Below are 144179 nucleotides of genomic sequence, written 5' to 3' on the forward strand. Positions count from 1 at the left end.
TTTGAAGAGAAGTTATTAAAAGTAGCATTTTGTTTTAAAACTTGCTATACACAATGTTTAATATTTTTGTATAGCATCTCTATTTAAAAAGTGTTTATATGCAGTCATAACACAAGATGTGGAAGATTTAGTTCCTCATGAATGAGTATAATCATAATGGTACCACAAAAATTTACATCAACAATCTAAAAAAAATGCATAAATATATACCTATGTACCTTGAATATATATCTTGAATGCCTTGGTATTTCCATAATGTACTTAGGAAAAAAACATTAATTCTATCAGGTTTTTTTAGAACTATGTAAGGGATATAGAACATCTGATTTTAGCAGAGTAACTTGGTAAGGAGATCAACAGTCCTGAGGGAATTAATTAAGGCATGACGACATGTGAAGAGTTTATTCTCTCACTTATTGCTTCTGCCACACAATAATCGCTGAGATCCAAATAGAAAAATAATTTTGCAAAAGATTTTCTCGTGTATGTGACCTAATTTATAAATACAAACTGTTCAATAAAGGACAAGATATGATTTATTGCCCCCCCAAGCAAAATGTTCTGTAAAATTTTTATAAATGTAAGATTTCCACAAATGTAAGTCTGTGTCCTAGAGCATAATCATCATTGTAAATATTGCCACAAATCAAATTTAATAAATCATGCTTTATTTTTCTACCAAGTTCAAAGAGATTGGAGACATGAATAACTCAATTTTCTTTTCGGTGAACTTTGAAAGTAAAGTGGAGAGAAAAAGAATTGTTTTTTTGCTCTTTTTCTGCAATTGAAATGTTTCCTATGTGCAGCTTATACACCATCCCTCCATATGAATTTTATTTACCATCTAAACTCTTCTCTTGAAAAGTACTTTACAACAGCTATTTTGTCTTTAACTCTAAGACATTAAAATAGGTATGGGGTGTTTTAAGATTTGTGGTGGTCTATGTGAACGACTTCCATGTAAAACATCCAGATAGTCAATATTGCCAGATACAGGGATACTTAAGACCTAAGGACTTGAGTTAACCTAGTATGAGCCATAAGAAAATTAATTTTAGAAAGCCCTCATGTTTATTTGTTGTAACATTTTTAACTAAATTGGTGCAAATATGATGCTTTCAATATTGAAAATACAAAGATGTTGAAAGGAGGTGTACAGAACATTTAGTTATGCCACCTTAATTTAACCACTTTAATGTTTTGAGTTGTTAATTTTTAGCAATTAATAAGACATAATTTTGCTTTAAAACAGAGTCATTTTATTTACTTAGATTTCTCACTGTATTTTAAACATGTTGAAGAGAAATTTTCCATATTCCTCTATTTGTATACAAAGGAATGTGAAATCACAAAAATTTGTCTTATTAAGATTTAATTCACATACCTTCATGAAAGAACAATCTCACCATTTCCTTTTCTTTTGATGGGGTTCAAGACATGCTACCCCCCAAAATGGCACCTTGACATTTGAGCAAACAGCAGAAGCAAGAAAAGCAGAAGCAGGAAGGTCACTCTCTGACCTTCCTCTACCCTTCTCCTCCTAAGCAGGTCATAAAATAATTCTCTGCCCTTCCTCCACAGTAGATCATAAAACTTTTATTCCAGAGGTGAAAGAGGTCTACACCCGGAGGAAATGAACATCTTGATCCTTGAAGACACAGAGACACCAAGAAGAATCTGAACAAATAGGCCTCACTAAGTTCCCCTTAGTTTATTACCACTAGATCATACCCATTCGTCCTGCAAATACATTTCTGCATGACTGTCCATAAAATTTGAAAGAGAGATTAAATAATAGTTAACTACATAATTTTGATAATTTTACTGTATTTATATAAGAGAATGTCCCTGTTTTTAGGAGAAAAAATATAGAGATAATATGTAAACTCACATCTGGAGACATATAGATACAGCTGCAGATGTAGATGTAGAAAGGGGATAAAGGGAAATAACGCAAATATGGTAAAATGTTAACTGCATTAACATGTGGGAATCTGGGTGAAGAATATATTCCAGAATTCTTTGTACCATTGTACTATTTGGAACATTTCTGTAAGTGTAAAATTATCCCAAATAGAAAGTTTTAAATAAAAGAAATACTGTTTTCCCTATTTCTTTGGGTATTCATTTCTGAAGGCTTTCATGTCATATGACACTTTTATTAAATAAATTTGTATGCTTTTCTTTGTTAATCTGTGTTTCATTATTAGAACCTTAGTCATGAACCTAGTCATGAATGAGAAATATTTTCTCTCCTGTACTTTACATGATAATTTGAATGTCTAGTTTTCTAATAAATAGTTTTCTAGCTAAATGATTGTCCAAAGGAATCTTTGGGAACACATTGCAAATTGCGTATATTGATATCTCCTATGGTAATCTATCACAAATTCTACACTACAACTTACTCATCCTTAAAAATGTTTTTGTTTTGGTTAACTTTTCTTTAGTTTACTGTGTATCCAAGAAATACTTTTATGAAAGCTACATATGTGGTGTATCTACAAAGTTCTTCATATCTGAGAATGGTTTTCTGTTGCTCCAACTCACGAAAGAAAAAAAAAAAAAGTCCTAATTATATATTCTTGGGCCACATATGTGGATACATCAAAAAAGTTCATGAAGAGATTGTTTTATCTTTTAATACGATTCTACAAACTTTTTGAGGTAACCTCATACTTTTTCTTCAGCTCTGCATATGTTACTCCAATTACTTTCTGGCACTTGGTAAAACAGAGGAAAAAATTCTACATCATAGTAGTTTTATTTTTCCTTTTAAGTAAGTACTTTTAAATTAGTATACCAGGATACTTAAAGAATTGTATTTTTATTTTTAATTGTTATATAATTCATGAACATGGCGAAAAATCTTCAAAAGAGAAACTACAATGTTCTGTCTTATTTTTCTATTCCAAGATTTCCCGTCGGCCAACATTTTTTTAACATTTCTTCCTTTTGTGTTTCTTTGGTTACATCCCTAATTCTATATAACATGATTACAATATTATGTGTTGATTTATAGATTTAAGACATTATTTGTTTACTATTCTTTAGGGACATAGTTTAGATTACTACCTATGCCTTCCTGCCAGCACTTTAAAATTCTTAACAAGTGATTTAATAGTGTGAATGATTTTTGTATCATTAAATAACATGTTCTTAAAAACTGTGAAGAGTCTGAGATTTTAGCTTCCTTGCAAAGTAATAAGTTTTCCTGCAACAATTTCATAGATAACTTTGCCAGAGACCAAAAAAAAAAAAAAAAACAAACAAAAAAACCCACCAAAAAACGATTAGTAGTTGTAATAGCAGTAGCCAGAGACTCCAGAGACTCATTATTTGTGTTCATTTCCTGAGCCTGAATTCCTACAGCACACCTTGATAAGGGTCAGATGATGCCCTCACATGCAGTTAGGTGCTATACAGGAGAAGAGCTCTAAGATGAGGCAGCCCCATTTTATGTAAGGAGCTACTAACAAACCTGCCCATTCTTTGTCCTGGTGAGAGTCACTGTCTTTACTATCCTAAAGAGTAAAATCTATGCAGACACACTATCTCTCCCTTCCAAAACTGCTTGTTACACAAATATTTTTGAAAAGATAGTCCAGAGCAAGAAAACTGTTAGTGCCTTTGTTCAGAGGATATGCAAAAAGAAAAAGAATAAAACAAAAAACAAGAGAAAGAGAGAGAGAGAGAGAGCAAAGAAGATTTTTTCCCTGTATATACTTTAAAGTCTATTACTTGTTCACACAACTTTAAACATGTCCTGACTAGCATTGTTGGATCAAGCAATTAGCACCCTTATACTTTTCTCCATCATATTCTACTTTCCTGACACTCTTATTTTTCCTACTATATTATAAACATTTATATTACTTAACATTTGTTCCTCAATTAAATTTAAGAGTGCTATATTTTGGTTAAAAATATGAGAAAATCTAGAGATAATCAGCTAAGCATTTAGCATTTCTTTAATTTCCTTGCAAGACCTCATTAAAATGATAGAACTAAATCCTTAGTTAAGAAAGTTCAACACATTTCTAGGAGAGAAAAATTAAATGAAAGCCTGTTGATGGTTAAAATCGAAGAAAGTCATCACCAAACCAAAAATATATGGGGTCTGCATCTGAGGAAAAAAGCAAAGCAATATGACAGAACACTACCTAAGTATTAAGCTAAAAAATGGAATGGGAAATAGTGGGATTAAAAGAAAGTCCATACATACAGCAATTGTACCCCTTATTGTCACAAATGCTGTCTCTCACCCACCTTTTCCATTGTTACTCAAACTGAATTAAGAAACACAACCCCTACCATCATAAATAAAAAGAAAAAATAAAATGAGGCTATTTTCTAAAGAAAATAAAATAAATAGCTATAGAGAACTTAGGATTTTAGGGTACAATGTATTGTATCAACTGATTGTCCTCCCTTTCCTGGCATTCCTGAGAAATGGGTTTATTTTTATTGGTCTTTTCTGAAAGGTTATAATCCCCTCCAAAACACATATTTATGTGTTTTATTGCATTTCCAAGCTCAGAAATTTGTTTTCCCATTTTCTCTTTTTTAATCCTGTTTACTTTTTCATATATATATATATATATATTAAGCAAAGTTGTCATTTTCTAACATGTCACATGGGATGTTAACATAAAAGAAACTGAGACTGAACATAAAAGCATCAGATTTATTGAGCCAGTGAGACTATTGCAACCGGGGAGACACATAGGTCCGGTTGCCCTGAGAAATGCATTTCGAAGAGGGCCAGCAGAGCTTAGCATTTTATAATCACAAGAAAGGGGGAAAATCAAAGAGAGGGCAAAGGATAGACTTTCAAATCACTTCATCAGATTTTCTATGGATTGCACATGACGCATAGATTTGGGGATGTTAATAGATTACATCCTCCATGCAGGGATCTAGATTAAAGGTTACAAGAAGCAATCTTGCTTATTCTATGGCTTTCTGGTGCCATTACATCTGCTTCTAAGTAGAAATGGTCTTATGATAACATTTTCCAGGACAGGGAGATGTTCCCCCTGATCTAGCTCAGGTTTCCCAAGGCACCATAATTTAACTGACCTGGTCATAGCAGATTTGTTGATGGTTATTAGGTCTAAATATTTTATCTCTAATTCCTCATTTTTGCAAATTTAGGTTTGCTTTTCAGATTTGCCTTCCACATTACTATGTTGTTTGCATTGTAAATTCTCTTCTTTATTGTCTATAATATTAATTTTGCATTTTTTTGTTTCTTTATGCAATTCATTATCATCTTATTCATTTCTATTTTTATCTTGTTTTGTTTTCTTTTCATTTCAACCTGTCCTGTCTTCATTAATTTTTACTCATGTTTCATGGAAGTCTTCCTTACAAATTTTTTTGCCCTAGTTTTAACAAAGCACATTTACAGTGCTCAAATCTTTTGAAACTTTATTTCTATTTATATAAAATATTTAAATTTTTGTATTTCTCCTTTCCTCTTTATACCTCTATTACTCCTTCCCTTGCTTGTTTTCTTCCCTCTTTCCTTTATTTTTTTTTTACTTTAATTTATGTTAACATAAAAAATGCTCTGTCTGGATCAAGATGCTAAGGGACAAGAGAGTGCAGATAATTTGTGGTCCTTGGAAACAGGTCAATCTCAACACCTACAGCTGGAGGTCAGGGTGATTGAGCCACATTTTGTCCAGTTTTGGTGTGTGGCACTATCTTCATCTACTGAGCCTAAAGTGACTTGAGATGCAACCCTATTTAGTCTTCAAGTGAATGTTTAAACCCATTGGTTTAGCACATTATCTTCCCAAACTAATATACATTGGAATCTAAACTAAAAAAAATCAGAACATTGCTCAGTGCCGAGAACTGCAGAACACTATGCACATGACTTCAATCGAATCCTTACACTAACAGACTTGAAAAAATTCTAGAATGGCTTTTAACTGCTGAAGGTCATGTCGCTAGGATGACCTCAATCTCCCTTAAAATGCTTGGCTAACACAGCTCTCTGCCACCAATTTATTTATTGTAAAGAATTTATTGTTCATTCCAGCCAAAATTTGGTGATAGGCAGATAGGTCCCTGAATTCCTCCTTAGAGCAGTTACTTCAGAAAGTTTGCAATTATAAATCCTTTACCCTGTGAGATGTAAATCTGCTACGCAGAATGGTTTCCTCAAGGACCTGTGAAGAACTGCACTTTGAAATGCCAACATTCAGAGAGAAAATATCCCTCTCTGGTTCCAGGGAAAGGATAAGGGCCTAACTTCAGTGGGTTTCCTGCTCACTCTTACAACAGTGCCTCCTGGGATAAAAAGAGAAAAGACTGTTTTTCCTCTGAATAAGCACCACTTAGCAAACCCAGATGGACAGATCACTTGGCTAGCAAACCCCCCTTTCACTCCTCGTGTCTTTTTCCTAGCACATCCCAAACTTTAAAAATTCTCCTGCCTTTAGTTTCAGTGAAGCTGAATTCAGTTGACATGGACTCTTTTCCCTATGAGCATGAGAATCACTGAATAAAATCTGTTTCGAATGCTTTAACTAATCTTTGATTCATCTTTGACAGGGAACACTCATTTAATTATAGGAAAGGAAATAATCTTGTTAAAGTGACTCCCTTATAGGAATATATCTATCAGTATATGTTATGTTATGAAAAAAGGGTCAAGAAATTCGAGGACTATGTTTTTAACCTGCCTCTCCTTTACTTAAGAACTACACTAACGATTTTTTTTTTACACACTTTTTCCTTAAATATGTTAATGAGATTGCTTGTCTCAGTTTTAGATATGCAAATAAAGCTTAATTTTTATTTTGGGGACACAAACTGAAATATCCTCTTCACCCAACAGCTATGAATTTATCATTTACTTCTGAATTGGAAAGTTAGGGATATATTGGCTCACTTTGTTTTAATTTATTTAATTCCATTCTCAGAGTTCTCGGGTGCCCTGATATGTTCTTTTTGAATCTCTGCTAGTGATTGGAAACACTTAAGTGATAGAAGTTGAAATTTTAGCTATAACTTGTCTTGCTTCTACTTTATCCTTAATGTAGCTGCACAAAGGATAGTATTATGTAACCTTGTATATTAAACAAGACCATCAATGCAAACACATAGAGTAAATATGATGAAATGTAGAATACTGGCATTGAAAGACAATGCAGTAGCCTCTGTCTCAAAATCAAATGATCAAACACTCACGTACACAAACACATACACATGACTTTCCTTTTTCTCCTCTATTTTCTTATTATATGTCAAGTTTATTCACATTTCATTGTTTCCCATTCATTTTCCTAGTTATTTTAGCTGTTCATCTTCAAATATAATGATTCTATTAAAATATCTCATGTAAAGCAAGATCTCAGTGTAGGAAAAACACTTGTAAAATAGAAGGGAAATCAGAAATTAGAAAAGAATGCAACAACACTAGGCAAGTGTAATTTATCATTTTTCTTGGGGTGTTGTATGATGATAGAGTATGGGCAGAAACTGTATCTATGTCCTTGTGTAAAGCTTAACTATTTTGAAAATAATTGTTAAGTTCTTACACCAAAAAACATCATGTACCTTAAAATGTATTAAGCAATGAAATAGACACTATAGTGATTCTATATTTAAATTATAATAAAGAAGTTTACATTGTAAGGTTTACATAGAACATAGCATAAAATATTATGAGATGATTTTATACAAATCTGCTTGGAAAATATTTAACTGTCCAGTCGTTATGGTAGTTGAAAATTCTGGTTTATGGAGTTTTATTTAGCTGTTAGTCACTAAATAAAGAAACCAAATATTCTACTTTGGTAATAATTCAAATAAACTATAGCACCATTTAGATTTTTGTTTCTAGTAATATTTTAATTGTTTTATAAGCATAAATTAGGAACATTTCCAGATGATAATTTTGCTTTTTTGCCTTATAATTAATAGTAAATAATAGAGAAACTTGTAATCTTTTATACTTTCTTGTTTTGGCCAACTTTATCAGTGTATTTGATATTTTTATCATTCTTATGATTCTGTATAAAAATTTATCAATGAATTGTCTTAACTGTTTACAGCATATTAGTAACAGTAACAAAGACAATAGTTACTAAAACAAAATAACACACATTTATATTTTTAAAACGTACTACATTTATGCTAAAATAACTAAATTCTTTGCTTCTTTTCCCCCCTAACAAACACCACTACAGAGAAACTGAGTACATAATGCTATGTGTATTTATCAGATTCTTCTTCAAAGTGGCTTTCGATACTTCCTTTTTTCTCACCATGGTTTTCACCTGGCTCAAGTAGCTATTCAACAGATATAGATTACTGGGAGAAAGATGCAGTGTATAGCGGTCATGACTGTGGTCTCATTATTTTGCGGAAAGTAAGACAGTGGAAGAAAGACATATCCAAGGGCTAAAGCTACGAACAAGGACCATACATATTAATTATATCTACACAGGTGAGTTTCTATTCCAGCTCTGTCTGTGGAATAGCAATATGAGAAGTTAAAACAGAGCTCTAGAAATATTAGATGGTGTACGTCATAAAAATTATTTTAGCATAGCTTATGTAGTTAGGTCTCAGTGTAAATTAATTTCAATGCAGGGGGAAAAAAAAGAATAGCTGCATTTGTTTCAGCCTCATCTAAGTAATTCCAAGGAATTTAACCTTCAAAATGATTGATTGTGACCTAGTTTGAAAGAACAGTGGGCGGCTGGAGAGTCTTTATGTAAAATTAGCTAGTCCAAAGCTCCTCAGTGTAGCTGCAGTAGAGGAAGTTAGGTCAACCTCGAAAGAGAATGCAGGAAAATGTTGCTGCATTTGCACTTTAAGAATAGACCCCAAAAAGCTGCCATTTGCAGGGTCAGGCAGGTAAGTGCCATGACTCAGTTTCATGGTGAGCACCTGAAGGAGATTTTAAACATCTAAAGGTACCTTTGTCTACCGGAGGAATCAGAACTGGAGGCCATAAATACCACTGAATGAAACCAACCTGCCCATACCCTCTGTTGATGGCTCCTGTGTTATTTTTTTAGGGTAAAAGTCCCTTGGCATTCTTTTGGCCTATTTCAGACAGTGAGGATATATGAGATTTAGAATTGAATTTAACAGACTTTATACCATTCCCTAATATGGCATTTTCTCTCTCTTAGAGAACTCACTCAGACCCTTAAATAAGGTGCGCATAATAACAAGAAAATATATATTTTTTTCTAACTTTATTCTTTCTGCCTAAGGAAACAGCAAAACATTTTCGCTGCCTTAAACAAAACAGAAAATCATTGAGGGTGTTGCAAAGGATATAGGAGGTGTTTTGCACGGGAAATAAGGGTAAGGAAATGGAAGATGTGGCTAGATTAGTCTGAAACAGAAAAAGATGAAGTCATCCCTTCTGCCTGACTCTCGGCTTTAAATCCAAGATACAAGAGAAAGAATTTTGTCCAGGAAACAAGTGCTGCCAAGAAAGCCGAAGACTTGCTGCTGTTTGTCCTGCTGCTACGTCTGTGGGGCAGACTCCAGCTGCAGCTTACATTAATTAGATCAGGGCATCTCCCCTTCCATCATCGAAGCACCTGGCTCAGAGCAGATACCTTGTCTTTGCTTCACAAAGAGAGACCACAGTGTTTCTTCCAATATTTCCATTGCCCCCTGATAGCAAACATTGTCTGTAACCTTTTTAAGCCTTTGATATTCCTCTCAGAGCTATACATTTGTTTTCTCTGTGCCGTAAATCTATTTTCAGATGTCACAAAGCAACAATATAAAAAGACAATATCTCTCTAAAGCAAAAAAAAAAAAAAAAAAAAAAAATAGGACAGAACTGAAAAAAGTAAAACAAAACAAACAAATCAAAAGACCCTCACAAAATCCACCAGTCCTTGAAGACGCTCCAAGGGCAACATGAGGGTGATCATATATAGAAGTCATTTTCCTGCTTAATTGGATTGGGTGTCCCCATCATCAGTCCAAACGGATTGTCAGAAAATCCTGGACTACTGAGGGGTGTAATGCGGGAGCACGATTCTGCCCCCATCTCTCTTGTTCTGTGCCTTCTTCACATTTCATCACACTTTCTTCTGCCTTTTCCATTGTCCTTCTGTTAAATAAACTTGAAGTAAGTTTCAACATTTGTAGGTATTTAAAATTCATTTTGATTTTCCTTTCTGATAAATTAAGATTAAAATATATTTTTTAAATAGAAATCAATTGTAACAGCAATAGCAACATTTTCAATAAAAGTCACACATAACCGTACAGATAAAAATGTTGAAAATATCAACTGGTTATAAGTGTACATAAGTCATTAGTACTGAAAAAGTAACAAACGTCTATGTCATGAGATTTCATGTTACAAAATAGGTACCTCATACGTTTATCATGCTTAAAAATTGATCATACAATGAGCTAATATCGAGTAATTATGATAATAGATATTTCTAAGAAATCACGATCTTTCTACAATGAGAATTTGCTGTATTTGGTTTAAAAAAAATCGCTCGGATGGTGCATTAGTACATTTTTGTTGCTTATAACAGAAATATCTGAAACTGGGTAATCTGCAAAGAAACAATGTTTATTGCTTGTGCTTTGAGAGACTGGGAAGTCCAAAGTCCAGAGAGCACATTTGGTGAGCGCTTTGTCCTGGTGGTTACTACAGCAACTCAGGGTATCACATGGCAAATATGGTGGAGCACAGAGAGAGCTAATTACTCTCTCCTCCTTTCAAAGCCCTCAAAACCATGCCCATTACCTCCATTAAACTGTCAACTTATTACTACATATACTAGCTCGTGGTCCTTACAATCTAATCACCTCTTCAGGGACCTACCTTTCATTTATCATTATAGAATTTCCTATCCTCTTTATACCACCACAGTGGGGACCAAGCCTCCAACACATTAAACTTGGGGAGTACACAGCTGAATCCATAATAGATAGCCTTTATGAAGAATAAAATTCTCAGAGGACAGTGAGCTTTTAAGAAAAACAAGGAAATCAAGGGAATTTTCGGAGTTGCGGTTGAGCATGTTTTTAGATATTAGAAAATAATTTGTAGGAGACACTGTAAAATGATTTGTGTACAAAGGTAAAGGGGGTGGTAATTTGCCCAATGAGGGGGATGCAGAGAATGGCACAGTGATGACAGGCCAGGATGAATGCCTGAGGTCTCGAATTTTTCAGATGACTCAGATAAGCAGAGATGTCAAGCATGATGTGACATACCCTGCTGGTTCAAGTTGAGGGTAGCATCAGACCTATTCTCATTAAATTGAATGCTGCATTCCACATAATCAAGGCTTCCTACCTAAGTTTGGTAATATTTAATAGTGCCCTGCCTCAGTATACCAAAAAACATTGTTAGGATAATATGAAATCAACTATTAATTGGTTCCTATAATGTCTGATGTTTTCTCCCATAACTAAATGTTAGTTTTTAAGTGAAAAAACATAAAAAATTCCCCTAAAAGCATACTCTGACAGTGTTTTATTGTCAGACTTTACAAATCCTAAATCTGAGTGCCATGATCACAGCGTGCAGATAATAACAGTAACTGAAAAAGCTGCTGAATCAGATGTCAACTGTCATAGACTAATTTGATGACAATGAGGGGGAAAAATGCTCAGATGGAATGTAAATAAGCGTAATCAGTATTATGCTTTTTGATACACTCTTTTCAAATTAAGTGTCTTTGAAAAGTACCTCTGTGTGCTTCTCAGTGCACCTAGATATTCAAACTCCTTTGATGTACTTGTCATATGTACATCTCTGAATATCTTTGATGTACATAAGACAAGATTTATGGATAGCATAGTAGAAGGGGAAAAAAGCACAGAGCTAGATGTTAATTCTTAATTAGACAATAATAATCAATTTAAAAGTTAATCTTGGATTATCATGCCAAGAGTAGAAATCTTGAGAATTACTATTTCTAGATTTAGATGACATTTTTGCATAAAAATGAAGAATTTATATTAATATTATTATATATTATTGGTATTCTAAATTATGTTATTAATTTAATGGAATGAGAACTCTATCTTGCAACAAACAAATTGGGTTTTATTTTTTGGCTGTAATTTGCATTTTTCTATCTACTAGTGAAGTTGAGCATATGTTTGTATAGTGTTTATCTATTCAGATTTATCTTTCCAACAATTACCTATATGTATTCTTTTCTGATCTTTTATTGGATTCACATTTATTTTTTATTGATTTTAAGTTCTTATTAGGTATTGGGTATTGTTACATAAAATAATTATTCATAACATTTGTTAAACATGGTAAGGCAGATTTTATTCAAGGGGACTATGATGGTAGGTACAGAGACCACTGCAATGTGTTCTTGCAGTGGGAGTGAGAGATTAGAATCAACTCATACTCCAACAAGGACAAGTGGATATTTATAAAAAAGGAGCAGGGTGGGGGTCAATGGACGGAAAGTTACTAAGTTAAAACACCAAGGACAAGGGGTTCCTGCCTAAACTGATTTGATAGCATTATTGCTGAAGGCTTGTCAGCGTAATTAGATATGGAGCGTGGTCAGATAAGACGGCTGGGAGATATTGCTAAACTGAATTAGTAGGATTCTTGCTCAAACTATTCTGCAAGAACAGAGAAGGAAGCGTAAGTCCAGTCCTGCTCAAGCAGAGAACTCAGAGAAGACAGACTAATGTTTTGGTCAAAGGAGAGATATTTGTCAGAATCAATCTCTTGCCAATGTCAGACATTGCAAAAAGCTTCTCTCAGTCTGTGACCAGTGTGTTTCCTTTGTCTATAAATATCTATGTAATTTGAAACAATTAATCCTTCACTGATTTATGATGCCATTTGAATGACAGAACAATATTAAAATGATAATAAATATAAGATTAAAATTTACAAATGTTTTATTGGCAAAATTTGAAAATAAGATACAACCAAATGTTGGTGAGGATAAGTAAAAACAGGGACAGTTTTGCTCTTGGTGTGGGACTGTAAACTTGCTCAGCCATTCTGGGAAGCTTTATGGTAGCTTTTATTGAAGTTAGATATGCAAATATTCTAAAACCTGGAAATGGACTCAAGCACTTATTTCTGAACATATTACACGAGGGTTCATAATGGAATAGGCACATGGATATTCACAGCAACATATTAGTTGTAGAATTCTAGGAATTTATCAATAAGAAAATGAATGAATATGGTGTGCACATATGATGGACTACAATGAAGCACTCAGAATTAACACACTATATTTAAATACAAGAAAAAAGATACACTAAACACATAGAATCCAATAAAAACAAAGACAAGACCTACAACATAATACTATTTATTTTTATTAAACAATGCATCAATTATTTTATATATTTATTCTAGGATGCACCCATATCTAAGAATGAGTATTAAATATATAAAAATATCAGTTATGGGATAATTGGAAAATGAATGAGGGTTAGGTGGAAATAATAAAGTAAAATAAAACAAGAGAGGAAACTTGATATTTAAGAAGATGCTAATGTGTTAAGAAACTCTGCACCAAAATATCCCTGAACCTACATCCCTTCTTCACCCTACCTTCCTCCCAAAATAATAATAATAGTATGAAAAACATAGATATAGAGATCTAGTACAGCAAAAATATAAATACAAATACCAAATAGCACAATGAATAATAAAGTAACAATACATTTACTATTAGTACTAAGATATAGATTTGTGATTAATCTAGAGGAGATATGATAGGAGAGAAAATACAGATATTTTCAGTAAAAACAAAAAGTCTAGAAAATATTATGTATGGTGGTATTAAATATTTATAACAAAATTTTATACAAAGTTATTTTACTCAAACATAGTAACTTAATTCAAAGACCCACAAAGCTACGATAGTTAGCTAAACAAGTGCAATAGTCATCTTATTGCTTTTTTAAAAAATATGTTACCTAAGGTAATACTACTTCCTTACAGCCGAAAATAATAAAATAAATAAAATAAATAAAAGCAATTCAGTTCCAAGCAATTCAGTTCCTTTGGTAATATTGTTTTTCTCCCTGCCTTTCAATGCTTTTGAATAATTGGAAATTGTACTCTTAAGTAGGCTCAAAAAAATAAAGTTCATTCAGAATACATTTTTTCCCCTCTGCTGATACTATTGCCAAAATAAAATCTCTTAAAAGTAGTAATGTTATTGCCCTTGATGACTCAACATTAAATTTTTGAATAAAATGTAATTTACATATACAGTGTATTAGGTTTCTCCAAAGAAACAGAACCAATATGATATATATATAGACAGATGAGAAGATTTATTACGGGAATTGGTTCTTGTAATTATGGATTTATCATCAGCAAATTAAAGAACCAGGAAGGCTGGAGGTATAATTCTGTTTTAGCTGGATGGTCTGCAGACCAAGGGAGCTGATGATGGCCTGAGAAATATGGGGGTTGCTGTTGTAAGTCCCAGAGTCCAAAGGCTTGGAACCTGATATTCGGAGGTTTGAGGGCACAAGAAGATGAATGTCTCAGATTCAGAAGAGAGAGCAAATTTGCCCTTCCCTTTTCTTTTATCTTGGCCCTCCACTGATTGGATGATGTCCACCCACATTTGTGAGGGCCATTTGCTTTTGCTCAGTGTTCCAATTCTAATGTGAATCTCTTCCAGAACATACTTATAGACACATCTGGAAATAATGTTTTACAACTCTTTGGGCATCCCTTAACCCACTTAAGTTGGCACATAAGATTAGCCATTAAATATACTAAAATCATTCAGTTAACAGAGACTTTTCATTTTAAAAGTAATATAGTTTCTTTGTTCCAATGATAATTCTGAAATAATCCAGGATTTGAATACCTGCCATAATATATTTCTAATGATAATATAATCACTTTAATTTTGCTCCATGCTAAGGGTAGAAATTGTCTTAATCAGCCAGGTCTGCTATAGAAAAATACCATAGACTGGGTGGCTTATAAACAACAGCAATTTGTGTCTTATGGTTCTGGAGTCTGGGAAGTCCAAGTTCAAGGCACCCCTGATTTGGTATCTAGTGAGGGCCTGCTTCCTGGTTGATAGACATCCATCTTCTATCCATGTCCACAGACATTTCTCTCTCATGGCCACACTGAGGTGGCAGTGAGGCTCTTTGAGGTCTCTTTTATAAGGGTAGTTATTCATTCATGAGGGCTCCACCCTCAGAACCTAATAACCTCTCAAAGGCTGAATGAACCTCCAAGGAGCAACCCACTGGAGATTAAGTTTTAATGTATGAATTTGTGGAGGACATAAACAGTCTGTGGCAGAGATTAAACTTTTTCTGAAGATAAACCTCCATCAACCACCATTATAAAACAATGTTTTGCTTTGAAAATTAGCTTTAGCTGCGGACTTGGTTATGCTTCTTTATTAAATCAAGAACAAAACAGTGCTTGTAGAAGAGCCATAAATATGCTATAATGTCTTTTGGCAATAACTAACATTGTCTGGATCACAAGTAATGTCAAGCTGCTTTATACATTGTGTGCTCTGTCAAAAGTTAAAACGAGAAGCAAAATCTACATTTGTACACAATTTTTCAGTGTATATATTTCTGAGTTTGAACTCCATTCCAGCAGCATTTTTGAGACCTCAATGAAACTTCAAAGAGAATTCCTATATTTCAATATACACTCAATTATAAAATTGAGGTGCTTCCATTAGAAACTTCAATTGAAAGTGATTAATCTGCAATGTAATGACATGATAGAAGGCAAATATCAGGAGAATAATCTAATAGGATTTTATAAATATGCTCTATTAAAAACATATGCTTGTGAATTGATACCAGTATTTGGCAGTACCTATTTCTGTGAGAAGAGATTTTCATAAAAGAAAGTAAAATCTCAACAAAGATTAACATTAACAGATAAATATTTGCAACAGATTTTGTTATGTAACACAAATTTTGAACCCCACAGATGAAAGAAAGAAAAGAAAGAAAGAAAGAAAGAAAGAAAGAAAGAAAGAAAGAAAGAAAGAAAGAAAGAAAGAAAGAAAGAAAGAAAGAAAGAAAGAAGGAAAGAAAGAGGGAGGGAAGGAAGGAAGGAAAGAAAAAAGAAATCCCATTATTCTCGATAGTAGATATGTATTACAAAAAACTTGTGTTTAATTGGTTATGGGAGCTTGTTTGATCTCTTGTATAAGGATGTACGTTATATTATCAATTCTGTCCCTTGGTCCTTAAAACCTGAAAGATCTACTATCTGGTCTTTTGTAGAAAAAAAAAAATTCTGATTCCACACTTAGAATAACAACTTTTAAAGATTTTAAGTATTGTATTTTGCTATTATAACAATCCTTTTTTTCCCCTAGATACTAGTAAAGATTTAATTGTTTTGCAGTTGCAAATAAATCTCAGTGACATTAACAACTCTATCATTTATCAAATTCTAATACATGCCCAAGTCTATTTCTGATCTCCCTAATCTGTCTCCATTGATATGCTTTTATTTACTTATATATACATGCAATATTATATACATATATATGTCATTTCTTAGGCATAAAGCATTAGTTATGTGTATATATGCATAGATATGCATATGCATATTCATATATACAAATGGCAAGTAAACATATACATATATATATGAGAGAGAGAGTGATTATTTGTAATTCTGGTTTGAATTTGGCTAATTTTTATTTTTATGGTAGATTTTGACATCTGTTTTAAGTTTAAATGTGATATTGACATACAATTATATTTCCTTCTGTCTATATTTAATGTTCATACATGTCAAATTATATTTATAATACATTCTTGTGAGAATTCTGTTTTTCTCAATTTTCTGGGAGAAATTGTTTGATATACACATTAGCTATTTCTTAAATATTGTGGAGAAATTCCATGTAAAATCCTTTAAGCTTGATGTTATTGTTGTGGTTAAACATATTTTAAAAAAGAGTTTCATTAAAGATTAACGTTCACATCAGATATTCTACTGTTTTTTAAAAATATTTCTACTTCTTTTTTTTTTTTTTTTGTCCTTTTCGTGACCGGTACTCAGCCAGTGAGTGCACTGGCCATGCCTATATAGGATCCGAACCCACCGCGGGAGCGTCGGTGCGCTTCCAGCGCTGCACTCTCCCGAGTGCGCCACGGGCTCGGCCCAAAAAATATTTCTACTTCTTAACAAATACAAATTGTACAAAACATAAATACACAACTCAATGAATTTGTGCAAATTAAACACTCAAAATCCCCAGTCATGAAATAGTACACCAGATAGCTCTTTGTACTTTCTCCTCATCTTTGCATTTCTTTTTTCCAGAGGTTAGTACCTGTCTCAGTCTGTTTGAACTTCTATAACAAAATACCCGAGACTGAATAATTTACAAAGAAAAGAAATTCTCAGTCAGCAACCAGACAAAAAAATTATTATAAAGAATAGAAATATATTTCCCACAGTTCTTGAGGCTGGGAAGTCTCAGATGGTTAGAGGCTGGTCTCTCTGCTTCCAACATGGTACCTGGTAGCTGCGTTCTTCAGAGGAGACAAAGGCTGTGTCTTCACATGGCCAAATGGACAGCAGGGCAAGAGAGCTCTTCCTCCAACCTTTGTACGGGTGCGAATCCCATCTATGAGGGCAGAGCCCTCACGACTTAATCATCTCTCAAAAGTCACTCCTCTTAATTCTGTTGCATAGAGGGTTAAGTTTCACAAAGAATTTTGAAGGAGACACCGTCATTCAAACCATAGTAGCAGTATACTCACTAGAAACATAGAGTTAAGTTTTACCTTTGTTCAAGCGAATACATAAAGGGCATAAATTTGTACATATTATATTGTGTTTTGTTTCTTTTACTTACTATTATGCTTGTGACATTCATCTAGGTTGTCGATAGAGTTGTATTTCATTCATTTTCTTCACTTTCTGGTAGTCTAGTGGGTAGCCTTTTTTGCCTGTGCATTTTGATTACTTGTGTTTTCAAACTGGTTATAAAATTTGAAAGTGGGTAAGAGCTCTAATTCATGGGAATCTAACTCAATATTCCTCTGTGTTATCTCAATAGGTGTTTGTTTCCAATTTTAAGTTTCCTTTAAGTTGGGTACTTTAGAAAGAGTCTCTGAGCTGAAAATTTGCATGTAGATGTTTATTAAGGGAATAACACTTGCAAAGGCTTGAGGATGTATGACTGAGCAGAGAGAGAATTTCTTCTGTCATGAAACTGCAACAAGGAACTCAAGAGATCCCGTAAGGAGCTATGAAGCTGCAGATGGACTCTCAGAATCATTCAGATTGAGGCAAGAGAGCTGGGAGATTGTACGATCACGTTGACTGGTCATAGGTGGAGGCATTTTCCCAGGATGGGCTTGAGCTTGATGAGTCATCTCCTACTGGAGACAACATTCAGAGAGAAAATGACAGTTCAGACCCTAGCTGCTTCAGCTATAGCCTCTGCTTCATTGTGATCATATGGAAAACCCTGGGCTAGAACTTCCCATATGCACCCCACTGATGAATCAACTGAATCATGCAATTTTTGTTATAAACACTTAAATGCAACAGTTTTTAGAACATAACTGCCAAAATTTAGAGCAGGATACCAAAAATAAATTTTAAAAATATCAGAATTAATTTTCTTTCATCTCTACCTCTGAAAAAAATTCATTGTATTTTCTTAAGTCTTTCCAAGACAGAGCCTAGAGCATAATTTTTTATTCTCAATCACTAGAATAGTTATAATCATGTAGGGGTATATGTCTATATTTCTGAAAGTATGATCCCACTTATCCTTGTATCTTGAAGAAATCCAACATTAAAAATGTGTAATGTATGAAACTTACAATATCACTTTCTATTTATGACAAAATTACTTTTCAAGTAAGGGAATATTTGAACACATTGACAGTGCAATTGTGAGAACTGACCCATGGTAACTTTTATTAAGTATTTTTTTTAACTAGCATAACCAGCCACCAACCAATGTACAGATTCTTATATTCAAAAGTCAGTTATTCAAGTCATACACCTCTTTATGCAATATTTTAAGAAACCTATGAACCGAGAATTTCATATGGACAATAGGAGATTATATGATACTAACAAATCCATTCTATGAAATAAGCCATATGCACTTTAGTAATTGATATTTTAAATAGAAGTACTTAAATTCAACTATTACAGCAATGCTAGCCTAAATAAAAATGTATTCTGTATTTGACTTCTAATCTTTGTTAATAGGCCATTGGTGAGGACCTTAGCCATGAATTGTCTTCTTACTTTTTGGACACAATGGTTTTGTGTTTCACAAATAAAATTTTATTTGTAATTCTAAATTGCTCTCTTGGCCATATGGTAGTTTATTTATGGCCATACTAGATTAATATTCAAATTCAATTTTGGATGTGTTCTCCCTCATATTCTTGGAATCTGTACAATGAATACACATATGTGTTTTCCCTGCTTCTCCTTTTCATCAAGCAAATAAATTATTCAATGATTTTGTTTTAGTAGATTGCTAAGGTCTTTGGGGAAGCTTTCTTGCTGTAGATTGGATGCCTCACCCCCAAATCACATTGAAGCTTAAATCTTCACTGTAACTGTTGCGGGTGAGAAATCTATTATGGTAATTGAAAAGAAGGACCTTGTAGAGGTGATTAGGTTGTAGGACCATGCCATAGAGAATGGATTAAAAATGGTGGTTATGGGTGTGGTTTTGAAGGCTTTAAAAGGAGAGCAGTGAGACTCTCTCTCTCCTCTGCCATTTTTTGCCATGTGAGACCCCTGGGTCATTTTCGCCTCCACCAAGACCCTCACCATATGTGTCCCTGGACTTTGGACTTCCCAGACTCCAAAACCGTAAGCAATAAATTTCATTTTCTTACAAATTACCCAGTTCCATGTGTTTTGTTATAAGCAAAAGAAACAGACTAATAACACTCTTCTTCCTTGAACAATAACATTGCCTTTCTGAGTAACACTAATGGAGCTTGGTGATTCCAAAGGGATATGCAGAAGGAGGCCAGCCAGCAGTTTAAGGAGGAAGGAGCCCTCTGATGGGCATGTGCTGCACCTGTCCCTGAACCCAATCTGCTAATGCAGCTCAATCCTAACACTGCTTGTATATCTCTTTTCCTATTTACTTAGGTACACACTTGCACAGTGTCAGGCACTGCGTATAATGTGTATGCCTGCACAACAAGCACCTCCTTACTTTTACTGTGTTTATGCTTCTCTTCTTTTATAGTACTAATAAAATAACCAAGTTTACACATTTTCTATTTTTTTTTTTCTCTTTTCTGAAAACTAAGCTATTAGTTCAATAGTAAGGGGGAGGAAAAAAAAAAAAACAATAGGTCTGTTTTCTTCTTCCTGTATCTCCTGAATATGATTTTTTGTTTGTTTTACATAGAAAATATCTTTAGAGTTACTTAAATCTCTCCAAGAGATTCACTGAAACTTGATTCTTATTCTTAAATACTAACTTCCTGTTGTCACTGGCATTGAACTTGGGAATTGTCAAATTGCAAAAAATGCTGTCAAACTGGGCATTAACACTGTAAAAAATTGTACTCAGCTCTACAAAATGAAGGACTCTGGATCCTTGATTATGAACAATCACCTCAATGAGGCACAAGGTTTAGGTCCATAGGCAATTTTGGGTTTATCTGTTACACAGAGTAGAAATGATGACCAAAGTCTACTTGCAGGGTGTTACAGCATGCAAAATGACACAGAAAAGAAAATGCTCTGTTCCTTGCTGGGGCAGAGTTCTTGAGTACTCTGGGTTATGAAAAATGAAAACTTTAAATGTCTTATGGAAGAGAAATGCATAGTGTAACATATCCAACTGGGGACAAGGAGGAGGAGAATTCAGAGATAAGACTGAAGTCATATATTGCCTCTGGGGGAAAAAAGTCAGTTAAGCTCCATTTGTGTAGGGTAAGTGAAAATTACTGGGTGTGGAGTACTTTTCAGGGACCTTGCCAATGGTTTGATGATTATTTATTAAAGAGCAGATTTGAAACTGAAAATATGTTAATGTAAATATGCTTTAAATTCTCTTACTGTGCTTACATTTGATGAAATCTAACAATGTGGTCTCTCAATCCGCAATATTATGTTTGATTGTTACATGTTAATTTTATAAAAGCAATCATGTAGTTTTCTCCACAGAATACTTTTTTAGTGTTTGTCATGACAGGTAACATAATCTGTTTCACAAGTAATACGTATTCTCAATTCATTTACATTTCAGATAATGAATAATTTCACAGAGTGTAAAGTATATGTTATAACAGATATTTTTTTATCATTTTGCTATGGAGTTATATCTATTAAAAGCAGTTAAATGCAGACCATACAATACAATATAAAATAAATATTTGCTAGTCATTCAATTGTTATGGTGACCATGTAGAACAGTGTGATTGAATCAAGGTGCAAGTATGGTGCTTGGCCTCTATTGTTTTACTTTTATGTTGACGTGAGGTCACACTTGACTAGGGCAGGCCCTAAATCTAATGACCAGTATCCTTATAAGAAGGTAACATGAAAACACAGAGAGAGGATAGACTCCCAAGTGAACATGGAGGTAGAAATCTAAGTGATATACCTACAAGCCAAGGAAGCCAAAAAGCTAGGAGAGATGCATCAAAAAGATTACTTCCTAGAGAATTTAGATGGAGCATAACTCTGCCAACACTTTAATATTGAACTTCTAGCCTTCAGAACTGTTAGAGAATAAATTTCTATTGTTTTAGGCTACCAAGTTTGTGATAATTTTAATGCTGCCCTAAATAATACATAGGAAGTATGCTAATTGTCACTGGAAATTCAATCAAAGGCAGTATCTGCATTCTAAAGTCCATCAGGAGAGAAAGAGACAGTAAGCAGAGGACTATAATACAGTGTGGTATGTGTTACAGTGGGTTGTTTTGGGGTACCAAATGACATATTTAACTCAGAGTATCAGAAGTCAAATAGGGCTTCCTAAAGCAAAGCATGTCTGAATAGAGACCTTAAAATAAATAGGTGTTAGGGAGAATGGGAAATGAAGAATTCCTGCACAGGAAAATGTGCAGAGGCATAGAGGTGGCTGTGGCAAGCACGGTTTGGGCAAATTTGGAGTGCAAATAAGATAGTAAGGAAAGCTAAGTAGTTTCACAAGAGAAGGTATGGAGATAAAGCAGGAGAGATAAACAAGGTTTTATCAGCCATTAAAAACATTTGCATGAATACTGAAGGCAAGATGACTGCTTAGTTCTGCAATAACTGAGAAATGTACTGAGGAATATTAACAGCTTTATTGCTAATAAAATTCATTGAAATAACCAATTTGGATATGAACCTAAAGTTGTTTTTTTACTCCTTGCTTACCCGACTTAAGACAGAAGAGCTTACTAATTTCAAGCTACGACCTGCAGAGACAGACTGCACCAATAGGTTTTCTTGGCAAGTACTGATAACATGCATTTCGTCTTCTTTCTGGCCATTGGAATGTGAGGAGAAATAAAGCCAAATTTATAGGCCTAGCCAATTAAAACTTTCCAGATGCATTCCTCCGTACTTGAGATTCCCTTCCTTGGTGATCTTAGATTCAATGTATTGAAGATAGCAGAGCCATATGATAGAATGAGTCTGCTTCCTTGATGCATGGACAATCACCCCAATGAGACACACAGGGTTAAGTCTATATGGCATTTTAAAATTCATCTGTTACGGCCATAGAATTACTCTAAATAATAACATGTGTAGAAATGGGAAAAAAAATGCAAACAATAATAGGGAAAGCATTTGAGAGTGGGAGGAGCAGGAAAGGAAGAAGAGGAGAAAGAACAGAAAGAGAAGGAGGTGGCCTACCTGTGACTTAGGACCATTTTCTGTAGAGACTTGTAAAGAGAAAAAGACCATTTTCAAACCTCAGAAGAGATTTGGAATAAAGAAGAGATAATGGGAATAAAGGGACATTTATAGTTTTCTTCCAAATTGATTTCTGCTGATAATTGGAGAGTATGTCTCTTCCTCTTTATGGAAATGTGAAATGTAAAATGTAGGATAATCAATGCTGTCCCACTTTCTCACCTATATGCCATACTACTGCATACTATTAAGATTTGCAATAAAAAAGTCACTTACATTGGAAAATTACTTGAAATGTTATGATAATTGATGTTAGAGAAACATTTGAAAGATGATAGTAGTAATCCAAGTGAGGTCAATGGTGTTATAGTACAGATGGAGAGAACAGGTGATAATTCAAAATACAGTTAGAAGGTGGGATTCAAAGGAATTGTTAATAATATTTTTAGTAAATATAGGACTGATGGAATCATTGACTCACACACTAAATGTATAAACAAAGGTACAAGGGGGATGAAGTTTGGACTCTTGTAAATGGTATCATCCATCTGTAGGATGTTGTGGTTTAGATGTCTATGGGACTTCAAAAAGAAAACACTTTCTAGTGTGTGTGTGTGTGTGTGTGTGTGTGTGTGTGTGTGTGTGTGTGTGTGTGTGTGTCTCTAAGTGTGTGTATACAATAGAAGGTGAGTATATACAGTGAGAAGAGAAAAAAAATTAAAAAAAATAAATCCTAGGTAATTGTGAGTTGAAAGATAATATCCACTTAAGGAGAATAGAAGACTTCAGTGCTTTTGTGTGGGCTAATCTATCTGACTGCAAAGAAAAGTACCATGTTTCCTAATCCTTTTTCCTATTGTTTCAACATTACTCTTACACATATTTCAGAAATCAGCTTAAAAGTTACTTCACAAAACGTATGTTTCCACCTAACCTATATCTGCCTACTCCAGCCTGTGATATTATATTGTACATGTAACTGAAGGAGAAAGTCATTTTAGAGAAACAAGGACAAATATTCAATAGTTTTCTTCATTTGAGTTGTAGCTAGCTTGGTCGAAATTGTTTTATTTAAAGAAACCGAAACATTTCAGTGCTATATTTAATATGGTGTAAATATGTCTTTTGTTTCTAATTAGATTACTAAACAGTCTCTAACCTTCTTCACATAGGTCAGTGGTATTCAATACAATCCATCAGGTAATACAGCCAATGCCAGAAATAAGATTACATTGCATACTTGATAAAATAATAAAGCCAGTCCAAATGAAAAACAGTGCACCTATCACTACAATATGGCCTCAAAGTCTACAATTCTAAGAATAATTCACTTTGGAACAGGAATTTAATCTGTAATACAGAAATGTATCAAGTTAGGAAGAAAATATTTATGTAAACATTGTGTGTAAATGCGTCTTACTGTTAGAACCAGTTTTAACCTTTCCATCCATTTTTAAATTGTTTTATATTAATTTTTAAAAAAGGCCAGAGCCCTAGTTTGATGGTGAGAGTTTGTTTCTTATTGTATGTCACCTTTTATACCAACAGCCTTTCCTGGCTACAGAAGTGACATCTACTAAAAGAAGGGATGAGGGTGATTTATACAAAATGCCACATACAATGTAGCTTAGAATAATATGTCTTCTGTAGAATATTGGCAAGACATAAGAATATGTTTAAGGGAAAAATTAATAGAATAGGCTTTTATATGTGGCTTTCTTTTGTCTTTCAGCTTTAGTGAATATGCTGCATTGTACTTTTATGCTTTTAACCTTTTTATATTGTCCTGCGCGTCATCATAGGAAAGACCATAAACAAGGCAATGTTTCTGAAATATTATAAATGTGATGAAGTGAACTGAAATGGGCATTTCAAATTACACTGTCTAGAGATAAGTGAAAGGCCCCTTCCACAGAGCTCTAATGGTTATTGGATCACTAACCCTTGGGAAAATGCAAGTTCTAAATCTCCCTCTGATATTATTTTCTGTTCTTCATATGGTTTGAGTCTAAATCACAATTCACACATCTGTGTGTTTAAGGGTCTGCTGAGAGGTCATTAAACCTTTCTGTACCATGCAGTAGTCCTCAGCTTTGTTTTCATTGTGCGTATTTTTAGAGTTTGTGTGAGTGCTGAACAACCTAAAAAACTCAAGTCTGAAGTAAACATATTTTCGGATAGCCAACTAGTTATGGAGCAATTCCTTGACCTTTCCTTGTTTTCATTGAAGCAAATCAAAGTGTATTTGAAATGGTGCTGCCTCAAGTCATTTTCAGGGTAAAGTAACAGCATAAAAGTAGTTCACCCCTGAATGTCTTAAGCTATTGATTCTACTCTTAACTTGGAAGAGTAAATAAAAACAAAAAGAAGAAGAAGAAGAAAGAAAGAAATGCTGTGGACGGCAGTATTCTTTAATAATGTCCAAACTACTTGCTGATATAGATTGTTCCATTTCATGTGCATAGAATGGCAGCTCACAAAGCAGGAGATTGAGACAGCAAGATAGCGCCAGATGATAACATACTCTAAGATTTCAAAAACTTAATGCTATGTCTGGACATGGCTAATTGGTAATTGCTTAAGTACAGGAGGTGTTAGATATGAAGGAGAATTACCTATTAAATAAGCGAGAGGTGGCATTATTCCCCAGGCCATTTGGTTTTATCTACAGCCCCACTGGGAAAACCTTGATATGAACTCAGTTTAGTACAGATTTCAATTGAAAAAAAGGACCAAAGTTATTGGTTGCCCTAATCACATTGATAATAAAAACCACATCCAAGCAGGCTGAAAATGAGTTAAGCTCCTACGATACTGGAAGGTACTGACATAAAGTATGTAGATAACACCTATGTTACTCGCTTCAGGAAAGCCTCAATATTAGTCATGTAAATACAATTTTGAGTTCTATTAAAACACTATAGTGAGATGAACAATTTTTTTCTTTGTTTGCAATTAAAATACAGTATTAATTTCAAATGAGAGCAGAAATACTATATTTAAATTATACTGTAATGATTATTTTGTTTTTATCTTTCATTACTAATTTCCTATATTTACTTAAATACATTATACGTTTCTGAAAATTATTATGAAATATAAGCTTTAAAACTGAAATTCAACCACACTATGCTCAATTCCTGAAAGCTAAGAATTATCAATTTAAGTCACTATCAAAATTTTAATAAATTAGATAATCTGCTCTATTTCAGGATGTATAGTTAATTCCATGTGAGATGTGTTTTTCTTTATATAAAAATAGTAATGTCAATATATTTACAATACAGATTACCAGATCTTATGGTTGATCTCACTAGTGGCCCTGATTGCTCATCCCTCCCTGGGATTATGCCCATTGACATGTGACTTTGCAGCTCCTTCCACTAAAAGGCAGGATGTATATATATTTCCCAAACCTTAGATGTGGGTTTTTTCCATATGACTTGTTTGAATAAGATGGAAGTGTTCACCTGCTACTTCTGAGCCAAGCCATGGGTTTGTACACTTTTTCTCTCTGCTCTCCTGCACCTGTGCCAACACCAAGAAAAGAACATCTTCATACTAGCTCACTTAATCAATAGAAAAATTTTAGAGACAAGTGAAGTTGAGCAGAGACCAGAACAGCTGAATCACAGAGGCCAGCCTGGGTCAACACAACACTTGCCAGCTCATAGGTGATGAGCATGCCCACCCTACAAGAAACAGTCCTGACTGAATTGAGACCAAATGGAAGAATGACCCAAAGAAATATTAATTGTTATATGGCAGTAAAATTTTAGCATTACTTGATATGTAGAACTACTGTTACAATAGCCATATAAAACACATAGTCTAAATTTCAGAAATTTGGGAAACACACAGGATAGAATCAATGAATACAGTCTTGAAAATAAGATTTAATGTAATTAATCAAGAATAATTAAGGGTTTTTTTGGTAGGTCATAAATGCTATTGAATATTATGATATTATGGAAACATCTCCTACCTCCAAAGAACATAAACAACTTCATCACAAATTTGACATACACATTTCCCATGAAGGCTTGTTTAACCACTGCCTTGGAGTCATTGAAAATGCTACAGTTGTAAAAAACTATAAAGTATTAGGGTATTTTTCTCATATATATAGATAGATAGATAGATATATAAATATATCTATCTATCTATATATATATATATACACTCTAAGAACTTCATTTATCTGTGCTTTAATTTCTTCCAACAGCACTCATCTAAATGGGATTTTATCGAGTACAAGAATAAGCTCTAAAAATAAAGTAAATCTTATAGGTCACCCTTTACAGATGGTGCTTGCAAGTTTACATACCTTCTTAAAGAAACTGTGAAAGAAAATACAAGAATATCACATTATAAACTTAGAAGCAGTGCAAAATCTATGGCAAAATCAGGGATTATGCCTACCTCTAAAGAAAAATCAGATCCGATTAGCTGAAATAATAGTGGAAAAGTAGAGGGTGAAAATACTATACAGAAGAAAATGAATAATTATCAAAAATTGATGATTTAGAAAATAAGCATCACTCATCTTACATGCACTATCAAATTCCTCAGAAGGAAGAGATTTAAAGAAAAAAATAAAGCTTATTCTGAGTTAAAGCTGTAATATTCATCAATAGTCTCTTCTCTACTTCCTAGTAGCAAGACTTCAAACAATTGCTGAGCTAGATATGTTAAGATATTAGATTCCTCCTTTTAAGTGCTGACATTCTGGAGACAGATAAATATCTGAGAATAAAGAGGGGAATAAATATTATAAAATTCTATTTAATTGATTTTTAGGGGGATGTTCCAAACAGAACTTTTCAAGTAACATATCTATAACTCATGTCTTAGTTCATTCGGGCTGCTGTAACAAAATACCTTAGACTGAGTGACTCATAAAGTCAGAAATTTATTTCTCATGGTTTTGGTTACTCAAAAGTTCAAGATCAAGCAAGTCTGGTGTCTGGTGAGTTCCCACCTCACCTGGCAGAAGGGGCAAACAAGCTTCTTTGTCTTTTTCATGAGAGCGGAGCCCTCATGTCCTTATAACTTCCCAAAGGCCCTAACTCCTAATATCATCATACCGGTGATTAGTTTTTCAGCACATGAATTTTGGGGGGAAAATAAATATTCAGACGATAGTGCTTACCAATAATTCATTTGTGTGTCTAAAATTGATGCTAATATTTTGGTATTTATATACAATATGAAAAGTGAATTTCAGCCAAACGAATTTATCAAAATTTTATTTAAACAAACCATGCACATTTATCTGTAGAACATTTTAAAAGTTGTTTCATGTTACATATTCTCGATGTTATATATATATATATTTTGGATCCCACCATTTTTGTTAAATTCTCTGGAAACATCGTAGTTATACTGTGTCTTCACTTTTCCATTACAAGCTTCTTTAGAATATCTCACGTGCTTTTTGCATTTTTGTATCTTTAATGTCTGCCACATATATTGCTATTCTTAATCCATATTTATAAAAGAGGATAATTATAGCAGCAGCAAGGACTCAATAATATTTTGGCTTTAAAATGCCAATTATAAAAGCAAGTAATATTCTACAGTAGGAAAAGTATATAGACAGAATTATTTGGGTTTCCTTTTAGCTGTTTCAAAATTATCTACCTTATTCCGGATATCATCTTCCAGAAAACCAATGCTTCTCACTATGTGCTTCAACCCTACCCACTCCCCTCCCCCGCCATTGTATTCACGGTTTCCAGATGGCATCAAATAACTCTTTCTCTCCAAATATAGCCCTCAATGAACCATTCTTTGTGGTTTTATTCCATTATGTGGTTCACTCTCCATTTGATATGAGCCAGACTCTTGTAACGACAAGAATATGGAAAAAAACTGCTATCAAAGTTAATTGTAACTGTTGTGAAGTAATAAAAATTTACAACAATGTCACCTGCACTAATGTGAAAAAAGAGAAAATAAAAAATGAATTGGTGAATTTTGATGCATTTTTTTTCCAGGCAGAATGGTAAAAGTGTCAACTGCATATAATATGTAATGTAGGATATATAATGTATAATGCAAAATAAAAATTAATATGAAGTATAAAATACTTCATATTTAATAGATAATATAGTTATATATACATATATATGCATCCATATATGCATCCATACATATATACATACAAGAAATATGTACATTCATACCAAGGAAATTCTGAACTTTTAATTACATGAGAAAAATAAGTGTACATTTAAATAAACTTCTGTTAGTTTTTCTGTTACCTGCAACTAAACTTATTTCTACACAATAAAATTGCAAAAAGATGTAACCCAAATGCCTTGGTGTGGTAAGTGAGAGCTTTCATACATTCACTACATATATCACCAGCCTTGGGTTTTAAAATTTTCCATATGATTCCCTTTGCTCTACCCAAAGTGGATTCCAAAATATACAACAATCGAAAATGAGGATGCTTTTTAAAACATTATTTTGTTTAAATAAGTTTGGAAAATTCTGATATATTTACTTTTTTTTTTTTTTTGAAATCCAGAATAGATAATAGTATGTAAGTTCTGGGAAGTCCTTCAATAAAGAAATCTGTTTGAATGCTTTGAGCATAATGTTTTCCAAATACATTTGATTTCATAATTCTTATTCAAGAAACTCCTCTTAGACTGAATATTTTAAAATAGTCTGAGCATTATGAGAAATAAATTGTGAAATGCTATATCTAGCATGAAATTTCTCAGAGTGTCCTAAGCATGCCTTTTCTCTTCACTTCAAGCTTTCTTCAAAACTTTGTTCAATCTAAATGTCCAGTTTCACTTGTGTTTTTAACCAGGAGCACTGCTCCTCATTGCATACAAGCTCCAGACTTGTATGGCAAAGATACAGGACTGTTTCTGTCCTCAAGAGCCAAGCCTAATCAAATATATAATCTTGGAATTTTCTCAGAATTGGATCCCTTTGTAGGACGTTAAACAAAGTATATAAATTCTGGTTGCTGTTCGAAATCCCTTAAACCACACAAGACTTAGCAAGAAACTGAATTTTTAACCAAATAGTATCATTACATTTACATTATAAATCTACCATGAGAACAAGGCATATATATATATATATATATATATATATAAAGAGTTAAGTTTTGATTAAAGCTTTTTTCCATCAATCCATTCATGCCAAATCAAGTAGATTTATATATATATATATACTTTTTTTTTTTTTTTTTTTTTTTTGACTAGTAAGGGGATCGCAACCCTCAGCAGGGTGTGGTCCGTGCCACGCTCAGCCAGTGAGCGCACCAGCCATCCCTATATAGGATCCGAACCCGCAGCCTCGGCACTACAGCGCGGCACTCTCCCGAGTGAGCCACTGGGACGGCCCTAGATTTATATTCTCTAATCTAGTAATTGTCTGGAACCCTCATTAGTGGGCTAATTAGAGCACGTAAATTCCACCTTAGGTTAAATGCCTACCTCAGATGAGTATTCAGTGTTTCTTGGTGGTAAAGCGGTCTCTTTTGGATTTATTTCATAGAAAAAGTGTGTTACTCGCAGGGATTTGATTTTCAACTTGAGGTAAGCTAATACAATTAAACACACTACAGGTTCTTTAAGCAGAAAAGTTCTTACTGAAATGCAGTGACCAAAACAGAAAATATTTTATGGTCTTCACACTACATTACACTACTTCTAAGTATGAGGAATAAAAAATAAATATAAAAAGTCTCATAATTAAATAAAAGAAATTATAGACTTCCTCTGAATGAGAAATCAGTGAATATATTGGAAGGAATTCTGTCAACACTCCAGAGGACAGACACTGCTGGGCCCCTACATTTACTTATTGCTGGGAAAGGAAAGAAGGACATTCTTCTGGTCCTCCCTGTCGTAACTAATAGGTTTTGCCTCTTTTTCTCTGTGCTTCTTGATAACACAGAAGTCAAAGATTCACTGATTGTTCACTTATTTAGTTAATATTTCCTATACATTTTCTGATATTTTTCATATTTATCTAACAAAGACATTTTTAGACATTTTTGCTCCTTTTTTATATACAGTCTTCTGACATATATCATCCAAGGTTTGCTTAATAATTTTTTTGATCTGTTCAGCAATGTTCACATGTAAGACATGTTGCCATGTCAGTCAACAGCTTTGGAACACGCAAACAGGCACACAGACATACACTTACTTTTCTAGGCAGGTGGGTTCATATGACATTTGAGAATTGATCCGTTAAAAAGTATTTCATCCAGCTCCAGTATAAATAGAGAGCAAAGTGTACTTAGAATCAGGCTATGAAACGTTTTTGCTTGTCTTATCTTATCCTTGCCTCATACTGTACATGTTTCACAATCCCTAGGTGGTGAGCTTCATGATTTTTTTTTTTTTAAAGCAAATACATGAGTTTATTTATTTTTATATATTGTTTTATAAACAAAAATTGTTTTACTTTATTTATTGGCTATGAATATTCATGAGATACAAAGCCGATTGTCACCCCTTGTGCCCAAGATGTGAAAGCCAGATCCATACTGGCAGCATGCACATTACCACAAATTATGTTTGTACCCTGTGTCCCCCACCAAATTATCCCCAATCCCCCTCCCCTTTTTCCTCCACTCCACTTTGTATTCCACGGTATGCTCTCTCACTCTTGGAAGTCCAACGCACCACTGTCGACTTTCTTTCCTTCCTTCTTTCTCTCTTAGCTCCCATTTACGAGTGAGCACATATGGTATTTATCCCTCTGTGCTTTGCTTATTTCACTCAACATAAGTTTCTCCTGACTCATCCACATTGTTGCAAATGGGAGAATTTCATTCTTTTTTTATGGCAGAGTAGTGTTCCATGTAAATAAAGCTGGAGGCATAACACTACCTGACTTCAAATTACACTACAAAATTTCATGATTCTTGATACCAAATCTGATTTATTATAACATTGAAGTCATTTGTGAATTTTATAGGAAGGTAATTTATAAATTATCCAGATAACTGGCAAACGGGTTACTTAGCTTTGGAATCAACTGATTATATCATTCCCTACTCTACAGTCTGTTGGCATTTATTTATATCCTCAGGCACTGACAGTACTATTACTGCTATTTTACAAACTATCTGAATGCCAGAAATATTATGCATCTTATCAATAAGCACATAGCTAATAACTAACTCTAGATTCTGTATTGGACTACATTTCTGCCATAATTTAAATGTATTATAATCTTAACTCATGGCTTCTACTCTTTTTTAATGAGTAGAGTCAAAAAATATATTATATTGGAATTAATACCATATTATTAATATAACAATTAATGTTGAGCTTTATCATGTTAACACATTGCTTGAAGTAATTTAAATACAGTGTTTGTAATTTACATATTCACCCTGGTATGAGATTTTCATAGATAAAAAAACTGATGCTAAACCCTCTTCAGAGGTAGAATTGGGCTGAACTCTGGTGTCTGTAGTCTTTGTTCTACTTCAAATTAAATTTTATTTTCTAGTATTTATTTTTTTATTTGTTGTAAAAAAGGGAAATATTTTTCAGTCCTACTCCCATGATCAAAATGGGTTTAAATTAATATGTTGATTATTTATGTTGCTATTAATAATTCAGTTTGCATTGCCCTGATATAAATTTCATACCTGGCACAGAAGACAATTTTCTTTAGGTTTGTGCATTTCTAGCTTTTTATCTTTTCCAATTGCTTTATCTTTCCCATTTATTTGCTGCTCTTTTTATCTCTTGCTCAGTCTCTCTCTTGCTGTCAGTTTCCTACCCATGTTCTCTCACCTTCTGGCTCTCCCCTTCATTATTTCTGTTTTTCTTGGATTTATAGGTTAAACTTTTACATTTTTATGTGAATACTTACTTTTCAACATGGGCAACTTAATATACATGATCACTGGACACAACAGCAATCAGCATGATATATAAAAGCACAGCGCAACCCACATATGGTGGTTTGTGTCTCAGTTCTTACATCCACATGCACATCTAGCGAAAAGGATTATATAGCTAGTAGTGGCAACAGGATTGTAGGTCTCTTTTCCTCCAGTCCGAAATCTGGAAAACTCTCAGAGAATATAAAGCCTGAAGGTGAACTAAAATGCAAAAGTTAACAAATGGGAGCATGGGAGAGAAGGTAGAAGACTGTCAAGGAAGATAATGAGACTTCATTCTTCAGGAAATCTTGGTACTAATGAATTAATGGCTAGTACAGACAAAAATTTGTTGTGGGGCAGCTAATGTCTGGATCATATCTATTCCATAGGCAAATTCCTGAAGGTTTTTGAATACACTACAGCCCACCCCGAATGCTGGACGAAACACTTATCAGCATTGATCAAAGCTGACTTTGAGGGAGTCCTTCAGGTGCCTCTGAGAGCGATTCCAAACAAGTGCCACTTCCTGGTTCCCTTGTGTTTCTTATGACTGCTAGTGCACATCAATAATATGAATTCCATTTTAATTTTTCTGTAAGGGATCTTATTTATAGGGCAATTTCCAGTGCAGTGTCTTGTCTCTATGAAATGATTGCCAACTCAGGCAGCCGTTAAAGTTTACTGCTTAGGCCTTCCTTCAAGGTATAATATGGATATTACTTTCAAAAGTAATTCGGAACACAGAGTGAGACGAGTATGTTAACTCTGTGAACATCCCAACTTAGACAAGGAAATTCTTGCCTTTTGAATTGATGCTGTGCTTTTCTAAGGTAACATAAAATAAAACTTACATTTTACTGACCTTATTCATAAATTAATAATGTTTCACTTTCAAGTGAGCATTACCTCACAGAATTCCAGTTATTAATTGAAGGAAATGATCATTTCATTTCATTTCAGCTTTCATGCCAGTACTGTAACCCTCACCCACACACTGTGATAAACTGCATAAGCTGTCACATTTTTATGGGCTCTCTCTTCTTGGGAATAGACACATTTCCACTCAGCAGCCTGTCTCCCAACTCCCAGACAAAATTAAATAACAAGATCCTCCAGCTGTAACCTAGTTAGTAAAAGTTTCTAATCATAATATAACCTGATCTTTCAAAGTTCATACCTGTTTATCTAAAACCTGCTGGGAATATCTTCCTATATCGAAATACTTCCTAAACCACAACCATGATTTTTCACTGCTAGTTGCTTCACTGTTTATCCATTTCTCTTTGTTCTTATTGCAAATATGGGACTGACAGAAATATAATATTTTGTTAGAATGACTGCAAAAATCTAATTTGGCCCCTTTCTAGATGCAGAAAAGACTTCTTTCACCACTCTGAGAAGGGAAGACACCTCATTGGAGACCAGTTTCATGATGGGCTTATAAAGATAGTTTTCCAATATTTGTTTTATTAAACTGGACACCCCTTCCACTAACCTTGAATTCTGTGGTGCTTATTCTAACCTCTAGAGTTGCAGAGACTAATTCAGTTTTCATTTTATATAATAGTCTTCAAAAATATGCATGAGTTATGACAAAATCTCTTGTCTCTGGGTCAGGTGTCTCCTTTTTTCAGCTATCTCTCATATGACATTCAGATTACTCTACTGAGTTTGCTCTCTTTAACATATTATATTTAGTCAAACATTTATTTTAACATCCATTGTTTGTTTCTATTTTCAATGAATATCCCAGATATTTAGATAATGCTATTGTTAATAGCTTACATAAAAAGGTTTTATTAATACAAAGACTCCATTTCCCCTTTAAAATATTGTTTACTCAACAATATAGATTCAATTGAAACTGTGCTACTCCGAATCTGCAAGTTTCTTTTTATTCACCCCTGTTAAATTTAATCTTGTCAGAGTCAAGACAATCTTCTTCCTCTTTGATGCCAATTTGACTATTTTGTATTATTTATTATATTTAAATTAATTCTAATTAGCTGCCATTTACATGTTTGGTAGCAATTTTTTTCATATATTCTCAAAGAAGCAAAAGTAATTTACAGTATGATAAAACAAGTTCCTCAGAAGTCTGCCAGATCACTTACGATGCTAAGAGAGTTAGTACAGGCTAAAACCCCAAATAGCATCTTTGCTATTCAGTTCTCATTTCTCCATCTTCTCTACTAGGATTACATAATACATTTAATTCAAATTATTAATTAAGCATGTGTAATATTTATTTATTAATCTTGACATATAAAAAAACTCCTAATTGTAAATATTTATATTATTTACGTAACTGTATACATTTTCTCTACTTTCATAAGATATAAACAAAACAGCACAGACAAGGGGAGTACAATTCCTTATGGAGCTATTAAAAATTAGCTTCCATGACTATACGAACATTTATTGTCATCTACTTTTGTTTGTGGGTGATAGGTACTATTGTCATTAAAACTTGGTGTGTAGACTTCCACAGTTAGTCAAACGTGTTTACTAAGTACCTACTCTATATCAGGAACTTTTGTAGACATTGGGGCTACATCTATGAGCATGAGAGAGAGCCCTGACTCTTCATTAATGCTTTGAAGAGCATAAAATGGGGTAAAAATAACTGTGGATATTTTTTTAGCAACGATAGTAAGAAATGTATGCCTCTGAAATTGATATGTCATCTTTTATTGATATCACAAAAAGAAAGTAAAGAACTGAGAAACACGTTTTTCAGAAAAAAGGGAGGTCCTGACATAATTTTTTTTTTTTTTTTCAAAAAAAGAAGAAGAAATACAAAGGATCTGAGAACAAAAAAGGTAGTGTAGGGAAGTTCAGAGCTGGACATAAATCAGGGCAGAGAAGAGGACAGGGAGTAGATAATATAGCCATTTACACACATGGTAAGAAGTTAGAAAGGTTTTCTGCTTGCAATGAAGGGTTTCTAAATGTGGCAACAACGAGATGTTATTTGAGCCTATGACAGATCATTCCTGCTGCTGCAGAGTAGAAGGACTGCAGGTAGCAAGAACAGAGGCATAGAGGCCTGACAGGAGATTGTATCTGGAGTCCGGATGTTGGTAGCTTCAAGAAGGCTTATAGTGCTATAGTTAGTAAGGTTTAGATCACTTTGAAATTAGACTTGAAAATACTTTCTGGTGAACTGAATGTGAACTGTAAGGGTCTGATGCATCACAGGTAAGTATAGGATTTGGCCTCAGTAAGTACATAGATTGTGATTCTGTTTAATGATAAGCAGATTTTCTTTTTTTTTAATGAGGGGATGATATATTTTATGCTTGATAAAAATAACTTTTTATGCTTGAGTCTTAGGTAATGCAATACATACATCCCACTATAAAATGTTACAATGGCAAATAGTAAATTTCTCTAGTTTACTTGCACCAATAGCACAGGCACTTGCAAGTAGGGCCACGTGCCCTGGATTTTGATTCAAAAGATTGTGACCAAAAGAAGTACTGGCAGTAATGGTAGATGATCTTTTCTGGCAGTTGTGGCAGCTGTATGAAGTTTCTTAAGCAATAGTAGAAGTAGTGTTAGTAGCATCTTCCAGGAAGAATGGCTAAGGTGTGAACAGGACACTGACAGTGGTACAGGCTACAATATCAAAAGTTCGGACAAGGTGGCTGTGGTTTTCTTACCAAATCATTTTTGTAGAGTGATTTGGGGCATGACCTCAAGCTGTGTGTCTTTTAAGAGTGATTCTCTAGGTATCCCAATAATTTTGTGAGCCACCCAACATCCTTTTCCCTATGCTTCAGTTCACTAGAGGCAATTTCAGTGCTTAAAATTAGGAACCCTTACTAATATAAAATTGGAATCAGAAGTGTGAGGACTTAAAGTGAGCGAGAGAATCTACAATTGATTTTAATTCGTGGCTTGATATCTAGGTATAATTTCCAATTGTTACCATCCCAGCTTTTGATTCTCATACCACTTACGTATCTCACTTTACATAGTGAATAGCCACTTTGTCCCCGCATTATACTTCACCAGGTACTTCATTTTTAATGTTTTTATTTGAAAGTTGAGTAACTATTCACTGAAGTAAAAGTGGGACTTGAGAAATGGAATATGAATCTATTAGAGATTTTACAGGACTCAGATTATTATTATTATTATTATTTGTGCCCAATTTGTAATGAGTCTCCTTTAACAGTAAATATAAGTTTCTCCTCTGTCTCATGATGCTTTCCTTACATCGTTTCAAAAACTGGAAAAGACCTTGTAGAAGGGAGCAGTTCTCATAATGTTTGTGTCTCCAAATATAATAATGTGAACGTTAGCACTCAAATAAACCCTGAACGTTGGAAAATTGAACAGGAGACTTTAAAACAGTTATCTATGTGCCTATCATCTGCATCTCTTTATCTATCTATATCAATCAATCATCTATCTACCTATAATCTCATGGCTTGAGAGCTCATTTATTTTTAATGCTCAATAATATTCCACTGTATTAGTGTGCCACAGCTTATTTGTTTACCTGCTGAAAGATATCTTGATTGATTTTAAGTTTTGGCATTTATAAATAAAAGTGTTACAAACACCCACGTGCATGTTTTTGTGTGGACCTATCTTTTCAATATTTTTGGTAAATTTCAAAGGGTGAGATGACTGGGTAATATGGGAAGAGCATGATTACTTTCGTAGGAAACTGCCAAACTGTCTTTCAAAGTGGCTGAACCATTTCGTATTCTCACAGCAATGAATTGGAGTTTCTTTTGCTTTGTATGCTCACCAGCAATCGGTGTTGTCAGTGCTCTGAATTTTGGCCAATCTAATAAGTGCGTAGCAGTATCTCACTGTTGTTCTAATTTGCAATTTTCCTGGTGACATAAGATGTCCAGCAACTTTTCGTATGTTTATTAGCCACTTGCATATCTTCTTTGGTGACATGTCTGTTAAGGTTTTTGGTCCATTTCTTAACCAGGTTGTTTTTTTTCTTACTGTTAAGTTTTAAGAGTTCTTTGTATATTTCGATGACAGTTCTATAATAGATATGTCTTTTTCAAATATTTTCTGTCAATCTGCAACTTGTATATTTATTTTCTTGAAAGTGTCTTTTACAGAGTAGAAAATTTTAACTTTAGTGAAATATAGCTTATTGATTCTTTCTTTTGAGGATTGTGACTTAGGGGTTGTATCTAAAACGTCAGTGCCAAGAAAAGGTATTCTAGATTTTTCTCCTATGTTATCTTCTAAGAGTTTTATAGTTTTACATTCTACATTTACATCCGTGATTTATCTTGAGTTAATTTTTGTGAAGAGTGTAAGGTATGTGAAAACAAGATTCTTCTTCTTTTTATTTGTTTGTTTATTTATTTTGCATGCAGATATTCAGTCCTTCCAGCACATTGCTTTCAATATGCCTGTTTGGCCTCTGCAGATAGTAGTTGGATCTTGGATAATGGCAGCGTAATATTTTAAGGGAAGTGTTGACAAACTATGGCTAATGGGTCAAATTCAGTCTCCTGATTATTATTTATAAATAAAGTCTCATTAGAATATAGCAACTATCAGTTTATATGTTGTTTCTAGCTGCTTTCACACTACATTGGCAGAGTTGAGTAGTAGTGACAAATTTTTGTATGATCTACAAAATCTAAATTATTTTCTATCTGGTCCTCTGTAGAAGAAGTTTACCAACCTCTGTTTAAGATTAATAAAGTAATGATTCTGATATCTAAGCTATGAATTAATAATGATTCCTGTTATAACATTGATTAATGACTTGCTGTGGCAATCAGGTCTTGTTGGGAATAATTTGCGGGCATTTAAAACAAAAATATGTGTATTTGGAGAAGGGGGATGGCAATTATATTCCTAAAGTAGACAAAAAGTATGAGAGTATACTTATCCTATAAGACATTATAAGCTGCCCAAATTTCCCAGGAAGATGATATGAGTTGCCTTGTAGCTATCAGGCTCATTTCCAGATATCTAATACTTATTCAACGTTTGTTTCTTTGACAAGGGATAAGACTAGGATCTTCTTACTGGAGTTGACAAAGCCACTCTAAGAGCTATCGAACCTCCCAGAAGCAGTCTCCTGCCTGCATTACCTGAAAAAGTACTACACTGTGGAGGGGCTCAGGCAACTATGTATTATGTAGATTACATTGGACTTCTAACATGGTTTTGTAAATATACACTGATTTAAGGTTTGTATTTTATCTTCCTGTAGTCAATGCTTTTCTCAGCACTTCTTTGCTTGAATAGCAAACTATTTAATCACTGATATTTTGTAAAACATAGCATTGTTTCTGAATAAAGAATTCATTTTACACTAAAAGAAGGAGGCAATGAACTAATTACTGTAGAGTTTATTTGTATTCTGTAATTCAGAAGCAACTAACATTCTAAACAATTGAACCCAGTTGTAGCAAGAAAGACCTTCTGAGTTTAGATTTCCATCTATTTATATATATATATATATATAAATCACATATGAATTATATATTATTTAATTATATCATAAATAATTTTACAAATATATAATTATATATTATTTATTAATTATATAAAATATAATATAAACATATATTTTAAATGATATTAAACAAATTATATCTAATATTTAAATATTTAATCACATTATATTTTAATTTAATCGTATAATCAAAATATTTAATTTAATTATATAATTATAAATTAGATGTTATTTCCACCTATTATATATAAATTATAAATTATATATATATATTAATTGACAGAATACATAGTTGGGAACCACGTTATGTAAGAGGGATGATCCTTACTCAACATTGCACCAAATAATTTTATTATGAACGTTTTTCTCAGAAATCACAATGTCCAAAGGAAAAGCTCCCATCTGCTGACTTATCAAGGGTCATATTGCACTGGAAACTGAGGATAAATTCCTGGTTACTTTCTTTCCTTTCCTTTCTTTTTCTTTCTCTTTTCTTTTCTTTTTTTCTCTTTTTCATTTATTTCTTTTTATTTTTTCTGTCTTTCAGGGTAGAAATGCAAGGGCAAGAAAAAAGGAGAATGATTTTGGCTGAAATAACTTATTCTGACTTTCAACATTTGTTGCTACTGCAGAAAAAAAAGAGAATTGTGTGAATAGATTTCAAAAGATGTCTTCTGTATATCTTAGTTTTGCCTATCTACTATTAAAAATAATTGAAAAAAACTAGGATAAAAAAAAGAAACTGGCTTCTACAGGAAGAAAAACAGAAGGTTCAGAGCCCTCAAAAGTTCAATCATAGTGCCGACCACGTGGCTCACTCCGGAGAGTGCGGCTCTGGGAGGGCAGCGGCGCTGGGAGCGCTGAGGCCGAGGGTTCGGATCCTATATAGGGATGGCCGGTGCGCTCACTGGTTGAGCATGGTGCGGGCGACACCAAGCCAAGGGTGGGGAAAAAAAAAAAAAAAGTTCAATCATATTATTTGATAAAATATTATGACTAGCTAGTGACCAAGACAAAGTAAAAGAAACCATGGAATGGAAAGTGGAGGAAGGCAATGAAAAAATATAGTTTTACTGCTAGTTGATGATTAATGAAGTAGGATAAATGAAGTTTCCTGTGTTTTCTTCTTTGTTTGATAATATATATATATATTATTTACATTAACTAATATTTTTATGTCTTATCTATTTTATATACAGTGATTTATATATAATTTTATCTATAGTGAATTGGAGATAATTGAATTATGATGTAATCCATAGGTTACAAAAATATTAAGATGGGATATGACAGAATTGGAGAGAAAATGAGTCATTCTTGGAATGGCTTATATTTTGAGTTTATTGCAAAAAGTGACATGTCTTTACAGAGTGCTAGAGTGTGTGTAATATTATGAAACATTTGAATTGTGCTAGATAAAAGCCCATTTTTATGTGTAAATATGAAAAGAATTGTGTATGTTTTTGTTGGAAATTTGATGGTGTGGACTGTAATGCATGTTTTTTGTTTTTGTTTTTTTCTTTCTACATTTTTGAAAATTTCTTTTTATTTTCAATTTTTCAAAATGCTCACTTACAATGCTTGAAAAATCTTTTATCTAATTAATGTAACTGATAAGAAATCCCTCTATGACAAAGAACCTCCTTCCCACTACAGAAGATAAGGACGGACACTTTTCCAGAACCACTGTAAGAAAGAGCATGGAACCCGGACCTACCAGGCACTGACCAGCAGGTGTTCCTGAATCTGAGCCTCAAATCAAAAACTTGTGAAACAATGATTCTAAAGCCACATAAATACTATTCTCACAGCAGGGGCAGTTCCAGCAAGATTTTGACCTCAGGTGACAGTGTCAGCGATTCTGATAGTGGCATCTAGAAATGCCTTTCCATTGTTGCCTCCGGATCAGGCCATAGCATATAGAGCTTTGTGTAGCAAAAGCAATTTCTTTAGGAAACAATTTGAGGAAAGATTTTTTTTTATTGTTCTAAGCTGTGAGGCAAGCACTCTTATCAGCATTTATCTGAACTACCTAGATGTTCTTAATAAAGTCCTTTTCTGCTCATTTTAGATAGATGTCTCATTTTCAGTCAGCAATTGTTACTAATACATATGAATGTAGACAGACATCTCATTATTAGCATTAGTCATGTTGATAAAAATAACCTCAGTAGTCTCTCTAAAGTTGAGAGACAAACAGAGTGAGTGGGGGACAGAACGACAATTATGGGAATAGAAATCTTGAGTAGAGACAAATATTTCAGTTTCTGTAAAAGGGAGCATAAACATTAAGCAGAACCTGGAATGGAATCAAAGGAAGGTGATATTTTGTCATCTTTGTTTCCATATCAGAATAATCAAAATAAGGTTGGGCAAAGAGTTGATGCAAGGAAAAGGGAATACTTGCAGTTGTGAAGTTTTTTTAATTGGTGAAAAGAGATGAGGTGCAGAGCAGAAATGAACATACTGACTGTAGAAAGGAGTAAAGGCAATTCTTACCGTAATGGAAAAAAGACAGAAGATTGCAAATAGGATTATATAAGTCAGAGAAAACGATGGAAAAGTGAGGTAGTTTTCTTCTGATTTCATACATTTTCTCTGTGAAATATTTAATGCTGTCATTGGCTAAAATGGAAGGGGAACTAAATATTAGAGATGATATTTAGGAGAGATATTAGGAGAGAAGAGTTGGAAAAATATCTTAAATAGTAGGAGAATCAGCTTATTAAGGAAGTTAAGTGGGATTCTTTTTCATGTTTATGCTGTTACACTCAATCATGTTTGTTCGCTTTTGTTTTTTCTAATAAATGAATCCACTCTTCCACAATTGTAGCCAATTATCCCCTAAAATAGACTCATCTTTTCTTTCTGATTAAAAAATTGTCTTAATTTATGAGCAAATTATCATTGCTATATCATCTTCCACTTAATGAAACATGTATTGAACCAATGTGGCACTACTATAGAGAGAAAAATGAGAGATATAAAAATTTTTTAAAAAACATATTAGGTGTGTTGAAGAGATAAAATAAACACTCAGAAATATGAGTTTATCTATGTGATTCTAAAATTCCACCTTTTGGAACAGGAGTGTGTTCTGAAAAATAGTACTGCAGGATAATAGAGAGGCCATAAATGGTTTCTGATTGTCTTGATCAGTGTATCTTCCCCATCCTTTCCCATTACATTTCTTTTGTCAAGTCTTAACAAATTTTTACTATTATCATTAGAACAGAAAGTTGGAAGAAAAAATACAGCTTAATTGGATTTATGGTGATAGCTTAACTGCAAATATTAATAAGGATATTGATTGTATAGTAAGTCATCAGCTCTCTATGAGTAAACCTCACAACTACCTCACTTCCTAAAAGATAATTCTTAAATTCATATATTTTCATAGAACTTATCTCTCCTCAAGTATATAAAACACATATGAAAGTATCCAACATGTTCCCCGTGAATGACATGGTGTGAAAAACTGTCTCCTGGCAGCACATTTTGTGCTTGCAATTGTTTTCCAAGCGCAAGTGAATAGAATATGTCAGCAAACTCATTCTTGCTCCCCTAATGATGACATGAAGAGAAAAAGAGCCATCTTGTTATACCAGCACACCATGATTGTATGGAATAGCTTCTGAAAGTTGTTGACTGGGCAGAGCAAAGCACTTTTACCTTTTCCAAACATCGTACTGCTACTTCTTTGAGAAATGAAATAGCATAAAATTTAATAGTATATTCACAACCTAAAATTGAGCAGTCACTTGGCACTTCACAAGATCTTGTCATCTGCAAATTATTTCTAACAGCTCTCCCTGGCTTTTCTTTAAATGCATGTGTACAAGAAGTTTGCATCATTTCTATTGCAAACACATACAATTTTCTCAGAATCAGTATAGGTGAAAATAAGAGAATGAAAGCATATTGCAAAAGAACCTTGACATTGGTATGCTGAAGATATCTTCAATTGCATTTATTTTGATTAAAAAATGAACAATATATGGTAATGTATACTAAAATATATTAAGCAAAAATAAGCTATCATTTATGAGATTGAGGAGCAGTCTGGTTATGCTCAAAGTCTACATATTTGTTCAAATGCATTTTGAATTAGTGTGGTTAAGGTATACCAAATGTTTTCATAGAGAAAAAGTTTTTAATCATCTTAAAGTAATATATAACTGGCTGGGTTAGACTGACAAGTATAAAAACAAATGGAATACTTTCAAGATCAACTTTTAAAACTTAAGGCTGTGTCTATATGACAATCAAAAACTTTCAAAGGAGCAAGTGAGAATAAAGTTAAATAAGTAAATATACACATATATGTTAATATGAGGATATATTTTGATCATATATTTCCTGAAAAAAAGCATTGTGCTTTATTATTATTTGAATAAAAATATGCATGTGTGTATATACTTTTACATGAAAATTTTTCAGTTAAATAATGTATTTAAATAAATATTTATGTTACTGTGAAAATATCCTCAAAACTAGGTATGTGTGGCCAACATTCTTAATTTCATCTTTTGACGATCTCTCACGTACTTTTAAATTTTGAGATTCTTTTTATTTTGTTTTCATTTCTCAGTGATTGCTACTCCTTCCTATCATGTTTTATACAATTACATTTTATCTCATATCCTGAAAAAGTAAAAATAAAACAGAAAGCAGGTTTTCAACCCTCCCTCCTGTCAGTACCCCCTTCCTTGGTTCCCTGTTAAATCTAGACAGAATTATTTACGTTTTCCACCCCCAAATATCTCCTCTTCTGCTTTGAATGCCATTTGAACTTCACCGTTCTATCAAAATGCTACATCAGCACCATTAAGTATGTGCCCTGTCTGTGGCATCCAACATAGCTTTTACCTCTCCTCTCAGAACTCTGATTTCCACCTGCCCTTCACTTCTCCACATTACTGTAGATTTCTTACCACCTCATGCACTGCTTCTCAATAGTCCCCCTTGTATATACAATAGGGCTTATTATTTTGCATTTCTTCATAGTTTGAATATTACATAAGTTTGTTATACATTTTGCCAAGGTTTCTTTTTTCTCCTTTTTCCTGGGTAGTTAAATTATCTGCTGCTGTCTGAAACAACAATTTTATGTTTTCTTTTTAAACTTTTACCCTCACCATTCCAACTTTAAGCTAATGATGTTTATTATCTTCTTTTACATATTTATCTAAGATACTTATTGGTGACTTTTGAAATCTACATAAATGTCATTATGTTGCTAATATTTGAGTACTTTAAATGTTGCTCAATCTTTTCAAGATTTATACATTTTCAGGCAATTAATATTAAATATATTTAATAATTTAAGGCAACTCAATAATTTGCATACTTATAAGTAACAATACCTATATTTCCATAAATATTATTTGGGCAAAGAAAATACATATAAATTCACTACTGATATTAAAAGAAGAATTAGCATGAATTCACATCTTCTAATCTTTCTATTTTTCAATTTGTTGAAGTTTGTATTTTGTGATGTTTTTCCAGAAAGTCATAAAATAACCTAGAATGCTTCTTGTAACCCTTACCATAGATCCCTGAATGTGGGATGCAACATAGTGACAATCCCAAATTTATACATCATGTACAACCAATAGAAAAACTGATCTACTGTTGCAGGGGGAAGGGCTGTCCTTTTCTCTCTCCTTTATTCTGCCCCTTTGTGTGATTATAAAATGCTGAATTCTGATAACCTCCTTCAAAGCACACTCCATGGCAACTTGGCTGTGTTTCTTCGGGGAAGGCAGTTCCTTAATACCCTCAGATGAACATTATTATTATTATTTTTTTTTGCTGTATGTATTTGACCTTAGTTTCTTTTTACATCAACATTCTATGTGTTGCAGTGGCAGAAAGTTAGACTTCTCTTGTATTCACAATGTAGCAAATTATTAGCTAGCTGAGAATTCACTAGAAGGAGTAGATATGCCTCTACCCCATGTCCCACTGCCCACAATAGCATCCAAGGGCTTCTGTCTGGGACACAAGAGTATGAAACAAATGTATGAAAATCTATTTGACTCTAATGTTAGTTTCAAATTTTTATTCTAGCCCAAGGAGTTATAAATCCAACGTTTTGCTTTCAGGTAATTGATAAATAATCCTCAATTTTATGGCCTCTGGTTTGGGTTTCCTTAAGTTTTGTACTGGGCACATGAGAAAGATTAAACTAAGAATTGCTACATTCATATCATTGTGAGTTCTAACTTGGTTGTTAAACTTTAAGAGAAATTTTTGGGACAGAAAAGGTCCCAGGAGTTCAAGACTTCATTGTAACTTATCAAATTACATATATATGACTTCAAATTATATGCTATAGCAACCAAAACAACATGGTACTGGCATAAAAACAGACATATGAGGCACATGGATGGACCAATGGAGCAGAATAGAGAACCCAGAAATCAACTCAAACTTACAGCCACCTGATCTTTGACAAAGGCACCAAGAACATACATTGGGGAAAAGACAACCTTTTCAGTAAATGGTACTGGGAAAACTGGATATCCATGTAGAAGAATGAAACTAGACCCATACCTCCCACCATATACCAAAATCAACTCAAAATGGCTTGAAGACTTAAGTATAAGACCCCAAACTATACAACTCCTAGAAGAAAACACAGGGTTTGGAAACACATGAGGAAATAGGATTGAACAAAGACTTTATGGATAAGACCCCAAAAGCACAAGCAACAAAAGAAAAAACATGTATGATGGGGTTATACTAAACTAATAAGCTTCTGCACAACAAAGGAAACAATCGACAGAGTGAAAAAGACAATATACTGAATGGGAGAAAATATTTGCAAACCAAACATCTGACAAGGGATTAATATCTAGAATATACAAGGAACTCAAACAACTTATCACTTAAAAAAGAAGTAACCTGATTTAAAAATGGGCTAAAGAGCTGAATGAACATTTTTTTCATAGGAAGACATACAAATGGCCAACAGGTACATGAAAAAATGCTCAACATCACTAATCATTAGGGAAATGCAAATTAAAACCACACTGAGATATCATCTTAACCCAGCTTTACTGGCTGTAATCAAAATGACTGAGAATAACAAATGCTAGCAAGGATGTGGAAAGAAGGGAACTCTCCTACACTGTTGGTTGGACTAAATTAGTACAGCCCTATGGAAAACAGTATGGAGGTTTCTCAAACAACTACAAATAGAACTATCATACAATCCAGTAATCTTTCTTCTGGGCATATATCCAAAGGAATGGAAATCATCATTTTGAAGAGATACCTGGATTACTATGTTCATCGCAGCTCTAATTATGATAGCCAAGATATAGATCCAACCTAAATGTCCATCAGCAAACAAGTGGATAAGGAAAATGTGGTACATATACAAAATGGAATACTACTCAGCCACAAGTAAGAATGAAATTCTGCCATTCACAGCAACATGGGTGAGCTTGGAGAAAATTATGTTAAGTGAAATAGGACAGGCACAGAAAGAGAAATACTGCATGTCCTAACTCATAAATGGGAACTAAGAAACAAAGAAAGAAAGACCATAATAAAATACTGAACTTTCAGAAGAAGAGAACACACTGATAGTCACTAGAGGTGGGAAAGGGGAAAGGAGTTAGGGAGTGATTGGGTAAAGGACAAAAAGTAATTACAATTTGTAATGATGAACTTGCTAATAATACTGTTTTAATCATCACATATTGTACACAATTACGGATAGTCAACTCTGTAACCCATAAATAAGTATAATTTAAAAAACCGAAAAAAATTCACCATATAAAAAATAAGTATAAAAAAATAAATGTAAATTTGTCAGTTGTCACATGCTACAGAAGTGGCAATGTCTCGAGTCACCAATAAGAGATGGATGCGTAGTTGGTATGCTGGATCATGGTAAATTTTGCAGAGTAAGAAATGCTCCCCCAAAATAATCTTGGAGATACTCTACTTTCTAGGAGACGAACACAAACACCTGCATACCCACACCTACAACTACAAAATTCACATTCCTTTGCTTCTATTGTATGGCTTCTTGTGAATTGTTACAATCATATCCCATGATTGATGGTTTTGTTTTATTCCTTCTGTGTAAATTATTCTTTATTGAAATTTGTACAGGATAAATATTAATATGATTATACTAAGATAGAGAACATAGATAACATAAATGACAATTATGAATAAGACATTTTTAAAATAATACATTGATGTTTCTTGAAATAGATGATCATATAAAACAAATGCAGAAATTAACCTTACTGTGTATTTTCAACAAGACATTAGTAATACAGAAGGGGTCATAAGGAGATGCATTTATCACCCTTTATTGTATTCAAGCCAGTGCATTTTAAAAATTCACTTAGATTAGTTTTGGCTTTAATTAAAATGCTTTGCATACATTTTCTATACAGTGAAACATATAATTGAATATATTAGTCTTGATTTTGAAGAATGCCTCTAAGATCAAGGTGAGACAAAAAAAAAAAAAACCCATAAAGATACAACATAATATAATTAACTGTAAAATATATAGTTAGAAAAATTTAAGCTGAAAAAGGTTCTTTACAACATAACAATTTAATTAATTTTAACATAAAGAATTTAATATATTTGGGCTTTAGGTTTGTTCATTTGTTTATTTGTTTTCACTCAAAAAGGGACTTGATAATTCTTTCTATTATTTATCTTGGGTCCACTGGCCCACTTGAGATTGTTGATAACCAGTTTGCATATATGTGGTATCTCTACCATGGCTTACCTGAAAGACTAAGATTTATCACCTATCCAAATGGTACGTAATTACAATTTCTAAATATTAAAAGGAAGTAGCAGAATTAGTGCTCCAGAATCTTTCAATGTTTGTTGACAGGCTTTACTGATCTTTCTGAAGTCCCCTCCTCTGACCCCAAGCAGTGTGCTGTTATTTTTTAGCTCCATTAGTATAAAACATTCCATACTTGTTTTAAAAATACATAACCTTTGTAAATTGGACTGGATTATAATTTACTACATGCTTCAAAATTGAATTGCTTTATAATTTCACTGTTAAATTTCTTTTAGTTGAAAGATAAACACAAACTTGTGGATAAATTTGTGATTATAGTTGTATCAGATGTCTACTGATGAATAACAGTACCAAAACCTAATGGCTTAACACTGCAAACATTCATTACTTCTTAAAATTCTGTTCCTTGGCTTCTGCAGGCTTTGCTTGTCTAGTTAAAATGGTTGCATTCAGCAGGAGGGTTGGTTGGACTGCCATGTATAAGATAGCCTCGCTCCCATATCTGGCTATCAATTGGGGTGCCTTGGGTATCCTCTTCCTTCAGTGGGCTAGACTGGCTTTCTTTTTTATGGAAACATTACTACTGCACCGAAAAGAGAGAATGTCTTTTAAAGTTCAGGTCCTATGATTCATAGACCATCACTTCCACTACTTCATATCAGTCAAATCTAACCATAAAGTTAGCCCAGATTCACAAAGTGCAGAGAGAGATTCCACCTATTAATGGGTTGACCTGCCAAGCCACATTACAAACAGATATGTATAGAGGGACAGAAGGAAGTGATGTAACCTTTGCAAATAATTTATCACAATCGACCTTTCTTGTAAAACCCATAAAATTCCTCAAAAATTCAAGGAAATCATTAAGTCATGTCTAGAATTTTAATTATTTATTTTTCTTTGTATTGAGACTTGTATTTCAAAATTCAAATGAACTTACTATTAGTCTTCTTTATGATCTGATCTGAGATAATTCTTTACGAAACGCAAGCAGATTCTTACTTTGTGCTCTCACACTAGGCTTATTCTATTTACAGTATGAGTGTTATTTTTCCTTGTCAAAGCATCTCATAATATTTGAACTAATGTGTATTATATCAGCAATGGGTATTTACTTACTTTTCAAGAGAAAATCTAATGGAAGTTAACATATCTCAAAACATTGGTACTCAAAATTTAGCAGGCATAAGTTCATCTGGGGAACTCTTAAAAGACAGATTGCCAAAACTTACCCTAGTTTTTGTTTTGTTTTAGTCCCAGATACTACTGGGTGGAGCCTGAGAATTAGCACTTATAACAAATTTTCTTGTGATGTTGATTCTGTTCATGCAGTATGACTTTGAAAACCTCTATTCTAGAAGGAGCAACACAGAGAAGATTCACTAAAAATGTAACAGTAAAAATGATATTTTCTTGTAAATATAATTTCTGATGTGTGCGTGTGTGTTTCTGGGTATGTATATTTGATGTATTATTCGATTCCGTAACAGAAGAATTCACATTCAGATGAAGAAACATTAAGTTCTGGAAAAGAATTTGAAAAAATTCCTATCATCAAAACAAACAAACAAAAAGAATAAATATCCAAAGAATATGTTAGATATTGAAATAAGTTAGGAAGTTATTCATATGATCAAATGAATGAATCAATGCAGATTTTATAGAATTTTTTATACAAGATGCCTATATATTCTCTTTATGTACTCTCTATACACATATATGTATGTGTGTATGTGAGTATATATGTATATACTATATGTATGTCACACTATATACTATATATAATATATATGTGTATACTATATGTGTGCAAAACTATATACTACATATACTATACAGTATATATAAACATGTTACTGAGAGGCCAGAGCCTGGCAGGCCAGCAATCCTCAGTTCTTGGTTTGCATTAATGAAGAATCAGAAACCAAAGCACAGTTAAAATTTAAGCTTCACTGCAAGGAATAAAAGAGGAGCTTAATGAAAGGGGGAAAGGAAAGTACTCTGCACTGTGCAGGAACAGGTCCGATCCTGGGCAGATCCTGTGTCTGCCTGTAGCTTTTTATTTACTCATTTTCTATAAACATATGCTCACTTGTCTAACTCTTTGATTGGCACCTAGGTATGATTTCTTAATTTTGTTATTGCACATGTTTTTCCCATAATGCAGGCTGAAAAGCCCATGGGGGAGTCAAAAACACAATGTAAATGTTATTTTAATGCCATGCTAATAACTATCAGGTTAACTCTGGGTCAATGCACTATATTTATGTGCATGCTCTAAACCATGGAAAGTCGCTCCCCACAAGCTGTGGTCAAAATGTGGTGGAAGTTTATCCTGTTCTGACTGCCAAATGGGTGTTCCATGGGTGGGCTGGGGTGGATTGAGGATGGCCTGGGACAGGTGTTCATGGGCTATCAGACCTGTAATTTTCGATTTTCCTCTCTCCCATTTCTCCTACCTGTTCATGTCTCACTGCCTAACATACATACGCATATATGTGTGTATGTAAAAATATACACTATAAGGAAAATGAAGGACGGTCAGGCTCCCTCAGCTTGTTTGAATTATTATTATTGGATGATAAAAAGAAAGTATGGTAAATGTTATTTTGAATGACAAAAATGTATTTGGCAATTCACTCATATGCAAGTATGTTGGACAATTATAGTTTTTTGCTTTTAACCAAAGGCTAGGCTTTTTGCTTCCAAAGCAAAGGAGGGTTATGTAAGAATATTTTCAAATAGGGAAGTGCTACTATATTAAGGATTCTATTTAAAATGGCAGGCGTCTTTCAGGAGGCTTGTTTAATTCATTACTGACTGAGAATTAAGTAAGACCACTTGTAGTTTGCAGCTGAAACATAAAGAGAATCAAATCACCAATATTCTAATATGTATGGTGAAGAGATGCTTTTTGCATTTGAAAGTTTTCCCAGCTTCTATACAGAGTGGTGTATATTTAGCTGCCTTTTTTCATTACATTTTTGAAAAAGATGAAGTCTATCACTAACATAAAATTTGCTTCATCATCTTATATTAATGGAAAAACAGAATTCAGATAAGTTAAGTAGAAATAAAAAAGCCCAATATGGCATTTCTTTCTACATTTGAAACATATAGTAAAATTCTCTTAAAAAAAAAAACAAGGTAATATATCTATCTTAAACTCCATAAAAACAGACTTCAAAGTTAAAATGACAAAGAAACCTACATATATACAAGTATTTTTCGTAAATGCAACATGAATGTATTTAGGAACTTCAATAGTACATATAGAATAAACAGATCTTATAAAGTATTAAATAGAAAATGTATGTTAATAAACCATATTGAAGCCACTCTATATGTTGCTGTGTATATTAACTAACCATCTTATAACTGAGGTAAAATAACCAAATATTATTTCATGTAATATATCTTTAAAACTTCTATCTTTAAAATTCAGAGGTTGACCCTGGGAAATTAATTTTATTTCCAATATGAGTAAATTATTTAAATTTGACCCATTTAGAAAAGAAGAAACTAAAAATATAAAACAGCAGAATTATTTTGTTTTCCAGGAAATGTAACAGAATTAGTTGCTAGACTATTAAATCCTTAGATAAATTGTGCCTATTGCTCCCATACAATGCTTATTTCTAGACATAGATTAGACAGTTTAAGAAACTCTTCAAATGGTATTCAAATTATTTTTTTAGTGTAAGATAAATTGCTTAGTGTTTCTTATCCCAGATATGGTTTTATGAGGCTTTAGTCCTTCTTTAGTTGTAATAATATCCAGAGACTTCAAATTCCTTGAAGATTTTATGATTTTCATCTATAGCACTTTTTTTTTTTGCTCAGTATCTCATAAAATGTAGTTCAAATGTCTGAAGCAGAATCATAGAAGTAACGTGTCAAAAATGAAGTTTTCAGGACACCTCCTAGCCCTACATTTTTGAATCTCTGAAGGTAGAGTTTGGACCTCGATACTTTCATCAGGATCCTCAAGGGATTCTCAGTCACACTAAGCTCGAGAACAAAACTTGATTAAAAATGACTGTATCTTTAACTGTTTTAAACTTTGTAAAAGGTAATAAAGTTATTTCCTATTTTTGGATTCTAAAAGCACAAGACAAGTAGACAGTATATGAATATCTAATTTTGGCTGTTTTCAGTTTAATATAACCTATAGAAACATGAAGTCATAGGTTAAGTACACTTAAAAGAATTTATTTTTCTTTTTAAGACTGTAAATTAACCTTTCAGGCCGGCAGCAAAAAACAAAACAAACAAAAAGTATAGTAGTCAACCAAAACCATAAATTGTGTGTGTGTATACATATCTTAATCATTTCCTGTTAACTTTTATATATATATACTATATATATATATAAATCTTTCATATATATAAATGATATATATAAATATAAATGTTTTGTATATATAAAATACTTTAATATATGTTATTTAAGTTATAAAATATTATATATATATGTTAACAGGAAATGATTGATATTCAAAAAAAATGATCTTTGAGCCATTCATTTATTGTTTCCTTTAAAGTAAAATGCTTTCTTAAAAATCATTATAATGTGTCATTAATTTGTAGGTAAAGATAAAAATGTACATTATATATCCTATTTTCATTTTAAGAGGGCTTTTGGGCATAGAATTAAATAAAAGAAGATGACACTAAATTTCAATAAGCACTGTCACTGAAGGATTAGAGATTTAGAACTAGCTGTAATACCAATATAAGTGTCTTTATTGAGAATGGGCCTTGAATAAATTAATATTTTGTGATAAATGCAAACATGCCTATTTTATACACATGATGATATTTTATTTACTCTTTCCTTAATAGGCTGATCAAATTTTATGTATTAAATTATTTATTAATTTGTGTCATTAGAACAACAATCACTTAATCAAGCTTTTCACTGAAAGGGCAGATTTCTCAAACATAAACACATAATAAATATTCAGCACATATATATTGAGAACCTCCTAAGTTCCTGGTCCAGTGATAGTGACTCAGATTTATAGTTAAACAAATAAATAACAAACCAAACTGTAGGCAAATTGAGAGTAGAGATGGATCATAGTACCAATGTATACTTATATTTGATTTGATTCTATGCCTTCCCATTAGAGGGCCTTACAGAAGGTATTTAATCATTTTTGTTAATGGAATGACTAAGCAAAATGAAATTATATTTTTTTTCAAGAAGAATTTAGCATAATAACTAATTGCTTGCTTGATATTAAATTTAAGTTTTAGATAATGGTACATTTAATTTCTTCATTAACCTTATTACTTCTTACTATAGACTATTCTTCATCCTCTGTGGTGTTAGAAAGGGCATCTAACAATGTCATAGTCTCCTCATTTTGCCCAATCAAAACCTACATTGACTTTTTTGTAACTCAGTAAGTGGCAAAAATGACTGGTTGTACTAAATGCTACAATGCTAATAGAAAGGGTATTTGCATTTCAAATTTTTTTCTTTATTTTTTCAGCTCTATTGAGGTCAAATTAAAATGGTATATACCTAAGGTTTGCAACATGATATTTTGATACACATATACATTGTGACATGAGTACCACAGTCAAGTTAACTAACACATCCAGCACCTCAGCTAGTTACCATTGATTTTCTGGTGAGAACACTTGAAATCTACTCTCCTAGCAAATTTGAAATATACAATACATTATTATTATCTACAGTCAGCACATTGTATATCTGGTCTCCAGAACTTATTCATCTTATAAGTGAAAGCTTATATACCCTTTGACCAACATAACCCCTATTCCCAAAACCCCCAACACTAGCCCCTGGTAACCACCATTCTACTCTCTTTTAGCATGAGGTTTTGTTTGTTTGTTTGTCTTTTACATTCCACATATAAGCGATATCATGGAGAATTTATCATTTAGTATTTCAGTATCTGGCTTATTTCACTAATGATAATATTCTCCAGACTCATCAAAGGGGACAGCCTACTAACACAGTTCTCCAAAACTGCCTGATCATGAGTAGAATCTGGGTTTTTAATTTAAACTGTATGTTTCCAAACTCTTTCCCTAGAGATTCTGATTCACGATGTCAGAAATACAAATATTCAATTAGCCATCCATGTGATTCTCATCAGATGGCAGGTCTGAAAAATAATCTCAAGTAATTCATTAATTTATCATAATAAAAACATTATGAGACAAATTATAGACATTTTTAATATTTGACATGTTTAAAACAAAATAATTACTTCCAAGAATGGAGAGAAGGGGGTACCATCCCAGGATGTTTCATTTAAATACTCACTTAAAAGAGCCTATTCGATTTCTTAGGAAAGCCACTGTTATTTAGTCTACTGTTTGAAGTACTTTATAAGATTTCTGAATTTTGCATAGCACTTTAAATCTTGATAAATGTAATTTGACTTGAAGTACCTTTGGAAAGGAATATGTGAAAATACAGGTATTTTTAGAATTCACATTATACTTAATTATTACTTTCTCATTTTCAGTTTGATACTATAGTATCCAGCTAGACATAGCCACTTAGCTTTAAACCATGACAGAAAAAGAATAATGATAAAAAAAGATCAATAGGCAAACAATATCAATGCCTGGTCAAGACAAGTCAGTCAAGAAGTGGAAGGACAGATGATCATATTGAGTTTATTTTTATATTACTAAATTATCTCTGCTGATTTTTTCTATGCTCTTATTCTTGGTAAAAGTCTTACAGGATATTAAAATATTTTAACTTTTCAATACAGGTTTGGAATTTTGGATTAGGGAAATTTTGTACTAAGGAATGTCTTGGTGCCAGAAAGATCTTAAAGTATATGACAATCACCTACTAAGTCCCTAGCTAAGAAAATAGTTAGCACAGACCATTTGGAGAAGAATGAATGGAAATAAGCTGTATGTTCCAACTTATTAACAAAGGTCAAGTTCATCAAAGCAGATAAGATATAATTAAATTAAACGGAAAAAAGATCATCAAGGTAAATTGGTATCCGATATCCATATGCAAAAGAATGAAGTTGGACTACTGCCTCACAACATATATAAAAGTTAGTGCAAAATGGGTCAAAGATATAAATGTAAGAACTAAAATTATAAAACTCTTAAAAAAACAGACATAAATATTTATGATCTTGAAATACATGATGATTTCTTAGATATGACACCAAAAGAGCAAGCAATTAAATTTTTTAAAAAGATTAGACTTAATAAAAATTAAAAACTTTGCTGCTGCAAAGGACACTATTAATAAAGTGAAAATTCAGTACACAGAATAAGATGAAATATTTAAAAATGATATATCTGATAAAGGGCTAGTATATAAACTATATAAGTAAATCATATACATTTATTGATTTGTGCATGTTGAACCATTTTTGCAATTCTGGGATGAATCCCACTTGAACATGGTGTAAAATATTTTTGATTTGCTGTTGAATTATGTTTGCTAATATTTTGTTGAGGATTTTTTCATCCACGTTCATCAAGGATATTGGCCTGTAGTTTTCTTTTTTTGTTGTATCTTTGTCTGATTTTAGCAACAGGGTGATGCTGGCCTCATAGAATAAGTTTGGGAGAATGGCCTCTGCTTTAATTTTTTGAAATACTTTGAAAAGAATTGGTATTAATTCTTCTTTGAAGGTTTGGTAGAATTGAGCATTGAAGCCATCTGGTTTTGGGCTTTTTTTTCTTGGGACAGCTCATTACTTCTTCAGTCTCAGTGCTTGTTATTAGTCTGTTCGGGTTTTCTATTTCTTCTTGGTTCAGTCTTCGTAGATTGTATGTGTCCAAGATTTGTCCATTTCCTCCAGGTTTTCAACTTTTGGTATATAATTATTCATAATAGTCTCTAATGATTCTTTGTATTTCTATGGAATTGGATATAATGTCTCCTTTTTCTTTCTGATTTCTGCTATTTGAGTTTTCTGTCTTCTTTTTTTAGTTAATCTAGTTAATGGCTTGTCTATTTTGTCTATCCTCTCAAAAAAAAAAACAACTGTTTCTTTTATTGAGGTTTTTAAATCATTTTTTGTTCTCTAATTTGGTTCTCCTCTAATCTTCATTATTTCTTTTCATCTAAAAATCTCAGGATTGGATTGTTCTTGTTTTCTTTGCGGTATAACATTAGGTTATTTATTTGAAGTCTTTCTATTTTTTTGATCTAAGCATTTATTTCAATAAAATTCCCTCTTAATGCTGCTTTTGTGGTTTCCCATAGGTTTTAGTATGATGTGTCTTAACTTTCATTAGTTTTAATACATTTTTGGATTTCTTGTTTAATTTCTTCTCTGACCCATAGGTTGTTCAAGAGCATGGTTAATTTCCATGTATTTATATAGTTTTACAAAGTTTGGCTTGTTATTGATTTCTAGTTTTAACCCATTGTGGTCTGAAAAGATACTTGAAATGGTTTCAATGTTTTAAATTTGTTGAGATTTGATTTGTAACCTAACATGCGGTCTATTCTGCAGAATGTTCCATGTGTTGGTGAGAAGAATGTAAATTCTGTAGTTGCTGGATGAAATGGTCTGTGATGTCTGCCAAGTCCAATTGGTCTAAAGTGCAGTTTAAATCCTGTGTCCTTGTTGTTTGTCTGCTTTTGCTTTTCCCCCTCCAGAGGAACTCAAATCAAATATAGAGGCATATGAAATATAGAGGCATATCTACTATTCATATATAGAGAGATCTCTAAGGAGAAGTTTTAAATCTCTTTTGAAAAATTATATCTATTACATTAACATAATAATTCTGAGGGAGGAAAAGAAGGTATTATTTTTTTAAAGAAGTGTAGAGATTTTTTCAATATCCTGAACTATGTGATAGTATTGTGAGCTAAACACCGTTGTTTTGAATCCCTGTGATGCAGGAAGAAAAGTGTTCCGGTTGTGAAGTAAAAATAAAAAAATGTGAACTTAGAGTATTTGATCAGATCCTGAGATAGTTTTATAGATAAGAACAAAATATTTGGTTAGTTAGACATACAGAATATGCGCCTTGGATTTTTTTCAGGCTTACTGTGTTTTGAACTTTGTTCAGGGTCTCCACATTTAAAAATTTTGAGAGGGTAGGAACAATACACATGTATCCCCAAACCTATAAACCACATGCACTTTTTGTGCCATTCATTATTTAATGTTATGTTAAAAAAAACAAAAGTGGTAACATGACACTTGGATTGCTAACAGACTTAAACATGGAAACGTTTGTGGATGTCTTTCTCCATTGTGAATGTTTGTATGTCCACCTTCTACATTTCACTACTACATAAATCTCTCTATCTTCTGCCAGCTACACAAATCTATCTTCTCCCATTTCCATTGCTACTACACCTAGCTGGTCTCCTAGTATTTTTAACTTGCATAATAGGGGCTCTACATAGTGTGCCTAACAACCATTTAATCATGATAATTGGATACGGTAATTCCCCATCTTTAAACCTTCCCATGGCTTCTCACTACACATAGAATTTTTCACTACAGCATTTTATTGTGGTTTTCAAGACTGTATATTATGATCCCCTTGACTCCTCTTTGGCTTTAATTCCTTGAGCACACCAAGCTCCATTCCTCCTTACGGTCTTTCATTTTACAATTTTATTTTTATGAAATACTAGTTATATAGCTGCTTTCTTTAAATAATCTAGATCTCAGTTCTTTTATCGGATCTTTAGAGAGACTTCTTCTAGTCTCCACTTATAATATTGCTTCCCTCCCCCACTCTTTCTCCAAAATAAACAAACAAACAAAAAAGCATTACTTTTCTATCACTATAATCTAAAATTGTTTCATATATTTATTGGTTTACTTGTTTATTGCCTGGAAAAAAAAATCAACAACTGTGTTGTATGTTATGAGAGAGTGGGTGAAAGAATAAAATTAGGGAATTATTCTTTATAATATAGCGCTAGCTTATCTAAAATTAGCAGTTTTATACATGTTCACCTTCAGTCTTATATATCCATGCAGATAATTTGGGAAAATAGCGAGTTTTGTTTCATGTAGCCTATTAGCAGTAACTGCTAGTGGTTAATGCCAGTGGTTATTAGAAAGAAAACCAGATTGTGTAGCGTATGTGCTTTAGCTAATAAACATAGTGAAGAATATCAGATAGAGTTATTTTTTCTGTAGTCAAACTGAAATAATTTAGAAGTAGAAATGGTGAGACTCTTTGATAGCCACACCACAACAAATTGTGATATGAATGTTTGTCTTCTGCATTCTTACTGTTATTCACTTTCTCCCACTTCTTAGTGTCCTTACTTTAGGTGTCATGTATCATTTTCTGAAGTTGTATCTGGGTTTTCCTCCATTTTCTGTCTTTGCTTCTCAATTTGATAAATAAAACTTGCTTATCAATGGTCTTTCTACTGGGTCATTATTATCTCTACAAAAATGTAACAACTTGGTCACATAACTTAGATGTTTGAAAATTGCAGCTTCATAAAGAAGAAATGGGACATTTTGAAAATCTTGCAATAGAGCATATGTCTTGTCCCTACTAACACTGTAAGGATTCCAGTATGTTCATTTTTCTGCACTTCCAGAAGCCTCCCACTTCAGAATCAAGGAAAAAAGATCAGGTACATTAGGGCACACACACAAATTGTTAGGAATCAGTGCTGTTTTTTAACCAAATATTAATGTAAAGTAAAATTAGGCAACATTTACTTTATTTAAAGAAAGAACTTAATGAGATTAAAGTTCAGAGTGATTATTTTTATTAATTTATTTTAGTTTTTATTATAATTTTATCTAAATATTTGATTTAGATCATTAGAAATTGTAACTGTGTAAATATATTGAATAATTCATATCAAATATCCATATTAAAAAGTATAAACCTTTTAAGTAGATACTCATATACATATTTAAGAAGTAAACCAATTCCAGTCAATACAAGGAAACTGTTTCTCTCTTTTAGATATATTGCCTGCTTGAGTTCCTAGACTCATTAAATCTGTAGCTTATCTTACGTGTTGCAGGAAAAACAAATACAGCAACACATTGGCCATATAATTTCCCCAGGAAGTTAGTTATTTTGTCAACTAAAGAGAAATAAGACAAACAAAAAGAAACTGACAAATAGTTTGAAGAACAAGCCATTTTTACAATCCAGACTTCTCATTTTGTAAAGCTTCAGGCCAACCACCAAGTCCTCAACACACCTATTTAATATTGTGGGTCCATCAACACAAAGTGATTAAAATAAAAATAAGCAAAAATGGGGCCAGAAGGGATAAGAATGCTTGGAAAGGATACTTTTAGCTTTACCCAACTCTTCCTATCTTTGTTTTCTAAAGCCAAATGATAAGCAAAGGAGCTAACAGAAAAGACGACGAAATAAATAAAAAGCCATCTGAGAGACAAAGAAGACTCTTGCAAAATGTTACAGATTTTGTATTTATCAAGACTAGAAATTTTATTTTAGTTTTGCTTAAATCTTCACACTACTTTAATGTAATTAAAAACATAAACGGATTAGGACACCAAAATCTTCGATCTCGTAGGAAGGATACACAATATAAAAATGAGCTTTGATGCATAATAGAAGAACTATCTTGTGTTGTGATTACGAATAATGTTGTTATGAACAATTGCTTTCTACATTTTTATTTAAAAATAATTTTGCCCTATTACCTTTGAAAAGAGGATTAAATTAAACTGAATATTTCTTAATCATTGTACATTTTAACTAAAACTTTAATTAGATAGGCTCTAATTAGTTCACAACCAATGGGTTTAGAAATAGTTCTCAAATATTAAGCTTGGTTTTCTTTAATACAATATTTTATAAATGGGTTCAGGTAATTTTTATTTCCAAAGCATTGAAGTAGGCAGGCTAGCTTATAAAAACAAATAAATACATATTTTTCTTTGTTTATAATTAAAATATAAATTCTCTGTTAAAAAAAAAGAAATAAAAAATTGCATAATTTTACTGAAAAGCAAACTATGAGGGTAAGAGAACACCTTGAAAAGTTTGAGCTGTTTAGGTAAAAATTCAAGTGGTGATCTGCTTATTACAAATTGGGACAGCATGCCAACCTGTGAGAACAGGTACTAGACATAAGCAGAATACATGACCTTTTTTAGTCCATACAGCTACAGAGCAGTCTGTGTTGAAAGGGCTGGTTATATTTGAATTACAATTTCAGTAAGGTTAATAATGAAACATATGTATACAATGATAAAGCTATAAGTATAGATATTGATATGTAGTCAGAAAGATATTTTTTTTGAGATCCAAACAATAGTGTCTTACTAACAATCAAAATAATCACTTTATTTTACACTTCAAAATCCGGACTTCCTTTTTGTAACTCTCACCAGCTATTTATAAAATTAAAATTAGAATGTTGAAAATCTGCACATATAATTGAAAAACATTACACTTTTGAAGAGAGTTTTTTATTTTTTTTATTTTTTAAGTGTTTGTAGCTTTATGCTACTGAAGCAATTTTTTTAATTAATTAATTTTTAATTGACATGTGTTGATGGTTCATATTTAAGGGGACAGAGCTGCACCTCCACCCATGTATACAATGTGTGATGATCAAACCAGGATAACCAGTACATCAGTTATCAAAAAAAAAGTCCATCACTTCCTGGTGATGAGAACATTCAAGTTTCCCTCCACTAGCCATCTTGAGAACACCCAACAGATAATTGTCAAGTCACAGATGCCTAGCACTACTGTACACCACTAGAACTTATTTATCTTATCTAGCTGTGATTTTGTATCCATTAGTCAACCTCTCCTTATCCACCCCGCTTCCCAGCTTCTAGTAACCATAATTCTACTTTAAAGAGAAATTTAAATTGGATCAAAATGTATCTATAATTAGAAGTAAGAAACAAAATTCAAAAAGTTGAGATGAAAAGCTTATGCCCATAATATATTCAACAATGCAGTACATAGACCATACAAAAGTAACACTAACAATAAAAGAAAGCATGCTTATGATTAGGTTAATATTTGGTTGGTGAATACCTAGATAAGTGTTGAGTACAAAGAATATATTTTAATAATTTATTGCCAATAAGAATATATAAATGATTTCTTATAAATCAGTAGTCTTCTATGAAATACCTTTATTTGTCTACTGAAAAATATTTAAATATGCTCTTATTTTACTACTTGTATCTGATAATAAGACAGACGTTACTTGTGTGGTATAACTTTCAAAATAATACTACTACAATAAAAATATTCCTAATATTAAAGAAGTTATTACAGCGGAGCCTACATAAATTTCATATGGTTAAATACTAAAATCATATAAAATTTGATTTGATTAAAAATGATGATTATTTGAAAATTATCACAGACTCACTAGTATATAAAATAGTGCCAGGAAGGAAATATCCAGTACTATTTTGAGATCTATTTAAAATCATATATTTAGATGTACTCTTGTATTGATAAAAATGTTTCTTGAGCAGAAAATATTTTCAAATATGAAGGGTTATCATATTGAGTAAAAGTAATGAAAAAGATAATAATTATCTGGATAAGAATACTAACAATATTCCTAAAAGGACATCAGAAATTGTTTACATTAAAAATATATCAAACGAGACCTATAGCTATGAACATATAATTTGATAAATAAGTGAATAAGAATTTCATAAATAATGAGTAAAAATACAATTATGTGACACAAAAATAATTTCAATTTTTTACATATTTATATTAATTTCTTGTAAAATCAATAAATACACTAGGGAATGATAGAAAGTCCTGGGGTAAAAAACAGAAACAAAGTTGTCAAGGACTCACATGAAAAATTTTGTGTGTTTAATCTTATAGTTTTTTTTTCTTTTTAATACACAGATATCTGGTTTTGAAAGCATAAAAGTAGCTTTAAGCAAAATACTAATGAAAAAGTGGTGTAGATAGAATAGTCATTTCTAACAGAAGCTAAAATTATGAGCTTGGGTATACAGAACAAGGGACAGCAAAGATACAAATAATTAAAAATTGATTAAACAATTTGTTAATTTGTGCTGATTAAAGAGAAAGGAGGTATATTCTGTCAAACAGCAATGCCTAAGTCTAAAAAGTTTTAATTCAAGTTATAATGTAGTCAGATGCAACATATATAAAAATATAGTATCTAAATAAAAGCATTTAAGTTGGAGAGAATCCTGAGAAAATATATAGAGTCTCATTGTTTGCTAGTATATTCATATTCAGACTTCCTTACTTCTAGACAATTCCCTGAGCTAGGGAATATAATTATTTAATTTATTCTTTCAACAAATTTCCAGTGAATTTCTAGTATATACCATTCAATGTTTTAGGCTTTAGGGATGCAGTAATAAAAAAGAAAGAAAGAAAATAATTCTGCGTTTTTTAGGAACTTACATTAGAAATACAGGTGCACAGGTATTCATAAATTGCTTATACAAGCTTGTGTTTTAATTGCTATAGTTTGGAGGGTATTATAGTCTAGAATCTTTATTGTGAAGACAATTTTTGGACTCAAAAATACAAGAATGCAAATCCTGTTTCTGTCATTTTCTACTTGTTTGATTTTGTGCAAATCATTTAATCTCTTTAAGATCATTTCCTCATTTTAAAAATAGAAATAATAACACAATACCTTCATATATCATCCAGGGTCCCTAAATAAAATCAAGCCTAGACCTGAAAGATCACCAAAAGTGGGGGTGGAGGAAGAGAGCTGACAGTGAGAAATGCTGGACACACTATCATCTTCAGGAGAGGGATGTGTTCTTTTTTAATGACTGCAACTAGGGAACTGGTGGAAATAAGTATCTTAACATCACTCTCCTTCCTCCCCCAGATCTCCGACCAGTGGTCCTATGGCTAAACACAACAGAAAGCAGAAGGGCAAGGGAACTGATTAATCTGCAGAGGTCAGCCTCCTGGGACACAGAATGAGATGGAGAGGGGCAGAGAGATGATATGGAGGTGTGAATGGGAAGTACTGTCAGTTGATTGCCTCTTAGGGTTGTGATGAGGCCAATGTAGGATATTTAATTAGATCAAAGTCAAATTGATTTTTCAGTGTTTAATAAATGCTATTTGTTAACTTGGCTGTGTTTATGGAAATGAGTAACATTTCTAAGGGAGGCATTAGGAGGACACATCCAGGGCTTATAGAGGAATAAACTATAGCAGACTAGGCCAGGTTACTCAGCATCCATTCCTGGCTTTGGCCAGGAAGTCCTTCACATGGTTTAGAGAAGGTCAATCCCAGCATCTGTTCCAGGGGCAAATTCTGATTGGCTCAAAGCAATTAATATTCTTTGCCAACTATTGAGCATATGATGAAATTCTAGCTAGTAAAATGAGAGATGTGATGTGGACTCTGGAAAAAGTTTTCTTGAAGATTAAATGAAAAAGAAGGTAAACAAGGAAAATGTTCCTCTTTTTGCCAATATTAATAGTTATCTGATTCCTATAAAATAGCATCTTGCACCCATGAGGGAGCTAAGCTGACACTTGGCTGATGGTGATGTAGGAAGGTATGAGAAACCTGTATATCTGAGGATGTCTTAAAACTGGTAAATTAACCAACCTAAGAGGCTTTCTAAGCCAAGATCTCTTGGCATATGAGAATGATTTTTTCATAGATTTTTAGAAAGGTAAATCAAGTTATTTTCGTTTATTGTTTTCAGATGAAACTTGATGATCATCCTCAATGATACAAACATGTTGATTAATAAAACCTTTCCAGTTTCAATTCTAGACAATAAAAGTTACCTAATTTGTCTTTAGATTTTTCAACTTTGTGTTATTTTGATTACAGATAAACCATGCTTAGAGAGCATATCTTGTTACTTATGTTGAGTAAAAAGGAAAAGCAAAACATTTTAAAAAGCAAATAAAAGAACAAAAATATAGAAATGACTTATTTTATTATGTCCATATGAAATCTACACATTTTCTTTGCACTTTTTCTAGCTTATGTAGAAATAATTTTATGTAATTCATAAAGTTTTTAATAGCAAAATTATGTGAATATAAATCATTTAAATATGAAATACCACATATGTAGTTAAACATATGTAAATATACTGAATCTTTACATTTAATCACTTTTAAAATTTAATGATTAAGTTTTCAGCCGTGATGGCAGTAATATCATAAATTAAATTTACAGGCAAAAGTGTTACTTTTGGAAGGTTCACATTTCATATTTGTATGCATAATGTAATGAAGCAAAAAAAGAAAAAGGAAAAATGTATATATAAAAATGTAAGTGTTGACTGGCAGGTATGTATTTCTGCAACAAACATTACTGATTTTATCTATTACTTGCATTTTAAAATAAAATGAATCACTACCTTTCCCACTTTTTTTTTTTCACTCATAAACTGAAGGCCATTTCCCCTCTCTTAGTTGTGATGGTTAATTTTATATGTCAAATTGACTGGGCTGAGGGATGCCCAGATAGCCAATAAAGGCTTATATATGTGGGTGTGTCTGTGAAGGTGTTTCTGAAGGAGGTTAGTATTTGAATCAGTAGACTGAAGTAAGGTTGCCCTGGCAAATTACGGTGGGCCTCACTCAGCCAATGCACTGAGGGCCTGAGTAGGAGAAAACGGTGGCAGAAGGGAAAATTTGCTCTCTCTGCTTGAGCTGAGACATCCATCTTCTCCTACCTTCAGACATCGGAGATCCTTGTTCTTAGGCTTTGGGAACTGAATCTGAGCTCACACCATTGACCTTCCAGTTCTCACACCTTCCTTTGGACATATACTGAGACTTGTGCCATCAGATCTTTTGGTTCTCATGCTTGTAGATTAGTACTGGGACACCACCACCAGCTTGTCCAGGTCTTCAACTTGCAGAAGCCAGGTCATGGAACTTCTCAGCCTTTATAATAAAGTGATCCAATCCATCAGAATAAATATCTGTCATCTGTCTGTCTGTCTATCTGTCCCACTGGTTCTGCTTCTCTGAAGAGCCATGGCTAATACACTAATCTACATAGTAGTTGTAAGTGAGATAAAAACATTCTAATCTAAGTAACACACACACACACACACACACACACACACACACACACACATATATATAAATATATATATATATATATATATATATATATCATGGAAAGTCTCTTCAGTAAATGTGCTGAAAAACTGGATATCCATGTGTAGAAAAATGAAACTACACTAATACCTCTCATCATATACCGAAACAACTAGAAATGGATTAAAGACTTCACTCAGTATAAGACTTGAAACTATAAAACTCGTAGAAGAAAACAAAGGGGAAACACTTCAAAATGTAGGACTGGGCAAAGACTTTATGAATAAGATCCCAAAAGCACAAGCAACAAAAGAAAAAATAAACAAAAGGTGTTATGTCAAACTAAAAAGCTTTTGCACAGCAAACCAAGGGAATAATCAACATAGTAAAAAGACAACCTAGAAAATGGAAGAAAATATTTGCAAATTATATATCTGACAAGTGATTAACTTCAGAATACACAAGGAATTCAAACAAATTAACAGAAAAAAAAAATCCAATTAAAAAATGGACAAAGGACCTGAATAGACATTTTTTTCAAAGGAAGACATACAAATAACCATCGGGTACATGAAAAAATGCTCAATATCACTAATCATCAGGGAAAGGCAAATCAAAGCCATGTTGAAATATCATCTCAACCCAGTTAGACTGGCTGTTATCAAAAAGAATGAGAATAAAGAATGCTGGCAAGGTTATGGAGAAAAGGGAAGTCTTCTACAGTGTTGGTTGGACTGTACAGTAGCACAGCCATTAAGGAAAACAGTATGGAGGTTTCCCAAACAACTACAGTTAGAACTACCATACGATCCAGCAATCCCACTTCTGAGTATATTACTAAAGGAATGAAAATCATTATGTCGAAGGGATCCCTGCACTCTCATGTTCATCACAGCTCTATTTAAAATAGCCACGACATAGAACCAATCTAAATGTCCATCAACAGATGATTGGATAAGGAAAGTGTGGTATATATACACAAATGGAATACTATTCTGCTACAAAAAAAAAAAAGAATGAAATTCTGCCATTTGCAGCAACATGGATGAACTTGTAGAAAATTATGTTAAGTGAAATAAACCAGGCACAGAAAGAGAAATACCACATGTCCTTATTCATAAATGGGAACTAAGAAACAAAGAAAGAAAGACCATAATAAAGCACTGGACTTTCAGAAGGAGAGAACAGACCTATAATTACTAGAGGTAGGGCAGTAAGAGGGGAAAGGGATTAGAGAATAACTGGGTAAGGGACACAGAGAATAGTTACTATTTGTAATGATGAACATACTAATCATATCGATTTGATTATCACATACTGCACACAAATACTGATAGTCAACTCTGTACACCATAAACATGTAAAATCAATTATGTTTCAATTTAAGAAATAAATTTTAAAAATTACAAAATGAATAAGTTGAGGATTAATTGCATAAACATAAAAAGGTTTTTTTTCTGATTTTGGTATGAGGTTAATGTGGGCGTTATAGAATGAGTTCAGAAGTATTCTCTGATCTTCAGATTTTGGAAGAGTTTGAGAAGAATTAGTACTATTTCTTCTTTAAATGTTTGGTTGAAATCAGCAATGAAGCCGTCTGGTTCTGGGGGTTTTCTTTGTTGGAAGACTTTTTATTATTGCTTCGATCTCATTACTCATTATTTGTCTATTTGGGTTTTTTACTTCTTCATGATTCAGCTTTGGTAAGATGTATGTGGCTAGGTATTTACCTATGTCTTCTAGGTTTTCCATTTGTTTGTATATAGTTGTTCATGGTAGTCTCTTATGATCCTTTATATTTCTGTAGTATCAGATGTAATGTCTCCTTTTTCATTTCTGATTATATTTATTTGAGTCTTCTCTTTTTTTCTTCACTAATTTAGCTAATGGTTATTAATTTTGTCTTTTCAAAAAATGACTGTTTCATCAATCTTTTGAATTTTTATTTTTAATCTCTAAATCTTTCTGTTGATGCGATGTTTCATGTTTGTTTATTTGCATGTGTTGAACCATCATTGCACCTCTGGGATGAATCTCATTCGTATCTCCAATACGAGTATGTGTTATGGAATGTACTTGTTTCACATTATTTAATCTTTTTGTCCAGCCTATGCCAAGTCAAAAAGTGATTACTATTATAATGATGATTATACTGATAACTCAATTTTATGTAAATCATAAAAATATATACCTTTACTTCTCTGCCATCTGAGGAAAAATCCTCCAAATTTATATGCTTTTTAAAACAAATTTGAAGGAACAGAATTTTTTTTTCATTTTATGGAAGGAGAAACTATTTTATGTAATGGCTTTTCTTCCTTTTCATCTGCCCTTTCACACTTTCTACAACATACAGTATTTCAAGCTCTTGAGGGACACAGATCTTTCCCAATTCATAGTAGTAGTTTGATTTCTATTACTGTGGTATTAACATTAAAGGCACCTAATACTTTATCCTTGTTAGTCAAGTTATTTAATTCAGAAATTATCGGTACATGTTGAGTTATATAATTGAATTTAAATTAATTGTATGCCTTAAAACATAGAGTTGCTATATGAACAAGCAATTCCTCTCCTAGGTACATGTCCACGAAAAATGAACATACATGTCCACACAAAATCTCATGTGCAAATATTCATAGAAGCATTATTAATAAAAGTTAAAAAATGGACACAACCCACATGTCCATGAACTAAAAAAAGGATAAACAAAATATTTATACACTGGAATATTGTTGGATAAACCATATAAATGGATAAACAAAATGTCTATACATCGGAATATTATTCACCGATAAAGTAAAATAAAGTATTGATTCGTACTACAATATGGATGAACCTTAAACACATTGCACTAAATGAAAGGAGTCAAATTCAAAATGTCACATATTATATAATTCAATTTACGTTAAACATCCACAATAGGAAAATCCATAGAGACAGAAAGTAGGTCAACGTCTTCAGAGGCTTGGGTGAAGGTGGAGGTTGATGTGGGAATGATTTATAATGGGTATAAGGTTTCTTTTGGCGGGTCAGGAAAGTGTTCTGGAATTAAACGATGCTGGTGGATGCATAACCCTGTGAGTTTCCTAAAAAGAAACACTAAATTGTATACATGAAAATGATAAACTTTATGTTATATGAATTAAATCTCAAAAAAGTTGTTATTTTTCACACATCAATTTTGTGTACTGTTTGAAAGTTCCTTGAAGAAAACTTACTTATCTTCTTATTTCTTCTCTATTCTGCAAATCAATACATAAGATGTTATTGTGCATACAAATGCTAAACATTCTAAAATATGTGAAGAAAACATCTCTAACAGGGAAATGGGTGACTTTTGTCTATAGCAATCGTTAGTTTTCAGTGTAGATTAGAATTCTGTGTGTGTGTACATCCCTGAATGTTGCCTTTTTACACTTCCAATATGATGACCATCACTGTGATAACCTTTAGCATCATAAATCCAGTATGTTGAGCCATTGCTAGCTTTCATGTAAGTTTGCTAAGCTTTTCATATGCATTATCTAATTTATTCCTGACAACCTCCATTTGAGGTAGATTGACTTATTATACAAACAGTTTAGTTCGGAGAATTGTACCTTTGAATGTTTAAGTCACCCAAGGTCATTCAGGTACTTAGTAAAGAAGGCAGTATTCAAATGCTGATGAAATTGATACCAGAACACGTGTACTGAAAATTCTTCCTATACTGTCTGCAGAATTAATTAAATAAAATGAGACATGGAAGTCACACAAACACAGACATCTGTGTAGTCTATGATTTTTGCAGTATTTAATCTATAAGTTTCTCTGCTTATTTAAATGCATTTTTGTTCTTCAGAAACATAGAATTAGCTATCTTGTTACACTATATTTTTCCCATTTATTATTCAATGCATTTATAGAAATCATTATCAGTAAAAAAATGCTGTCCTGTTTTACAAGTATCAGATTGCTTAAACAACATATCTCCAACATTTTAACCAATTTAAAAATACTGGTCCCTTGTAAATTAGGATCATTGTCTCTGAGTTACAGAAATAAGTGATGGTTATTCTTTTGGGTTTTAATCAAGTATCAATGTCAATATTAAAATGCAACTTCTAATTCAGTAGATACCTTGCAGGCAGCAAACAGAAGAAAAAGCAATTAAATTTTGCTAAAAATAGTTTTCAGATGACTTTTCTCATTTATTTCAGTACTACAAGAAATACACTTAACATTGACTTTCGTCTTATTTTAGAAATATTTTTTTTGGAAAGATAATAGTTTTTTAAAAAGTCAAGAAGTATGTGATCTCCCCATGAATAACAAGTCAATTTTTCTCTAAGTTCTTTTGGTGTGTGAGATAATTGTCTTCTCCAATATCATATCTAGTAAAGAGTTGTATCTAAAGTATGTGACACATAGACATGATTCCCAGAAATACTGAAGTTTGGTGATCTTCTTGGCAGTCAAAGAAAAAAGGCAATATCATCTTCTCAACTTAGATTTCCATTGAATGTATTCAAATTATAGCAAACTGAGTAGTTTTAGAAAAGATCTACTTTTATATTCTGAATCAAATCTATTGATACCTAAGGAGCCTAATTGCCATAATGTCACCTGTGTGTGACTAATATAGCATATTTGACTTTCCAATTTAAAAATTTCATTTTATTTGATAAACTCTATTTTTATATTATTGTAATGTGGTTACAAACACATCTTTACAGACCTACTTAGATAATTTTCTGATTATTTCTATAGGTTAAACTCCTAAAGCAGGGAAGTGCAGAACTGCTGCATTAAATAATATAAAATATCATAAGGCTTTTAATAAAAATTGCTAAATTGTTCTAAATAACTATTACTAATTTACATTGTGTTTTGCAGTGTGTGAGGATTGCTGTTCCATCACAACATTGCAGCAATTTTGTGTTGATGTTAGCCTATTTGATGGGTGACAAATAGTTAATATTCTCTTCATAGCTATTCATTTGTTCTATGAGACTAGAACGTTTGTTTACATTTATTGAACTTTTGCATTTTCTTTTTTGTGAGAATAGCTTCTACAATTTGATTAAGAGACTTGCTATTTCATTTTTTTTTCTTTCTTTCTGCACAACATGCTATAATGTAAGGACATATACTTTGGTGTTAGAGAGTTATCAGTTTAAATACTAGCTCAGTTAATGAATAGGTGTCTTTCAACATAATGGCATGATAACTAATGCCAGTAAAAGTTCAAATATCCCTATCAGGGAAGAGGATTGATAGATACAAAATAAGGTACTAATAAAAATCAATAAAGCATTATATCTTTGTAGTTATAGATGCATCCTATAGTTTAAAAAGGTGTTTACACATACAAATGTATGTTGCTTTTATTAATAAGCAAGAATGCATATCTGTTAATTTATATTTAACATTGGGAGATAACAAGTATTTTGGAGTGGATTAAGATAAAGAGAAGAGAAGATGAGAATGGAGGGTCTTAAATGACCCTTACCATCCACAAATTCCATTAGGCTGATGTGAAGTTCCTAAAATTAGAGGAGTTAGATTCAATAATGGCAGAACGGCTCGGAGATTCTTTGTGAAACTGGGCATACGTAGGATTGCTTGGGGCATTAGTGATGTGTGTGGGTTATTATGTGTGGGATTTCCTTCTCCATGACTCTGCTTGTAACCTACCACTTCTCTAGGCTCTGAAGAAATTTAAAATTAATGAGAAAGCCTAGAAATGGTACAAATATTAGATCCTCATAATGGGCTTTGGCAATCATAAAACTCATCCAGTGTGTTGAAGAAAGTTGTTACGAATAAATAGCTATAAATTGATGACTGAAGTTTGTAGAGTTCCATTTTGACTCTTTGGAGACACTCATAGAAATCCACAAAATGGGGCAAAGTTCTGCTCTTGTGTTGGAGGAACCACTGGGCTAGCAAACATTTTCTTTACAAAGATTTTTTTACAGAAAATTCTGTAGGCAATATTACCTGTTCTTTCATTTTATGTTGCTACCCTCTTCCTATTCAAATCTATTGGAATTGTTCAACTATATTTTCTTTTGATGCTTATGTAGCTTTATTTACGCATGTTAACATTTGATTTATTTGAAGTTTATCTTATTACGGGAAGAGAAAAAGTGAACTACAGTTTAAAAACCAGGCAGATGATGAATTCAAAAACAAGAGCTCTCCAGGAATGATCCTTATTTGGACATGACATCTAACACTGGCAGGAAGTAGATCAACATAAAAAGGCAGAATGATTATCAGTGGGACCAAACAGATGTGTCAGTGTCCTGGGTGGCTGGTGATGACTTGAAAAGACAGGGGAGAGTCATATCAAAATGATTATCCACAGTAGTTTCTTGTTTCTGGCCCGCCCATGTTCATTTTAACCGAGATAACATGCTCTCCTCATCCAGGCAGTAAAGCCACATCTATAAGAAAGGTATGAAACAGAAGTTATTGATGGAGCAGCTAGGACAAGGTGATATTTCTCTGTCAGATGCTATTCCTCTCACAGTGTTTCTCATCTCATTTAATGACTACTTCATCTTTGATTCCTCTCTTTTCTTCAAGTTTCATATTCAATTCATCAGAAAATGCTGTTTGTCCTTTCTTCAAAATATTCCAAAATCGAACCACTTCTTACCTCTTCCACGGTTGCCACCTTGTCCAAGCTACTGTAATGATTTTGCTCAGATCTTCCTCTTACGTCTTTATCCTCTGACGTTCCTACTCAACACAGGCAATTACAGTCATCATTTTATAATGCTCCAACCCTCTAATGGCGTCCTGTCTCATAGGGAATTCAATCTAAATTCATTAAACAACCGAGGAATCCCTCCAGGATGTGACACGCGGTGACCTCTCAGTCATTATCTTTGATTCTCATCCTGCTATTCTCCCCCTTGCCCACTAGTAGTCAGCTGCTCTGGCCTCCTTGCTGTTTCCACCATCACTAGATATGCTCCAGCCTAATGCCCTTTGCCCTTATACCTAGAAAGCTCTTTCTTCAGAGACCTGCATAGCTGGACTGCTCTAAGATTCTGACCAATTTTTTTTTTTTCTTTTTTTTTTTTTTTAGATAGAAAGGGAAATCATCCCTTTCTATGTAATTTGAAACTGAATATTTATCATCAGTCCCAAAGTTGTTTAAGTCATTTGTTTTCTAAGTCCACTAATTCCAACAGAATATAAGTTGCATAAGGGCAAGAAATTTGCCTATTTTGTTTTGTGCTGTCCTTCTGATGCCTTTATAACTATACCTGGTATTAAACTGGATGCAGTATCTGTCAAATTAAAATAGTAACAGCTAACACTTTCATAACTCCTAATATTTGCTAGGCTCTATTGTACTTTACACATACGAACTTGTTTGAAATTTATAAATATTTTGAATCGATGAATACATATTTTATGCATTTTAAGTTTTAATAAAAGTGTAAGATATCACATCTGAAGTTATAAATTACCTTTTATGTTACAAATACAAATAAGACCTTGTTTCATGAAGGTACAAATATACCATTTTAACCTTCAGTTCTGACATAAGTGCTCTGTTACAACTATTCACTTTGGCAATTCTTTATTTTAGTATTCAATATATTATAAAATATTTTTGAAAGTAAATGAAAAGAGTGAGAAATATTATTATAACATACTTCCTTCTGCTTTGATAGCATAGATAACAAAGATTAAAATATGATAATGTGTATTTATTGTTTATGAGAAAAAAAGTCGGAAATTATAAGAAATAGTAAAATAAAAACATCAACTGAACTGAATGGAAATTGTCAAGGGAAGCTATATTATGCTGTAGTAACAAACCTACACTACAACTAAATGGTCTAAAACTATAACAATATAGTTCTCATTCTTGTTATAAGATCATCATGCTTCTCAAGAGAGGCACAAGCAGATAAAGTAGTCACTATCTGGACTATGCATGGTCACTGGAGCAAAGGGGAGAGGAAAGTGGAAAAGGATGTACTCTACCTTAAAGCTTATGACAGAACGTGTTGTAAACTGTTAACATTCATATTTCATTGATAAGTCATGCAGCCACATCTAACTTCAAGTGAATGGGGAAGTTACATCATGTCAGGTGCCCAGAGGGGAGTTATTAGACTGTGTCAGTGCTAATGATTACAACATACTTTCCAAATTGAGTAAGCAATTTCAGGACCATGTCATTATTCTCACTTGAACTCGATTATCTGATTAGAAATACTTATTATAAAAAAGACTGTATTAACATATTTTACTGCATAAACTAATTATAGTTTTTTTTTTTCTAAATGAGAGTGGAACCAAGAAGATTATTGCATTGATAGTATATGATATTTTAAAGAATACACTTTGTTTTTTAAAGGCAATACATAGCTAGGTCAAGAATTGGATAGATTTGTTTAATATGTAACAATCTGCTATATATTAGATTAGATTGCATTACATTTGATAGATATAGAAGATGTACAAATTTATAGATATAGATTTATAGATATAGATACAATGTATAAATAATAAGTTAAAATTTATGCACAAAAGATAATTTAGTAAACAGAGTTTATGGAGTAGCCATTTGCTTGAAAATCTAAAATATTGAACTTGGTTTTATGTTTTATATAATATCTAAAATAATAATGTTTTTTTTCTCTTGGAGGTGTGTTTGAAGAATAATATATATGCTATTTTAAAAAACAACTTCCTGTTATTTGTAGTTGAAATTGTATTAGAATACTTCATCTTTTGACATATGAGGGATTTTCAAAACATTCCCCAAAATTGCATGTTATGAAAAAACTATGTATGGAGTTCAAACTATTTTTGCACCAAAATAAACTTGCACTAACTTGTTATAACTTGTCTGAACATAATCTAGTTTAAGGCACTAAGATAAGACATCAGTTTGAAAAGAGCTCCTATCAGATCAGCATGAATTCTGCTAAAATTGAAGCAAGAACAAACATGTAAGTTATGGTGAAGCTTGGATGGAAGAATGGTGAAATCTCTGATGCTTTACAAAAAGTTTGTGGGGACAATGCCCCTCAGAAATCAGCAGTTTACAAATAGATAACTCATTTAAGAAGTGACAAGATGATGTTGAAGGTGAAGTCCACAGAGGCAGTCCATCCACATCCATTTGTGAAGAAAAAATTAATCTTGTTCATACCGTAATGAAGAGCACAAAAGATTAACAGCAGAAACAATAGCCAACACCATAGACATCTTCATTGGCTTAGCTTACACAAATTCTACTGAAAAATTATAGTTGAGAAAATGTTCTGCTTAATGGGTGCTAAAACTGTCGCTCTCAGATCAGCTGCAGACAAGAGCAGAGCTTTCAATGGAAAATTTTCTTTTTCTTTTCTTTTTTTTTTTTTAATTTTATTTTGTCGATATACATTGTAGCTGATTATTGCTCCCCATCACCAAAACCTCCCTCCCTTCTCCCTCCCCCCTCCCCCCCAACAATGTCCTTTCTGTTTGCTTGTTGTATCAACTTCAAATAATTGTGGTTGTTATATCTTCTTCCTCCCCCCCCCGGTTAGTGTGTGTGTGTGTGTATGTGTGTGTGTGAATTTATATATTAATTTTTAGCTCCCTCCAATAAGTGAGAACATGTGGTATTTCTCTTTCTGTGCCTGACTTGTTTCACTTAATATAATTCTCTCAAGGTCCATCCATGTTGTTGCAAATGGCAGTATTTCATTCGTTTTTATAGCTGAGTAGTATTCCATTGTGTAGATGTACCACATTTTCCGTATCCACTCATCTGATGATGGGCATTTGGGCTGGTTCCAACTCTTGGCTATTGTAAAGAGTGCTGCGATGAACATTGGGGAACAGGTATACCTTCGACTTGATGATTTCCATTCCTCTGGGTATATTCCCAACAGTGGGACGGCTGGGTCGTATGGTAGATCTATTTGCAATTGTTTAAGGAACCTCCATACCATTTTCCATAGAGGCTGCACCATTTTGCAGTCCCACCAACAATGTATGAGAGTTCCTTTTTCTCCGCAGCCTCGCCAGCATTTATCGTTCATAGTCTGTTGGATTTTAGCCATCCTAACTGGGGTTAGATGGTATCTCAATGTGGTTTTGATTTGCATTTCCCGGATGCTGAGTGATGTTGAGCATTTTTTCATATGTCTGTTGGCCATTTGGATATCTTCCTTAGAGAAATGCCTACTTAGCTCTTTTGCCCATTTTTTAATTGGGTTGCTTGTTTTCTTCTTGTAAAGTTGTTTGAGTTCCTTATATATTCTGGATATTAATCCTTTGTCAGATGTATATTTTGCAAATATTTTCTCCCACTCTGTTGGTTGTCTTTTAACTCTTTTAATTGTTTCTTTTGCTGTGCAGAAGCTTTTTAGTTTGATATAATCCCATTTGTTTATTTTTCCTTTGGTTGCCCGTGCTTTTGGGGTCGTATTCATGAAGTCTGTGCCCAGTCCTATTTCCTGAAGTGTTTCTCCTATGTTTTCTTTAAGAAGTTTTATTGTCTCAGGGTGTATATTTAAATCCTTAATCCATTTTGAGTTGATTTTAGTATACGGTGAGAGGTATGGATCTAGTTTCATTCTCCTGCATATGGATATCCAGTTATCCCAGCACCATTTGCTGAAGAGGCAGTCCCTTCCCCAGTGAATAGGCTTGGTGCCTTTGTCAAAGATCAGATGGAAGTAAGTGTGTGGGTTGATTTCTGGATTCTCTATTCTATTCCATTGGTCAGTGTGTCTGTTTTTATGCCAGTACCATACTGTTTTGGTTATTATAGCTTTGTAGTATAGCTTAAAGTCCGGTAGTGTTATGCCTCCAGCTTTATTTTTTTTGCTGAGCATTGCTTTGGCTATTCGTGGTCTTTTATTGTTCCATATAAATGTCTGGATAGTTTTTTCCATTTCTGAGAAAAATGTCTTTGGAATTTTGATGGGGATTGCATTGAATTTGTATATCACTTTGGGTAGTATGGACATTTTCACTATGTTGATTCTTCCAATCCAAGAGCATGGGATATCTTTCCATCTTCTTGTATCCTCTCTAATTTCTCTCAGCAGTGGTTTGTAGTTCTCATTATAGAGATTTTTCACCTCCTTGGTTAACTCAATTCCTAAGTATTTTATTTTTTTGGTGGCTTTTGTAAATGGGCAAGCTTTCTTGATTTCTCCTTCTGCATGTTCACTATTGGAGAAAATAAATGCTACTGATTTTTGTGTGTTGATTTTGTATCCTGCTACTGTGCTGAAATCATTTATCAATTCCAACAGTTTTTTTGTAGAGGTTTTAGGCTGTTCGATATATAGGATCATGTCATCTGCAAACAGGGACAGTTTGACTTCATCTTTTCCAATCTGGATGCCCTTTATTTCCTTCTCTTCTCTGATTGCTCTGGCTAGTACTTCCAACACTATGTTGAATAGGAGTGGTGAGAGTGGGCATCCTTGTCTAGTGCCTGTTCTTAAAGGAAAAGCTTTCAGCTTTTCCCCATTCAGGATGATATTGGCAGTGGGTTTGGCATATATGGCTTTAATTATGTTGAGATACTTTCCCTCTATACCTAACTTATAGAGGGTCTTTGTCATGAATGAGTGCTGAACTTTATCAAATGCTTTTTCAGCATCTATAGAGATGATCATATGGTCCTTGTGTTTGAGTTTATTAATATGGTGTATCACATTTATTGATTTGCGTATGTTGAACCAACCTTGCATCCCTGGGATGAATCCCACTTGATCGTGATGAATAATTTTTCGTATGTGTTGCTGTATTCTGTTTGCTAGTATTTTAGTGAGGATTTTTGCATCTATATTCATCAAGGATATCGGCCTGTAATTTTCTTTTAAAATTGACAAACCATTAGCATGGCTAACAAAAAAAAGAAGAGAGAAGACTCAAATAACAAAAATTAGAAATGAAAAAGGCGATATTACAACTGATTCATCTGAAATACAAGGAATCATTCGAGATTACTATAAACAACTATACGCCAACAAATTTGAAAATCTGGAGGAAATGGATAAATTTCTGGACACACACAAGCTCCCAAAACTGAACCGTGAAGATGTAGAAAATTTGAACAGACCAATAACAATAAAGGAGATTGAAGCTGTTATCAGAAGGCTCCCAACAAAGAAAAGCCCAGGACCAGATGGATTCACAGCAGAATTTTACCAAACATTCAAAGAGGAATTGACACCGATTCTTTACAAACTATTCCAAAAGATTGAAATGGACGCAAATCTCCCAAACTCATTCTATGAAGCAAACATCATCCTGATACCAAAACCAGGTAAAGATATAATCAATGGAAAATTTAAGCAAGTAGGATCAAGATCCTAAAGCATTTTTTCAAAGAATTGTAACCGATGAAACAGAGCTTTTCCAATACAATCTTGATAACAAAGCACAATCAAAGTAATCGCTACCAAAAGATAAAAGTGGTCCAGTCAAAGTAAAAGTTGATTTATTAAGAGCAGAGGTCATGGCAAGAATTTTTTGGAATGCTCAAGGCATTTTTCATGTTGACTGTCTGGAAGGCAAAGAATGATAACCTCTGCTTATTGTGAAAGTATTTGGAGAAAATTAGCCAAAGCTTTAGCAGAAAAACACCCAGAAAGCTCCACCAGAGAGTTTCTCTCCATGAAGACAATGTCTCTGTTCTTTCCTCTTATCAAACAAATACAATTTTGTGAAAGTCTTGATGGGACATCATCAGGCATCCACCTTAGAGTACTGATTTGGCTCCTTCTAATTTCACTTTTTTCCCAAGCCTTAAAAAATCTTCAAAGGGCACCCATTTTTCTTAAGTTAATAAAGTAAACAACAACAACAACAACAACAACAAACCTGCATTGAGATGGTTACATTTCCAGCACCCTCAGTTCTTTAGGGATAGACAAAATGGCTGGACATCACTTACAAAAGTGTCTTGAACTCAATGAAGCATATGTTGAAAAATAAAATTTATATTTTTTATTTGATTTTTTAATTCTAGTTTTCCAAAAACTTTTCAAAGTCCCCTCATATTTTAATTTCCTATGTTAGAGTGTATAATATTTTTCTGTTCTGATTTACCATGTATATTACATATGTCATATTGATTAATAAACAGTTATAAAGAAAAAATACATGGCATCTGATGAGAGCCTATTTAAACAAATCATTATTCTATACCTTAAAATCATTTACAAGAAAATTTTATTAATCACAATTATATTTTTTAGAAGAATAAAAAACTACATGTGAATAGATAAAAAATCTCTTGTAGAATGTTTTTAATTAATCCATTATTCATGAAAACTAATCTGGGAAGTCACAATATATATTTGTATGTATTTATCATAATTACTTAGCCTCATTTTTGGTAATCCTTTTATTTTGTTTTGTTTTGTTTAAAAATGTATGTTATATGAAGTGATGGCGAATTTCTGATCTAATGAGTTAAATTTGTGTAAAAATATAGCTCAACGTGTATTCATTAATTCTTTTTTTTTTTTTTTTTTTTTGGTGTGTATTCTACCAGGCTTTAGGTACAGGAAATTTTTTAAAAATGAAAGAAATAGGGTTTTTGTTTGTTTGTTTGTTTGTTTGTTTGTTTGTTTTTAATGCAGCACCAAGCATAGTGAATGAGAAAAGAAATGGTAAATAATTTATTATATCTAAAGTATATGTCATAATCTAGATCAAGGCACTACATAGGAATAGACTGAATGTGAGATGCTGGGGCAGCACCAGCACTTGAATTAGGAGAGTGGGGATCAGGTTATGACAAAAGAAGCATCTGATAAGTTAAGGTCTAAAGAATGGTAGAAAATTATAGGTAGAGAGAGAAGTATGTGTATATGAGTGAAGTGTTGAATAAGTATTGTTATTTTAACTTCAATTGTAAAGATCTGAACCATTCCAGAGAAGGCAGAATGGTAAATCCGTACCTGAAGATCTGTCTTTTACATGATTATTAACGTCAGTGGCTCAGTTTTGTCTTGTTTCTGAGGACTATCTCTCTTGGGTACACATGTGGGATTCCCAATAGCTGGGTCTGTACTGTGCATCTCTGGTCTCTGGCATAGCTGAAGGAACCAAATGTTTTTAATGTACCCAATTAAGATAGTTACATTCACTCTTTACTAAGGATTAGAAGTAGGAAAATATAATGTTAGTCTCTGAAATTTTTCTTCCCATTTACATGAGTTCAAAAAGGAAAGAAAAATCATGTTATAAAAGAGCAAATAAAAAGAAAAAAGACAAGGAAAGGTAGAAATGATGAGTTCTCAAGTATTTTGGCACCTAATCACTATCTTTTCCTGAGACCCGCTGCGTACTAGACGGTGTATACTCAAGATGTTTTACACTAAAAATGAACCTTAAAGTTATAACAAAGAACAGAAAAAATATATTTTATTCAGGAAATAAAAATAAAACCCTGGGAAATTTTAAGATATGTGTTTGAACTGAGGAAATCTTACTTTCTTTTAAAATTCATGCCCATGTCTGGAGGACACATTATTTTCAATTACCTCTACAAATTAATACAGAGCTAAGCATTCTATATTCAGCTACCATGAAAGATTTATGATTTTTTGTAAGAGTTAATTTTATTTAATTCAAAGAGCTGATCTTTCTTAATTTACTTCCTGCTTTTCATATTCTGAAGCATTAATTTAAAAAGTTAAACCACATTTAAACTATTAAGAGATAAAATAGATTACATGTGTAAGATAAAGTAGAAGGAAAAAATAAAATGTAACAGTCCTAAAATGTGGATTTTTCACAATACGCAATATTAGAGTTCAGGTAAGAATGACCTGGCTTTAAAAGAGGAAATAAGAATATATAGAAAAATATGATATAACACAATATGCATACATGTCTCTAGTATTTTTAAAATTTAGTACAATATAGGTTATTATGAAACGCAACAGGAAGGAATCATACACTATGATGTCTACATTAAATACCCTGAAATAAAAACCACTGACTATAAACAGAAAAAAAAAAAAAAAAGTGCAAAACAATAATGCAAAATAACAAAATCTCCCTGGAGTGAAACAATTTTTGTTTAAAAATCCTTATGTCACAATTTTAACATATTTCCATATCTTATTTGGACAAGTGTTTAAGTTGGTCTCTTTATGTCATTCTTCTGCTGAATAAAGCAATAACATTTCTACTCCCTCTGACTGGAATTTAGAGATTATAATTTTTCAGTCCAATATTCTTCCTTTTACAAATAACTCATTAACCCAAGGTGTCCAGGCTATCAAGTTCTCTGAGATTCGAAAGCACAAGTCATTTGGATTTCGGTTTTTCATTTTAGATATGTAATTTGAATTTCACCTTTAGCCATGTTGGATTCTTTCCACTTTTCAGATATGTTGCGCGTCTCTCACTACCGGCCTTTCATGGAGAGCTCTTCCCCTGGCTTCTTATTAGCACACACTTCACTTTCTGCCCGTCATTAATGCGCTGGTCTTCCTGAGGTCTGTGCATTACTTCTTCCTTTCTTCTTACTCAGATCCCTTAGATGAATCCATCCAATCTCTTGGCTATAATAACTGTGTGATACTGAACCCCAAACCTATATTTGCACCAGCTCTCTTGTGAAATTCAGTTTGTAGTGTTACAATTTGAATTACCACCTAAAAGCATTCCAAGTATCTCTAACTGAACATATTCAAACTTTAGCTAAACTTCCCTCTTCTGTCTGTATTTCTTCTTGTTTTTCATATCTTGGTTTATATTACAACAACTTCCTGGTATCATCTCCTAATTATACCTCTTTTTTTCCCTATTTTCTCCCAACCAATTATCAAACTCAACAGATTTGATTTCTTCTTACCACTTACACGTGCATATTTTTCATATCTACTGCCTTTGTACTCAACAACCATTTCCAATTACATTACCACTCCTCAAAATTAGCAAAAATTCCAGATAAATAATTTTTCTCATAGGTATCAATTATTAAAAGAAACAAATGAGATTATAAAATTAACTTAAAAGATAGAGGTGGCATTTTATACTATCTATTTACATCTTGCTATAAAAGATTAGTATTGGCCTATATAGTGCCTCCTGTTTTGCTTAATTTTGTCTCTCAGTTTTGCTTATTGATATTATTTTTATGTTATCAGAGGTTATAACACTAGATGTACTTCTAAAATTGATTTAATGAGAACAATAAATCTATTTAAAGGTAGAAGAAAATTTACAAATGAGTTTGTCATTTTGATCCTACATTGGAGAGCTCAATGAAGCTCCTTCCTCAAGGAAGAATGACCCAGAAGTAAAAATAGTACTAAGTTCATGCGTATTTGAGTCTCTCAAGTAGAACTATCCTTTAAAATTCTTATTGTACACTTTGTGCCCCTCACAATTTTGATGAAACTGTTTCCCTTTCTTATCTTTATTGATTAATCTGATTAACTGGTTAGTATATTCTTTTCAGAATTTTGAAGTTAATTCACTATAAGTCTTAGTATTAATAATTTTGCATCTTTTATCACCATTCTTTTGTATCATATTTAATTAGTTTTTTTTTCTTATTTTAGGGATACTTTTTTATTTCTTTATCAGGTTTTTATTCTCATTAATTTATTAGGATCTATTTTTTTCATAATGCCAGTTGTTTATATGCTGGGACTTCTCTGACTCTCTTTTACAAATATAATTTTTATATACTCTATATTAATTTTTAAAAAATTATTCCCTATGTGACTTTTTCAAAACTGTCCATCATATTTATGATTATATTTTTAATAATTATTTACAGTTAATACCTTTTTAAAAATATAATTTTATAATTGTAAGAACAGGATTGAAATCCTAGAACACCAGCATTTTAAATGCCTGCTATTAAAGCAGGAACACACATAAGCGAATGAAAATAATTGAAGGAAGACATAAAAAAAACTAAGAAAATGTGGTATCAAGAAAGCCAGGATCAGAGAGTATTTTAAGAAGCAGGGAATAGTCAAACATTTAAATGTGGCTTGTGAATTGCAGGAGCAGAAGGCATGTGTGGGAATGCAAGGCACACCCACTCCACCTTTCAGCTCCGTTTTAGCTTTACTTATCTTTCTATAACCCCCTTTCTAAGATACACTAGGAAGTTATACATGAATCTAAAGTAAGGCAAGCATAGTTGAGACAGTGACTTAAAAGTCAGGCTAAAATATGATAAAAATCAAAGCTTTCCAGTTGACACAGGTGGTTAAGCTGTGTCACTAATCACAAGACTTAGAAATATAACCACAGGCTTTGTGGAGGTTGACCGTGACAACATATTTTGTTAGACATGCTTCCATTTGTCCCCCCCCCCCCCTTTTTTTTGCCTTTAACTGCCTTTATAAACACCTGCTACCCTCCAGACATTGTGGAGTGCAGTTGTGCACGTATCTGGATCACCATCAGCTTGATAGTCCCTGTATATGTTACCCATTAATAAATTCTTTGTTAAACTCTATGAAGGTGCTTGATTCAATTATCAGTCTCAAAGTTCCTTCCCAGTTCAGAGACTATTTCATCTTAGCTCCATCCTCAGACTGCATGTGATGGAGAAAGTAACGAATACATATTGCTTCATGTAGAAAGAGTATGGCCAGAAAATGAAAGTCCAGGAATAGACAATGAGATTAAATAATAAAACTATAACTATTACACTGATTTCAGTGATCAGGATTGACCACCTCACACACATTGTCTCAGATAATCCAATCTTACTTTTCACATGTTTCGTAGATATTTAGCATTTTTAAAAACATTTTGTTTTTATTCTTTGCTCCATTCAATTGCTAAGCTTCAAAACCATTGCTTTTTCTCCTTCATCTATCACCCATCTTGCAATTTGTGCCTGCCTGCTCAGCATAAAGATACAAGTCTTCACCCTTTGAACTTCTTAAGTGTTTACTCACAGGTTTACCCTACCTCCTGCAATTCAGATAAGCCTTTCAACCTCTTACCCACTTACCTTCTCAAGACTTCCAAAATGGAAAGTAACAGACCAGAAGTTTTCACGGGTAAATTCTACCAAATATTTAAGGAAGAAAAACTACTCTTTCTCTATAACATCTTTGAGAAAATAGAAGCAAATACTACCTAACTCATTCTGTGAGGGTAGCAATACCCCAATACTAAACCAGATAAAGGCAACGAAAGAAAGGAAAGCTAAAGACCAATATCTCCTATGTACATTGATGCAAATATCCTTAACAAAACTGTTAGATAATTAACTCTAATGATATGCAACAAGAATTATATACCAAAACTAAACAGGAATTATTCCAGCAAAGCAAAGCTGGTTTTACATTCAGAAATCAATTAATGGAATCTTCAAGGAGTTGAAAAAGAAAATCATGTGATCTTCTTAACCGATCTCGAAAAAGCATTTGACAAACTTCAACACACATATATAATAAAAACTTTCAGCAAACTAAAATGATAGGGAAACTTCCTTGATGTAATAAAGAGAGACTACAGGAAATTTAAATCTGAATTTAAATCTGAAATCACAGGCAGTGGTGACATATTGTATGTTTAACCAACAAGGCTAGGAACAATGCAAAGATGTTCTGTTTCACATTTCTATTAAGCATCATACTAGAAGTCCTAATGAATGTAATAAAGCAAGAAATAGAAATAAAATATATAAAGATTTGGTAGAAATAAAGAAGCCTATTTTTGTTCACAGATGACATGATTCTTTATATAGATACTCCAATGAATCCATCAAAAAACTCTTGGAACCAATATGCAATTATAGCAAGGCTGGAGTGTACAAGGTTTTACATAAAGAACTGAATTGCTTTCCTTTGTTCTAGCAATGAACAATAAGAATTTGAAAGCAAAAACACTATGTCATTTACAATAACATCAAAAATAATAGAATATATCTTGGTGCAAACATAGCAAATGTTGCACAAGATCTATATGCAGAAACCGATAAAAATCTAATAAAAAATCACATAATATCTAAATAAATTATATGTATATACATATATATGTATGTGTGTGTGTATCTCCTTTTAATGGATAAGAAAACCATGAACCTGGGCATCATGTATTTCCATAAAGTAAGAAAATGATAAAACTCACACACACACATGCGCACACACACACACACACTCACAAACACACATACTAATGAATGGCTGAAAATATTTTAAAGGGTTACAGGAGCAAATTAAAAGAACACCTAGTAGTCAAAGCTGGTACATAACGTATAAAATAAATTTGTGAGTCCATACTGACATAAATAAATGATTGAATAAATTAATAAATGATAGAGAAAAAAATAAATCTCATTACAGAAGAAATTCAAATAATTGATGTAGGTATTCTGACCTCATGGATGGAGAGCATAACTTTTTTATTCATTATGTGTGGGATGCACATAGCAACTTCTTTCAAGTGTGTAAAGGTGACTTCTTTCCAGTATGTACAATATTGAAAGGGGGCAAAAGAGTAACTTTATAGTGAAGACACTTCACGAACCCTACCTCAGCCAAGTGATTGTGGTCAACATAGTCATAAAGCATTTTGATAGTATACACCCTTAATATAATATTATAAAAATGGCACTTTACATCTACAATCTTCCTCCTAATCTCAATCTAATCATAGGTAAAGTATTAAATTTCAATGGAGAGGCATCCTAAAATATAACTGACTAATATTCCTTAAAACTATCAAGGTCACCAAAAACAGGAAAACTTGAGAAACTTTCGCAGTCATGAGTAGCATAAAAAGACATGACACCTAATTGTAATATAAAAGGACTTTAGTAAAAAAATAAAATAAAACCTAAAGGAATTTGAATGAGGTTTGGACTATAATTCATAACAATTTACTATTTACCACCATGCCCCAGGGGCATGAGGCATAGGAGGGAGCACATCCATTTGCTGCATAGCCCTGTTGTCATCTATATTAGCCTCATGGCATTGTGCCATGGTCCAAAGAAAGAAAGAGCATGACGGGGACATAGAAAGGAGCTGCAGGCAGCATCCCACACCTAGCAGAAGGCAGGATCATGCCCAAAACACTGATTCCATGTGGGCGGTACACCACCACAACTGCCAAAACCACTGACACAAAAAGTGTAGCTTGTTACCACAGTAACAACCACAGCTATCATGTAGGCGGCCTGCCACCCACTTGACTGCACTGGCACAATGAGAGTCACCAGTGGAGACTTTAAAAAGCAGACGAAGTTTCTCTCTTCAAAGCCCACTCCAGAGAAATAGAAGAAACAATTGCTCTATGAATGACCAGACATCAATGTTGAAATACTAGAAATATGAAAAAAAAGAATATATGACAGCACTAAAAGAATGCAGTAAATCTCAAGTACCAAACCCCACAGAGCAGGAAACCCTTGAAATGAGTGAAAGGAATTCTGAGCAACAATCTTAAGGAAACTCAATGAGATTTGAGAAGACTGAGTTAGACAACATGATGAAACAAGACAAAATACCCTGAATATGAAGGAGGAAATTTACAAAGAGATTAATACCATAAAAAAGAATGCAGCAGAACTCCTAGAACTGAAAGATTAATTCAACAAAATAAAAAACACAACCAAGAGCTTAAGCAGCAGGTTAGAGAAAGCAGAAACAACAATTTCCGATCTCAAAGATAGTCTATTCAATATAATGAGTCAGACAAGAATAAAGGAAAAAAAGAATTTAAAAAATAGAGAAAATCTATGAGAGCTAGCATACAACTTTAATCATGTAAAATATGAATCATGACTGTTCCGGAAGATGAGAGAAAGGAAAAGCTATTGAAAAACAATTCATTTAAATAATAATGATATAGGGAGAGCCATGGAGCCTCAGATGCAGGAGGCTCAGAGATCCCCAAAAAGATTCAGTTCAAAATAATCCTCTCTGAGACATATTATAGTCAAACTGGCTAAGCTCAAAAACAAAGAAAGAATCCTAAAAACAACATGAAAAGCATCAAGTCATCTATAAGGGAGCCCCTATCATACTAACAGTAGACTTCTTAATAGAAACTCTATATGCCGAAAGAAAATTGGATGATATATTCAAAATGTTAAAAGAAAAAAAAATCTGCCAGCCAAGAATACTTTACCTAGTAAGGCTATCCTTCAGAAATAAGGGAGAAATAATGTATTTTCCAGACAGACATAAACTGTGGGAGTTCACCATAACATGACCAGTCCCACAAAAAACCTCAAGGGAGTCCTTCATCTGGAATCCAAAATGGTAATAACTACCACGTATACAAAAGAAAGAACAAAACCCACTAGTATAACAAAAATGCAAATGAGAAAGAGAAAGAAAATAAATCTTACCACTTCAAAAAACAACAAACATCAAAGACAAACAATAAAAGGGAAAGAAAGGAACAAAAGATATCTAAAACATTCAAAGGAAATTGATAAAGTGCCAGGACCAAGACAATACCTTTCAATAACAACCCTAAATGTAAATGGATTAAATCCCCAACTAAAAATACACAGACTAACTGATTTGATTAAAAAGCTGTACCCAACTATATACTGTCTACAAGACAATCACCTCCCCTGTAAATACCCACATAGAGGGAAAGTGAAGGTATAGAAAAAGATATTCCACTCAAATGGAAAACAAAAATGAGAAAGAGTAGCTATTCTTATATCAGAGAAAATAGACTTTCAACAAAACACCATAAAAAGAGACAAAGAAGGCCACTACATAAAGATAAAGGGATCTGTCCAGCAAAAAGACATAACAATCATAAATGTATATACACCCAACACCTGAACACCCCAATATAAAAAGCAAACACTATTAGACCTAAAGTAAAAGATAGACCTCAATATGATAATAATAAGGGACCTGAAATCTCCTCTTTCAGCATTGGGCAGATCATCGAGGCAACAAATCAACAGAGAAATTCAGGATTTAAACTATTCCCTAGACCAATTAGACTTGGCAGATACCTACAAAGCATTTCATTCAAAAGTACAGAATATACATTCTTCTCATCAGTACAAAGCACATTCTCCAGGAATAGACCATGTCATAGGTCACAAATCACATCTCAACACATTTAAAATATTGAAATCATTTCAAGTATCTTTTCAGATCACAAAAGAAAAAAACTCGAAATAAATAATATGCAAAATTCTGGAAACTATACAAATATATAGAAATTAAACAAAATGTTCCTGGATGATCCATGGGTCCAAAAAGAAATTAAATAAGAAATAAAAAAAAATCTCTTGAAACTATTGAAAATAAAGACATATCATACCCAAACCTGTAGGATCCTGCAAAAGCAATACTAAGAGGTAAGTTTATTGCAATAAATGCTTACAACAAAAGAATAGAAACATTCTAAATAAACAACCTATCATTATACCTCAGAGAAATAGAAAGATAAGAACAATACAATCCCCAAATTAGTACATAAAAAGAACTAATTAAGATCAGAGCAGAACTAAATGAAACAGAGACACACGAAAAGAATATAAAACATCAATGAAAGAAAAAGCTGCTTTTTTGAGGAGATACACAAAATAGATCAACTATTAGCTAGGCTAACTGAAAAGAAGAAGACAGAAGACCTGAATAACAAAAATCAGAAATGAAAGAGGAGACATTACAGCTGATACCACAGAAATACAAAGGATCATTACAGGTATTATAAAAAGCTATATGCCAACAAATTTGAAAATGTGGAGGAAATGTTTACATTTCTGGACACGTACAAACTACCAAGATTGAACCAAGAAGAAATAGAAAACCAGAACAGACCAATGACAAGCAATGAGATTGAAGTATTAATCCACAGTCTCAAAGCAAAAGGAAAGCTCCGAACCACATGGCTTTACTGCTTAATTCTACCAAACCTTTAAAGAGGAATCAATACCAATTCTCTTCAAACTATTCCAAAAAAATTGAAACACAGGCCATTTGCCCAAACTCATTCTATGAGGCCAATATCACCCTGATACCAAAACCAGACAAAGACACAACAAAACATGGAAACTACAGGCCAATATCTCTGATCAACATAAACACAGAAATTCTCAACAAAATATCAGCAATCAGTATACATCAGTGCATCAAAAGACTTACACACTATGGCAAAGTGGGATTTATTCCAGGGATGTAAGGATGGTTCAACATACCTAAGTCAATGAATGTGATACACTACATCCACAAAATCAAGGACAAAACCATATGATTACCTCAACAGATGCAGAAAAAGCATTTGACAAAATTCAATATCCTTTCATGATAAAGACACTCGGTAAATTAGGTATAGAAGGTATTTATCTGAACACAATAAAAGCCACGTATGACAACTGCTCACTTATAGCATCTTTAAAAAGATTTTGCTTAGGAACAGGAATAAGACAAGGGTTTCCACTCTTACCACTCTTATTTTAATATAGTATTAGAAGTACTATCCAGAGAAATCAGGGAAGAGAAATAAATAAAAGTCTTCTAGATTGGAAAAGACGAAGTCAAACTGCCTCTGTTTACGGATGGCATGATCCTATATATAGAAAAACCTGAAGACCCTACCAAAAAACTCTTATAGCTGATGAATGATTTCAGTTAAGTTGCAGGATACAAAATCAACACATAAAAACAAGTAGCATGTTAATATTCCAACGATAAATAAGCAGAAGAAAAAAAACAAGAAAGCAAGGTAATTTTCAATAGTCACCAAAAGAATAAAATACCTAGGAATCAATTTAACCAAGGAGGTGAAAGACGATCACTACAGGGAGAACTACAAATCTTTGAAAAAAAAAATAGGACATAAAAATAAGGAGAGACATTCCACATTCCATGATCTTGGGTTGCAAAAATTAACACTGTGAAAACGTCTATTCTACCCAAATTGATCTATGAGTTTAATGCAATCCCTATCAAAATACCAATGACATTCTTTACAGAAATAGGAATAAAGAATCCTAACATTCATATGGAACAACAAAAGACTCTGAATAGGCAAAGCAATACTGAGCAAATAAATAAATAAATAAAGCCAGAGGTATAATACTACCTGACTTGACTTCAAATTATACTGCAATGCTATAGGAACCAAACCAGCATGGTACTGACATAAAAACAGATCCTCAGGCAAACAGAACAGATAGAGAAACCAGAATCAACTCACATACTTACAGTCAACTGATCTTTGACAAGGGCAAGAGGAGAATGCATTGGGAAAAGGACTGCCTCTTCAATAAGTGGTGCTGGAAAATTGGACATCCATATGTAGAAGAATGCAACTAGTCCTGCATTTCTCACCATATATCAAAAACAACTCAAAATAGCTTAAAGACTTAAATATAAGGCTTAAAACTATAAAACTACTAAGAGAAAATATAGGATAAACAGTTTAGAAAGTAGAACTGAGCAAAAACATTCTGAGTAAGACCCCAAAAGCACAAACAACAAAAGATATAAATGGGGTTATATCAAAATAAAAAGCTTCTGCACAGCAAAAGAACTAGTTAAGAGAGCAAAAAGAAAACCTATAGAATGAGAGAAAGTATTTGCAAACTTTGCATACAACAGAGGATTAATATCCAGAATATAGAAGGAATGCAAACAACTAAACAGTAAAAATACAAGCAACCCAATTAAAAATGGGCAAAGGAGCTGAATAGGCATTTCTCAAAGGAAGATATACAGATGGCCAACAAACACATGAAAAAAAATCTCAACATTACTAATCATCAGGGAAATGCAAATCAAAACCACACTGAGATATCATCTCACCCCACTTAGACTGGCCATTGTTAAAATGGTAGCGAATAACAAATGGTGGCAAAGATGCAATAAAAGGAGAATTCCCCTACACTGTTGGTGAGAATCTAAATTAGCGCATCTGTTACTGAAGACAGCATCAGCATGCATTTTCCTCAGAAAACTACAGACAGAACTGCTGTAGGATCTTGCAATCCCACTGCTGGGTATATACCCAAAAGAATGGAAATCTTCATGGTGAAAGGATAACTGTATCCCAATAGTTATTGCAGCTCTATGTGCAATAGCTAAGAGCTGGAGCCAGCCTAAATGTTCATTGATAGATGCCTGGGTAAAGAAAATGTGGTGTGTGTGTATGTGGGTGTGTATGTATATGTGTGTTTGTGTGTGTGTATGTGTGTCTCATAAAATACTACTTTTCTATAAAAAGGAGTTAAATTCTGCCATTTGCAGCACCATGGATCAACTCAGAGAAAATTATGTTTAGTGAAGTAAGTCAGGCACAGAGAGAGAAATACTGCTCGTACTCACTCATAAGTGGTAGCTAAAAGAAATAAACAAAGTACAAAAGAAAGAAAGATACAACAATCACAATAATTCATTGAACTTTCCATAGGAGAGAATGGAGCTGAGCCCACCAGAGGTGAGAAAGGGGGAGGAGGGGAGTGAGGATTAGTGAGAAATTGGTAAAAGGGCCACAAAAAATGATTATGTTGTGTAATGAGAAATGAAGTAATTATCCTTATTTGAAGATCATGTATTGCACACAAGTATTTATATTCAATAATATAAATAATATAAATATCCCACAGATATTTACAGTCAATTAGGTTTCAATTGAAAATAAAATATAAAAAACATAACAATGTACCAATATTTGTTCATTAATTATAGAAAATGCATAAGATTAATCTCAAATATTAATATAGAAGATACTGGTTTGAGTATATGAGAAATATATATATACTATTGTCTCATCTTTAAATTCTACACTGTTGGGAATTCTATTAAAAATAGTGGCACAATAAATAAGTAAAATGTAAAAATGAATTAAATACTAATAACAAAAATTTACAACTGCAGGAAACTGTAAAGAAAGTTATTATCTAATATGCAATCTAATGTAAGCTTAAACTATTTCCATGGATAGTATTCTATGATTAAATTTTGATCTGGAATATTAAAGCTCTTTATTATAAATTGGTATAAAGGTATAAGCAACCACTGTTGCTATTCTTTCTTTAATGTCTTTTAGTTGTTGAAAAAGTCTACATATTTTGTGGCAATGGCGTCAGAATCTACTGAATCACAAAGCAGCTAGTCTTTCAACAGCTGCTCAAATCTGATTTGATAAGTCCAGCATATCTGTGCTTAACGAATGTGTTCTGCAAACCTGAATTTAAAAAGTCATGTTTTTTAAGTGGTGTGACTGACGGTCAAAAATATGAACTTATACGATACAGGGAAAGAAAAAAAACATGTATTTTTAAAAAGTTTTCCTTTAGCTTTTCACTCTTAATCCTCTTTAGAGATCTTCCTCATTAAATTATAGTGGCAGAGATATAATTCATAGAGCTAAATCTTCCGAATGTTTTTCTGAGACCAATATTAATATTATGACTTATGTCATGTATAAAAAGCCTCCTGAGACAAAAGCACTTTAACTTTTAATGAAACTTGCAATTAGACATGTGTATAAAACTTTTTTATACTAACATGTAGAATATAAAATATACTTTCAATTAAAATGTTACCTTTTCAAATATTATAGATAAACATTAATTATACATATAATTTTTGATGAAAAATATTTTGTAATTAATATTATTTTATGAGAAATGCCATTGCACATTCCTAGATAAAAGAAATTGTTACAGATGGAGAATATAATATTAGAGAAAAAAAACTTGCCATTTTTGTACCAGTAATACATCACATACCTATACAAATTACAAGAATAAAGTTTATTTTATTTTTTTGCTTATGAATATTCATGGCGTACAAAGCAAATTGTCACCATTCATGCCTAAGATGTGATGATGGCCAGATCCATATTGGCAGTGTGCCCATTACCACAAATTGTAATTATACCCCATGTCGCTCACCCAATTATCCTCCTAATTATCCCAAACCTCCCTCCCTATCCCCCTTTCCCCACTCCACTTTGTATCCCTAGGTATGTTTTCTCCCTCTGCAAGTCCAACACACCTGTGTTGTCTTTCTCTCCTTCCTTCTTTCTCTCTTAGCTCCCGTTTATGAGTGAGGACATGCAGTTTTTATGTCTCTGTCCTTTGCTTATTTCACTTAACATAAGTTTCTCCAAGCTCATCTATGCTATTGCAAATGGGAGAATTTCACTCTTTTTATGGAAGAGTAGATTGTCCATTGATGAATATTTCTGTTGGTTCTATATCTTGGCTATTGTGAACAGAGCTGCAATGAACATGGGAGTGCAGGTATCTCTTTGACATGATGATTTCCACTCCTCTGGAAATACCCAGAAGTGGAATTGCTGGATTGCATGGAAGATCTATTTGTGGTTGTTTGAGAAAACTTCATAATGTTTTCCATAATGGTTGTACTAATTTACAGTCCCACCAACAGTGTAGGAGCATTCACTTCTCTCTACATCCTTGCCAGCATTTGTTATTCACCATTTTTTTTATTATTATAAACAGTCTAACTGGAGTGAGATGATATCTCACGTGGTTTTAATTTGCATTTCCTGATGACTAGTGACGCTGAGCATTTTCTCATGAACCCGTTGGCCATTTGTATGACTTCCTCTGAAAAATGTCTGTTCAGCTCCTTTGTCCATTTGTTAATTGGGTTATTTGTTTCTTTACTATATAATTGCTTGAGTTCTTTGTATATTGTGGATATTAATCCCCAGTCAGATGCATAGTTAGCAAAAAATTTTTCCCACTCTGCAGTTGTCGTTTCACTTTGTTGATTGTTTCTTTGCTGTACAGAAGTTTTTTAGTTTGATATAGTCTCATTTGTGAAGAGGCTTTAGTTTGCACTTATTTTCCTAGTTTTGGGAGTCTGATATTTTTGTTGATGGTGGTGATTGGTTGACTCATTAAAAAAGACTGTAATGCGAACAATAAAGTACAGGTTGCTGCCCAGGTATTAGAAGTGGAACCACAGACTCCAACGGCTGAGGCATGTGGCCAAAGATAAGAACTCAGAGCATCTCTTTTACCTAGCAGACTGGGTTCCCTGCTTTTTGCCTCCTAAAACAGACCATTTAGCCATTTGCCCATGAACTTCAAGTGACCCACACCCTATTTTCCAATATATACTGCTGACTGCCACATGATTTTTTCTTTCTCTGCTTCACTATTCATTCTTGCCTCTTGTGACCCAGAAACAGAGGACTGACCTCCTGACTCATCACTCTCATTGTGCAGGATCTGTAAGCAAAAAATCTTTGAATGTGCTTCCTACTCTGGTGGTACACTGAATTTGTGCCTTCCAGCTGAAGATCCAGAAGATTCCGCAGGTGGTGGGGGGCGGGCACACAGGATCAGGCTTCAAGTGCTAGATTGATGGTCGGGCATGCATAAACTGAACATGGGTCAGACAAGAGGACTCCCTGGTCACGGATCGGATGGCTAGGCGTTAGGTTGTCCCTGAGGCAAAAGAAGTATCCTGTGAAAGGCACACTGTAAGTGCCCATGCCCAGCTCCTCTTCATTTCCGGTTAGGCCAGGGTTGGTAGCTGCTCTGGGATTCGAACCCCAATTTAGCTGTAGGGTCTCAAAACAGAGGCTTAGTTACTGATTTGAGACTTACTTTCTTTTCTATTGTACATTTTCAAAATTTAAGTTTTCCTCTCAGAACTCTTTAGTTGAATCCCATAAACTTTATTATACTTTTGTTTTCATTCAGTTCAAAATACTTTCTAATCTCCTTTGCGATTTTTTTTTCTTCACCCACAGGTTTCTTATGCCTGCCTTGTTTAATTTGCACACATGTCAGTTTTTCCAAATTTCCTTTTGTTGATTTTGATTTTAATTCTTTTATGTGATTTCACAAATTTTTGTGTGGAAAGGATATACTTCTTGTGACTTCAATATTTTTTAAATTTATTGAATTTTTTTAATGGCCTATTGTTTGAATTATTTTTACAGCTTATTGTCTGCTCTATTGTTGATTTTGAATTTAATTCTTTTGTGTTTTCACAAATTTTTGTGTAGAAAGCACATACTTCCTGTGATTTCAGTGTTTTTTAAGTTTAATGAAACTTTTTTAAATGGCCTATTGTTTGAACTGCTTTATGGCTTACTGTTTGGTCAATCCTGGAGAATATTCTAAGTGCACTTTTTAAAAAAGCATCTTTTGCTTCTGTTAGTTGGTGTGTTCTATAGATGGAGAACATATCTTCTATATTCTTAAAGATTTTCATTCTACTTGTTCTAACTGTAATTGTCAAGAAGGTATTGATATTGCCCTTAAAAAGGAACAAATTGCTGATGAATTCAACTGCATGGATGCATCTCCATGAGTGAAAGAAGCTAAAAGAAGAGTATATACTACATGATGATTCCTTCTATACAAAATTGCACGATACAGAAACTAATTTATAGTGTCATAAAGCACGTCAGTGGTCAGCTGGGGATGGTGGCAGAGGAAGGAGTGGATTATGTGGGGCACGAAAAACTTTTGGGGGAGATGAAAATGTTTATTATCCTTCTTTTGACTGTCGTTTCACAAGTGGACACCTGTGTCAAGACAGATCAAATTGTGCATTTTAAATGTGTAAATTTAATATACATCAATTATACTTAAATATATTTAGAATATTGCAGTGTCATAGTTATAAGATCATTAACAACATGCTTCATAGATAACTATGTAAATTTAAGAAATTGGAAGCACTTAACTGATGTTGATAGCATGAGCTTTTATCATGCTAATTGAAGAGGAAGACAGGCTTTAAAATATACTAAATTAAAAATATATTAAAATATATTAAATTACAAATAAGAATCAATGGGGGCAAACAGAGTTTTAGAAAAATGTATGGTGTATATCAAACAGGATGCTCAGGCGAATGCAATTATGTCTTCATAGTAGAGTAAATAGCACTTAGGGTTAGAGATAAGAGTGGAAAGGTAATCAGTATCAAAGCAAACACATATGCAGGATGGTAGATAAAGATTTTTTGTTACGATGATGATCATTGTTATTACTAGATAGCCATTACACAGTATTTTTAAGAAGACTAATAATTTAGAATTGTCTTTCAGAGAGTTTATTTGGTTAGTACTTCCATGCATGCATTCAAAACTGTCTGGAATGCGCTCACAGGGTGTAGTTAAATTTGCCATTTTAGATGTGATGGTTCAAAGTAAAGTAATAAAAGAATAAAAGAATGTCAAGGAAAGGTATAAAATTCAAAGGTACCAGAATCCTTAGAAAGTTACATAAATGTTCATCATTGACTGCTTGAATGTGTGACGAAAAAGAGTGATGTTTAAATTTGAGAGACGGGAAAGGGAAGAGGGCTTTTTTTGGTAAAGTAATCATGGTTGAAATTACACAGTATCTAGGAATTGCTTTAAATATTTTAGAAAAAAAAGTTCCATGGAAATTGTTTAAATGTAATTGACACACTATGCATAGTAAAGATTAGATATTTATAATGATATATATAAAGACAAGTTCCTTGAAACACTGCCAAAAAATAGGAAGTCAGTTAATTATCCACTAAAAAATGTGAATTAATTAACTATAGGAAATTCATAATTTAAGCAATTATGCATAATTTCAAATATACCTTAAAAAGATACAAATACTGAACTGTTTGATGTAAAGCTCAAGTAGTAGACAGATATGTATAGTTGTACCAAGATTTGTGAAAAATATGCTCATAGGAAAATATACATCTGAGCCAACTGGTGGAAAGAATTAAGAAAAATAATAAACTCTTAAATTGGTTGCAGTGGGGATGAATAAAGACAGAACCTGAGGAAAAGACATTCAAAATTACACCATATTATTTTAAGTTGTGGAATTCTGGTAATTTTATGTAGTCTATGTTTGTTTTAAGATTTTCGTATAAATACATTTCAAATGAAAGAGGAAACAGATTATTATAAATTTACCCCCACAAATGTTTACATATATATACAATAAATAATTAGCAAAACAGCACCACGATCATATTTCTCAAGATGTAATAATTGTTTTTTGGTTTTTGTTTTAGTTGTAATATTATGGTTCTAATAATGATACCAATAATATAATGCTAGCATTATAATGATTACTTTATGTATTTGTCTCTGTCTATGAAAAAGAGCATATAAAAGAAAAAAAAGTTGCTTTAAATACTAGAAAAATCATTCGACAATACTCTGATGTTTTGAATTTTGAATAGAGGACTTAAAGTTAGAGTGCTAGTGACTAGCAGAGGGAAAGAAAAAAAAGCTATTTTATGCAATTATATTATAAATATAAACTCCATTGAGACCAGTCTGAATGGCATGAGCGGAGAATACTGATGAAAAACAGGCACAATGGTTTTGAATGAATAAGGGAGGATACTGGAATAATAATAAGCAAATGGGAAAAGAGCTAGTCTTCATTCATCTGTGTAATAAATGGCATTGCTTAAATTTCTTAGAGGGAAGCAGTGTCAGCTCTTTCTACTACAAGACCTTGGGTAGTGTTTAGAAACAGTAAGAAAACTCACCCTAAAGTAACAACTGAGTACATATTCCTCTAACCATATAATAATGTTCTATGTTAATTTCTTTGTGGTTATTCTTTTATTTAATATATATAAGATTTTGTATTTTCCTAGACCATGTTAGATTTTAATTCAACCTATTTTAACTTGTTAAGTTAATAATTCTTATTTCATAGTCTGTGTCTTTTAAAGCTTTATATTCTTCCCAATACTTATAATCATTGCTTGGGGCACTGAGATTACAGCTAATTATTTCGAAAGTACGAGGTAACAACTTTCAAGATAACAACAAAAATGCTTGCCCATCATGCCAATGGGAAGGTGTCAGTACCAACTGTACCCAGACAGTACCCAGACTTCATGTTGGTTCATCTGGCATCTGAGTGGTAACTTTGAGCCTGGGTTATGTGATAATAATCCCATTTCCTTCTGATGAGCTTCATTTTAGTAGTGATTGAGAATGACTCCTCTTGTTCTTGCCAAACGTTTCAGCTGGACCATATTAAATCATTGGACAGCATGCAATAACTTTAAAATCCATACTGAAAGGGATTAGAGTGTTGATGACTCCTTTCCTTTAACAACCAACCTTGAGCTCTAAAAAAATCAAAAGTGTCTGAAGAGTAGCACATTTTGCCAAAATAAAAAAGGATGTCTTGGGGGAAAAAATAAAATAAAGAATGACAACTTAAGAAGAATGTCAAGACAACAAATTCCCCTGTTGAATTGGTGTCAAGTTTTTCTCACACATAGATGATTCAGTAGTTTTTTCTATCAATTCTTACTAAAAGGAAGTATCTAAGCCATGGTGAATTTCTGTTTTCACCTATAGAAAGAACGTAACTGTTGACTTTTGCACTGAATAAATATATGAATGCATGAAATCAAACATACATGCAAACATACATGCGTACACACTCATATCCCCACTTGCAAGGCTATCTTATTTAAACAAGTGCAGAAGAATTTACAGCTCTTGAAATATAGAAAAAGGCCATAAATTATATATTGCATTAAGAGAAATGAAACTATCATGTATCTGACTCAAATTTTGTGGAAGATGATATTTTGGGAAAAACTTATAGAACCCAGAGAAGTATATATAAATTTTATAGATGTAAAATTGCTTAAACGTGTGCAGAGCAAACAGGATGAATGTGTAAAAATTCATGGTACCATGTCAAAGGAATTGTTTGTATTTCATAGGACTCTATCATTTGAATTCCAGTCTTGCTTAAATTATATTGATAGATGGATGACTGACTAAAGCCAGACTAAAATATAAATAATTTTAGTCAATGTCAGAGAATGTGTTGATTAATTTTCAAAAAAATATCAATACAAACTTATATTATATTGACATTATTACTCCCATTAACAATCACTATATATTATCTTTTGTGAAAATATGCAAAACAATGTAATATGACAAAAAATTTTTTAAGAAAAATGTTATGGTTACATTAATTATAACTACAATTTGAATCAAAAAATCTGACACCATATTAAGAGCTAACACCATATTAAGTGATAGTAAAATATTTATGATTATTCACAGACCAGGAAGTAAGCCTATTTTTACACTTTGTATTAGTAAGGACATTAAAACAGAACATTTTATACTGGCTTATCACTTGGTTGCAGTAGAACCAGAATTTACTCAAAATCAAAATTTTATGAATTAGATGGTTCAAACTAGATTGATAAAGAGGATTCAGGAAGTATTATTTTATATACTAAAGATGAAAATATAGCTCTTTGTTTTCAAATACATGAATTATTCTTAAGAGCAACTAGTTTTTCTAGGGACTTTTCTATATCTCTGGATTTCTGGAAAACTAATGAAGATTGAGTAGTTAATATTAAGCTAACAGAGATGTAAACTAGACCTAAGAGTTACCTTGCATGTCTATTTGAATCATGTAGGTGTGCTGAAGGTCAATTTCGTCTGAATTATTTCTAGAAATTTATCTCAGCTTTCAGCTTCTCTTTGTTGGAGAACACTGGTTAACTTGTATTGTTCATGGCCTGGAAGGTAGCCCATAATTGTTAATAGATTATCTCAGGCCACTGCAATTACGAGGATTATCCCGGTGAGTTAAGTTAAGTTTGGGAGGTCGACAGTAGTACTAGACATCTATAATTAGCGATAATTTATGGTATGTTCTCAAAAGCTAAGGAGAGGAGCTCAAATGATCTCATCACAAAAAAACAACAAATTTTTATGACAGTGAATATACCTGTTACCCTGATTTGATCATCACACACTGTGCACATGTATTTAAATACAACTCTGTACCCCATAAATATGTACAATCAATAGGAGTCAATTAAAAATAGACTTTAAAAACTACTGCTGTTAAATCGTTAATAAAATCAGTTATTAAAATTTTCAGTTTTTTTTAAAAATTATTATCACAGAGAGAAAGAAAAGGAGAAAGCAAAATAAATAAAATAAAAATCCTTTAAACACAATATGGGGCAAGTAAAACCCATAAAAAGAAAAGTATATTTTACCCTCAAATCCTGTGGACTGAAAAAATTTTTCAAGTTTTCTCATTTTCTACCTGTATATTATTTGAAAAATCATTTATTATTTCTTAGCATCTTTAAAATGAGAATTTTAAAATGACATACCTAATATGCTTTATTGGTTTGCTATAAGAGTAAAATAATATCTCAATGTGAGTCTCACTCAAAAAAAAAAATAATGGAAAATAAAATTAAATGCAGGAATATGAGAAAATAAAATAAAGTTCTCTAAGTAAGCAAAATGGTAATCATGAAGTTATAACACAACGGGTAAACCATACATGTCAGAAAATAACTAATGATAAAAGTAATCTCCTACATTAGAGAATAGAAGAAAATCTCCTCTTGAAATTAGTAACTAAATATTACGTAGTCATTTTATTAAGTATAGTTCTTATATCACTAATAAAATTACTAATGATGTAAACATGAATTATATCATTATTTTTACAAAATTTCTTTTTGAATTACTTGTGAAGGTATTGACCCATTTTTTTTTTTCTAATTATTCAGTTGATTTAAGAGATTTCTGTTCGTATTAAAGATGTTACTTTTTGGTAGAGTATATAAGTTAATATTAAGGGACCATCAGAAATTGTTTGCATATGAATTTGTTTATATAAATGTGTTCCTTTATGAATTCTCACCTTCGTATTGTTTTAAAAGGGCAGACAATGAATCCTTTCTTATATTTGGCATCAGTATGTTAAATATCAGAAGTTTAGAAACAAGATTTAATCCTCTAGTGTAATAGAAATAAACCTAATAAATTTTTAAAATTTAAAACTATACTAATGCAAAAATGTTGTTTTCTTCATATCTCCATGATATTTCTCTTTCTGAAAATTATTATGTATAACTATTTTTCATTGAGTTAAGGTTCTTTTATAATTAAATTTCACATTAGTCTGGAGAATATAAGACATTTGACTGTGCATATAAGACATTTGAACTGTGCATAAAATATTAATTATTTTGTGTGGAATCAGAAGTATCGGTCTAGTCTCCATAATTACCTCTTTTGGTCCTACAACCTAAATAGTATTAGCCACTTAATTTTTCTATTCCTTAAGATGTGAAAAGAATGATAGTGAAATATTGGATTTAAGTTTTTTTCTATCTATGAATATATGGTGTTGATAAATTTAGGAATATAAGGGTGATTTTTTTCTAAATGGAACTTAAACATATTCTAAATTTTACTATTCATCTTGAAATGCACATTATATTTTAAGGACACATTGATCATGCTTAATTTCTCCATATTATTAACAACATTGTGTAATTCAAGGTTATAAAATTATCAATAATTTATTTACTTGCTTATTCAAAAGTAATATTTATTTTTAAATGTGAAATAACGTTACAGCATTATTAGTATCGAATCAAGAAAATAATCTAGAATTCTGTCACATTAATACAAGTACTATAATAATGATGCTGTATGCTCATCCAATATAAATGTATACACTTCTTATTGAAGAGGCTGACACACCCAGGTATTATTAGAGAAGTGGAACCACTGGAATTCTTTTCCACTATTCTACTGGTAAAAACTTTTGTCTATGTTTTAAAATTTGATTTTATATATTTAAAGTGCACAACATAATGGTTTGATATGCATACAGATAGTTCAAGTGTTACTGTAGTCAAGAAAAATTTCCTTTCTTTTTTTTTAGATTTCACACATAAGTGAGATCATGTAGTATTTTTCTTTCTATGCCTGCTTTGTTTCACTTAGCATAATGTCCTTCAGGTCCTTTATGTGGCAAATGGCAAGAACTCCTTTTTTAAGGTGGAATGGTATTCTTGTATATACTACAGGTACTTTTTCATTTCTTTCTTTCTTTTTTTTTTTTTTTGGCTGATGTCATTTTTAAAAATTTTATTTATTTTTGACTATACATATTTATACGGTACAGAGTTGAGTAACCAGTATTTGTATACAGTATGTGATGATTAGATCAATATTATTAGCATATTCATCATTACAAATCATAAAAACTCTTTGTGTCCCTTACCCAATTACTCCCTAAGCCTCCTCCCCCTTTCCCACCTCTAGTAACTACAGGTCTGTTCTCTCCCTCTGAAAATTCAATGCTTTATTGTACACCACAGTTTCTTTATCCATTCGTTCACTGATGGACACTTAGGTTTTTTCCGTATGTTGGCCATAGTGAATACTGCTGCAATGAACGTGAAGGTGCAGATGTTTTTACCACGTAGTGATTTATTTTCTTTCGGGTATATATCCAGAAGAAGGATTGCTGTTTTCCACAGTGGCTGAACTAATCTACGTTTCCATCAATAGTGTGCAAGAATTCCCTTTTCTCCACACCTTGCCAACACTTGTTATCTCTTGTTTTTTTGATAAGAGCTATCCTAACAAGTGTGAAGTGATATTTCATTGTGATTTTGATTTGCATTTCTTTGATGATTAGTGATGTTGAACAGCTTTTCATATACCTGTTGGCCATTTTTATGTCTTCTTTGGAGGAATCCCTATTGATGTCCTTTGCCCATTTTTAAATCAAGTTGTTTATCTTCTGCTATTGAGCTGTGTGAGTTCTTTATATATCTTGGATATTAATCCCTTATCAGATAAATGGTTTGCAAATATTTCTTCCCAATCTGTGGTTGCCTTTTCATTTTGTTGATTGTTTCCTTTGCTGTGCAGAAGCTTTTTAGTTTGACATAGATCCACTTATTTATTTTCACTTTTCATAGCTTAAGATTTTTAAAAAATATGATCTGAGTTTATAACAAAATCGAACATACACCTTTCCTTTATGTTCTTCCAGTTGTAGAGTTGTGTGTGTGCCTGTTTGATAGACACTCTTCCTAAAAAATTTTACTGTCAGTTATATTAACTCAGTTAACCATATTGATTGTGGTGTTTAATTCTTGTATTTACATTATAAGTCTTAATGTTAATTTTCACCAATATTATATCCTTAGTGAAAATCAAGTTTAAAAATAGAAGGTGGAAATCAAGATGTGGTATAGAAAAATTTGAGAAGTATGGAATAGCTGAGAACAAATAAATTACACATGATTTATTACATGAAGAAATTTACATTTATGACAAAGATTAATAGAGGACTTGTTAAGAGGTGTGCATAGAGTGTAGCAGATTTTCCTAACTTGTATTATTTTAAATGATTTTAATATGAATAATTTTGCTCCTTTGATTAAAGTCTAGCCACTAAATTTGTACTAGAAATGTTAAGAAAAATAGAAGTTATCATTTTAAGATTAGTTTTTAATTTAATTTCCAATGATATTTGACATTTGTTTCTAAAAGTTAAATCAAGAAATACATTATAACATGAAAAAATATGCCCAACCCCCACATGTGCATACACAAGCATACATATTAAAAACTTTACAAAAAGTCATACATTCCAGATGACATAACTCAAAAAGTGCCATAAAATAAAGAGGGAAAATAGTATCATGTTGGGTTAATCACAGAACTATTCTTAGAGAAAAAGGAATTAAAAAAAAAAAAAAAACAGGGCCTTTAAGAATTGATAAGATAGTAAAGAAAATAAACAACAGTAATAGGTACCTTCAATAGTGTGATAAAGAGCATAGGGATGGTATTTCCAGGAAACTGGAACAGTGCAGTTCATTTTGAGATGTGAATGCATGCAGTGGCTGGCTGTTGTCACTTCTTGCCAATATTGATAGCTTTCATGGTTCAGTTATGACAAGGATCAATAAAGCACTTGTAGAAAGGTAAGTAGCGGAGGGTTTGCATAGAGGGTAGGAGATACATCACAATCAAATGAACTGGTAAATCAATACAAATAAAGAAACAATAACCTTTTTTCAAGACCTCAATTTACATAAAAAGTATTTTCTCTAAGTACAATCTGGACCTTTGACCTCACCTTTATTTATTTCCCTTCTAGAGGAGTGGAATAATTTATCTAATTGGTAGGTTTGGAAAGAAAAACAGGGCATTCATAGCACATGTGACTTTTAAAAAATTCCTCGTGGTAGATGTCCTCAGAAGGTGACAGGTAGCTGCTGTATCATGACTGTCTTAGAAGTGCAGGTCTCCCACTTACAAATCAGGCTAATTCTGTGGTTGTATTAGTAAATTCATTTATACTTTGTATGAAGATGTTCACCCAACTTAGCATCTACCTTTCTAAAAAAGTGATATTTAAACTCCACATTATCCTTTCTTTTGTTCCGCAGATTGTACAGGTAAAGGAGTTTTAGTTAATAAGCTTTCCCTGGTAGATTCCAACAGAAATGTTTAACTTCCCAGGGGAGCTTGGGTCTGAACTTCACAGATATGAGAATATATTCAGTTAGGAGTGTCCATTGTTTCTGCCTGTAATAATAAATAATTTAAAAAAACAGGAGGTAAGAACTTCCAGTTCAAATCAGTTTTAGAGATATCAGACTTTAAGTGCAATATGCCAAGACGTTGGAAATGTAGTTTAAAAGCACAGAGTAAGTAACAGAAAATTGTTACAATCCTTTGATAATAAATTTGGCAGAATCATAAAGAATTGAACTGAAAAGAGTGATCAGCCACGTCAGAAATACAGAACATGCTATTGCTTCCAAATCACTTAAAGTCATCCAGAAAATTATTTCATATTTCTTTGCACAAGTATGTTAACCCTCTAAATTTTCTGTAAATTACATCATCCACTATACATGAATGTTTAACAAATCACTTAACTCGTGCATAGCTGCTCTACATTCCTCATGTTCTTAACATTTGCTTGAAATTCCTTCTAGTTTACTGATGTATGAATCCTGATACACTCTTTACACATACCTGATGTTATCTAAGATACATATTTCCAATATCCTTCCAATATCCAATTTTCTTTCCTTTGAATTCCTTCTTGTATTTCTTATTTATGCTACAAATCTGGACATTTAGTTATGAATAGTCTTGAATGTTTATGAAATTAATTAATATGCACATTTTTCTATCTCCCAAACTGATGCAAAATATTAAGGTTCATTAAATATTATATCATATTTGTAAATATAAATTCATAGGAGGTATTTATTACACATATTGAATAATTTAGCGATTAAAGAAGGAACAAATATATGTAGGTAAACATAAAAACAGTTACATATTTTTGAAAAATGCTTTATGTGAATATTTACTTGAGATATTTATCCCTAATATTATTTTCTCACTTTTATTTACGTTCATATAATTTAGAAGTGAAGAGAGATAACCTCACAAAAACCAAGGTTTTGCCATTTTATATTGAACATATTCAAAATATCACAGTAATAAAATTTTGGACCCTAACAAAAAGTATCAATGTATAAATAAATGTGCTTACTGTATTGTTCTTTTAAAAGGGCCAATATTCAAGCCCCATTAAATGTTTATAGTTATTATCCTTAAATTAAAACAGCATTCATTATTAGATAGACGAGGCTCATATCTTTGACTTGGTTCTCTCTGAGCATGTTTTACTTATAACCAGGTATCATAATAAAACAAATTTTTGAATAAGAAAACTTGGCCTTCTGTTTTCTGTTTAAGATGTAGAAATCTGAAAAAAAAGATCAATACCAGCCTCACAACAATAAAAATCTTAGTACTCAATAAAATCAAAACTTCTTTTGCAACCACCATAGGGCTAACAGTACTGGTCTACCAACTAAACTGATATCTCTGGAAGGATAGATGGATGTCTCCAAGGAGAGAAGAGATGCAAACACTTATTCACCTGTGGCAGAGCAAGCAGGATAAGGGCTGTACCTGTGCATAAGAATGAGTAATTTTCAATAAACTGTCAATGTTGAGTGTGAGCTATCTTGAGAATACAGAACCCAGGGAGCAACACACATTAGAGAAATTTGCATCTATATGAACGTTTTCTTTACCAATGTCCACCGGGAAAATCACAAAAATGTTTAAGGAAGGTTAAGAGACAGAGAAAGCATTCCTTGTCGGACAAGACTGGGGATGCAGTGGGTGCCACCAGGAAAAAGGTGGAGAGCCCACCTTGGATTATTCTCTTATATAGGACGGAAATCTTAAGCTGCTGGAGAAACGTCAGCAAAAATATTGCTTTTAGGACAACAATGAAGGTATAGTAAAGGCAGGATAGGCAAAAATAAATAAATAAATAAGAGAGAGAGAGAGAGAGAGAAGAAGAAAGAAAGAAAGAAAGAAAGAAAGAAAGAAAGAAAGAAAGAAAGAAAGAAAGAAAGAAAGAAAGAAAGAAAGAAAGAAAGAAAGAAAGAAAGAAAGAAAGAAAGAAAGAAAGACTTCCCAAAACAGGAATATGTGTATAAAATCATGCTCCTGGGCTCTACTATCATAGGAGTAATAATTTGTCTTCTGCTGGGAGTAGAGTAAGATCACCAAGAATGCTTCCCAACCTAAGATCCAAGGACACGAATCCTTGGAGATTCTCACTAAATGAGAATAACACAACAAAGAAATCCCTGTCACAACCACAGTGCTAGAAAACACCTCTTATCAAGGCGCAGCAGTTTGCAAATAGGAGATTAACAAGAGTATATACAGAGAGACACTTTCTGTAATGAGAGGGCACAGGTAAAGTCTAAAGCTGAGGCTGGAGCAGGCTTACCATCATAAGCACAAGATAATGTCTAGAATTAGAAATAAGTGCATGTCTGAAGGTAACCAGGGTAACATAAAACAGAAACAAAAGCAATAAAAACAAATTCAGATCCAGAACTGACTAGATTAATTCAACTGCCCATACCAGAGACTTGGGTGAGGAAGACATGACCATCCCCAGGCATTATTATAATTGTCTTCCATCTCTACTGCCCATACAACATGTAGCTTTTAACAAAAAGTTTTGAGACGTGCAAACACACCAAGGAAATACAAACTACTATTAAGAGAAAAAAACAACCAATTGACTAGACGCAGAGAAAGACTAAATGCTAGTAGCATCACCTGGAACGGAGCTTAGAAAACTATTATAAATATGTTGAAGGTAAAAGAGAAATGAAGAATGCCTATGGTGGGAACTAAACTCATCAAAGCTAATGACAGATTCAGTGAACTTGGCCATAGAAGAATAGAGAAAGTTTGTGTAGCGGGGAGGACAGAGGACCCAAGAACTGTAGAACGGGATTAAATGGCTAGCATATACGATTATGTAATTAAAATTTCTGAAGGAGATTTAGAAAGAATAGGTACAAGAAATATTTGAACAGATAATGCTGAGTATTGGCGGGAAAAAAAAGGAAAAACATCAAAACACAGGTCCAAGAAGTTCAGAGATGTCTAAGCAATATGCATACTAACACAAATATACTCCATGCGCACATACTTAAACACATCATATTCAAACTGCTAAACAGTAAAGATGAAGGAAAAACTCTGAAGGGCAGTCAGAAAATAAGGCATATTACATATAGAGAAAAAAAAATAAACACAAGAGAAAAATCACAATAGACTTAAACTTGCCATTAGAAACCTTTCAAACCAGAATTAAAAAAACAAACAAAAACTCAAACTGTAATTGTATACCTAATAAAGATATCTTTCAAAATTAACAGGAAATGAGGACTTTCCCAGGTAATCAGATATTGGAGAATTTGTTAGAGAGGACCTATATTAAAGTAAATATTAAAAAATGTTCTTCAGAGAGACTGCATGTGCTAGCAGAAATATCTTTGAATCTGTACAAGTGATGATTTCTAGAAATGATTAAAATGAAGAAAAATAAAACAGATGTTTCTTTACATTTTCATAGCTCTAAAATATTGTCTGTAAACACTTTTTGATGTGTTATATATTACGTAGAATGCATTATGATTTACAGGATATAAAAATAAAAACTGAGTGTTAATTATAGTACCTTCTCCAACTTGTTTTTTTCACTCATAATTCATTCATAACTATATATTTTATTTAGTGTCAATATAAAAATAGTTTATTTTATTTTTGTTTCCAGCTTCATAAGCTCTGTACTGTATCTGCATTCGTTATAATGAAAATTGAGTTTGATTATATTTTTTTCTGTTAAAAATGATAAATAAATCATATGATACATCATTAGTATATTTTTAGGATAAATTTGTAGGAATAGTACTGCTGTAAAGAGAATATGTGTAATTTTACATTTTGATAGTATTTGTCAAATTGTCTTTTTCAGAATTTAGGACAGTTATATTTATAGCAATATATAAATATCCATCATTACTAACACTCTTGCTAACACGATGTGCTGTATATTTTTACAATCACTATGAATCTCAGTTAAAAAGAAATGACAATTTGGAAATATATAATTGATTCTATACTAAACTCACAGTTAAGTTTTCAATAATTATCTCCTTTAATCTCTCCCCAATTAAGTTAAATTACTGTCAGTTATTACCTGTCATGGTCTCTCAAGTCTTCATAGAGAACTATTATAAACCCCACAACCCAACTGAGTAGGAATAATTGTTTAACTATGATGAATAGATTTAATTTTTTTAGTTTGAATTTATTTAGTATAAGGAATATATAGGAATAAAAGTTCAATAATTATCCTGTGAGAAAAGGTAATTATTTTTCTCCCGTGAAGGTGAAATGTATTCAATTTTCTCTAGTTGCATTTAAGATGTTTTTGTCTTTGATTTTCAGTAGTTTTATTATTATTATTTTGTGGTTCTGGAAATTATTTTTTTTAATATTTTTGAAATATTTTCCCAAATTATCAATATTGTATTTTAATTCTTTGGATATTTTAAGCATGATTATTTTCAAATTCTTGTACAATATCTTGTCATTTGATATCTTTATGGGTGTGTTTCTATTGCTTTTTAGTATTTTGGTCAGTCAAGAATCAAGTCTTGAATCTTCATATGATGCCCTAGTTTTCTCTTAAATTCTAAATTTATGTATTAGCTTAATGATTTGAGTTTTGAACACTTTTCTTTCATATACACTATCAGTTTTTAGATAGATGCTGGACTGGGGTAATGTGCAATCCAGATTATTATATTCCAAGAAGAGATTCATATGTTTCTATACCCAGAAAAATCTCTCAAAAATAAAGATTAAATACAGACATTTCCCATCATACAGAAATTAAAAGAATCAGTCACAGCAAATCAGCACTATTAAAAAGCTAAATATAGTCCTTTGGCTAATGAAGATGACTGGTAAATTCCACTAAGAACTAAGGGAGAAATGACTCTACGATAAACTTCCTGAGAATTAAAGAGACGTGAATATTCTCCAACTCATTTTATGAGGTCAGCATTATCTGGATACATGAAAACAATACTACCAGTAAAGAAAACTGTAGATTATTTATTTTATGATAATAGAAACTAAAATTATACTCATAATGGTATAAAGTTTAATCCAAAATATAAAAATAATACTTTATTATGACCACATATGACCCTAGGTTAAAACATCATATTAACAAATTTTAAAGTAAAAAAAAAAAATTAAGTTCACAATACACAGAAAACACATATGACAAACATGAACATTACACCATGATAATAAAATTTCAGCAAGGTGGAAATGGAAAGGAATATTGCAACCATATTTAGCATCTATTAAAAATCTTTACTCATATACTCCTGGTAAGAATATAAATTGGTATAACTATATTGAAAAATAATTTGGTACTTACTTAAAAATTTAAATGTAGATCCATTGTATTTTCTACTCATTTAAGTCCTAGATATTTACTCAAGAAAAATGAAAGCAGATGACTATAAAAAGAAGGTTTATAGCAGCATTATCTGTATTAGGCAAAAACTGGAAATCCCAAATTGCCACCAAGGGAAAATGAATATACGATCTTTGGAATAGCAAGTGGTAGAATATTACTCAACAATACAAAGTAATGGACTATTTGTATGTGTTACACTTGGACTGATCTCAAAATAATTATGTTGAGTGAAAGATGCCATGCAAAAACAGTATATACTGTAAGTTTCTAATTATTTAAAATTTAGAAAATTTTATGGCTATGGGTTGAAGGGATTACTAAGTGATACTATGAAATATTTGGAGTGTAACCGATGTATTTATTTCCTTGATTGTGTTTACCTTTCCATGGGAATATACCTATGTCAAAAGTCATCAAATTGTATACAACATACCTTCAATCTTTTGAATGTCAACTATATTTCAATAAATATGGTAAACATTAGGAAAACAAAATGATCTGACTGTTGGTGTGCAATATTGAGATTTTAAATGCTGGTTTTAGAAATAATGGATAATATATGTAAATTGTACACGTTTTATAATAGAATTTTATTATTTTTCCAGTTCTTTCTAACAAATATTTGTTTCACCATGTTGTAGTTTCTATATTCTACTGAGGACCATTGAACCTTCAAAAAGTAAACATTCATATTTATAAAATGAAAATATATTTCAGATAGAGATATAAAACTTATGGCTCATTTATTCTTTAATAATAGGATTGACGAACATCATCTCTTTTTTAGCACACAGAAAAAAACTGATGACTCATTTCAATTGAATACTATGACCAATTATGTGGAAAGAACGTGGTTTAGAAAGCTATGAAATAGAGAATAAGATAAGTAAAAAGGGGAAGAAAAAGAGTTATGATTACTGTAGTAAAAATGGATGGAAAATAACAGCTAGACTTGCAAATGTATACACAAACACATCCATGCATATACACAAACACAATAATACAGCCATGTAAAGAAGAGAAATACACAGAATCAGACACAAAATGCCTCACCAATGTATGCAAATAAAATAATAGAAAGATGTTTTGTTCCTTCTTTGGTACCCATCAGGATTCCGGAACTAAATCTTTTTACAGCCATGTTTTGTTACCACAATTGTGAGTATGTGAATTATAATTGTAATTATTTTCCCTTTGAGCCACAAAGATTTTCCTCTCCTTATTTCTATAATGTTTGGAAAACAGCAAGTTTGCATTTAGCTTAAATTTTACGTGATCTAACATCTAATCACTGTACAGAAAATCAAGATTATGGATTAAAATATTAAAATTTTAAAATTTTCCTATATAGTACTACTTTTACTCCTACCTTTTATGTCCATGCATATGTTATTGTCTGTATGTAATATCTGAGTATAGAAAAAAATGAAGTAAAAAAAAATCAATGCTGAAGGAAGATTTAGTTTACCTAATTCAACTGGGGATATAGAATTGTTTTATGGCTTTATGTCTGTGTTGTTTCCTTTTTTTAATGGCTTATATGTGTTTTACTGATATATGGTAAACTTTCGACTAAATCTCAGATCTATTGAACGATAATTCTCTTTCTCGCGTCTGTACCTGCGGACTTCTGTGGATTCATCCCCTCTTTTTCTTTCACTTTCTTTAAGAAGTTACATATGGGGATTTTCTAGCTAAAATTCATGCCACATCAAATTACAAATTGTATTTCACTTTATATAGATGCCAGTCCGTATTTTAAATGCTAGAAAATTTGCACAGATGACGTTTATTGGGCTCTCCCTAAAACACCATATTTAAAGATTTTCTACAGAAGAAAGAGCTTCTAGCTTCAAGCAAGAGCTTGTAGTACTCTTTCCTTTGTCTTCAAAGTCCTCTCCCAATCAATCAATGTGAAAACAATTCAGTTTTAAACTCAAATGAAGTGCCATCACCTCTACATATTATTTTTGCTGTCAAATCCATGAAAATTATAGTCTCGTTTTTGTGCCTTTATTCTTGTTGGAAAAATAGAATAATTTAATCAGGCCTCTTTGCCTTAGGTATGGTTAGGGGTGGTGTGATGCATTCTTTGTAAGAAAATTTTGTGCGTGTGTATGGGTGGAGTTAGTGTCCATGCGTGGTGCCATGCTTTGGCTGGCGACTGCCTCAGGCGTCTGCACTCCATGCTGTGTGCAGCCATGGTGTCGAATCTACCTCTCCAAGGACCTTTCGGGGCGTTTACCTAGCCCATAGACCTGCATGTGAGGGGTCTGGTGACCCAGCCTGGCATGTGCAGGGTCTGGGGAACCAGCCTGGCATGTGAAGTGTTTGTGACCCAGTCTGTGAAGGGGCTTGAAGGATCTGTGAGCTCCAGACCCAGGCCTAGCTGGACAGGATTACGGGCAGGTTAAAGAGTTTGACAATTCTGTTCTCAAGAACACTCATATTTTACTACATGGGTCTCTGACCCATTATACTATGAGCTCATTTGGAGTGGGGTCTCTCAACATGTTTGTTGCCTGTCACACAAGACAAGGAGAAAATTTTGATGAAAGACTGTGTGAGTGAATAAATGAATTAATATATGAAATTTCTTCAAGTTACTTACACTGTTTGTTTTTTCAAAAGGATGTGCCAATTTTGTTTTCATAAGTTGTGTTTTACCTAAAACAGTCATTATTATTAACTGCATATCAAATATAAAGCATTGTTTTACAAAATTTACCTTTACTTTGTAAAGCTATTTTTTTCTCTCATGAGATTTTTGAGAAGAGGTATTCTAAATTGCTTAGATATATGAGTTTATACTCAGACGTTTAGTTAAATTTGTTAGTGTAAAAAGCCAAGATTCAGAATTTGTGCTTTTATGAATATTCCTAGTAGATCAATGACTAGAGTTAGGCTTTTTTTCCTTCCCTTCCAAATCCCAATTAAAAAATATATACATGAATGGATGCATTTGTGTGTGTGCACATGCAGGGCATATTGCTGTTTGCATATATATGTATATATATTTTCATATGTATATATTTGTGTATATACAGAAATAATATATTTCATATTTACATATAATGTATTTATATTATTTATTCTATATATTATATTGTATGAGGGTATTGCAAATAGTTCATGGGAAGATTCATATCGTCTTTAAATTCTATTTTCCACAAACTTTTTAAGTACCTTCCTATATTACAATTTATTATAACATATTATAATAACTATATAGTATTTATTATATTATACATTATTACATTACACCATATTTTATATTTGTAAAATTCAAACAGGCCAAAGAATACAGAATACAGTAACACAAATATTTCTATTATGACAATGTAAATGTTCTCTCATTACATATTATTATTACAGAATGATATAGCAGAACTCATTTCTTGAGAACCCTCAAAATAATTAGAAAGTATATCCTTTTTACTATTGGTGGTCTGATTGTTATGCATCTAATTTATGTTTTATGTCTTATGAAAGAACCTAACCAATAATATAGAGGTAATCAAGCACGGCGAATAAATAAAATTTTGAATTATACTCCAGTGAAAGAGAAATCATGTCCTGTATTTCAAAGTCTTTAATTCTGAATTGGTTTAATAATTACACTTTAGTTTTTCTATTGATAAGAATAGGTAACAATGGCCAATGACTTCTATTGTTTATATATATAATTCTTATTGCTGTCTAGAGACGTTAACCTTTCAGAATGAATTTTGGTAAGGATTGTGCAGTAAGTACAATTCATTTTCAAAATATAGAGCTAAAAGTTTAATATCAGGTGTAAATGTATCCATGATGAATTCTGTTCCAGCAGCATGGTTCCTGTTGGAGATTTGTGGGTAGAACCTTCATTAGGCTCCACCTCTGCCATATGTGTATTTAAACCTGTCAATGCAGGATACCAATTGAGTGAGATTTAAGATAATTCTAATCTGCATTGATAAGGTAAACACCCTTAAAAGATATGCTGTGTAATCTCAATGTATTCTAAATATAATAAAATTTAAAATAGAATTTTTAGCTCATATTTATTTTATTCCATGTGAATCCATTTACTATAACTAATCTTCATGAAAATTTCCTAGAGACTCAAACGTAGAAAGACTGTAAATGGTTTAGTAACATTGCTGATTACAAGAACATTGGCTAGTAGAAAAATTCTAAAAATAGGATGGGAAAAAACAAGTGTAATAATTCTATGAGAATCTTCTAAATATAAAACTGCATCATTTACCAGAGAAAATAATGCAATAAAGTATCAGATTTTTTTTCCCCCAAAAAGATTAATTTCCTTTCAAAGACAGATTAGATTCTAACTTATTAGGGAAAAAAATATATCTACATACACATACATGTCAATTTTATGTTCATATCAATCCATTTTTATAATAGCATTTAAGGAACCTTAATTTTTATGACCAGAATTATGGTTGATGCTAAATTCAGGAGTGCTCTCTTGAAGTGCATATATCTAGACCTGTAAAATATTCTAATCTCCAGAGTGATCACTTCAGTCTCTATTTGCCTTACTTTTATACTGGGTAAATTTATTATCAAAGTGTAAATTCTACATTAAGAATGCTGATAAAAGATATGTATAAATTGTACAAAACAATGAAAATTAAGTGAGAATAAATATTGAAGATACATTTTACATATTATTTCACTATAATATAGTAACATAATATATATCATTCACTATAATATAGTAAATAATATATATTATATAACATAATTTATATTATATGATAGACACATAGGTGATATATAAATATATTATATGAAACTGTATAATAATTTATGATATGTAGTCGTGATAGTTCATTTTAGGTGTCAACTTGATTAAGACATACCAAGGCATTATTTTTGTGTGTGTCTGTGAGGGTGTTTACCGAAGAGATCGGCATGTGAGCCCGAGTGGACTAGGTAGGAAAGGTACACCCTCAGTATGGGTGGGCACCATCTAACCTACTGGGGAACGAGAGAGAATAAAAGCAGAGGAACAGGCAAGTCTGTTGCTGTTTTTCTGCTGAAGCTGGGATACATCGTTCTTACCTGTCCATGGCAATCAGAACAGGAGACTCTTCAGCCTCTGGGTTCCAAGACTTACACCAGCGGTGTCCCTTGTCTCAGGCCGATAGCCTTGGACTGAGAAGCACACCTTCAGCTTCCCTGATTCTCAGGCTTCTCCACTTGGACTGAGCCGTGCTACCAGCATCCAGTTTGCAAATGGCCTATTGTAGGACAGGTCAGCCTACATAATCACATGAGCTAATTCCTCTAATAAATGCCCTCTCATATATTTATATACTATCCTATTGGTTTGATCTCTCTGGAGAATCCTAATACAATAGTATTTACATTGTATAATACAGTATATAGTATATAATATTATTGTATATTTAGTATAAATATGACAGAAATAAGGACGGTTAGTTTAAAATTTCCAACCTGACAGTAAGAACATTTTCCTTGGTTAACAATCAATACAAGGGTTTCAAGATGGCGGCGGCTGCGGCGGCTGGCGCGGAGTAGCTGAGGTGGAAAAGGTGGCCACTGGGCCTCAGGCAGCCGGGAAACTTGTGGACCTTCCTCTGGCCATCTCTTAAGGGAGGACTGCTGCTGCTGGCCGGTCGTGGGGGCTCAACGCCACTTTGCCCCCGGCAGGAGAGGCTGCCTCATTTACAGGCAACAGCTTTGAAGTGTGGAGCAGGAAAAGAACTGATTCTTAGCTGCAAAAGCGAGTCTTGAAACAGGGAACACGGCGCCAGGGCTGCTGTGGATGCAGCCAGGATCCCGGAGGCTGGGGCCGCACTGAAGGCGGCCAGCTGCCCTATTCAGGATTCGAGGTTTCAGGCCGGCATTAAAGAAGATTCCTGGGAGCGCCCGAGCGGCACCGCGACTGAACAGCCCGAGGCGGCAGCGCCAAGAACACGGAAGGCAACAAACCAGAGACAGAGCGAGCGCCCGACCTGGCACAGCACTGTGAGTGATCCCTGGCACAGCTCTGTTCGGGGGGTGGATGCCCACGCGGCTCCCGCCTGCACCACCAGGCCACTCACTGCGCCGGTGCTGCCTCCATTTTCCCAGGTGCGGGCAGCTCCGCCCTGCTCGGCCATCACTGAGCCCATTTGCTTGGCCTGGCGCGGGGCTTTCCGGACCCTGCGGGCCGGCCTCCTCTCCCACTCCCTCCGCGGTTCTCTGGCGGGGCTGGGGGTGTGGGGCGTCCCCGACCAGTGTTGGGAGGGCTAGGAAGTACGGGCAGGCAGACTGTCACTCCACCACACCCTGGACTCCGGCCCGGTAAACTTCCTGTTACTGGGAGGCAGATACCATCTCTGCGACCACCAGTTTGGAAAAAAGCCTAACGAATTTCTGGTTGGGAATAGTGTGGTAGGAGAGTTCCCAGGTCCGCTTGAACCTGCCGGAGAGCAGGCTGCAGGCGGGCACTAGACTCGGTTTATACCGGGGGGATACAAAGGTGAACAAGACCTGAGAAAGATCTACACAGTGCTACAAAGGCACCCAGAGAGACCGGTCGTCTGTGCCTAGCAGAAACCTGGTAGACTTCCTGGGCGAGGCGGTGCTGAGCAGGGTCTTGAAGGCCCAGCTGATAGACGAGGGGTGCAGAAGACACGCCCCAGCCCAGCACAGTGTGCACAGAGGGGGGAGACGTGCGGCCAGGGAGGCGGAGACTCGACAGAAACCACACACCCGGTGGGGTCGCCACTGCACGATCTAACAGCCTGGGCCAGAGCACACGGAACGGGGAGAAGTCCTGTACAGAAAGTGAAAGCTCAACAGAGATCACACACCCTGTGGTACATGATCCACCAGCCCAGCAGAGTACAAGCTGACCAGAAAGGTGGCTCCTCGGAGAAGCCCAAGACCCGAGGCAACCACACACACAAGACACTAGAGGCCAACTGAGCAGTCACGGCGGGAGCCATACCAAATTGGCAACCACAGCAACATCCTAGTTAGTCATTAGTCTCAAACCGGTGGACTGTGAAACCCCCTGCCACAATGAATAAACACCAAAAAAAGACACCAGAAATACAAAAAAATCAAGAAAGTACACCACCAAAAGTTAATAAAACTCATATTCTAGATCCTATAGAACAAGAAGCCCTTGAAATAACTGACAAGGAATTTCGAGTGATAATTCTAAGGAAACTGAATGAGATACAAGAAAACTCAGCTAGACATCATGATGAAATGAGGAAAAGTATACAGGATCTGAAAGAGGAAATATACAAGGAAATCAATGTCCTGAAAAAAAATGTAGCAGAACTTGCTGAACTGAAGAAGTTATTCAGCGAAATAAAAAACACAACGGAGAGTTTAACCAGCAGGCTTGTCGAAGTTGAAGAGAGAACCTCTGAACTTGAAGACGGGCTGTTTGAAATAACACAAGCAGAGAAAAAGAAAGAAAAAAGAATCAAGGACATGGAAGAAAATCTGAGAGAGATATCAGACAACCTCAAGCGCTCAAATATCCGAGTCATGGGTATGCCAGAAGGGGAGGAAAATGGAGATTCCATTGAAAACATATTCAACAAAATAGTGGCAGAAAACTTCCCAGGTATAGGAAAAATCACAGATCTTCAGATCCAGGAAGCTCAACGATCTCCAAACGTATTCAACCCAAAAAGGTCTTCTCCAAGACATGTCATAGCAAATTGGCAAAACTCAGAGACAAAGAGAGAATCTTAAAAGCTGCAAGAGAGAAGCGTCAAATCACCTATAAGGGAGCCCCAATCAGGTTAACATCAGACTTCTCATCACAAACCCTAAAAGCTAGAAAGGAATGGGATGATATTTTCAAAATACTAAAAGACAAAGATTGCCAGCCAAGAATACTCTACCCTGCAAGGCTATCCTTTCGAAATGAGGGGCAAATAGTATATTTCTCAGACAAACAAAAACTGCGGGAGTTCACTACCACAAGACCACCCTTACAAGAAATCCTCAAGGGAGTACTGGGTTTGGTTCCTGAAAAATAACTACCACTGCCATAAAAACCTAAGAAAAATCTAAACCCGCTAGTACAATAAAAATGGCATTCATGAAGAGAAAACAAGCTAACAAAAACACTATCTACAACCTAAGGAACCAACAAACAAAGAAACCAAACAGTAAATCAGAAAGCAAGGAACAAAAGACACCTAAGACAACCAAACAACCAATAAAATGCTAGGAATAAATCAACACCTTTCAATAACAACTCTTAATGTTAAAGGCTTAAATTCCCCAATTAAAAGACACAGACTGGCTGACTGGATCAAAAAGCAGGACCCAACTATATGCTGCCTACAAGAGACCCACCTCACCCATAAAGATTCACACAGACTAAGAGTGAAAGGATGGAAAAAGATTTACCATGCAAACAGAAAAGAAAAATGAGCTGGAGTGGCTATTCTTATATCTGACAAAATAGACTTTAAACTAAAAACCATAAAAAGAGACAATGAGGGACACTACTTAATGATAAAAGGACTGATCCATCAAGAAGACATAACAATCATAAATATGTACGCACCCAATGTTGGAGCAGCCAGATTTATAAAACAAACTCTATTAGACCTAAAGAAGGAAATAGACACTAATACCATAATAGCAGGGGACCTGAACACTCCACTGTCAATATTAGACAGATCATCTAGGCAAAGAATCAGTAGAGAAACACAAGATCTAAACAAGACTCTAGACCAATTGGAATTGGCAGATATCTACAGAACATTCCACCCAACAACCTCAGAATATTCATTCTTCTCATCAGCACATGGATCATTCTCCAGGATAGATCACATATTAGGTCACAAATCAAGTCTCAATACATTCAAAAAAATTGGAATTATCCCATGTATCTTCTCAGACCACAATGGATTAAAACTAGAAATTAATAACAAACAAAACTCTGGAAACTATACAAACACATGGAAATTAAACAGCATTCTACTTAATGACATATGGGTCCAAGAAGAAATCAAGCAGGAAATCAAAAAGTTTATTGAAACTAATGAAAACAATGATACATCATACCAAAACCTGTGGGATACTGCAAAAGCAGTATTGAGGGGAAAATTTATTGCATTAAATGCTCACTTCAGAAGAATGGAAAGATGGCAAGTGAACAACCTAACACTTCACCTTAAAGAACTAGAAAAACAAGAACAATCCAATCCTAAAGTTAGCAGATGGAAAGAAATCATTAAGATCAGAGCAGAACTGAATGAAATTGAAAACCAAAAAACAATTCAAAAGATCAACGAATCAAAAAGTTGGTTTTTTGAAAAGATAAATAAAATTGACAAACCATTAGCATGGCTAACAAAAAAAAAGAAGAGAGAAGACTCAAATAACAAAAATTAGAAATGAAAAAGGCGATATTACAACTGATTCATCTGAAATACAAGGAATCATTCGAGACTACTATAAACAACTATACGCCAACAAATTTGAAAATCTGGAGGAAATGGATAAATTTCTGGACACACACAAGCTCCCAAAACTGAACCGTGAAGACGTAGAAAATTTGAACAGACCAATAACAATAAAGGAGATTGAAGCTGTTATCAGAAAGCTCCCAACAAAGAAAAGCCCAGGACCAGATGGATTCACAGCAGAATTTTACCAAACATTCAAAGAGGAATTGACACCGATTCTTTACAAACTATTCCAAAAGATTGAAACGGACGCAAATCTCCCAAACTCATTCTATGAAGCAAACATCATCCTGATACCAAAACCAGGTAAAGATATAACCAAAAAAGAAAACTACAGGCCGATATCCTTGATGAATATAGATGCAAAAATCCTCACTAAAATACTAGCAAACAGAATACAGCAACACATACGAAAAATTATTCATCACGATCAAGTGGGATTCATCCCAGGGATGCAAGGTTGGTTCAACATACGCAAATCAATAAATGTGATACACCATATTAATAAACTCAAACACAAGGACCATATGATCATCTCTATAGATGCTGAAAAAGCATTTGATAAAGTTCAGCACTCATTCATGACAAAGACCCTCTATAAGTTAGGTATAGAGGGAAAGTATCTCAACATAATTAAAGCCATATATGCCAAACCCACTGCCAATATCATCCTGAATGGGGAAAAGCTGAAAGCTTTTCCTTTAAGAACAGGCACTAGACAAGGATGCCCACTCTCACCACTCCTATTCAACATAGTGTTGGAAGTACTAGCCAGAGCAATCAGAGAAGAGAAGGAAATAAAGGGCATCCAGATTGGAAAAGATGAAGTCAAACTGTCCCTGTTTGCAGATGACATGATCCTATATATCGAACAGCCTAAAACCTCTACAAAAAAACTCTTGGAATTGATAAATGATTTCAGCACAGTAGCAGGATACAAAATCAACACACAAAAATCAGTAGCATTTCTTTTCTCCAATAGTGAACATGCAGAAGGAGAAATCAAGAAAGCCTGCCCATTTACAATAGCCACCAAAAAAATAAAATACTTAGGAATTGAGTTAACCAAGGAGGTGAAAAATCTCTATAATGAGAACTACAAACCACTGCTGAGAGAAATTAGAGAGGATACAAGAAGATGGAAAGATATTCCATGCTCTTGGATTGGAAGAATCAACATAGTGAAAATGTCCATACTACCCAAAGTGATATACAAATTCAATGCAATCCCCATCAAAATTCCAAAGACATTTTTCTCAGAAATGGAAAAAACTATTCAGACATTTATATGGAACAATAAAAGACCACGAATAGCCAAAGCAATGCTCAGCAAAAAAAATAAAGCTGGAGGCATCACACTACCTGACTTTAAGCTATACTACAAAGCTATAATAACCAAAACAGTATGGTACTGGCATAAAAACAGACACACTGACCAATGGAATAGAATAGAGAATCCAGAAATCAACCCACACACTTACTGCCATCTGATCTTTGACAAAGGCACCAAGCCTATTCACTGGGGAAGGGATTGCCTCTTCAGCAAGTGGTGCTGGGATAACTGGATATCGATATGCAGGAGAATGAAACTAGATCCATACCTCTCACCGTATACTAAAATCAACTCAAAATGGATTAAGGATTTAAATATACACCCTGAGACAATAAAACTTCTTAAAGAAAACATAGGGGAAACACTTCAGGAAATAGGACTGGGCACAGACTTCATGAATACGACCCCAAAAGCACGGGCAACCAAAGGAAAAATAAACAAATGGGATTATATCAAACTAAAAAGCTTCTGCACAGCAAAAGAAACAATTAAAAGAGTTAAAAGACAACCAACAGAGTGGGAGAAAATATTTGCAAAATATACATCTGACAAAGGATTAATATCCAGAATATATAAGGAACTCAAACAACTTTACAAGAAGAAAACAAGCAACCCAATTAAAAAATGGGCAAAAGAGCTAAGTAGGCATTTCTCTAAGGAAGATATCCAAATGGCCAACAGACATATGAAAAAATGCTCAACATCACTCAGCATCTGGGAAATGCAAATCAAAACCACATTGAGATACCATCTAACCCCAGTTAGGATGGCTAAAATCCAAAAGACTATGAACGATAAATGCTGGCGAGGCTGCGGAGAAAAAGGAACTCTCATACATTGTTGGTGGGACTGCAAAATGGTGCAGCCTCTATGGAAAATGGTATGGAGGTTCCTTAAACAATTGCAAATAGATCTACCATATGACCCAGCTATCCCACTGCTGGGAATTTACCCAGAGGAATGGAAATCATCAAGTCGAAGGTATACCTGTTCCCCAATGTTCATCGCAGCACTCTTTACAATAGCCAAGAGTTGGAACCAGCCCAAATGCCCATCATCAGATGAGTGGATACGGAAAATGTGGTACATCTACACAATGGAATACTACTCAGCTATAAAAACGAATGAAATACTGCCATTTGCAACAACATGGATGGACCTTGAGAGAATTATATTAAGTGAAACAAGTCAGGCACAGAAAGAGAAATACCATATGTTCTCACTTATTGGAGGGAGCTAAAAATTAATATATAAATTCACACACACACATACACACACACACACACAAACCGGGGGGGGGGGGGGAAGAAGATATAACAACCACAATTATTTGAAGTTGATACAACAAGCAAACAGAAAGGACATTGTTGGGGGGGAGGGGGGGAGGGAGAAGTGAGGGAGGTTTTGGTGATGGGGAGCATTAATCAGCTACAATGTATATCGACAAAATAAAATTTAAAAAAAAAAAAAAAAAAGCAATCAATACAAAGGCCACAAACACCTATGTGAGAGTTCAATGTATAATCTCTGAACTGTCTTAAGAGAAAGAGTTTATAGGTAATGATGTTTGTATCAAAGTGGAGGATCATGTTTATCTTTGTCGGGCTGGGTCACAGATCCCTCTGCCCGGTCCTGTGCAGGTCCTGAGCCAGGTAGTTGAAAAGAAAAGCTGAGTAGCCGCTGGCAAAGTGGACACGTTTTATTCCAGACGTGAGCTCCGCAGGACAACAGTTCAGAGCCTCTGTCTTTCAGACCAAAAGGTCACAGGGAACCAAGGATTACAAGGACGCGCATGCACAGTTAGGCCACTCCTATATACCTTGTTTACAATGGATGTGCTGAATCACACCCAGCAGGATATGAGGCCAGAGGGCCTGACTAAACTAACTCCATTTTCCTCGCACCCTTATTCAAATTATATGTTTGTAAAAACAATGTGTGGGGATGAAGTGAGGAGAGACTTTTTAGTCTGTCTTTGGCCAAAGAATTATAGTACTTTTATTTAGTACCTCTGTTTTTAGTACTACTGATTTTAATTCAGCTGCAACACGGCACTATATGGGAAAATGACCCCAGCCAGTTACATTACTACCCATTTCCCTAGAGAGTCAAAGTTAAAAATTATTAGTTTTACTTACTTACTCAATTTTAGATTTGCTAAAAACCTGTCATCAAATTTGTCCATATAAATAAAGTGTTAGTAGGGATTTAAAAACATAATATTTTCCTATAAAGGCTTGGAGGATATCTGTGAAGTATGATGACAGCAGAGCCAATCTGTAAATGTATTGTCATCTATGATCAGTGACATATAAAATGTGCCGCCATGGTAGAGTTTACGTGGCAGGGCAGTTTTCTCCATAATGTCTCCCATCAGCTTCGAAACTTTGCATAAAAGTATGTGTTTCCCTCTCTTGCCCCTTAGTTCCCAAAAAGTAGAAACTGACCGGCAGCGTTAGTATCACCTGTGAGCTTACTGATAAACCAGAACCTCAGAGTTCATTCCAGATCTGCATCTACAGAAGATCTACAGGTGATTTCTATGCACATGATGGTTCCAGAAACTACTTTAACCAAAAGTCTTGTCACTCTGAATGGCATCACTGGCTCTTTAAGCAAGTCACACACTCACCATACGTCAAGAAAAATAGGAAACTGAGCTGCATGGTAAATAGTACCTTTTTTTAGTCACTTGACCAGGTCCTTTCTCATTTGCTCTCAAACTCCTCATATTGTGTGTCAAAAAAAAAGAAAAAATCCAGTCTCAAGTAAGGACAGACTTTATTCTTTATTCAAATACACTTTTTGCAATAGGGGGAACACTCTCTGACCTCAGGGTCTGCAAGTGTCTCAAAATTAAACAGAATTTTTTTTCTTTTTTCTTTTTTTTAATTTATTTTTGTTTTTTTAAATAGAGAAGATAGTGCTAGCAAGACTTTGCGGGTAGTAGGGTAAGTGATGGGTATAAGTAGAGAGTATGACTGGGATGTTTCAACAGAAAATGTTTCTGTGGTCTGCCAATGTTCAGAATGAACTGTTAAGGGAATGTTCTGTACCATAGTTTTAGTGCTTGCTCAAAGTCGAGGATCAACCAATATATAGAGGTATTTAGGGAGGAGAGAAGCCTGACTTAAGTTTGTCAAGCCAAAGTTTATTGGGTAAACAATAAACAATTTTAAGCAAATGGTCACGGCATCTATTTGGCATCTGGTTATGCTGCTTAACAAATCACCTCAAATTTAGCGTCTTAAAAACAGTTCTTTAGTTAGCTAGTGAATCTGCTGGGTTAGTTCGTTTATTTTCTGGGCTGGGCTGGGCTTGGCTGATCTCAGTCATTTCACTTGTGTGAAATGCAGAGTGTATATGCAGAAAGTTTAACAGTTTATGTCTTTTCCTAGATAGTCTCTTTCGCATGTCAGGCAGTGGCAGGCTTTCCACTGATGTAACAGGGATGACTGAGATGTATCAACGACTCAAACTGTTTGGGGCTGGTTTACACAGAAATAGAATCATAAAGGCATGAGAGCAAAATCTACAAGGCTTTTCGAAATATATACTCAAAACTGGCACAGTGTCATTTATGCTATATTCTACTGGTAAAACCAAATAACAAAGCCTGACTTGGTTCAAAGGATGGGAAGAGAGCTTCTAATTCTTGATGGGAGGGGCAGCAATGTATTGTTATCAGTTTTGCAATCTATTACATTTTGGCTTCATGTTTTTCTAATTCCTTATTCTCTTCAGCATTAATATTTGCTTGTGGTTCCTTTATTGCAACAAAACATTACATGTACCTATGACTGATTTGGATACTTAATCATCTCTCAGCCTAGCTCAAAACCTTATTACAGTTGTTAGTTTTGTTTTTAGTTGTTTGTTATTAGTAAGGCTCTCCTAAGGCTGGCACCATGGTCCAAAAGAATCCCATTATACAGATGTGATGGAATAATTCTAAATAAAAGGGGATATTTAACTTTAAGTGTGATTTTTTTCAGGACTTCTTGCTTGCAATATTATGAAGAAAGTGTGTAATGATCATATCCTGTTCAGATAAAATAGAAACAAGCAAGTTTCATGGATCATATATATGTATATACATGTATATATATACATATATATATATTTTTTTTTGCCTGCCAATATGCAGGTGCAAATATAAAAGCAGTCACCCTTCCCAGCTTCTAGAAAAAATACATATAAAATATAGAAAGTGAAGCTTATCTTCTCATTTAAATCACTAGACAAAGTACCTCCCTACCAAAGATTCAGTAATTTTTCTACAACTAAAAACTATAGCATTGGTACCTGCCTTCTGTCGCAAAAATTTCTTAAAGCTTTGTTGTGTGTTTTTGTTGTTCGGGTTTGTTATTTTTATTAAAGTGTTCTGTGTATCCAGAAGTTAAAGTAAAGCTGTGTAACTCTTAACTCTTAGATCATTTCCCAAAGAGCTTTCTTCCAAGTTATTATATTTCCTTAATAAATGCAAATGAAGTAATTATCTAGTTAAATTTTGACTACGGATAATTCATTTGAGAAATTGTTGTTTTATCATGCAAAGGAAGCATTTTTTCCACCTTTGGCACTTTACAATAAACTCATTCTGATCTAAATTGATTGCTGTGGGATTATCTCCGAGTCATTAAAATATTGCTGTATTGACATTCACTAATGTCTTTAATTAGCAATTTCAAATTTCAGTGTTTGGCATTAAATATAAACAGATATAATTTATTATATCCCAATAGCTGTTTATTTAGTTTTATGTGTATATCCGCTGAGTATATTGAACACTTATTTGACATACTTTCTGCTATATTCAAACCATTAATGTTTATAGCATATTCAGAATAGCCCATCTGCCTTTATAATGAAGATATTGTTGAGATTCTGAACTTGTCTGAACCTGGATTAAAATAAGAGTATATTCTTATTTTGTTTTATTACTTTAAATTTTTTTAAGATATTGAATTTGTCATAAATAGAGAAGATCTATGCATACATAAGGCAAGGATGTCTTATTTTTTAAAAGGTAATATTTTTCAAATGCCAGACATTTGTTTTGAGGGATGAAAAAATTTTGATTTGGAAGGAATTTACACATTGTAAGGTTATCCTCAACTAGCTTGGCACATTCTCCGTTTTTGCAAATATTGCATTCATAGATGCTATGGTTTGAATATCCCCTCCAAAATGCATGTTGAAATTTAATTGCCAATGTAACAATATTAAGAGGTAGGGCCTTTAAGAGGTGAGTATGTCATTATGAAGATATTAATCCTATTATTGCAGAAGTGGGTTAGTTATCTCAGGAGTGAGTTACTAATAAAAAGGATAAGTATGTCACATTTCTCTCTCTGCCTCATGCTCTGGCTTCTGCCTCCTACCTTCCTACCAAGGTAGGACCCTCTACACATGCTCTTAGACTTCCTAGCCTCCAGAACGCATGAGCCAAAAAAAATCTTTTTATTCATAAATTACCCAGTCTGTAGTATTCTGTGACAGCAGCAGAAAACAAACTTAGACCATAGTTTCACTTCTAAATTCCTGCAAAGGAAAGCCTGAAAAAGAAGGAGCCAGTTAGAAAAGTATAAAAGCAATAAGTTCATCAGGATATAGATACTAAAAAAAAAAAAAAAAAAAAAAAAAAAATCATTAGGCTAATGGGACAAGAGTGCCTTTTGTGCTTCCACGCCCTCCTTTTTTCAAGGCAATAAAGTAAAATTAGAGATTACACACTTTAGATTAAAACAAGGTTAAAATTGTATCTCCACATGATTACCCCTTTTAGAGATTAACTTGGTCATGTTCCCTCTGTAAACCAGCTTCCTTGGTATAAAACAGGCAAAACATCATTGGCTACCTAAGATTGTTGTGAGAAATAAACAAAATAAAACCCATAAAGTAATATGGTTATGCACAGATGCTAATCATTACATCAGGTTTTCTTCTTTACAGTCTATATAAGGGTTTCAGCAAGAAAGGCAAGATATTCTGAAGCACCTTTAAATACTGAGACTTCATGAAAAAGGAAAATTTCTTGATTCTTTCACAAATGAGTTTTACATCACATCCTAAGTATTTCAGTATACGGATAGGACTTCCCAAAATAAAGAAGATTTTGCAGGATGTCATTTTGTTTACCACTCTACAATAAATAAGTTTGGCTTGATTCTTTTAAAACTCATTTTTATGGATGAATATAACCCGGAAACCGTTACAACTACGACATGAAAAGGCCACAATGGTGCTGTGTGGTCATTAAAACCCTCCAGCATCCCAGGTCCATTTTTAACCAGGGCCCTTTTCTGTTATGTTCCTTCCACTTGGAGTGCAATTACAGACGTGACACCAGCTAAAGGAGGAATCCTCATCAGCCACTCTGCATCACGTCACCGTGTATTCTTGTTCTTAGCACTCGAAAACAAGAAACTATCTTATATTTTTATGTATGGATAATTAGTATGTCTCCTTTTAACATATGTAAATTCAAAAACTCTAATTGTACAGAATAACATTTGATATACAATAGTAAATTAATATGTGTTAACCGATAAACAAGTGAGAGTTTTCCAGTCTTCAGTCTTTTCACTTCTTCATATTCTCTCTGGTCTTTACTGTCTATAAACTATTGACAGCTTCAGATGGATCTGGGTGCAATTCATCTTGGAACCTGAATAGGCAATTGACTATGACTTGTTTATAGTCAAGGAAAAAAATATTCCTTATTACACTGGACATATTGAGGGCTTCTGAATGGTTTAAGGAGTACAGTAGTAAATGAGGAATAGCATGAAGCAGCATCAGATGCCATCTGTTTCCAAGGCTAAAAGGGAAAGCATATATGGCAATTTAAGGTAAATATTAATTACAGAATAAATAGAATATTTTGAAAGTTTAAAACTTTAAGATCAGGTATTTTAGAAAACTAACCTCAATGTGCACAATGACAAAGATTCTTTGCTTGACAAATTTTATTCAGGCTCCTGAACCTTCTCCAGGGCCTGTCTTTATACTTGCTTGTAAAATGCAGTGTAAGAATGAACCCTGCTAAATAAGATTAGTATGAAACCTCCTCTCCCCCAATATCTGATCACCCTTGATACCTGACCAGGTTCCTCATCCTGCACCTCCCTTAAGTGATGTCCGATCACCCTCACCTATCTTCAGCAAGTAACATCAAATATTTTTTTTCTTTAGCGCATGACAAAGCATCTATATTCAAACTTAATTTTCATGCCTATGGCTTTGGATATTAAATGGATTGATACTTTCAAAAAGAAACTCCTATAGCTATTTTAGTTCTCCTTTCCCATTATACTTTATCTTTTTACTGCTTAGTTTTGAGCTCAAAATGTGATACAGGCTCTTCTTGTATGAATATTAGAGGATCTAATAATTATAGTTTAATAAAATGAAACTCAAAGGTGAGATTCATCAACTAGAGAAATGTAGATTTTTTTCATGCAATTTAATAATATCAAATAGCCTCTATACTCATTTTTCGTATAAAGGATCAAAAATGGCTTAACTGGGCTTAGGCAGGTAGTTAAAAATATGCTCAGACAGATGATATGGAAGTATGAGAATATTATTTAAATTAAATTTTATTATTCTGTTTGCATATAGTAAGAATTAGATTGGCTGTTTGACATTTAGTATTTAACTTTTCCACAGTTGGACATAGAAAAATTGAACTAGAGGAATAAAAGCGATATTTGGGTCACTTAAACACACTCAAAACTGGAAATATCTAATCTTGTGAAGAGCAATTGTTAATACAGCAAATTAGAGACCCTCCTGATAAGTGTTAACAATATTCCAAAAACATCACTAATATTTTTATAGATACACGTGGAGTATTATTGAGTTAAATCCTGAGCACATGCAAATTTTGAGAGGTGAAGATTCAAATTTGGCTGCTCTAGTTGTATCCTTAGTGAGAGAAATTGATTTTCCATTTGCCTGATTAGTGCAGGGGGTACCCAATGGGAACACTGAGATGAAACTTATAGTAAGAACTTTAGAAGAAAATGTACATCTAATTAGATTTAAAATTAGATGGTATGATAAAAGAATAAAAAGGAAAATCTCTAGAATTACAGGTTAACTGAATTTCTACTGCTAGTTTGCCCACATATGAGCAGTTTGACTCTGAGGAAGTGAGAGTAATTCAGTGAGCTTCATTTTCTCACCTGCAAAAGGGCAAGAGCATTACTTTCACCTAAAAAAATATGATAAGCATTAATACCCATAAGGGTATAGATAAATATTCTAAGTGTTATTCAATATATAGTTTTCAGCCACATACTGGAGGTATTATCTAGTAAAATAAGGCATCAAGATAAATAAAAGATACAAATATTAAAAAGAAAATTAAGACATCATTTGCTGATCACATAGTTGTGTAACTATAAGATTCACCAAGCTATTAAGAATAATGAGTAAATAAGTGAATTAATCAATGTTAATATATACATAGTTAATATACAAAAAATAACTTTTCATAAATATTAGCAATGATGTGCAGGTGAATTTATATGTAATTTAGAAAAGAACAAAAAAATCAGTAATATAGCTAATGAAAAATATACAAAACCTCTACATTAAATTATGAAAAGCATTCTTGAAAAATTACTAAATTGAGATATGCAATAGTAATTTATTATAATATTCAATATTTTAAAGATGTCAGTTTACTGCAAACTGAATTACAGATTCAATGAAATATGTCTTAAAATACTACAGATTTTTTGTATCAAAACTGATAAGCTGGTTCTAAAATTTGTAGTGAAATATGAATTATAAAGACTAACCATGGCAATTTTGAAGAAGAAAGTTTGATGACTTTTATAGTCAGAAGTCAAGAGTTCCTAAAATCCATAGTTAATATAACAGGGAGATATTAGTCAAATAGTATATAATACACTAATGGAAGTGAATAAAGACTCCAAAAACCTGCTCACCCTGTAAAGTCTCATGCAATCATAATATCAAATATTGTGGAGTAATAAAAATGAACTCTATATTGTGATGATAAACTATTTAGAAAATTATCCAAAATATTTTAAATGTAAATGGTAAGAATTTGATCAATTTGAAAATTCACAAAATTCATATTGAGCTAATAAAAATGATTGAATTTGTCAAATGTAACTCATATAAATTAAGGTTTTTACCCAATACTACTAATAATTTTAGGATTACAAAATAACAAGAGATCATTGTAAATCAGGCACCATTCTGCTCAGGTCCTTCCTTTTTCCATTGGAAATAGACTCTCTGGCCCAGAGTAGATGATGTCTCTAATGAGGTCCATGAATTACCTCACACATTGAGAAGAATCTAAGTTATAAGATTTCTAATTTATTCCTCCCAAGAGTTAAATAGTTCACTTGGCATTCAACAAGGATATATTCTTCATAATTCTATAGATTGAAGTTTTGCTTACATTTAAAAAGGGGAGTGATGCTGTGAGCATTTCCTAGATAAGAACTCTCCTCCTTATAATTACCATAATTTTCTTTACTGATAAATCAGTTATCAGCTGCTTACATGGAGAATGATTATGTTCCATTCCTTCTGTATTTTCCCTTGAACTAACATCAGCATTTGGGAAAAGAATGGGCCACATGCCAGTTGTTTTGGTTTCTTCATGCATACATACATATGTACATACACAGTTCATATGCTTACTTTATATGCAAAGAATTTCTCTGGAAAGGTCCATGAAAAGTAATAACTGTGGCAGCTTCTGGGGAAATAAAATTGTGAACTTACTGTTGGCATATGAAGGAGATATTCCTTTAGAGTATATACTTTCTTATCTTTGGCTTTCATACCATGTGTCTTTATTAATATTTGAAATAAGTTAATATTTGGATTTTGAAATGTGTTCTTTTTGGAAAGGAAATTAAAACAAAACAAGACAAAACAAAATATTTCAGCAGCTAAGTTTATAATAGCCAGATACGAATTATATATTGTTGTGACAACTATAAATATGTGCTGCTCAGATCTCCCTGTAAGGAGGTTTTTGTTCAACTGCAAGGAATGCAAATAGTGGACTCCCTTCAGCTGCATGTATTCAGCATCTGTCTCAGGTTTCCAGGACAGCTCTCAGCTAATGATTGACTAGAGCAAGGGTTCTGGTGCTTGGCTACTTCAGCTAAATGTGAAACTCCTCGAAAGAGCCATCTGTACTCTAGAATGCCCTATTGAGTTTATGAATAGTCAAATCCCTTCCTCCCCACTTTTCTCTTGGGTTCCTCATGGGTATTGAAGTCTGGGGCTTTTCCTGCCTAATTCTTATTCCTCTCTCTTTTTTCTTTCATAATAAAATGCTGGCATTCTTAATTTTCTCATATTGTGCTTCCCAGAGAGCCAAACTAAGACACCTGGTACCAGGAGTGGTATAGAAATGCAGGTAGTAAGATGGGAACCTGGGCCTGAATCTCTTACCATCTGACTGGTAATGAAGACCTAATTCCTTAAAGCATGTGAAGCATGAATAGTTCCTGGTACAAGATGGTAGTCTAGTTTCTGAAATTTTACATGTGGTTATTTGACAATAATCTAGTGGAAGAAAATAACCAGGTTCTTATAATCATTTAATCATTTGAAAAGTTAAGGGTAAATAATAATATATACAAGGAAAATGGGATTTGTTGGTTGCTACTGAATTTATTTCATCAGTAACTTATAGAGTGATAGTGTATGTTTAGGGACAGTTAACTATTAATTGGCAACTAAGCCTGAAGTGCAATGGGTCTCTTCAGTAGTTTTTAAAGGGCTCTTATCTCTTGCAATGAGGGGGAAAAAAAGAAAATTTATGAAGACCAAGCCTAGGGGTCACCAGTGGGAGTCCCTGAACTTTAAACACTATTGAATCCTCAGTCCAAGCAGGTCTGTTATTGCAAGCTTAGTTACCTTGTGGGAAACCTAGAACTTTCACACAAAGGCTAGGGACATATGCGTGAATATCCCTGGAGACCATAACTGCCACAGCAACCCAACCCTCGCCAACCCTATTAAAAAGAGATCATATAGTCACCAGGTAGTAAATGGAGTCTTGGCCAAAGTCATCTTTAGAGCAAGCAGGTCTTCTGGATTTCAAAATTTATAATCGAGAGTAACACTTGGCAGTTGTAGGACTTTCCCATTTGTCCTTAGACTATGGGGTAAAAGGTATTATAGTAGGAAAGGTGAAGTGGGAGCCTCTGAAACTGACCTTTCCATCTCAATTATCTGTGTAATGCTAGTAATTTATTGGATCTTGTAGAGCCTCAATTTCCTCATTTGAAAATGGGGATAATTATAGTGCTAACTTCATAGAACTGTTGTGAGTAAATGAGAATACATATATATATATATATATATATATATGTATGTGTGTGTGTATATATATATATACATATAACATAATAAGCACAGCACCTAACACACACAAAAAACTAAAATGTTTAGTTTTATTTTTATCTACACAAAATTTTATGATTCACAAAAACACCTTAAAAAGCAAACACAGTAAGTAGCAAACAACATTGCAATGTGGGTTCACTGGTGAAGAATACTGTTATTCTTAGGTATCTTGTACATTTAGGAATAGTAATGCCTTTTATATCTCCATTTTATTCATCGTTCCAGCCAGTGAAAGAAAAATACCCTGAAAAATGACCCAAATGCTACCAAAAAGTCAACTGAATAGTTTCCTAGATAGCAGCTGCTATGCACAAAGTGGTACCTTTGCTAGAGCAGATTAATATGGTTTCAATATTTAAAGGTATATGCTGCCCAATTCTGCTTTTCTCCCTTCCTTCTATCTCTCATAGGCTTTTCCCTCTAATACATTGCTGTCATTCCTAATTTCATTTCAGTGTCTCCTTCCTGAAGGACTCAACTTACACTATTGCCAAGCATAATGATTGTCAAAGAATGCCTAACAGACAATATATCTTAAACATGAGAGTTTTGACCTGTGTAATCCTGTTTAGCTCAAAATGAAAAAAGGTTCTCATCAGTGTAACTGGGGATTTACATCTAGAAAGTTTTGCAACCAAAAGTTTGACAATAGTTTTGCGATATCTGTGTCCACGAATGTCTTCCTGAGGTCAAGTTGTCCCTTGTATTTGATATTTAGAGCTCTTAGCTTACTGTATTCACTATTCCTGGGAGAAGAGTATGTGGTAAAAATGCTGTGAATCACTGGGAAGTGATCTAGGGTTGTTTTAATCTTCTATATTTGTGCTAATTTGTTTTGAAGCAACAATAAACTATCACACTCCAGGAAACCTATATAATTAATAATGTCTTATAAGTTCTTATTTCAATAGTTTTCCTTCTTTTTTCCTAGATATGAGAACTAGGATGTTTCAATATTTAATATTCGTGTTCACTTAACTGTGGATAAGTATTTATGTCTAGATAAACTATATTTTTGCACATTGATAAATATTTAATGTTATTTACCTCATTTCCCCTCCCTGATCTGACTTCTTTGTTGCAAATTTAATTATATAAGAGCTATTTTAATGTGTTTTTGTTTGTTTTTCACCCATTGGCATCTTGTATTTAATATATTCTAACAATATTATGGAGGCTCCTTTAGTTATAAAAATTCAGAGAGATTTCATTATTAAGCATTCACTATTCTAGGCAGGGGACATTTAATGTCATTAATCATGCTTTTGTTCCATAACCGTAGTATTTCCTCTGAATATACTTTTTTTTTTTTTTTTTTTGGTGGGGAGAGTGGGAGAGAATGTTATTTGTACATTTTTTTGAGGAAAAAAATTCAAAGTGTATGAAATTCTGCTGACTGTGAGGCTGCTGGAATTCTCTAATGAAATAAAAAAGTCTTATTTTTTAAAATCCTGTTAAATTATAATTTTAAGACTAAATATGACATTTTTTCTTAATTAACATTTTTGTTGGCTATTAAATGCAAATTTAAGAATGATCATAGTGTGCTGAAAAGAATGCCTAACGTATTCTATGTCTGCACTAGGAAATTTGCCCATGACTAGGGAGCCGGGTGAGGATGCGAATCAAATATATTCACAAACCAGGTTAAGTCTCTCTTTGAGAATTAAAAGTACCAACTACAAAGAAGACTATCTCACCATGTAATCAACCACTGGGAATGTTAAAAGTGAGCTATGTATTATTTAGAGAGACATTAGAATACATTGTATTGCTTTTGGTAGGTCACAATTAATAAGCCTATGATCTTATAACTCTTAGTGTGTGGCTATCTTGAGAAATACAACACAATTCAGGGAATCTCCACTGGATAAGTCTTGAGAGTTGCTCCTGAAAAATCTGTCTTTTATAAGTAAGAAAACAGTGTCGTGAAAATTAAGACAAGAAGCTCTTACATTTAACCAATTCTAAGAATTACTTTCTTATGTACAGGTTCATGTATTTAACCATTTGCATTTCTAATCCTGAAACAACAGAATGTGAATAAAAACTCTTTATAATTAGTTAAGTATCTGGTTAAACAAGCATTTTTCTGTAAATAACATTGCCAGAGTCAGCCTTAGGCAGTTCTTGACACAGATTTTTCCTTTAAAAATGGCTTGGGAAGAATTGGTAGCTCTACTTCTAGTTCGAAATTATCCACATAACCTGTCATGACAACTAAGGGTGACATGCGACTTCTGCTTACATTTCATTGAGCACATTTGGCCACATCGTTTTGTAAATATTTAGGAAGAAGCTTAACAAAAGAAGTACAAAACATGTACACCTGAATGGCACAAAAGTTTAAAGAAATTAATTAATACCTGAATAAGAAAAAGGTAACCTATGCTTAAAATCAGAAGAATTAATATAGTTATAAGTCAATATTTCTCAAAATGATGTACAGGTTCAACACAATCTCTATCAAAATTTCTGCTGGATATTTTGCAAAAATTGACAAACTGATCCTCAAATTTTATAGAAATGCAACAGACCCAGAAGAGCCCAAATAATCTCGAAAAATCATTAAGTTTATGGCTAATTGATTTTGACAAGTGCCATGACAATTCAATGGAGAAATAGACTTTTCAGAGTATGGTGCTAGAACAACTAAATATCCACATTCAAAAGAGTGAATATGATCACCTATATCATGCCATATACAAAAAATTAACATAAAATGTGCAGCACATATAAATGTAAGAGCTAAAACTATAACGTCTTAGAAAAAACATTGAGTAAATCTTTATGACCTTAAATTAGACAATGGATTCTTTTGGATATAATATCTAAATCACAAATGACAAGGAAATAATGGACTGATTGGGCCTTATTAAAATTAGCAATTTTTACTTCAAAGGACACCATCAAAAAAGGCAAAAGGAAACTCACAGAATGAGAGAAAATATTTCCAAACCATGTCTGTAAGAGTCCTAAGAGATGCTAAACAGCTTTCGTGATTAGGGAAATGTAAATCAAAACCACAATGAGACACAACTTCACATAAGCTAGAATAGATAGAATCAAAATGCAGATAATGTGTGTTAAGGATATGGAAAATTGAAACCTCCTACAGTGCTGCTGGGAATGTAAAATGATGTAGCCACTCTGGAAAACAATTCAAACATGGTACTATATGATTTAACAATTCTAGTCCTAGGTATGTTACCAGGAGAATTGTAACCAGGTCCACACGAGAAATTGTCCACAAATGTTCATAGAAGCATTATTAACAGTAGACAATATTTCAGACACCCCAAATATAGATCAACCGTTGAATGGATTAGAAAAATGTGCTATATCCATGCAGTAAAATATAGTTCAGCAGTAAGAAGGAATACACTTCTGATACATTCTACAATATAAATGAACTTTGAAGACATGTTAAATGAAAAAAGCCAGACACAAAGGTCACATATTTTATGAATCCTTTTATGTGAAAGGTCAAAATCGGCAAATTTATAGAAACAGAAAATATGTTAGTGTTTGCTAGGGGCTATAGAGATGGAGGGATGTTTAGTGTCTGCTGATAGACATAGGGTTTCTCTGTGTAGTCATTAAAATATACTGAAATTAGGAAATGGTGATGGTCACACAACATCATGAATATTCTAAAAATCACTGAATAGTACATTTTAAAAGGATGATTTTTTTTTTGATATGTGAATTATGTCTCAATAAAGCTTTCATAAAATAAACACAGGACCCAGCATTGGAAATATGTCCGGATAGGCAAGCTGAACTCAAACTTGAAAAAGTGTTTTACAAAAACAAATGGTTATTTCACAATTTAAATTTAGGGGCTATATCTAATAAAATCCTAACATGTAACAAAATGTCCTCTTGTTGGGACACATTTATAAATATGGATGTCTTAGTCAGTATGTGCTACCTTAGACTGAGAAGTTTTATAAAGAACAGAAATTTATTTCTTAACAGTTCTGGATTCCAAGATCAAGGCACTGGCACTGGTGTCTAGTGGGGGCTATTCTCTGCTTCCAAATGGTGACTTGCTGCTGTATCCTCACGTGGTGGAATGCGGAAGATGGAAGGGCGAGAGAGCACTCTCTTCAACCTGAAACTGTTTTATAAGGGTGGTAATCCCATAATTTAATCACCTTCCAAAGGAAACACCTATGAATACTGTTGTATTAGGGATTCAGTTTCAACATGAGTTTGGAGGAAACAACATCATTCAAATGACAGCAAAGGACCAAATCAATTCACTGTGGACAGAATAACAGTGTGCTCCTGCAACTAACAGGAATACATTTTTTTTTTTTTCTGTTTCGCCATCAGATAATGTTAGTCCTTTGAAATAATTGACTATGTTCCTGTGCTGAATGATCTTACTAAAGATCTTGATTCCAATCTGTAAGATAAAATACAAATTTTTCCATTAGGCAATGGATACATGTGTTCAGAGCGTAGAATAAAATGATTGTGGAAATAATTCCAGCCAGTGAATTTAGAGTGCTTAAAGTTAAGTGAACATTTTCTCCAAACCAAACATTTTCATGGGATCATAAAATTAATGATTTTTCTCTTGTTTCAATCCTTTTATTTATACAGGGAAAGTAAATAGGAATTCCATGCTTAATATTGTCTTGTTTTATAAATTAGCTATTTTATACAAACTACTTTGTGCTTTAAAACATACTCAGCAGATAACAAAGTTTGGATTTTCCAAGGATGGTTCTGCTCCCTCTGTTTTATTGTTTCTTCACTGAAGTATGGGAAAGTCTAATGTCTGCTTACTTGGATGTGAACAACAGCCCCTTTCAAATATGGCATAACTAACTGCATATATCTTATCTACAGCTATGCCATATTCAGAGGTACTTTTCTTCAATAAAATATTTAGCAGTAATTTGTTTTCTCATAAGCACAGTTTATTCTGGTAAAGATTATTTGACTCTACATCTGTAATAAATTTTCATTTATTTCACATTTTAGTGAGTGTTCTTATATATTTCATAACATACATATACTTATATATATATATGTGTGTGTGTATGTATTTATGTTTTAATTTCAGATCATTATAAAGCCATCCTCTCACTTACCGATTTTTATTGTTATCTTTATTCAATGTTTTTTTACACTAAGAGTAGAATAATTTCTATCAATTTAAATTAAAAAAGTCATCCCTTTCTTTCTTACTATCCATAGTTATTCATATATTACCACATATTCACATATTTAGTAGTTCAGGAAGGAATGCATTAAATTATAAAAACAGAAGAATGTGCAATCTCTGAATGAAAAAAACTTTCTTTTTAATAATCATTACATTTGCCTGTGAATACTTTCTTACTTCTATTTTGTTTAAATGGGAATCTTATTTTCCATTTTTCAGTTTTCATGGAGATGGATTTTCCCTGCTTACTTCTGCACTCTTGTTACAACCCATATTCTTCCCCACTGCAGTTATATGAGTCTACTGCTTGGGCAGCTACTGACAATATTGACTGGTTCTAAATTGAAAATAGCTAATATCTTAGGAAAGGATATTTGGTACATTTACTATTTCATCCCTTCCTCTGCACTTGTCCAGCAAGAATGAGTGGCCTGGGAGAGTGCACCTTCTCATCTAATTTAACATGATCCTCAGATGTGTGCCTACAGAACCTGAACTTTAAGGAAGTTAGATGGGAAGTCAGCAGACTCAGCCAGCAGTCATGTCAGCTGAGGTGTCCCACATGGTTTTAGTAATTACGTTGATATCTTTGGTACTTCATTTTCTAATTCTGTTGTTCTTTCTCAATTTAACCAGAAACATTGGTAGGCAAAAAGAGTGTAATTTATTGTGCTCCTTCAAAACACTTAAAGCTCCCATGGTTTTTAAAATTACATTTATGGTCATACACATAATTGCTAATATTTATAAATAATATATATGGGAAGTAATGATACTTGGGTACAATATCTCCATTAACTTATGAATTACCAGTACCTTTCTAACTTATTCTGCTAACTTACTTCATCTCTTTCACATGCTCGACCCACACTACTTAAACACATCTTCTCTTTCAGGTCCTCAGTTCAACTCATATACTATATATTTGATAAATGAATGTATTAATTTAAAAAAGTATGGGGGACAAGACATTAGCTAAGTAGTTGTGAATGGATGAATAAATGGATAGATGCATGTCGACTGAGTATGTACAGGGGCACATTCTAACTTCCACAAAAACAAACAAACAAACAAAAAAATCAAAGCTTTCTTTCTTTTTACTCCCAGGCAATGAGTTGTGTTGATGTTCAATAGAGTCAAGATCAAGATCACAGTCGGTCCTTCTTTCTAGGAGGAGAACCAGATAGCCTTAAAGAGTCTTGAATCCAAAAGCTGTGGGTTATTGGGAGTTCTATTAGACTTTTTATTTTAATTCCTTTCTCTTTTAGCTTCATTTTTCAAAATCTCCTCCTTGGCATCATCTGCTTCTATGTATGTGTATCTGTGTAGTGCGTGTGTGTGAGTTTATGAATATGATTGCTCACAGAAACACTAAAGAATATTGTTTCAATCAACACATTTTTCCATGATGTTCTTATAAACTTGCACAATTATTTCACAAAAGAAAGTTAAAATGAGATGTAAATAGTAGAAATAATTTTAAGAAGGTGAAAGATTTGTACACTAAAAACTACAAAAATTAATATAAAAAATTAAAGACAAAAAAAGAAAGCAATACTGTGTTTATAGATCAGAATATGTATGTGTCAGTAAGAAATCTTAATAAATTTCAACTAATTGCAATCATACAGAAAATATTTTGAACCATGCATATTGTCTATAAGTTTAGAAATCAAAAATTATAATTTCAAATAAACTGTGTATCAAAAAAAGAATGGCATAAAAATTTTTAAATTATATTAAATTGAATGTTAATTTCATGAAATCTAGGAAATGTCATAGTAAGGGAAAATTTATACTTTTTATTAGGAAATAATAAAACTTGAAAAAGCAATGATGAAAGCACGTATCTCAAAGATATGAGAACTAAAAAAGAAATTAAATCCAAAGAGAGCATAAAGAAAGAAGCAATAGTCACAGGGAAGAAATTTACAAACTTAGAAATATACAAAGTTTGACTCTTCGTGATAATCACATATTCAATAAAGCTCCACTAAGAATGATGAAGACTTGAGAGAAAACAATGCGGTCTTAACTCAAATCACATTTCAGCATATAAATGACACATGACCAGCCCGAAAGTGTAAGTGAGGCTGAAAATAATTTATTTAGCAGAGAACAAATAGGAGTTTAGATACTAAAGAAGAAAGGGATAAAAGGTATTGGGTGAGCAACTAGGATTGCAGAAATATTTTTTCATAAAATTTGGAACCAGAATGATGAAAAGATATAAACTAAAACCATTACGGAAAACCTTGAATGTGATCATTATGTCTAAAAATCCTCAGAATGTGTGATAATTAATGGTGAATAATGGAAAACCCTTTTTTCTGTAATCTGGCAAAAGACATGGGGTTTTGTTTACAAAAAAATTTACTGAACATTGTACTGGATGTCTTAGGCAGTGCAATAAAGGAAAGGATAAAAATCAAAAATATATAAAGGAGTGGAAATAAAGAAATGAACTTGTTATAATTTTCAGAGTATATAGAAATTCCAAAATATTCTATAAATTATTTTAAGAATTAGAAGATATGAGAATCGGTATTACAATTAACTGTGAATTAACAAGGCTATGAAATATATGATGATGTGCAGGAAATTATAGTATTTCTGTATTAGAAGTAATACTCAGAAAAATAAATACAAAATTATATAATACCATTTTAATGGAACCCCTAAATATAATATGTTGGATAATGATTCTAGGAAAATTTATAAAGAATTCTTCAAGGAAGAATTTTACATAGAGAAGCACTATTGAGAGAAATTTAAAATGAGCCAAAAATTGAATGGGTGTTTATGAACTGAAAAGTTTAATGTTTATTTGTTTAAACTTTTCCATTAATTCAATTAAATACCAATTATAAACCAAACAGGGTGTGTGTTTCCATACTTTGTTTTATGGAAAAAGACGAGATGATTCTACAACTAATACGGAAATGCAAAGCTCAAGTAGAGCGATCTTTTTCAAGAAAAATATGAGTGGACTTAGATTTTTAATATTAATTCTACTTATTAAGAGAGAAAAATAAATTAATGTGGTATTGGAAAAGCAGAGAGACTTTAGATTGATAAACCAGCAACAGACTCATGCATAAAAGAATGCTTGATATACAACAAATTTTGCACAGGCTCAGGTGAAATGATGTCATTTCCAGTAAATTGTCTGTCCCATTCTGGTATCCATGTAGTGAAAAAATAATTCTCAATCTTCTATACTGTTCCTTTATGAAAATAGGTCCCAGTGGGTTTATACACACACGCACACACACGTGTATATATGTGTATATGTGTGTACATGCATACGGATGTGTGTAGGGGTGTGTGTGTGTGTATACACACAAAACATATATATAGGTGTGTGTGTGTATATGTACACACATATATAAAACAGGGCAATCTTTACATTTGGGGCAGATTCAGTCTTCGTTGTAGTTGGGCAGTCCAAGCATTAAAGCATATTTAGCGGCATCCATGCCTCTATCTACCCGATGCCACTAACACCTCACCAGTTACAATAACCAAAAATGTCTCTAGTCATTGAATAATATTCCCTAAGTGACAAAATCATCCCTAGCTAAGAATGATTGAATTAAACTCCATTAAAATTAGACACTAATATTTTTAAAAGACAACATAAAGTGAGTGAAAGAGCAATTCATAGTGAGAGGGGCTATTTTCAACATATGTAATTGATAAAGGCTTTTATCCAAAATATATTTAAAAATGAATAGGGTATTAAAAAAAGAAGTAAAAAGGGACTTGAGGAGACTTAGTGGAACAGGAAATCTAAACAGACAATTAAAATCAAAGTATTCAGTTTTTAATAAATAAAATACAAAAATAACCTCAATGTGATATTACCAAAATATAAATAAATAAAAATATCTAAAATTAACTAGACTGTCTATGTCAAATGTTGCCAAGAATGTTTAGCTGTTGGTGGGAGTCCCATTAGTAAGCTACATTATTATTAATCATATGTTCTGTATGATTCCTTTTAGAACAAGTTAAAAAAAAAATCAGGCAATATTGGAGTGTTGTGCTTAGAAATGCATGTGTAGGTATAAGAATCAAGAAACAGATTACTGTACCAGGCCAGTAGTTAACTTTGTGGTGAAGGAAAGAGGTGATGAATGGGCAAAGGTACTTGTCAAGGCCCTGTATGCTGGCAAGTTCTAGTCCCTGCCCCGATTACTGATTATACAGGTGTTAGCTTGTGATATGTTGTTGAACTATACTGTTTTTGTTCAATCTTTGTATGTATATAGCTTCAGAATATAAAAGGATAAAAATAAAGTAAATGTTTCTTCAACTCTAGTCCCATTCTCAAAGGTAACCACCGTCAGCACATTCTGAATTATCTCTGCAGATATTCTGCCCACTTAGGTTTACATATGTATTTATACACACTTTGCAATAGCAATTTTTAATGTAATGTATTTAGTGATGATTATATATTGGCATATATATAACTTTATCAGTTTTTTCAGAAGTGTGTATTGCATTGTTTATATTGTATATAGTTGTAAACGTAATGCTTAAAACAATATCCTATAACAGTTTACAACAGGCAGAAAATAAAGTTTGGGTTTATTTATGTCACAATATATACACCACATGCAGATTAAAATCTATGTACCATTTCTCTTTTAAGGACATCTTTTATAACCTTGGAAAATAAACAGTAAAAATTATGAAGCAAAAATGTATTTAAAATATCTTCACTTACCAGGCAAACAAGATACTGCTTTCAGACTGTCAGTAATGTTGAGATGAATGCCAGAGAATTTTAACTGAGTATAATAAATCAAACAGGTACTTTGTAACTTTGATGAAGGAGAAACTCAGATAACTTCTGACAAGTCAGCTCTTTCTCTTTTTCTGCATATGTTAAAAACAAACAAACACAAACATTAAACCCTTAAATTTAGTTACTAAGTTCACAAAAATTTATGGACATAGTGAAATATTATTTCCAAACTAAATACTAATTTTCCTTGATTTTTTTTTACTACATTTGACATAGAACATTCCTTCTACAGATATATTTTTGGGGAAATGTCTAGAGAACCACACAATTAATAACTAATATGAATTTTTGAAAATAAATTATAATATCTCTTCTGGGAAAAATTATTTAGCAAGTTTCATTCAGACAACTAGGAATTATATAAAACCTGACAATATTTATTTTTCTAAATATCTTCTTTAGGAACATGTGCCATCAGTCTTTCTAAATGTACTCAATTTTAATCCAGCTGTCTTGAATCTGAAACTATATGATGTTAATTCACCTCCAAACAGCCACTTACATTGCTTAAGGTGATGGAACATTAATTACCTAAAATATTATTAACTGTTTCATTTCAGAGGATATGTATAGTGCCACACAGTCTTGTGGAAAAATTGGATAATGATAATAATCCCCTAAAATACCTCATGACAAAGAGTTGGAATTCAACATGTTTGTTTCTTCTTCTGCTAACAATATTATGTCTTTAAAACTTCCTGTCCTAATTGCAAAGTCCTAATTATTGATGTTCCACTACCAATACTACTAAAGGTGCTGTGGCAGAAGTGGCTGCTGCTATTATTCTTTAATGAACTAGTGGATATTAACAAATGCCCAAGGCTGTCTACAATGTAAATTCCTGAACTCTGCAATGCTAGTGTTTCTCTTGAGAACCTACTCCCAGTACATTTATCTAATGAAAACACCTTCTCTAATATATTTACCTTCTTTTTTTTTTTTTTTTTTTTTTGTCCTTTTCATGACCGGCACTCAGCCAGCGAGTGCACCGGCCATACCTATATAGGATCCCAACTTGCGGCGGGAGTGTCGCTGCACTCCCAGCACCGCACTCTCCCGAGTGTGCCACGGGCTCGGCCCTATATTTACCTTCTAAAAGGTAATAAATATTGCCACTGTTGACGTTGCCTGCTAATATAAATTCCAAGGATTTGGATAATCTGGGGGAAGACAAAGAATACAAATTGTCATCAATATTGTTGTTTCTGCCATTAACGTAGCTGATAATTTTATTACCATTATCATAGTATGGTTTTGTTTCCTTTTTATTTTATTGCAACCCAATTTTAGTTAGAAATCATTTAGATACAAGGGACAGAATATAACTAAAATGTCTAAGCAAATGGTAATCCATTTGTCATCCAAATGCAGGATGAGTTGGGCAGTAAAGCTACAGAGAAGGAAAAGGATAGAGGTGCTATCAAAGACAACAGAAAGTAGACATTTAAAAGTCATCAGGCCTTTCTATTTGTCTCAGTTTCTAAATTTTTTGTTGGCAGCGTACCCCTAATTTATAACTGCAGTTGTATTTTCTTCATGGAGTGAAATATCCCTGCTGATACTTCCTGAAATGTACATATTCCAGGTCTAACCACTCTAGAGAGTCTTTCAAGCTCTTTCCATAGCTTAAAGAGTACTAACAGACATTCTTGAACCAACTTCATGTCTCTACTGCAGTTAATTATTGCTCAGTTGGATCAAGTGTATCAGTGCTTCCACTGCCAAATACACAGACCAGTATATCCCAAAGTATCTGAACTTAGTTTCCAGGCATGAGCATGTAGCGACAATCTGAATGCCAGAATTCACGCTGAACTTAAAATTAACTCTTCTCTGACACTATCACATCCTTTAAACTGAACTCTCCCCTTGCTATGAACTATTTTCTAGTAGTTTCCTTAGTTCCTCCAAAAAGGTTCTATGCCATCCTGCATATTTGGTGTTCAGATATACACATTCATATACAAATCTTAGCATAAATATTGCTTAAAAGCAAGATATATGTAAACTAAATATATCAAATATCTCTAGTTTGGACTTATTTCCATTACGTCTAACATCATTAATTATATTTTTTCATATTTTTGTTTATTTCTCTTTTCTCTTACTGCATGTGTTCTTTCAGGAGAACAAGATCCACACAAATAGATTTACTCCTAGAAGCTTATGACTTAAATGCCTGTATTTCCCATGTAGCTCCATACCTAATTCATTTTCAACTTGGATATATGTCTTATGTAAATCTCCAAAAGAAGACATATGAAGGGTCAACAAGTATATGGACAAATCCTCAACAATTACTAATCATCAGGGAAATGCAGATCAAAACCACAGTGATATATCTTCTCATCCCTGTTACATGGGCTATTATCCAAAAGATACAGAATATAAATGATGGTGAAGATGTGGAGAAAGAACATTCCTGTGCTGTTGGTGGGACTGTAAATTAGCACAGCTATTATGGAAAACAATATGGAGGTTTCTCAAACAACTACAGATAGTACCATAGAATCCAGCAATCCCACTGCTTGGTATATACCCCAAGGAATGGAAACCTATCAAAGGGATAGCTGCAATTCCATGTTTAACACTGCTCTATTTACAATAGTCTAGTGTATTAGTCCATTTATATTGCTTGTAACAAAATACCCGGAACTGGGTAATTTATAAAACAATGAAATTTATTGCTTACAGTTTCAGAGGCTGGGAAGTCCAGGGAACATTTATGGCGAGAGCCTTCTTTGGTGGCTTTACAGCAACCCAGGGGACTCACATGGTAGAAAATGGTGGAACAGAGAGACAGATCTCCTCCTGTGGTCTCCTTTTAAAGCCCTCAGAACCACAAGCACAACCACCATTAAACCATCAACTTAATCACCTCTTCAAGGCCCTACCTTTCAATTACCATAATAGAATTTCCCACCTTCAATTGTTACAGTGTGGATTAAGTTTTGGAGAGACATTCAATCCAAGGCACCAAGATATAAGAATCAACTTAAATGTCCATTGACGGACAATTGGATAAGGAAAATGTGGTATATGTATACAATAGAGTACTACTCAGCTATAAAAAAGAATGAAATTTTGCCATTCTCAGCAACATGGTTGAACTTGGAGAAAACTATGTTAAGTGAAACAAGTCAGGCACAGAAAGAAAATACTGCATGTCTTCACTCATAAGTGGGAGCAAAAGAAAGAAAGAAAGAGAAAGAAAGAGAGATGGAGAAAGGGAAGGAGGAAGGAAGGTGGGAAGGAGGGAGGGGGTTAGTGAGAAATTGGTTAAGGGACAAAAGGAATGATTAAGCTTTATGATAATGAACATTCTAATTAT

The sequence above is a fragment of the Cynocephalus volans genome, chromosome 2 (assembly GCF_027409185.1).
Source record: "Cynocephalus volans isolate mCynVol1 chromosome 2, mCynVol1.pri, whole genome shotgun sequence".
Classification (NCBI taxonomy): domain Eukaryota; kingdom Metazoa; phylum Chordata; class Mammalia; order Dermoptera; family Cynocephalidae; genus Cynocephalus; species Cynocephalus volans.